General features: G+C 44.0%; 1 protein-coding gene across 1 annotated transcript; it reads left to right on the top strand.

Annotated features, from left to right (window-relative positions):
* Nucleotides 1-64,473: 64,473 nt before the first annotated feature.
* On the top strand, nucleotides 64,474-138,983 carry PPFIBP1 (PPFIA binding protein 1). Its single transcript, XM_033163540.1, is given in 33 exon segments — nucleotides 64,474-64,507; nucleotides 82,349-82,432; nucleotides 85,607-85,812; nucleotides 94,247-94,333; nucleotides 97,757-97,870; nucleotides 98,577-98,708; nucleotides 101,709-101,801; nucleotides 104,573-104,687; nucleotides 106,545-106,577; nucleotides 108,724-108,785; nucleotides 109,154-109,238; nucleotides 110,872-111,029; nucleotides 113,973-114,082; nucleotides 114,548-114,601; nucleotides 117,373-117,430; nucleotides 118,194-118,226; nucleotides 119,164-119,320; nucleotides 121,142-121,174; nucleotides 124,088-124,227; nucleotides 125,949-126,017; nucleotides 126,019-126,110; nucleotides 126,223-126,286; nucleotides 126,288-126,374; nucleotides 128,395-128,506; nucleotides 128,997-129,085; nucleotides 130,646-130,768; nucleotides 132,848-132,973; nucleotides 133,312-133,520; nucleotides 135,045-135,154; nucleotides 135,157-135,206; nucleotides 136,506-136,539; nucleotides 136,542-136,570; nucleotides 138,551-138,983. Coding segments are annotated over 33 exon segments (3,069 nt in total). The 3' UTR covers nucleotides 138,638-138,983.
* The last annotated feature ends 733 nt before the right edge of the window (nucleotides 138,984-139,716 follow it).

Here is a 139,716-nt window from a genome sequence, read left to right as displayed (position 1 = left end):
GTCAGCGGTTATTACCGTATGTCTGTTCCAGCAGCGATATCGTAGAAGCCCGTTTTTGTAAGGTTGTGAATTTAAGCTGCAGTTTAACTTTTTTCAGTATGAATTTTGGGGAGGGGGGGAGTGCAGTTTATATTCAGGCCAATACGGTATTTACAACCAGATGAAGTAATAAATTTTCAGAGTAGTTTTTGCAGTTGTATTAGAAATTACTGATTTGGTTATACTATTAGAAATACATAGACAGATGGTAATAATGAAATAATTGTGAGGTTGAATAAGTTAACTGTTTATATTTGGACAACTTTCTGCTGTACTTTATTGGAAGGAGAAAAGCAATCATTTCCTCAATAACAATTTAAACAATTTATTTAACTAAAACAATAGCATTATAGCACATGTATCCATATTTGTTAACAGATGTAGTTAAACAATTAAAAAAAAACACAACTTAGAGTAAAACCTGAAAAACTTTAAACAAATCCTTATTTCCTGATGAATAGCCTTTGGACTATAATGTAACTTAAATAGAAAACTATCTTTAGAAAGATTTTTTCCTCCAAAAGCATTTTATTTTTAAAAATCCAATTTAAATTAAAAAAATCCATTTAAGTAATAAGACCTGATTTAAATAAAAAAATCCATTTTTTATTTTTATTTTAAAAAATCAATGATTGTTATCCACCCTGGAACACAGTATGGTGTCCACTAATAAGCACATATACATTAAAACAGGTGTCCCCAGACTTACTGGACCTTGGGCCACTTTCTCCAGCACCGATCGTGCGGTGGGCCGGAGGGTGGGGGAGCGTGCACCCACACACTATTTCCGGCGCACTTTCGGGTCGACAGAGCGCTGGAAATAGCTCGTGTGCATGCACAAGCGTCATTTCCTGCGCACTTTCAGGTCGGCGCAACACCGGAAATAGCTTGCGTGCATGCGCACAGGCCTCCACAGACCTGGAAGTGCGCCGGAAATGACGCATGCGCACAAGCTATTTCCGTCGCTCCACTGACCCAAAAGTGGGCAGCCGCATTGGTAAGAGTAGGCGGCGGCTACGGGGGTCTCTGGGGGCCGGATAAATGAGCCCCTTGCGCCGTGGGCCTGGGTCTGGGGACCCCTGCATTAAAAGGTAGGGGAAAGAGAAGGGTGGTAAGAAAACCAACATTTCTCAAACTTGGCCCTTTCTAGACTTAATCCATCTTTTGAATTGTACCCTCCCTCTCCCCAAACCAGGCCTCTATTAATCATCTGTTTCGTTGGGGGTTGTGTGTAGGTTGTTGCCCATAGAAGTGTTGAAGCATATGAATTTTGTGGAGTTGGAAAATGAGACTCCTTTCCCTGTCCTCTGTTTCCTGGCAACAGGGTCTGCTTGTTTGCTCCAGACATTGACCCAAAAGACAGGAACTGAGTAGTTCCTTCCTTTATCTGCTGCATTTGGAGAGAAAGGACACTGGTCTTCGGTAGCTGCAGATCCCTTTTGCAGTCCCAACATTTGTCTATCCTACCTACTGTACAAGTGACTTGCAACTTCATGCTCTTCCCTTTGAGAATCTTGGCTCTAAGAAAGAGCAGGGAAGCCCAGAGAACTGAAAAAATAGAGCTTTGTTGTGATGGATAGAGGCAATCCTGCACAGCTGCAATAGGGATACAGAGTGGTTTGCAGCGAAATAAGCACGGTGGTATCCTGTGCAGGGCAGATTCATCTTTCTGTTGAGACTCCAGGCTAACAAGATTATTAATACAAATAATAGTTCATTCATTTATTTAATAGACTTTGTTTCAGAATGCAGCATGTAGTACCTGATAAAATCAACCGAATAACACGTACAACATTAAAATGGTAAAAAGCCTAATACAGTAACTACGAGCCAAAGCAATAAAATCATACTGTTGTGTTTCAGACAGCCACTCCACACAGGGCAACTAAGAATAGCATCCTTAGACGCGGAGGACTCCCAAATGTGTGAATGCCCCTCGCATGTAGAGTGGTAGCTCATAAGGAGTACTGTAATAATAGACCAGATAGGTTGTTAAAGCTGGGCCCTGTCCAGTTCCTGATAACATGAAATCCTGTAAGGAACCAGCTTGAGAGGAGATGAGCTGCCGTGCATAAGCAGAGAAGGAGGTGGTCAGTCAGTATCTCGCCAAGGAGTGGGAGGAGGGATTGGAACAATTCAGAATGGCTTTGGGTCTTGCCTCCAGGGTGGCTTGATCAAATTCTTATTCTCATCATAGTTTGGCTTGTGGCATATTAACGTAACACCTACTGATGCCGCGGTGGCATTTTCACTGAGCGCCACACCTGGGGCTGTTGTCTTGCGGCCCAAAGTATGAGCTGTGGGGGTTCTACCTCGTATTATAAAGATAATGGGGATGATGTATATAAAGTGTCTTGGAGTGTTTGAAAGTGGTATAGCTCCATAAGTAAGGCATGAGACTCTTTTATCTCAGGGTTGGGGGTTTGAGCCCCATGTTGGGACAAAGATTCCTGCATTGCAGGGGGTTGGACTAGATGGCCCTCATGGTCCCTTCCAACTCTACAGTGCTGTGATTCTAAGATTCTTCCCTTGTGTCTTGATGCTGAAGTTGACAAGAACTGGAAGTCAAACTATCCCTTGCATTGCAACAGTACTTTTAAGAAAAACAATCCATAAATACTAAGTATGAAGTAAGCCCGCAACTTAGGCGGATGCTATGTTCTGGGGACCGCACCTGGCCCCCTTTTATTTTATCATTTCTTTGCCACGCACATGAAGCTGAATGTGCTCAGGTTAAATGCTTAGCACAACCCGTTAGTCTTGCCAGTTGAAGAACCACATCTTTCTTTCCTAGTCTCTTGGTATTAGAGTGGAGTATTGGATGGCATTTTAAGGGATTCTCTGTTTTCAGTAATGTGTGCAGAAGAGATGGGGTCCAAAACAGGCTGGCAACCCCAAGCTGTTTTTCAAGAGCTGAATAAATAGCAGAATGCCTGTGCGGTATACAACGTTCTTCATAAGTAGCTTTTCTGATTCTAAAGGATAGCTTAAAGCAGTTTTCTAAACCATATTTATGGAGAGTGACTGATTCAAATTTACCCCATGTTTTTAATCTGTAGACAATTTTTAAGGATTTATGGCGCAGTCAGCATTGCTAGTTCTTTTTCCTTTAGCCTCGTTCAAAGTTTTGACAGTAAAATATGCACTGCGAACTGTTGGTTGTAGAACATACAGAAGGGCATAAGTGATCAGCAAAATAAATATCTCTATTCCTGAAACTTCAGTTCAACAACAAAGGCGCTCGTAAGTGCAGATAATTCTGAACAGTCAAATATACCTGAAGGCAAAAAGCCTTGATGTACTGTAACATTCTCACACTTTAAAATATACAGTACTACAGTTACTAACATTCTGTTACACACTAGTTTGAGCAAGGATGGAGCTGTGCAAATAGGCCTGCTTTTCAAAAACACACTGAACTGCCATGTGAATTGTGGTCTCCTTTGCTTTGCACATGTAAGTGAATGTTTCTCTCCATATATAGGGAAAAACTAAAGAATTCAGGGTGCTGTTGCCGTGGGAGATAAACTGACTCTGGTTAGGCTATGGCATTTCCTTCCTCCGTAAACATATTTGAAGTTCAAAGTTTTGCTTGATTTCTTCTACAGGAGCTAACTTTCAACACTGGTTTGTTGAAATGACTGATTCTTGCATGTTGGCGCATTGGAGAACTAATGCTCATCTATTTTGGTCTAATGGTTCCACAGCTATTAAGTATGCATTTAAAATCTTAGCAGTGTAACACTGCCAGTTTTCTATGTCTTACATTCCTATAAACTATATGAAACAAGTCTGATTTCAGAGATTGTGTTGCATCTGCAGTTTTAAGTATACACATAGCCAAAATTGTCGCATATACCAGCTAAACAGAGGGAACAATCTAATTTCTGGTTTCAGAACTTCACTTCATTGAAAAACTGTCAGTGAATTCTTAACCCTGAAAATTTGCTATCCCGTCATACCACTCCTCAGCAATTTTTGTTTTGTTCTTGCAATCTGCCAGTGGACCTGCCCATTAAGCATCCTGGACTTACAACTTCAAAAGATTAAGTGTCACCTAAGCCATCAACAAGGACACGGGTGGCGCTGTGGTCTAAACCACAGAACCTAGGGCTTGCCGATTAGAAGGTTGGCGGTTTGAATCCCCGCAACAGGGTGAGCTCGCGTTGTTCGGTCCCAGCTCCTGCCCACCTAGCAGTTCGAAAGCACGTCAAGTGCAAGTAGATAAATAGGTACCACTCCGGCGGGAAGGTAAACGGCATTTCCATGCGCTGCTCTGGTTCGCCAGAAGCGGCTTAGTCATGCTGGCCACATGACCCGGAAGCTGTCTGCGGACAAACACCAGCTCCCTCGGCCTATAGAGCGAGATGAGCGCCGCAACCCCAGAGTCGTTTGCGATTGGACCTAATGGTCAGGGGTACCTTTACCTTTACCTTTAAGCCATCAACACAAATGCCACTAGGATTTCACTCATAATTCTCTAAGTTCCTGATGAAACTAAAAGAGATTGAGGCGGTGGCTGCCTTCAGAAATTTTTATCTGAGACGCTACAATTTTTTAGGTGCAGTGGTTCTCAAACCTCCTTTTAGGAAACCCTTGCCTACTGAGGAATCTCTACGGATTGGGCTTGCATGTTGCAATGGATCCAGGGACACATACAGAGCACAATGCAAGTTGCTTCATGCAGGGCACTGCTTGTAGGCCTCACCGTTGCCCTATATCACCTGAGAGTGCATCCTTGAAGGTCCCGATGTACTCCTGGGGCTGTACACTGCAGGAGAAAGCTGGCAGTGGGGGGCAAGCTGTCCGCCTGATCTTACTGAGGAAAACCTGAATGTATTTTCAAGGACCCGCCAGAAGTTGAGCACAATTTGAAAACTTGTGTGTGTTCTCCCCACCTCTTCCAGTCGGGAGGCACTGGTTACGCAGAAGGAGATGTTAAATGCATGTTAGGGCAGCACCTTGGGGAGGGGGGGAACCAGAGCCCTGTGTGAAACGCTCACAACGTTTAGACTCGATCAGTAAAGCTCCCAGCTATGTATGTTTGTACAGTCTCTGCTTTTATGTATAAATCCTTCAGGAACGAGGGCCACAGCGTGCGGTTCTCATATGGATGGTGTGCATGTCAAAAGAGGAGATGTCCCCTCAAGACTGCCTTTTCTTCCCCACCCCCCCACCCCTTCCTGTGAGGTTGACCTCATTTTCAGACTTCAAAGAGAAATCCAAACTCTGCTGCCCCTTTAAGGCGACACAATTACTGGGTGACCTAGTTCTGTCCTACAGTTTTATGAAATTGGAATGTGATCATTCCCGCACCCCCTGTGGGAAAGCGAGGATTACTTTCAAGGTGTCAAAGGGATGTCTCCTGGGGCCTCTTTTGTTTATGAGGCAAATGAGGGATGCAAAACAAATAAATGGCTTCTCGCCAAGTTACTTGTGCTATGATTGGCCTTGAGTGAAATGGGAGCAGAGGGAAAGAGGATCATTTACCACCAGCATAACCATGGTAGCTGGAGTGTATGTGGGGTGGGGGGTGGGGGGGGGCCTGTATATCACAAGGATTTACAGACAGCGGTGGTGCATGCGAATGATGACTTTCCCTTCTGCTCTCTGCCCCTGATTCCACTCTTTTTTAACAGCATTGTAGGTTACACATCATAGTTTGAGTCTTTCTGCATTTGAGCGGCTAGAATGTAATGGTGTGCCCTCTGTATATAGGGCCTACTTAAAGTTGTTTGGGGTTTTTTTTTTGGTGTTCTTTGCCATCCCCTCCCCGAATCTTCTGGCTTGGCAGAGCAGGGCCTTGCCCTGTTTTCACTGGAGTATGGCCAAATAAGATGGAGTCTCTCTCCTGCCACTTGAAAGTGCTCCTGCTGTTTCTTATCTTCACCAAATTACAACACAGATGAGAGCTCCTGGGGAAGGGGGTCTCAGTGTTGCTGGGAGCGTCCAGAAGATCTTGGGGGCGGGGGGGCGGGGTGTAATCCCCTGTAGCAATATTCTGGAAGCAGTGAATATTAAGAAGCCTTCTGAAAGGGAAACAGCCCTGACCAAAACTGCTGGTTTGAAAATGTTTATGGATCTTCAATGCAAAAACTGCTCATTATTTACTTTCGCTGGCCTGTGTACTTGGGCCCAGTGCAAAAGTTTGTTGTGCTTCTGGGAAATGGAATTTGTGACTTTTGTGGGACCATGATGCATGCAGCGGTGGAAGGTGTGTTTTGAGTTGCCATGATGGTGCAGATTGCAGTAGTAGTGTGCTTAACCCCACAAGTTGAACCAGTCGTACTATCATGGATCAGCCTTAGGTGTATAGGAACATGAAGGTACCTTTTTAAAGTAGAAAGCTGATAATCATGGTGCAAACTGTTTACACATAGTTAAATGATATTCAGTGAATTGTTTTCTTTCTCCCCTTCCCTACCTAAAGATAGCTCTTTAAAAGGTGTTACCTCTCTGGTATCTCAAAAGTAGTATGTGTCAATATATTCAATTTCTTTAAAAACATCAAATATAAAAGATTATGTTCGGTTTTGTGAGCTTTGCCTGTATGATGTGTACTTTAGCTTTACATGGGACTGCACAACAGTTTGTCAATCTTATTTTAAAGTATTCATTATGTTTTACCTTTTAGCTGACATTATGAAATTTTCTCACATGTTGAGGGGGTTTACAGGGTTGTGTTGGCCCTACTGTGAGCCTGAGAAGGAGCACTATGCATGTGTTGGAAGGACACATGTAAAATTCCATGTGTGTGTGTGTGTGGCGATCCAGATTGGCCCAGGATTCTCTCCCCATAATCAGGGTGGATTTGATTTAGATCAAACTGATTTAAATCACGATTTAAATCACTAGTCAGTAATGCTCAGGGCCTTTTTATTTAAATCGGATTTTTTTTATTTGATTTAAATCGGCGCTGAGCCTTACTGACTAGTGATTTAAATCGTGATTTAAATCAAATCCACCCTGCCCATAATCTTGTTGAAGGTACTCCGTCCATACGCCCCCTTCTCATGGTTGGTGGGCATGTCAGTGTTGAGGGGGAGGCTAGCCCATGCAGTCCCACAACTCCTAGATGTTGGGGTAAATGTGGGAGGGGTTTTGTATGACCAATGGCTTGCCCACACCAACCACAAAGAGGATAGCTGTGTATTTGAACTTGGGGTTCCTAATCCAACTAGATTCAGTAGCAGATGGTGAGGTGGGGTGCAGTACCCATCTTGCCTCCTGAGAGCTGACTCACTGCTGCTTCCCAAGAAGAAAGAGGGGAATGGGCGATGCAGCAGGGAGGTTAGTGTGGTGCAGGCACACTGACGGGAAATTCAGTTGGCTTTGCCCATGTGTTTGCACCACACTGGCTTTCCCATCACCGCAGCCCTCTGCTTCCTAGCCAAGTACAGCTCTCCAGGCCTCTCTGTTTGGCTGTTGGGACTTTCTGGGGGCACACCTTTCTCCAGCCCTGCTTTGTACCCTCCCTCCTTGAGTGTTTTTGCCTGTTTGGAATGTGACCTTGAAATCTGATGATGCCCTTTGCTTGCCTGGATGGAGCATAGAGAGGGAAGTGTTGGCGTGTGCAGAAGCTAGCCTACTGTACAATGGTAAAATTCACTGTGAACACTTTTACATATATATAAGCAACTGGGGGGAAAACACTTTGTGAACTAGAGGCCTCATTTGCCAACACTCATCTTCACAGTCCTTCTAGACAATAACCTGCTTCCCAAGGTAATAGCAGAATAAGCATTAACCCATATTAATGGGTGCTTAGACGGAGGATTACTGCCCAGCCAATTAGCATTGTGAGATGTCTGTGGCTAGATTAGAAGTGGAGCTGAAACAAAAAAGTAGAAGTCACCCCCCCTTTTATTAAGTGCATTGGACTTTATAAATTAGAGCCATGTACATGCATGTTTACTTTACTTGGAAGTAAGTGCCAGTGTCATTGAGTGGGCATTTCTTCCACACAAGTGTACATAGGATTGCAGTCCTAAACACATTAATCACTTGATGTGGAAAAAGTGGTTGGATGATGCGCTAGAATTCACACCGTGCTTATGACGCCTGCGTGATGCATTAGAGAGTGCTGGAGTTGAACTAGGGTTCAAAATTCCTTTTTGCCATGGGACAGTCTTCCACCAGCCACTCTGTCAGCCTGACCTGCTTCACAGGGGTTTTGTGAGGATAAAATGAAAACAAACAAACATTTATGTCGTTGAGAGTGAAAATCTACAGTAGTATCTTGACTTTTTTTGTGTGTAATTAGAATTGTTTGAAATTACTGATTTCACCCAGTTTCCTTAGTACCGGTATGTTGAACTGTGTTCGCCAGCAGGTTACCTCTAATTTGAAGATTGGATGGTGGTGGACGTTTGTGTGTTTTCCCATCTACACTCCTAATAATGTTTCACAGTCTTGCTTCGATACTTTACCAGTACAGGCCTATTTGACTAGTTTAATGACGTACTCTGCAAAGGGAAACAAAATAAAAAATAAAAAAAATTCCTTCCAGTAGCACCTTAGAGACCAACTAAGTTTGTTCTTGGTATGAGCTTTCATGTGCAACATGCACACGAAAGCTCATACCAAGAACAAACTTAGTTGGTCTCTAAGGTGCTACTGGAAGGAATTTTTTTATTTTTTATTTTGTTTTGACTATGGCAGACCAACACGGCTACCTACCTGTATCTGCAAAGGGAATTCAGCTGTGCAAACTCCTTGTGATGTTGTGAAGTTGCCTCTTCTCTCTCCCGCCCCCTTACCCAGATGAGCAAGCTGACTGGTATTTTTTGGTTTTGTCTCGATCGCAGGAGAGTGGCTGTCTCAATTATATTCGTTTTTCCAAATTGTAAGGGAAAAAGTGATCATAGCTGCTGTCATGTTCTACTTTTTGTTTGTGTGGAATTTTCCATAAATGAGTCTTGCCATCCAGATGAATTTTGTGGTTGTCTCCTTCTGCTGTGCATTGTTCCTCTGTGGGCATATAGTCTTTTTCTCGCACTTGTGGCCTCCCAGATGTTCCATTTCTTTCTTTTTCTGTTGATTGGAAAAGAATGGATGCCAAAGTGCTTCGAATTGCAAGTAACACTTCTGATAATTGTCCAAGGGAAACAGGAGCTATGAGGTTAACTGTCCTGAAAATACATGCTTCATGTAAAACAGACCACAGCTGTATGCCTTATCTCTTCTCTGTTCATGCAAAAGGTTTGTCCGTATTTAATAAGATCCTGTAATGCTTGGCAAATCATCCTGTGAAATAGAATATGTGATCTGAATGCTCAGAAAGCCAGGGGCATGCTGCTTGCTTTATGGAGCAATTGTGTTAGTCAGGGTCAGGGCTACAACTGGTGTTAACAGTGTGCAAAGTCCAAATGTTATGGACATGTGCCACAAAGTTATGGCTCCTTGGCATCTGAGTTTGGAAACACAGCTCATGGTTTCATAATGTATCTGTTAATAATAATAAACACCAGTGCAGCATTGGTGTAGACATGCTGAACATGATTACTGCGTAAAGTGTTTAGGGGGGCTAAAGGTAAAGGTACCCTTGACCGTTAGGTCCAGTCACGGACAACTCTGGGGTTGCGGCACTCATCTTGCTTTATAGGCCGACGGAGCCGGCATTTGTCCGCAGACAGCTTCCGGGTCATGTGGCCAGCATGACTAGCCACTTCTGGCGAACCAGAGCAGCGCACGGAAACGCCGTTTACCTTCCCCGCCGGAGCGGTACCTATTTATCTACTTGCACTTTGACGTGCTTTCGAACTGCTAGGTGGGCAGGAGCAGGGACCGAGCAACGGAGTTTCCCCCCTTCGCGGGGATTTGAACCACGACCTTCTGATTGGCAAGCCCTAAGGCTCTGTGGTTAGGACCACAGCGCCACCCCGTGTTTAGGAGGGCTAGTGCTAGTTAAATACCAGTGTGTTTGGCCACTTAAATACTGGTTTACAGTACATAGCTGAATGAGGTTTAAATCTCTCACTATTGTGGTTCCCAGCTAAGTAGAACAGGGTATTGTACTGCAGCACTACAAAGATGTCCCAGAGTTTTAAAACAGGAGAATCTTATAAGGTTTTGTGTAGGAAGAAGACATTAAAGTTAAATATGTTGTTTGAAGTACAGGTGGTTGTATGGTTTTGCCTCTACAACACTTACTCCAAGGAGGCGCCCCTTATGCCCCCCTTTCCTCCAAGGAACTCAAGAAAGGTGTACATGGTTCTCGCCTCCCCCATTTTATCCTCAAAACAGCCTTGTGAGATTGATGAACTGAGACAGTGGCTGGCCCAAGGTCACCCAGTGAACTTGGCTCAGTGGGCATTTGACACACTGACCATTATACCACACTGCCTGTGGGGGAATGCTTAGCTTTTGTATACAGAAGGCCTGAGGATTCAGTTGCAAGGATGTCTGATAGCATGATTGGGAAATATCTCTGCTTATGGTTGTAGAGAGCTGCTCCCAGTTATAGCTGACATCACTAGGTTGAATGAACTATCTTCCAACTTGGTAAAGGCAGCTTTCAAATGTTAATATGGAGGGGACCACTTAGGATCAGCTGGTTTACAGACACAGGTCAAAACGTGCACCCAAGTGCTGTGATGTGAAAGACCAGCAGTGGAACACCTCAATCGTCATTGGCAGGATTCTACCAGTCTTGTATATTCAGGGGTATATGCTGGGCCTTAACATTCTGGTGAGACTATTGAGATGGTGGTTTACAGTTGTTGGATTACTTTGCTGTAGGCTCCCCTGAAAACTGAAGGGGATTGAAGAAAATACCTTTAGGATGGGTATCGTAGGCATCCTTTGTTTTGGGGTGCGGCTTGTCCTGTTGTAATGCTGGGATGGGAGAATCTGCATGACTGTATTCATGTCTTCCTTGGAAGGACCCATTTTTGGAGCCTAACTCTGACCAACTCCAGTCAAGCCTTATGAGGAGAATAGGAATGAAAAGGTGTGCTGGGTGCTCACAACATTTCTTCTTCTCTTAATGTGTTACGCCTGTATGCCTTGACCCAATAAGACCAGACGAAAATATTTCAGGCAGCAAAGTTTTCAGAAAAAAGTTTCTTTATTGCAATAAGGTGGCATTCAGTAAGCAAAAGGCAAATGCACACCCCACCTCCTGTGGGGCAAGGCTTAAGTACTCTCTATGACATAGTAAAGCTCCTCCTAAATCCCTCCTCCTGGCCTATCAGAACTAATATTATAATACTGCGTTAGCAAATCAGAACATTTCCTTTGTCCGGCTGCCTTTGTCTGTTTCAAGCTGCTTTAGAGCCGCCAGGAGGTGCTATATGCTATTATTTCAGTGCCTAAATGCCTAGCCGTTGACCCCCAACTGCACCTGGGATCTTATTTTGGCTTCTGCTGATGTTCACAGGAAATGGCTCGGTCATGGGTTGAGTTGTGGTTAGCTACCCAGACAGAGTGTGGAAAAGAGGAAGTCTGTGGGTCGGGCCGTTTACTGGCATTCTGCTGATTTGCTAAGTTTATCTAAGAAGCTGCAATGTAAGGATTTTAGCTGGCAAAGTTGAAGCAAAGTTCAAGCAAAGTTGAATCTCTAAAATGGAGTGGGGGCATCTCCGAAATGGGGTTCAGGGGCTCGTATCTTGGTGCCTCATTTCCCCCCTTTCAATCGAGAGGAGCAGCTTGTTCTGCTTCCTCTTCAGATTGACCTACTGAGATTTCCTCTATAAACTTGATCCATCCAGTGTTCAAACACCCCTATAGGGTCTTCAAAATGTTCATCAGGTTCCCATGTATCATCATCTGGTGAATAACCTTTCCATCGTACTTTGTATAGTATTTTACTATCTGTGGTTTTTCATGTCCAGGATCTTCTCCACTTCAAAGACATCCGTATCATATTCGTTGATACCTCTGCCGCTTTCCACCATCCCTTCTCCTCCTGCAGCCACCTTCTCCTCAGCCCCACTCACAACAGCTGCCATGTTATGAGGCGAACGTTGTAATGGTGTCCTTCTCCAGTCAGTCCCTTGGACTGTAAGCAGTTGCGTGGCAACCACAGGTATATTTGGTAAGCCTGCGGTTCCTGTACATAAAAGGACTTCCCACCCCCCTTTGGTGACTCTGGGTGGCGTGTCCCCCTGGTGTGAAAGCTTCAAATCTCCTTGTGACTACACTGGAGAAAGTCGAATAAGAGCCAGTGCCTCACCCCAAGTTCATTCCTCGAGGACTAAATTCTGGTTTACTGTTACAGCTGAATATGGCCCATATTTCTTATGGAGGGTGATGACATTTACTGAGGACTGGAAGGGACTAATGAAATTAGTGTGAGAAGAATAGGATCAGTGAATATTTTACCTATTCTGACTTCTTGAGAGCAGTTGCAATGTAGCAACTAGTCAGGAATAACTTTCTAACAGTAAGAACTGTTTGGCTGTAGAATGGACTCCCTATTCTCTTTTCCAGTGAAAATACACCCATAGGTATAAAAGACTAGGCCCTCCCCCTCTGGTTCCCAACTATATACACGCAAGGGAATAGAAAGGGATATTGTTACTTTGACAAAGTCATTTCAAGGGGTCAACAGGATTTTCCCCGTCCAATCCCAACAGCCTAGACCAACATTGTTCACACCTCTAACACTCCCAATCTATAGAGTTATGCCCTGTCTAACAACTGGTCGACAAACCACTAATAACAATGTCCTTCTGACCAATTTTTCTGATGTGGTTCTGCTGGAGATGGTCTCCGTTGCATAAACTGGAGGTTTCCGTGCCCGTGCGTCGAGTGACAGCGTCCAGTGTGCCACAGCAGGGGCTACTTCAATTCGGTCTCCCGTGCGCTGGGCGTCCCTTGCCGGTCAGACGCAGCAGGGGAGACTGGTGCACCGTGCGTTGAGTACCTACTCCTGGCTAGGCACAGCAGGGGTGTCGACTCCAGGGGGTCACCTCGGCCTTTCACCCGCCCGTTGGGGTGGATAGGAGAACCGTGTATGGACCGTGTAAGAAGGTTGCGCTTCCACTCCTTTACCCACAAGCTATAGCCAGGCTGGAACTGATGGACTGGCTCAGCAAAGCTGCACGGTGTTTGCTCGAGGCCCACCTGCTGAGGGGAACAACAACTCACAGACACAGAGAGGACAGACAGACAGATAGAGAGATTATTTGTTTGTGGAAGGTGATATGCTCTTCCACCTGTCCAGTCCAGCTGGTTTTTTCACGAACAAATGGAGGTGGCCTCCCATACAGGAGCTCAAATGGTGACAGTTCAAGTCTCTTGGTGGGGGCGCTTCGAATTCGGAACAGAGCTATAGGGAGGACATCTGTCCACTTCAGTCCGGTCTCTTGGGTTAATTTGGCCAATTGGATTTTCAAAGTCCGGTTCATCCTTTCAGTTTTTCCCGAACCCTGTGGCCTATAGGCAGAGTGCAGTCTCCACTTTATCTGAAGTTTCTTGCACACTTCCTGCACTACCTGATCGATAAAGGCTGGTCCATTATCACTCCCTATACTCCTGGGCAGTCCGAACCTGGGTATTAGTTCGGTTAGAAGTTTCTTAGTTACTTCCCTGGCTTTTTCAGTCCGTGGTGGGAACGCCTCTACCCATCCGGTCAGCGTACAAACAAACACTAGCAGATATTTGCAAGTCCTTGCAGGTGGCAACTCAGTAAAATCCACAATCAGATTCTCCATAGGGCTGTATCCCACATGTTGTACACCCGGTGGGGGTTGCATTCCTTGCTTGGGTTGTTTTTTGGCACAAAGGATACACCTCTGGGAGATAGCAGCAGTTAATTGTGAGAGGTTAGGCACATACAATTTTCTCCCGAGATGTTCCCTAGCAGCGGTGCCACCCAAGTGTGTGGACTCATGGTAGTTTCTCACAATTTTGCTGGCCAAGTGTTGGGGCACGAACACTCGGTTGTCTGGGAGGAGTAGCCATCCATCTTGCAGTCGGGCTCCCTCCTGTTGTGCCCATTCTTGCTCTTCAGGAGAATAGTGAGGTTCCAAGTCTTCAGTGGATATTTCTGGGATGAGTGCAGCCACGGTTGAAGGTGGTGATTGCATAGCTGCTTCTCGGGCAGCCTTGTCTGCCTTATGGTTGCCTCTGGTGACCAAATCCTTGCCTCGCCCATGTCCTTTGCAATGCATTACAGCAATCCTCTCAGGGGCCCACACCGCCTCTAATAGACTTTCCACTTCTTGTCCATACTTCAAGGCTTTTCCATGGGCTCCTATCAGACCTCTTTCCTTCCATAGAGCTCCATGCGCATGCAGGGTTAAGAAGGCATACTTTGAATCTGTATATATACATTCGCCTTACATCCAGCTGCCAATTGCAGGGCTCTAGTGAGTGCAATTATTTCGACCTTCTGGGCAGAGGTTCCCGGTTGCAGAGCTTCTGCCTCTACAATCTCATCGTTGGTCACCACAGCATACCCAGCCCTCCTAACGCCATTGGATACAAAGCTGCTCCCATCTGTGTAATATACAACATCAGGCTCTTTCAGGGGTTCATCTTTCAAGTCTGGTCTGCTAGAATAGACTTCGTCCATCACCTGGAGACAATCATGGTGTTCTATTTCCTCGTCGTCTGGTAGGGGCATCAGGGTGGCGGGGTTAAGGGTATTCACCACTCTTAGGTGCACTCTTGGGTTTTCACACAGCAGGCCCTGGTATTGGGCCATTCGGGGGTTTGTCAGCCAGTAACTCCCTTTGTACTCCATGAGGGTGAGAACAGCATGGGGTACATTTACATACATTTCTTGGCCAAAGGTGAACTTATCTGCTTCTGTCACCAAGACTGCAGTGGCTGCCACTGATCTCAAACAGGGTGGCCATCCTTTAGCCGTTGGGTCCAGTTGCTTTGAAAGATAAGCTACAGGCCGATTCCAGCTTCCTAGCTTCTGAGTCAAAACTCCAGCTGCCACGCCATTCTGCTCATGCACATACAGTTGGAAGGGCTTCTCTGGGTTTGGCAGCTTCAAGGCCGGAGCCTCCATTAGCATTTCTTAATAGTCCTCAAAAGCCTCTTGCTGCTCTGGTCCCCACACAAAGGGTCTTCCTTCACTCCTCCTGTACTATCATTCAGGGATTCTGGTAAAACACTGAAGCCAGGTATTTAGCACCACCCTGCATTTCCCTAGGAAGTCCCACAACTGCTTCCTAGTGGTGGGCTCTCTTATGAGACATATGGCTTCTTTCCTCTGTGATGTGATATATTGAAGCCTAAATACTTGATTTCCTTCAGATACAATTTTATGCCTTTCTCTGAGAGGCTTTGTATCCTGTCTCCCATAACAAGTATAACAGTTCTTCTGTAACTTCTTTTCCTTTTCTTCCAAGTTTTGGCCATCTTTACCAATTTTTTTTTTTTTTAATCCTTGTGGCCAGAATCAAAGGGGTTTGAGTAAGCCAAGATTCAATAATCAGTTCAAGTGTTTCTGGGCTCCTTCTGCCGCCCATCGTGGCAGGAAAGTGAGAGTAGTGTTTTACTGAGACTGGCATTGCCTAGGACCTTACATTAAGAATTATATGCAGGATATTTTTGGCCAACTCTGGGGATTATCTTCAGCCCACACCCCTGGTGGAGCTTGGAGAGTTTCAGGTATTTATTCTGTCACTTTTCCCAAGAGTAAATGGATGGGATTTTGTGATCAAGGCTGCCAAAAGTTCCTAAGAGTATTCTCTAGGCGCCATTAGTGACAATATGCTGGTCACTCGTGGAAATAGCTGCATTTCTGGTCCTTTGGGGACAAAATAATTTGTGCCTGTACCTTGAGGGGACGTCTCTTTCCAGTGAGGGCACTGGGTATTTGGGCATATACAGGAACTGTTGGGTGAGGTGGCATCCTTCAATTTGACATTCCAAATGCCTCCCTGAACAAATCACTTGTGGCTCCCACAATGTTCACTGATTCTAGGCTTTTGGATTGTACAGGCGTGGTTATAACAGAATACTGGGCTCCCAGCGAAATATCTCTGGTTGGTCCCTCTGGGGTATCTTCCTCCAAGCCCTCTTCCTCTTTGTCCTCTTCCTCTTCCTTCTCCTCTATTCTGGGGCCATTCTCACTTCCAGTGTGTCTCCCTTTTCTACATATGACACACTGCTTCCTTCCTAGCAACTGACCTTTTCACCGGCCTCTTCCTCGGGTCAGACCCCTCTGGCCTCACCCGGGTCACCAGTCCTAGGACGCTTGTTGCTTGGCCTTTCATCCTTACATACTCCTTCAATGCCTCTTCTACTGCTTTCTTCCAAGCGGCTGACCTCTTCACCGGCCTCTATCCCGGGCCTCTGGGCCCCTCTGGCCCTCCCGAGTCGCCGGTTCCCCTTGGGCCAAAGCTGCCGCCATAACTGCCGCCTTCTCCTTCATCCACTTCCTCTTTTCCTTCTTCTCCTCCTCCCCTCTATAGTCATACACTCGCTGGGCAATTGCCATCAATTCACTCCGGGACTTTCCTTGAAACCCATCCTGCTTTTGTATCTTTGTCCTTATATCTTTAGTGGATTGTGCGATAAATGAGCTATTGACCATCGCCGCATACTCGGGGAGGTCGGGGTCAAATGGAGTCCAGATTCTATAGGCTTCCATTAACCGTTCCAGAAAATCTCCAGGGCTCTCATCTGCCTTCTGGGTCACAGCCGAGACCTTGGACAGGTCTGTTGGCTTCCTAGCTGCCCTTCGAATACCTTGTAGGAGAGTTTCCCTATATGCTTTTAGGGCGTTTCGGTGTCCATCATTGTTTGCGTTCCATTTGGGATCAGACGATGGATATCGAGTGGGCCAATCTGTTTCTAACACTCTCTGTTCCTTCAAGTGTTCTAATGCTTGTTGATCTATCCTCCTTCTTTCCTCTGTGGTAAAAAGGGTATTCAGCAACTGCTGGCAATCTGGCCAGGTTGGTTCGTGGGCAGCGAAGATAGATGCCATTAAATCCACCATAGCTTTAGGTTTTTCACTAAAGGGTGGTGTGTGTACCTTCCAATTCATCAAATCTGTGGTGGTAAAGGGAACATACTGCATGGTGTACGTCCGAGGTGGGGGTCCACCATCGACTAAAGGTGCATCAGGTGGGGGTGGATTGTCCCATACCACCCGAAGGGGGGCAATTAGGTCTTCTGGTGGTGCTTCCTTGCACCTTTTTGCATAGTCTTTCAGTGCCTGATTACGGGCCCTGCTGTAGGCTGCCGCTGCACTTTTATGCTTAGGATTGGAGGACCTATACCGGCTTATCCTTTCCCTTAATTCTCTGAGGTCTGGGTATATTTCTTCCAGGGTTTGGGTGTTAGGGACCTTCACCCTATTCCCCTGTCCCCCTTCTGCCCCAGCCGGTGGGTCTGCGTTCTGAGGCTGTTGTACTAGGGGCGCATAAGGGGGTGGCCGCGGAACCATAAGCTCCTCTTCTTGACTGTCCAGTACTGGCGGGTGTTTTGCTAACTTCTGTACACTGCAGATCTTAGCCCTTGGTGGCAATTTTCTGCACCCTCGCAGCCAAGGGGGATTATGGTCTACAGCATCCTTCCACGTTGAGATATATGGGATCTGGTCTGGATGATTGTCAATTATAGTCCGCCATAAGGGATTAATGAGATTCTCATCAAAGCTTCCCTCGGAGGGCCAGCCTGTACCCTGTGTTGGCCAGTCTACTTCACACAGGGATCGTAGGCGTTCTTTCCTCAACGGGAATCCCCAATCGTCGCCCTCTGTGGCTTCCTTCCAATGGTCCAGAAAACACTGGAGGGGAGTCCCTTTGCTGGACCCTCCTCCCATCCTGGGCTGCTGAGGTACTCCGCTCCTACCAGGGTACAATCACACACCTTTCTCCACGTCCTGTCAGTGGCCAGGTGAGCTCTCGCTACCTGAAACCGCACCTCGGGACCACACGTCGCTTGGCTAGTGGCACTAACGCCCCGGCCTCTCATGCATACACACAATCACTGGAGTACCTTATTCACACACCACACACATATACCTCCCAAAGTTTTCCCCCTTTTGTCCTTTCTTGCCTACCTACACATATCTATGTATCTACCTGCCCTACCTGTCCTACCTGCCCTACCTGCCCTACCTCTGCGTATATGGGTTCGCCAGAGGACCCCTTACCTGCTGGCTAATACCATACGCTGGGGAGAGATCAAGTCCCCCTTCCTCTAATTAATATAGAGGGTCAGTACTCACCAAAAGCCGGCTGTCTTCCCTGTCTCCCCGGTTCTTTGTCCGTTGCCACTCCTTGCAGGGCGGAGGGGGGTCAAGATGCCTTCTGATCCCTTCCAACTCTTAAGACTGAGGTGGTGCGCGCAAGGTCACAGGGCTGTTGACCAACACCTGCCGCCCTACCTGGAGGCAAGGGGGCTGCCTCTGGTCGAGGGCTTAAGGCCCGATCCGAGTCCTTGACGGCACCAGAAATGTTACGCCTGTATGCCTTGACCCAATAAGACCAGACGAAAATATTTCAGGCAGCAAAGTTTTCAGAAAAAAGTTTCTTTATTGCAATAAGGTGCATTCAGTAAGCAAAAGGCAAATGCACACCCCACCTCCTGTGGGGCAAGCTTAAGTACTCTCTATGACATAGTAAAGCTCCTCCTAAATCCCTCCTCCTGGCCTATCAGAACTAATATTATAATACTGCGTTAGCAAATCAGAACATTTCCTTTGTCCGGCTGCCTTTGTCTGTTTCAAGCTGCTTTAGCCGCCAGGAGGTGCTATATGCTATTATTTCAGTGCCTAAATGCCTAGCCGTTGACCCCCAACTGCACCTGGGATCTTATTTTGGCTTCTGCTGATGTTCACAGGAAATGGCTCGGTCATGGGGTTGAGTTGTGGTTAGCTACCCAGACAGAGTGTGGAAAAGAGGAAGTCTGTGGTCGGCCGTTTACTGGCATTCTGCTGATTTGCTAAGTTTATCTAAGAAGCTGCAATGTAAGGATTTTAGCTGGCAAAGTTGAAGCAAAGTTCAAGCAAAGTTGAATCTCTAAAATGGAGTGGGGGCATCTCCGAAATGGGGTTCAGGGGCTCGTATCTTGGTGCCTCAAATGTATTTCTGTCTACCTCACACTCACACATTTGCATTAAAACAACTACTAAAATCTTTTTTCTTTCTTTGGGTCTTGTAGTACAAAGATGTTAAAAAGTGTTGCAACTTTTGCAGTTTGGATATTGCTGTAATAACAAATAGCAGGTATGTGTTCACTGTCTCATTGCTAGTAACATAAATGGGTTTTGCCCTAGTTTTCTTGCAATGTGATTTTGCCCTGGGCTTATCCTCAAGTTAAGAGATAATACAATTGGCTTCTATTTCCAAGAATGGTTTTGTAAACCCCTTACTTTAAGTAGCTTCGTTCAACAGAGATAATTCAATTGCCTTTTGCTCTTCTGTGGGGATTGTTGTGAGATGAACGCTTAAAAAATATTTTTATTCAGAAAAGCAAACCTGCCTCATTATTTTAGCAAAGGGTGGAGAGGAACAACTGAAATGTCGTGCTGGATCAGGAACAAACCTCTGCACTTTCAAGGGGCTTAGGACCAGGGCCGGCCCTTCCACGAGGCAAGGTGAGGTGACTGCCTTGGGTGGCAGTATACAGAGGGGCAGCAAATCCGGCCTCCATGGCACAGTTCAAAATTAGCCGGCACCAGTCGCATTTTGCAGTTGACAATCAGCCTTTTGCAACTGCTGCCTAGCATCTCCACCTGGCTGGCCAGGTGATTCAGGGGGTCTGCCGGGAAGCACTGGGCAGGGCAGACTTGTCTTTTGCTACTGCGCTACCCTGCAAAACAGATGATTCACCCAGTAGCGCAGCAGCAAATGACTCGTATTTGTTTTTTGCTGCTGCTGGGCAAATCAACTATTTGGCCACCTTCCAGATCCCCTGATTCACTTGGCAGCTTTTTTTTTTTTTTTTTTTTTTTTTTTTTTGCTACGGGGCTGCCTGGTCTGGTAGTGGGGCAGGAAAAAAAATATGTCTCCTAGACATTTTGTTTTGGTGCCCACAACCTAGGTCCCAGGAGCCACATGGCTCCTAGCATTCCTATCCCAGTTTCTAACACTGCTCCAAGGAACTCATTGTGTGCAGATTTTCATTCTGCCCCTTGTTCACCCTCCCCTTCTTTCCTGTCTGGGCTGTGCATGCACCATTTTGTGGTTTGCCTCAAATGCCAAAATGTCCTGAGCTGGCCCTGGTTGTGGAACCTCAGAAAGCAGCACAGGACAGAAAAGAACCATCTCTGTTCTCTTCTTAAGTATAGTTGGGGATGGGAGTGGTAGATCGTCCCTGCAGATTGAAGGCCCTTCAAATACAGTGCAACTGCTGCTATGACCCCTCTCCACATCTGTGCTTGAGAAGAGGACTAGGGCAAATATATGCTTGTCACTTGGTACTTCAGAAGCCCTTAGAGCAGCCTTTCTCAACCTTGGGTCCCCAGATGTTTTTGGCCTACAACTCCCATCATTCCTGACCACTGGTCCTAATACCCAGGGATGATGGGAGTTGTAGGCCAAAAACATCTGGGGACCCAAGGTTGAGAAAGGCTGCCTTAGAGTGAGTCAGGCATGCAATGCAACTATGGGCTTCCATGTCAGGAGAGAAGATCCAGTGGTGGGTAGGACTGTTGCATGATGAATATAGCAAGAGGCATTGTGGACCCCAGAAAATGGGTATGCAATAAATTAAGAATCTTGTCCTATGTACTTTAGCCCCATATTTTCAGCTCTGTTTATTTGTTATGCAGGCCATAAATACTTGATGCACTACAGCAGAACATAGTGGGTGGTATTCAACTAAGTTTTACTCAGAGGAGACTTATTGAAATTAATGGACCTAGCATAGTCATGTTCATTAATTTCACTGGGGCTACTCTGAGTAAAGCTTAGTTGAATACCACCCAATATATATGGACATGTATTGTGCCTTTTAAAATATGAGTATAACAAAGTCTATAATTGTAGTTTAGAAATACAACCATATTTGAAACAGCTTCGTTTGTACAGACTTACATATGATTTACTTTTTTTCCCCTCAGTCCTGAAAACATTCACTTTTGCAAACAATTTTCTTTTTCCTTTTTTGTATGAAAAAGTGTGTTTGAATAGTCAAAGAATGACTGTTGGTCCCTTACCCTGATAGACTGCTGTTATGAGTAAAGCTGGACCTTCAAACTCTCCTTTATGCCTTGGAGTACATATATAATCCTGCCAGTTTTGCTTCAGGCTGATTGTATTATTCCTGTCCAAACAGTTCCCAGCATGGGAGTCTTGGTAGTGTTTAATTTGTACAACAGATCTAATTCTGAGTTATTCCTGTAAGGCTGAGACTGGTTGAAATTAAAGGCAATTATGGTTAGCTTGAAACTGCTTGCCTGGTGTAGAAATAAGAAAGATTCTTGCAATTACTTTTATTGTGACGAGATCCCCTTGAGAGCAAACCACTCACGCGTGTGTCTCAAAACAACTCTGACTGAGTGCTGCTAATATAAAAACCAGATTTAAACATTTCAGCTGTTGGGCATTACAACAGCTGTGAAATAGACCATAACTGGAGGAAAATCCACTTGAGCGACAGTTTGTCTTCATTTACTCACAGGAAATTCCAGTCCTTCTTTTGGGTAGCACAGTTCTACTTGAGGGCAGTATTTGTTCAGTTGTATTTTTTTTAAATGATTTTATGGGTGGAGGTTGTTAATGAACAGTGCAAATGCAATGCAATACTAAATGAAAGTTGAACAGCATGAACCGGTAGCCCAAAGCATGGTATTTACAGCAGCTTTGCCTGCAAGTCCGCCAAAGCACCTATGCTTGATGTGCACAACACACCGTTGTCTTTTGGACATGTTTACAGCTTGAAAAGCAGGGCAGAAGATCTTGCATCTTTATCATATAGCCTTGCAAATGGTCTGGGGAAAGCCCTAGCTAATCAAGTTACCATGTTACCTATGCTATTAAGAGTGAAGGGGCAGAGAAAGAACCACACTCTTACTATATATTATAACGTCTTTGCCTATCATTCCTGACCACTGGATCTGCTAGCTAGGGATGATGGGAGTTGTAGTCCAAAATCAGCTGGAGGCCCAAGTTTGGGAAACACTGGCCTAAGTGGTTGGAAGCTATTCATCTTGGGTAGCGAGGCAGGTGTCGCATGTCAGTCTTGATTTACTGGAATAGGTATTTGGAACTTTTGCTGAACTTAAGTTATGTAAAGAAATACAGAGGTGTGTATTTTGTTAATCTTTAGTGGAGTGACACTTTAGGTGGGATTGGGGAACCTGTGGCTCTCCAGATGTTGTTGGACTACAGCTACCATTATCCCTGAGCACTGGCTATACTAGCTTGGGCTAAGGGAGTCCAGCAACTTCTGGAGCACCACCGTGGGTTCCTCATCCCATAGCGTTTTCTGCTCCATTGTCTTGGATACCCCCTGAAATTCCACAGAGTGCCTTGGGTATCCTTGTGTTTAGGACCCATGGGCAAAAATTGTATATGCAACTGAATGATTTCTAAATGCAGGTGCTGTCCTTTGCTTTTTGTAGCACGTGCATTTTCAAATATCCAACATTGTGCATCTGGCCACTAATAAATATTTTTCTCTGATGGAAATTCAGTTTGTTTTTGGGATAATTGGCTGGGGCAATGGAGGTACAATATCTGTGTTATTAATTGAATCTGCACCATTGTTGGTCATCAGTGTGATCATTACAGAGGTGAGATCTGATCCAGACTACAGTAGCCTCTTACATGCTGGATCAGTTTGCCCATCACATTAAACCATAGCTAAAAGCAAACTTTAGTTTAACTCAATGCACAGACTGCTGCTGCAATGCTGTCTTGCTCAGCGGCTCCACCAGTCCTGCTGTTGCCAGGAAACAAGCCATATTCTGGTTGGCCATGATGTCTGAACCTGGGCTCGTGTCTCTCCTAACAAGCCATTAGCTGTAAGCCAAGAACAAACCTTAGTTACCACTCATGGTTTGTCATAGGCCAGATTCTGGCTTGGTTCTTGGAGTGCGGGAGGAGCCGAGAACATTTGAGCAGCTTGCACATTCACATTAAACTGTTGTTTGTTTTGAACTGTGGTTTAATACGATGTGTGACCGACCAGGCCTTTCAATAATTTAATAGACACTTTGGCTTGCATTGACTTATAAGAAAAGCCAGCAGATATATGCTATGAGCTGACCACTGTGTGAATAAAAAACATCAAGCAAGTTTTGTGTAGTAAGTTACAAGGGCATGCAGAAATTGGAAAAAGCAAACCATCTATAATGATTCTGTCAAGGGGCATCAGCATTAAGAGAGGATTTGACATGTCTTTTCCCCCTACCACTGAAAACTGGCTTGTAAATATATCTGGTGACACTGTTTAATTGACAGCGTGATACTGGGAGAAGTTTTTGGGGCCATCTGCTAGCAGCCAGGATCACAAGGCAAAGCTTATACAACAAGAAGCAGCCTAGAGACACTGGGATGCTTCACAGGAATCCTTCAGTTAATTTAGCCTTTTAGGCTTTAGGGAATTGCTCTGGCTGGTTGCTTGCAATTACTTCACAGTGCGTCAGCTATACTTTTAAAGCTCACTGAGCGATAGTTCGTAGAGATCAGTTGCTGAATAAAATTCTGTGGCTCTTGAGCCCTGTCTTAGCGTGTTTGTTTGCAGTTTAACAGGAAACGGGTGGGAAGAGAACCTGTGACCTTGTGGAGCTGAATCATGTGGTCTTGTCACTGAGCACATGATTTTTTTAAAAAACAAGGGAGCAGTGGAATTCTCACCACACATGTATCCATTAAATTTCTTTGAATCAAACCTATCTCCCAAAAACCATTTTCAAAATAATGTCAAAACCCAAAGCAACTGCATTGTTAATGCTTGGCATAGCATTCCAGATGATGGGCATACAGAATGGTGTCTGTATTCACCCATAATAATCTTGGGATAATACAACCACGCTCCTCTTTGTCCAGGTGTCTGTTTCTTTATGTGCGAATAGGATAGGAGCGAAATAGTCCCAAGTGAAGCCTGACGCCTGCATAGATGTCTATTTTTCTCACTGCAAACATTTCCTTTGTGTATTGTAGGGTAGTAGTGAGAGCGGAGAGACAGCTCTGTTTGACGATCATAAACTTTCTGTTTGAATTAACAGTACAATGAATCATGATAAAATGTGAAAGGATAATGTAGTCCAAACAAGATGCCTTTTATAGGGAATCCCTGATGGTGTATACAGATGTTACTTGGCATGGGATGCAATGTCACACAGTGATTCCATTTTGTTCTTCTGGCAGTTACCCGGTAAACAATGTCACCCGCTTTTGGCAACGCCATAGAAAACTAGCAGCTACTTTGTGGATGGACAGAGGTTGTGTCCTAAGCAACTTAGATTTTGAATAGTTACTGCCCTTCATCCCTGTTTAAGGTGTTTATTTTTAGTAAGTGTTTACCTTTTAGAACAAATAAAAATGGGCTTAACCCACATAGCTTAGTGTAGGGTAAATATTCCAAAATAACTGCAATAGTGTTGCTTTTGGCTGCAATCCACTAACTGCTTTCTCCAAAGCAGACTGTTTGAAGTCTGTGGGATTATTGCAAGACGATTGAGTGGGTTGTAGCTAGCAAACAAAGCAATGCAGGCTTTTTCTTCTTCTCTCATATATATTGAGAGAAACGGCCCTTGGGAACATTTCAGGTTTTGATTCTGGAGTTAAATTTGCATTGTTTCTCCTCTAATTGAAAATTCTGACTCCAATTATTTTCTCTTTTGCCAGTGTCCCCATTTTCACTGTTTAAATGGCCATTGGAGGGCCGTTTCACACAGTACACAGCAGGAAACTCTTGACAGGGTACCACAGCCAATCCCACAAATGATTTGTTAAACGTCATTTGCACTTTGTATTTTTTATTTTGTGTGTGTGGTGGGGTATAAACACAAAACATTCTAAAGATATGCATGAATGTTTGAAGACTCCCTGTGAGATTTTGATTCTCATTTTAGATTTTCATATACGTAGGCTTTATTTGTCTTGTTATGAGCATCTGTTTAATTCATATGAATGTGAGTGTATATTAATCCTGAAAAATGCACCAGGAACTTGATCCCTCTGTCCTTTCCATGTTAACTATTGTATGTATGTGGCTATGAGACCTTCTGGTCAAAGGGGGGGGGCTGGTCTTCAACAAATACATATCGTATTTCTTTAAAGCAAATTGATTTCATTTACTTGGTATAAATGTTTATGCAAAATATTTTTTATTAATGTAAATTTATTAAGAGGACTTCAGCTAAGCAGAGAAGATAATGAAAAATGTAGTTTGTGACATTGATCTCATTATTTCTAGAATATGTTTTTCTTTTGTATGTATGTGTGGATATTGACGTACACTTAGAGCGGCAATCCTGGCTATATTTATTTTTACTGCTTTGTATTTCTTCTTCCATGCAGCTTATGAAAGCTTTCATAGGGTTTTCTAGTGTGAGCAAAACTTGCTTAGTAAGTTTCTTGACTATATGGTTATTTGAACCTATTTCTTTCTGGTCCTAGTTCAACACTCTGCCCATTATATATCATGACCTACAATTTGAAGGCGAAAGAGGCTTGTACTTCTTTGTAGTGGTAGTACTGCTGCTCATGGGTGTAGCCAGGATTGTTTTTTTTGGGGGGGGAGAAGAACCTCAGTTAGCTATGTATTTTATTTTATTTTATTTTTTTATTGATGGGGGGCAGCTGCCCCTCCCTGCCCCATCTTGGCTATGCTCATGCTGCTGCTATTTATTTGTTTCTCATTAAAAAAAAAAACAAAGAGAGGGAAAAAGGAGAAAAGGGTGACTGGATTTTAAAAACAAAATCGAAAATTCTTTCTAGTAGCACCTTAGAGACCAACTGAGTTTGTTCCTGGTATGAGCTTTCGTGTGCATGCACACTTCTTCAGATACTTCTTCAGATGCATGCACACGAAAGCTCATACCAGGAACAAACTCAGTTGGTCTCTAAGGTGCTACTAGAAAGAATTTTCGATTTTGTTTTGACTATGGCAGACCAACACGGCTACCCACCTGTAACTGGATTTTAAAAAGGAGAACATGGATGGGATGAGGACCAATAAACTGAATCCTGATAAGAAGGAGGCCTTCTGGGTAGATAGTATTTTCTGGGTGGGATAGCATTTCCTGGATTCCATATCGTCAATGTAAGCACATGTGGCTTCAATGGCTAGGAGTGCCAAAAACCTGGTTTTCCCTGGCTTGCCAATTACAGCTGGAAATGCTGATAATGTCCTTAAGTGCATGTAGATACACATGTGTGGCTCTGTGTGTGTATGGCTTAAGACTCAAGTACTTGAAGGAGGTCAGCACCAGGAAATCAGCGATTTAAGATCTACAGCACAAGGCCTGGCTTGAGGGGCCCCTTTGTGTGTTACTGCCACACAGGATGGGGCCTCCTAGATGGCGGTGTCCTATTGGAACTCCCTCCTTATTAACTGTGTCAATTATTTTTTATCGATTTTCCAAATTTCAGCCTGCTTCTGCAGAGTGGGATGGTGGTTTCACTTAGCGATACAGTATAGGCTATCGCTGGTGAATCTGCCACCGCTCTTGAATCCCTCTGCTAGCAGCACCTTTGGCCAGTGTCATTCCTCTTAACGAGAGGTTGAGGTACAACTTATGTTCAAGTCCATAGTATCTTTTTTAAGGAGGATAAGCTCTAGTCTCCAACGACATCCATCGAAACAGCCAGGCTCCCGACCCACACAGCCTTAAGTCTTCTTTTAAATATCAGAGTTACAAGTGAGGATGGTTCAATTTACTATGTATCCCTTTAAATCTTTTATTTGGAGAGGGTTGCCAAATCATAAACTTAGGGACTTTAATAATAGTAGTGGTAGTAGTAGTAGTAATAATAATAATAATAATAATAATAATAATAATAATAATAATAAATTTATTATTTATACCCTGCCCATCTGGCTGGGTTTCCCTGGTTACTCTTGGCAGCTTCCAACAAAATATTAAAATAAAATGGTCTGTTAAACACAGCAGAGAGCCCCCCTCTCCTCCATCCACCACTACCAACACAGAATAAAATCTTCTCCCAATTTCAAACCTCACTTCCATGCAGCTGGATAGTCTACAGTTTTAGTGTCCACATTTCCTTGACTTAATGCGAATTACGACCCAATCATTAGGAGAACCTCTGCTTTCGATGGCAGTCAGGAGGGTTTGCATCATGGCGAAGGTGCTAGAGACTCAACACCGTCCACCCCCGTGCTGACCCATGTGGGAGCGAGCCATTGAGGTGACCGCAGGTACCCTCGGAGGTTTCAGGGAACGATTTAACCCCTTACGTTCCCTTCCCCTTCATCTGAGCCTCTCTCCGATGTTAGATAGCCACTGCCATCACGCAGAACCAGAAACCGGAACTCCTTCCTTATTAAAATCAGTCTGTCCCCCACTTATGTGTCTTCAAACAGCAGCTGAAGGCCTATTTGTCCCATCAGCTCTTCAGTATACTTGAAGGAGCGTCTCCACCCCCATTGTTCTGCCTGGACACTGAGGTCCAGGGCTGAGGGCCTTCTGGTGGTTCCCTCACTGCAAGAAGTGAGGTTACAGGGAACCAGGCAGAGGGCCTTCTTGGTAGTGGCACCCACCCTGTGGAACACCCTCCCACCAGATGTCAAAGAGAACAACAACTACCAGACCTTTAGAAGACATCTGAAGGCAGCCCTGTTTAGGGAAACTTTTAGTGTTTGATGGACTACTATATTTTAATATTCTGTTGGAAGCTGCCCAGAGTGGCTGGGGAAACCCAGCCAGATGGGCGGGGTGTAAATAATAAATTATTATTATTGTTATTGTTATTATTATTGGAACATAATAAGAGTAACATAATATGTATTTGTATTTCTACTTGTATTTCATAGAAAATAATTTCATATTGACCTGTCAGCTTTGCTTTGCTGTTGGCCACCCTGTTCACTTGAAAGTGGAAGGGTTTGGATATAAAATGTAGTTGTTGTTGCCAGATTATTTAATTAAGAACAAAAGTAAATGTAGTGGTAAAATATCAGAACAGTCAGGCAGCAATTTACAAAGCTTCTCAATGGTTTTAGATCTGGAGGATTGAAGCAGTCGTTCTGAACTTCATGCTGTATTTTCTCCTGCTGTGTTTCTCTCATATTGATCAATTGCCAGTAGTAGTAATCTGCTAAGTATGGATCCTACAGTTAAATTGTCAATGGAAACATAGCAGGGATTTTTGGCGGGTAAAACGGCAAAGCCAGTGAATGTCAGTGTGTTGGTCATGAAGGTGAATTTGTCAGCTTGGGCCAGTCACAATCTTTCAGCCTAACCTATTGTATCTCACAAGGTTGTGAAGAGGATAAAATGGGGAGGGGAGAGCCACGTACACCATTTTGAAGGAAAGGTGGCATATAAATGTAATAAAAAAGAACGTGGGGATTTGTCTTGGCAGTGCTGTGCTGCCTGCGTTTGGAGTAGCTGCTGCCCACAGGCTTGAAAAATTCCCCTGCCCCCCCTCATCACAGGTGGTGAAACATTCTGGTCTGCAAACACAGCAAGCTGTCACCTGCTTGCATTTTTGTCATAGTTTTTGGATTGTTAATTGCACAGACTGTTTGCTGGGAGAGATGTATGGGCTTGCTGCTTAACTGATATTTGTTCCTCTTTCAGTGCAGTTTGGACAAGAGTCAGTGGGTCTTCCTTGCTTTTGCCGTCAGCATCAACACCTATCTACATCAGAGGAACTATTTTTATGATGGGAGCCTAGGAAGCTGCCAGAATTGTCTTATGTCAGGCAATGGCTCTCCAGAGTCTTAAACCGGTCATATAGAGATGAGCAAGGCTGAACCTGGGGTTAGAAGCAGCATGGGCTCTGCTGCAAAGGTGCTGCCCTTTGGCTGAGAGACTCCTGGGCTCTGCTTCATGGAAGAGGCTTCTTGGGCATAGATTATTGTGTGCATGGGCAATGCACACAAAATGCTGGCTGACTGGCTTATTAGGCTGCTTCATTTCCCTGTGTGAATGGAGCGTGCATCCTAGAAAACACAGAATCTTTTGGCTACATGATGCAGAGCAAGACTGGTATTTGTGCTGCCCTCTCAGGAAATCCATATAGGTGATTTCCCCCCTCTCCCTTAGAGAACTCTCTTTGAGCATCCTTACGATTTATTGGAACTATCAAACCAGTCAAATGTTCAAGCAGTAAGTCATTATAAATTGTCTAAAAGTAATGGGATTAAAGTGGCTTTCCTTTAATATCCACATTGGACCCACAGTAAATAGAAACTACAGTGCTTGATGTTTCCTTTATTACTTGAAAATATTTGCTTTATAACTTACAATATAACCCTCCCTCCCAATATTCTGCTATTTGTAGTCTTCCTGTTTTTTGTTTGTTTTTCCTTGCCTTTGAGAGCACAGACTAGGGTAGGGGAACAATTTGCTTACTATATTAAAAGCTTGTTACTTACTTAAGAAGAAAAACATACCTTGAATTGAAATAAGGAATGCTTTTTGACCATCTTTTGCTGCAATCACAAAATAATGAATTAAATGTGGCTTGACCTCAGCTAGACTGGAAGATGAAGTGATGTGATCTAATGGCTGTTCAAGGGGGCTAAAGAGACATACAGAGCTAATTTAGGCCCTTTTATCTGACAGAGCTCTTCTTGCATCTCTCCTGACCTTTGGTGTTTAAAAATAATGCATCATGCCACTCCCATAGTTCCTGTCTGCAAAATATATTTGTGTGTTTGCTCATCCTCTTTCCATGTCCTGCTTTGCTATGTTCACACTTGGTGCCTAATGGCTAGTATGGTGAGGTAGCTCCACAATTCTAGATTTTTGGGGTCAGCTGGTGTCTCCTTGGCGATTCCCTTAAGAGCACAAGTGCTGCTGGCTCAGACCCAGGACACCTTGTTCATTGTTGTGTTTGTCACCATAATTCCTCTTAAGAATGCAACAGATCTCCCTTGTTCTTTGCAACATATGGCCTCTGAATGCTGAGGACCCACTTAGCAACCATGGCTTGATTTTCCCGAATTCACACCAAGCATGTAACCGTGTTCATGGTAGGATATGATTCATGGTGAGACGTCTTTGGGATGTACACCAGATACTTGCTTTATTCATGGGCTTGCGCGACATATAAAAAACTGTGTTTGAAGCTCCTGTTTATTTCAAAAGGAGTTTAAGTACAAAGAGCTAGCCTTAATGATTCTTTGGCTCATAACTTTTGACTTCTTTCACACTGTACCCCAAGGATAGGTAAGCTGTGGCCATGGGGCCACAGGAAACTTCCTGTCAAATTTCAAAGCCTTGTACAAGCAGTCAAACCTCATGGCAAGAAAAATGCGCCCTTCCACTTACAGTGCTACCTCAGGTTACAGATGCTCCAGGTTACAGACTCCACTAACCCAGAAATAGTACCTTGGGTTAAGAACTTTGCTTCAGGATGAGAAGAGAAATTGTGTGGCGGCAGCAGGAGGCCCCATTAGCTAAAGTGGTACCTCAGGTTGAGAACAGTTTCAGGTTAAGAACCCGAGGTACCACTGTATTTAGTGCATTTATCTCCCACCTTTTTGTCCAAGGAGTGCATGGTTCACCTCACTTCTCAGCTAATCCCTACAATGACCCTGTGAGGGAGGTTAAGAGGCTGTGACTGACTCCAAGGTCACCCAGTGAACTTCATGACTGAGGGGGGATTCGAACCCTGATCTCCCAGGTCCTAGTCTGACACTCAAACCACTACACCCCACTGGCTTCCTAGAGTACTTCTGCTATGGGGCAGCTATATAAATTAAGTAGGTAAATAAATATTGGAAAGCAAAATGTCACTTAGAGAAGTATTTGAAATATTTTTCTTTAAGCTTGAATTTATTTTATTATGCATTGTTTTATTTGATGTTTTAATGTGTTGTAAACTACTTTGAGATTTTTTTCTTTAAAATACAATGTGGAATAGAAATGAAATGACTAACAACAACAACAACAACAACAACAACAACAACAACAACAACTTTCCTGGCCGGGGCGGGGGGAATTGGTGCCTAGACCGCAACCCAGGTTTAAGGTGCCATTTGGCAATTACAGTAGCTTATATATCTGAGTTTCTAACAATGCCCTGCTCTAACCTGTATCATTGTTCCATTATGCTCACAAAACCTTGTGAGAGGTTTTTCTCGTTGACTCGGTGGATTGTGAGGTGGATGGGCATTGTAGGAACTAGGGTTGTAGCCTGTTTCTGTCATCTTTGCAGGATAGAGCCTGCAAGTCTAGAAATGTGCAAGCTTGACCTCATGCCTTTCTGAAGAGAATGATAGCAGCAGATTATTATCCATTTAAATGGATTCTGGAAAAAGGTTATATTCAGACAGTCTTTAAAAATGTATTTCTAGCCTTTTTCATGTGGTATTAATATGCATCCTTTTACAAGCAGCCGCACACAACTGTGTGCTTGAAATAGCTTTATTTGAAGGGAAGGAAGGCAAATCTAACTTGAGTTGTCTGTCAGATACTCTCACCGCTCAGATCCGTATGCCAATGAGGACTGAAGTACAGCTTTGGCCACCCATATCTTTTAGCAGACATGGAGGGTTGTGTTCAGGCTAGCAGCACAATTCTATACATGTCTACTCAGAAGTAAGTCTATTGAGCTGGTTGTATTTTTATGTCATTGGTATGGCCCATAATTTAGATAATAGCACTTAAACAAAAATTACCCCTCCCCTTTTGTTTTTGTTTTAGCTTTTCAAGCAGCAGTGGAAGCCCTGGATTGCTCTGTTACTCACAGTTCCCCTTGATAAAATACTCAGGATGTGAAATTTCATGCTTTGACAATCCCACAGCAGCCATAGGCAAAGGCCCAGCCTGTGTGGAAACAGGAGATAGGTACACACAAGTTTGTTATGATAATGCTTTGCGTTTATACAGCACTTCATGCATGTTCAGCATACTGTATACCCATTTATATCTGTCAACTTTACAACTCTGTAATGTGGATCAATACCATATGCCTTGCGGCCCAGAGAACGTTGGCTCGCCTTCCTAAGGCTCCCTAGTGGTTGCAGTTCTGAAGCAGAGGTTTGATCTAGATCTTTCCCTTCATACTCTGAGGCATTGCATGTATATAGGCAACCACAGTATGCAACCACAGTCCTGCTGTTTGCTTATCAGAAAAAAATGTAGTTGTTGATTTAGGTTCTAAAAGCTGGCATATTTCTACTTTGAGATTACAATGCATAGAAATGGGTGGGAGTGTTTGTTTTTATTGTGGAAGAACCTTATCCAGCAACTGAGAATTTTTGAAGCATCTTTTCCTTAACCAACCATTCCTTCATAACTTTGTTGTGTTTAAACTTAAAACATATTCCTTTTAACTTGGGTTCTGCGGAGATTTCAGTTTGGCTGTAAGTGGGAGTGATTCATGGCCTTTCTATACAGAAATGAGAAAATAAAGCTCTAAACACTGGACAAATCCCCAAAGCCTTATTTCCAAATAATTCTGAACTGTGGCAAAAAGTCAGTGTCAATGAAGGTACAGTGGTACCTCAGGTTACAGATGCTTCAGGTTACAGACTCCGTTAACCCAGAAATAACTCTTCAGGTTAAGAACTTTGCTTCAGGATAAGAACAGAAATCTTGCTCTGGCGGCGCAGCGGCAGCGGGAGGCCCCATTAGCTAAAGTGGTGCTTCAGGTTAAGAACAGTTTCAGGTTAAGAACGGACCTCCGGAACGAATTAAGTACATAACCAGAGGTACCACTGTACTCCTAATTAATTAGTAAGGAGGAAGTTTGGCATAGTTCCAGCGTGCAACTCTTACAAAAGACTCTACAAAGCAGCATGCAACTATAACCAGAATGCCGTGGTCTGATGAAACTCTACTGTTCATATGTCACTCTTGGATTAGTTACTTATGTTTATCATTCTGAAAGGAGTGCCTCTGTGTCTTGAAATAGTAACACGGGAAGCTTCCCTTAGGGCATACTCTAAAGCTTGATGTGGGCCTTATGCAGCCATCTTTTTAGGGTGTTTTGGATTCATGGTCCAATTGAATTTATGGTTCAGTTGGATTCACAGCTAGATTGGCTCAGTCCACATCTATTAAGTAAGATGTGGTTTTGCTCACTCTGTATAAACAAGATTGGTCAGTCGCAACTGCTGCATCATGTCAACAGCTCTTTTTATAAAGGTCATGGGATTGGTGCCTTGGTCATGTGAAGGGCTGGGCGAAGTTGGGTTTTCAACATTGCTGTGTATTGCCAGCCAAACATCGCGGTTTGGCGATATACTGCAATGTTGAGAAAAGCTGCATAGGCCCCAGCCGACGAGATGCCAGGTGAAACTGCTGCAGCTCTCATCCTGGGAGTTGAGGTGCTTTCACCTCAGTGCCTCACGGGCTGTGGCCAATACAGCTGGCCCCAGCCTGCTGCTCAGCCGGGGGGGCGGGGGGGCGGAAAGGCCCCTGGGCTAGGCTCTGCTGGGGATGAGAGAGCTCCTGCCCCAGCTGAATGAGCTCCGAGTCCCCTGTCACTTGCGCTGGAGAAGCAAGGACCCTGGCCAAGCTCCCCCTGCCTTCGCTGGCGTGGGGGGCAGGCAAGCTACCTTGTCCCCCCACTCCCCGAAGATGGACGAAGCGGCAGTAGCCAAGCGCATGGAACCTGTCAGGCATTTGACTGCCTTTGCCTTTGCCAGTGCGGGTGTGCTGTCTCTTTCTTCCGGTGGGGGGTCATTCAGCCTAGGGAAAATGACGCCGTCCACCCTCCTGGGCAAAGTCTGCAGGGTGCAAAGCCATCCTATCCATGCCTTGTGGAGAGGGGCTGCTGGTGAGCGCTGGGCCCGCCAGCACCATCAAATAGCCCCTACCTCGTCTGGCTGCCTTCCACTGGGAGGGTGGGCTCTTGTCTTTCTGGGAGGAAAGGCGCAGTTCACCCTCCTGGAGAAGGCAGCCAGGCAGGGTCGGGGCTCTCTCAGCTGGGAAGGGTGGGCTTTGTGCTCCCCAGCTGAGCAGCCCCAATCCTACTAGTGTGCAAGCAGGAGCGGTGGCAGGGCTCTCTCAGCTGGGGAGGGGGAGAACTTTAACCCACCATCCCACCGCTGGCTCTTGCGAGCAGGTGGCAGGTTGGGGGCTCCGTTGAACTTATTTGGCTGAGCCAAGCAGTTTAAAGAAGTGGAGGGAGGAACAAGCTGTATCCGCACCTCAAGATTCAGCTTGATTCTCCCCCCTGCTGGGGCAGAGGGCGATGGCGGTTTCACTCAGCGGTATATTGCTCTGCTGGAAGCAGAGAGACTCAAGAGTGCTCACGGTTTCACCAGCGATGTACCACTGAGTGAAGCTGTCATCGCGGTCTGCCCAGGCCTAGTCACGTGTGAAGTTGGGACATAGAAACTCCCTGGGATAGTTGATGTCAAATTCTTGGGAATTCAGTCAAAAAGTTACTATCTAAAGATTCAGTAGAATGCTAGACTAGGTACTCATTTTGTCTGATGTAGCAAGGAAAATATAAGTGTGCTGTACTGCTTTAAAGAATTACAGCCCTGTTACTGAAGCCTTCTCTCTCCGTTTACCGCCTGAATATAGATTTGCTTGCTCTGTTCCTATTCATTCATTTGAAACAACAACAACAACAACAACAACTTCATTATCTACCCTGCCCATTTGGCTGGGTTTCCCCAGCTATTTGAGATCTTTCACTGGAAACAGACACTGAGATCCTTTGCCTTTTCTACCCTTTGCAGGTAATGCAGCTATAATACAGTACAGAGTTCGGTTCAAGTTGATCATCCCTTACAGTTCACAGAGTCATTCCCTCTTGTTAAATTCATACCCTGAAACCACAAATTGAGTGCTACTGTCTGTAGGATGATGGTACTCAATAGACTTATCCCTAAGGAATGACAATATATGGTGGTTGCTTCAGTAGGTAGCAGACTTCATTCTGACTCAGAATTGAATCAGCCTGTGTTGTTAACAAGCCTGGAGCTCTGGGCACTGCCTTTTTTTTTTTGCCTGCCTACCTGTGGCAAATGGTGTGGACCTTCTATACATGAATAGTTCAGGGTTGTGAATGAGAGCTAGGCTGCATTCAAACAACATTTTCCTGATGTTTCTCACCTGATAATTTCTATTGTTTATACTTTGCAAATCTAGAGGAAGTTTAGCACTCATTTTCATGTTAATTGGGTTTTACTCCATTGTATTATTTTTTCTAGGATATGTACCAAATTGGTCCGAATATAAGTCGCACCTGCAAATAAGCCGCACCTTTAAAATTCAAGAAGAAAAGACAATACCTGAGTACGGGTAATAATAATAATAATAATAATAATAATAATAATAATATTTATTATTTGTACCCCGCCCATCTGGCTGGATTTCCCCAGCCACTCTGGGCGGCTTCCAACAAAAATCAGATACAAAAATATTACACATTAAAAACTTCCCTGAAAAGGGCTGCCTTCAGGTATTTTCTGAATGTCAGGTAGTTATTTATCTCCTTGACCTGTGATGGGAGGGCGTTCCACAGGGCGGGCGCCACTACCGAGAAGGCCCTCTGCCTGGTTCCCTGTAGCTTTGCTTCTCGCAGTGAGGGAACCGCCAGAAGGCCCTCGGCACTGGATCTCAGTGTCCGGGCTGAATGATGGGGGTGGAGACGCTCCTTCAGGTATACAGGACCGAGGCCGTTTAGGGCTTTAAAGGTCAGCACCAACACTTTGAATTGTGCTCGGAAACGTACTGGGAGCCAATGTAGATCTCTCAGAACCGGTGTTATGTGGTCCCGGCGGCCACTCCCAGTCACCAGTCTAGCTGCCGCATTCTGGATTAATTGCAGTTTCCGGGTCACCTTCAAAGGTAGCCCCACATAGAGCGCATTGCAGTAGTCCAAGCGGAAGATAACCAGAGCATGCATCACTCTGGGGAGACAGTCCGCGGGCAGGTAGGGTCTCAGCCTGCGTACCAGATGGAGCTGGTAGACAGCTGCCCTGGACCCAGAATTAACCTGCGCCTCCATGGACAGCTGTGAGTCCAAAATGACTCCCAGGCTGCGCACCTGGTCCTTCAGGGGCACAGTTACCCCATTCAGGACCAGGGAATCATTCCCCTGTGCTCCCAGGCTGCTTCCTGCGGTGCGTGGGGAGCTGCGCTGCTTTGCCGGTGGCATAAGGTCGTGAACATAAGCTGCACTTTAACTTTTCACGGTCAGAATTTGGGGGGGAAAGTGTGGCTTATATTTGGACCAATACAGTAACAAATCTTACTTTTGCTTCTAGCACGACCCTGTTTAAACAGTCTATGTAAGAAAATGTGCTTATTCTCCCCCCCCCCCTTTACAAATAAAGAAACAGTACTGTTTTTATGTGTGCATGCCTTATCATAGAAGGGGCATCTACTGTTGCTGTTGGAATCAATATTTCTTTTCCTTGAGCAAATGTTGCTTTGGTAAAAGTTGGCATCGTTCCCTATATTATTTGGGACCAGCAGAATTGGTTGGTAGCAACACCTTTCTTGAGAAACTTGTGCATTTGTTCCAGATGGCTGATGGCACAGCCAGAGCTTCCAGATTCATTAATTTTCACCCTATGCTATTTAAAACATTTTTCCCTGCAAATATGCCTCATGGCCCAATTATAGGCTGTTCTATTCCTCCTCAATCAGTCACGAAAATTAAATGGCGCAGCATCTGAGTTTGTATATAAGACTAAATCTTTGGCCATTGTACTCCCCACCCCCACTCCCCGGGGCAGAAACCTCTGTTGCTGTGCCTCCTCCTCTTCCTCCTTCTACCAGGCTGAAACTGGGCCCTTCTTGTTCTTGCTCTAGGTTGGTGGGTGGCTTTGATATACTACTTTAATATCATGTCCTGCTTTTAGTGACCTCTTGGAATTCTAGGATATATACAGTAATGGCATAATTCACCTTTTGATGCTAGAATATTTCTAAGATCATGCCAAAGATAAACAGTTTTAAGAGTCTGCTTGCTTTCCTTGAGCATAAATGCTTAAATCTCTCCTGCTAAAACCAGTAGGGTTTTTGGAATAATTGCTCATGTTTGGAATAATTGCACTTGTGCCCAGCCTGTATGCCAACATACAGGTCATCCAGAGGAGAGTACAACTTACTATTGCTACGTAGCATATAAGACTAAAGACATTTAAAAACAAATGCAGTGGTTGCTAATTTTTCAGTCCTTGCTGTTCTCATTTGGATGAGCAGAAAACATTTTCACTTTTGTTTCCCAGGGATGCTTCGTTCTGAACTGGATGCTGCCCAGCTCCTGTCGGCTTTCCCTGCGGGTCCGTTTAAAAGCCGCTTGGCAACTTTTTGATTAGTATGAAAGACGCCAGCCGTCTGCTTCCATTTCTGTCCAAGTAAACCCTGCCCGCCACTTTTAAAAACATGTCTGGCATGTCCCAAAACATTCTCCAGTGCCTACCAAATCTAAACTGCAAGTTACCATTATCTTCTTATTTAGTCTAGTACAAAACAGGCAAATCCAGGAATGCAAGGTAGTATGAAGAAGGTCAAGGGCTGGTTGCAAAGTATTTAATTTTGCCTTGTGGTATAATTACTTTCTAAACCAAATAGTATGGTTGGCTGGTGCAGATGATTCATTCATAATTACTTACTGTCTTCTCTGTACATACTTGCATTTCATTTCATCTCTCTCTCTCTTATTCCTTCCCTCCGCCTGCAAACAAAAACAACCAAAAAAGCGAGATTGGACAGTATGAGGCACTGGTGAATGTAGTGAAAGACAGAGAATCTTAAAAAGTGTGGGTGGATTTGGACAACTGTGTTACTAAGCTGCTTCTTCAGTGGGGTATACTTGCCACTTGAAAGAACTGTATAGACCGGGGTTGAGGCAAACATCTGGCTTGTTGGTTCTGCTTAATTTTTTTCATTAGAATCCCAAGATCCATCTGCCAGAACTAGATGTAGAAGGCATACTCTTAAAGTATTAAGAGTTGGAGAATATTCTGAGCCTAAGAATTTGTTTTACTTCTCAGAACTTGCACTTATCTTACAGGGCTTTTACACAAAAGCTCAATCCTGATTAGCTTTCTTCATCTCAGTATCCTAATTTAGGTGAAAATAAGTCATATTGTTGCTGCTGTTAAAGAGCTAAGAGCCAGAAATCTTTGCTGATCTGCTGCAAATCACCCAGAGATCTACTAGCAAAATGTGATCTATCTTCTGCCCACACCTAATGACCAAAATAACCAATTTTACCTATGCAGGGGTCTGCTGAATTTTTGCCCAACATTTTTGAGGTGAAAAATGTGCTGGGGAGAGGGCCAGAGTGGCCCCAAAGCCACATTTCTTTCTTTCTTTCTTTCTTTCTTTCTTTCTTTCTTTCTTTCTTTCTTTCTCTCTCTCTTTCTTTCTTTCTCTCTTTCTTTCTCTTTCTTTCTCTCTGTGTTGCCATGCTATGCTGTGAAGGCAGGCAAACTCCTCCAGTGCAGCTAGGTAAGAAGAATTGGCTCATGCTGTTTGTAGCCACCCTGTGAAAAAGCCCAATCGTCCATCTTTGGAAAACACTTTCTTCCTTAAGTTCTTATATTTTCCAGTTGTGTGTTGTAGGACACAAGGTTTTACAGCAGACTGGGGGAGTTGGTTGTTACCTGGTCCATCTGCCCCACTGAGAACCCTAGTATGCAAGCGAGTGGATAGGAAAAGAGTAAAAGGGGGGGGGGGGAGGAAATAAGGGTTTAGCATAGATTGTTTTGAAGTAGGACTTGTGCCCGTGCTGCTGCTTCCTAGGCAAAACTCACTTTTCAAGATTAATTTAAATGGATGCATTTAATTCTTCAACATTTAGCCATCAGCCAACTTTGAAGCAGAATATGAGATAGAGATCAGCCATTGTGTGCGTGTGTGTGTGTGTGTGTGTGTGTGCGCGCGCGCAGACTGGTTTAAAACTGGAGCTGTTGCACTCCTGTCCTGCTTATTGGCTTCTCATAGACATGGTTGGCCACTGAGAACAGAATGCTAGACAATAAGGGCAGCAGGGCTCTTCATAAGAACAAGCAGGGTACCTTGCTTGTTCTTGTGATGGATCCATTTCTTTTTTTTAGTCCCTTATGAAATGATATGTGATAACTTCAAGCTACACTTTTAATGTACTGAGAGGCTGCCTTGCTTCTGTGGACCCATGATTTGTCAACCCTGAGCTTTCCTGAAGAATTTAGAAGAGAGGTTTAGAAGTTCTCAAACTTCGTCACAATGGGAATTTAACCAAGGTAAAAACAACTTCCTGGCTGTTTCCAAATGGGCAGAGTCCAAATGTCATGGTTAACAAGAAGCTCCAACTGGCCTGCCTTAGGATCAAGCTGATTGGTAGAAAAGGAGATGAGATTGCATAACTTTCATTATATAAAGCGTTAACAAACATACAGTCGGCCATTTCACGCAGGGGTTATGTTGCTGCCCCCACATGTTTTAGTGGAGGATGTATAAGCACCCCCGGTTCCACCCTGACCCACCCCCATTCCTCTCTTTTTGTGACATGTTGAGTGACGTTTTTGGGTCATTTCTGGGTTTGGGTCAATTCTGCGTTTTTGGGACACACATTAATCGGTCATTGCCTGTATTTGCTATTCAGAATGATGAATGCCATTGCTATGTTGGAACCCCTGTTTTCACATCGTTCAATACCACATCTGTTGTCAGAAGCTAGTCAGCAAAAAAATCACATGGAGTAAGTTAGCCCTTTATTAGAAGAAATGAGATCTGTCCAGAAGTGCCAGGCCCAGTGAGCAAAGGAACTTTTCAATAGGTCTTACCCCCTATGAGGCAGTTGTGGAGACTGAAGGTCCCTGCCTCCTCACAGCTGCCTAAGTCTCCTCTCCTCAGGGTTTCCCCTCCAAGCAATCTGAGACTATACCGGTACACCTGTCTTTTCCCTCTCTGCTTCATACCACTCCTAGTCCTGGGAGACCAGGCGGGTGGGGAGCTTGTCACAGCATTGGGGGGGGGGACACACACCCTGGCTTCTTCACCAGCCTGATTCCTCTCTGCCTCTTCTGCTTCTGGACTTCTCTCTGCCACACATTCTCTGAGAGCCAGTGTGGTGTAGTGGTTAAGAGTGGTAGACTCGTAATCTGGGGAACCGGGTTCGTGTCTCCGGTCCTCCACGTGCAGCTGCTGGGTGACCTTGGGCTAGTCACACTTCTCTGAAGTCTCTCAGCCCCACTCACCTCACAGAGTGTTTGTTGTGGGGGAGGAAGGGAAAGGAGAATGTTAGCCGCTTTGAGACTCCTTCGGGTAGTGAAAAGCGGGATATCAAATCCAAACTCTTCTTCTGTGCTCACTAAACCCTGTTACCTCTTCAGCTTCCAACACCTCCTCCTCCAAGTCTTCTCTCTCTTCTCCCTGTGACTACTCATTGTTGTCCCACCACTTCTCTCTGGGCTGTGAGCCTTCTTCCTTTGGGCATTCTGGTGCCGCCTGCCATTCTTCTGCGTCCAGCCAGTCCATGACATCAGTAAGCATTTAGAAATAGGAACCACGTGATGCAGATAAACAATGTGACTTCTTCCAAAAGCATACTTCATAGTGCCACACAATTTGCCCAGTCCACATTGTCATTGTGTACAGATATTACTGGTGTGGCTTAGAACTTGAACACCTAGCAGTGGTTCCGTCACTGCAGTGGTAATATATGAATCAGCCCCAAATGGTTTCAACATTTCTGTCCTTCATGCCTCCTCCCACCACCGGGCATAGTATCAAACTATATATGTGGATCAGGTTGCCCTGAACAGCTGCATAGTTACAGTTCAGGTGAACATCAGCATTGTCTTGCCCTTCCACCTTGAGTAGTCTGTTCTATTATCTCCACCTCTCCTTTGTATTTCTCTGCTCATCATCAGCTGTGATGAATGGTCAGCATCCCTATTTCATTAGGCATAATCTCTTCAATAGGGTATTCTGTGTTCCCAGAGAGATGCTGCCCCTGAGCAAGAGTTGCAAACTGATACATGTCTCTGTTTTGTTTGCCTTTTTGTTTAATTGAGTAGCTCCCGCAGGGGGATGACGTCTGGTGGTAAATGAGCAAACAAGACACAGCCCACTCCTCAGACTGATGTAGGACAAAAGAGCTTAATGTGCACATATTGTGCACTATTTAGCATGGACTACTCTGCTATTATAGCACATAACTTTAAAAGCTCTGTACAGGCAACAACCATTTTGCACGGGGGTTGCATGTGTTCCTGACCCCCCCGTGTGTGTAAACCCATCCCATGACAGCCCCATCCCCTTTTCAGTTATTTCCAGGTTATGGTGATGCGTGTGCACAGTCGTGCGTTCTTTGAATGTGTGCAAACGGGAGTTGCCTGTATACGTATCTCAGGCAATGGCTTCCAAAACAGCACAGTTTAAGGATGAATTAAAACAAATAACACTTTTTCCACCATGCACCCATCCTTTCATGGTTTACACCAGTGGTGTAGCCCTTCAGATGTTGCCAAATTACAGCTCTAATTATCCCTGGCTGCTGGTCCTGCTGGCTGGGGCAGTTGGGGATTGTGCTTGGCAACATCTGGAGGCTGCATGCTGTCTGCCCTTCACTTTCACAGATGGATTATGCCTGAGTGCAATCCCATCCACTAATCAGCTAATCTTGATAGGCTGGTGTAAAGTATGTCCCTGGAAGCTGAGATAAAGCAGGTGGCACCTCACTTCTGGAGTTTCCTTCCTAGAGACGCTCACCTTGCACCTTCTTTAATGTTGTTTCAATGCCAGACAATCTCTTGTCTAGGAACATGGGTTGGTATTCAGCAGTGTTTTACTCAGAGTAGACCTATTGAAATTAATAGGCCTGTCTTAAACATGTTCATTAATTTTCATCTGTCTACTCTGAGTAAACATTGGTTGACTACCACCCTTGTTTTCCTCTGAGAAATTGTAATGCATGATGCAAGGAAGACATGTTCCTTTATATCTATATAGTGTGTGTGCTAAATTGTTGGTTGTAATATTTATGGTGGTATCTGTGCCTCACTTTATCTAGAGTATTCCTTGCTAAGTGGCTTATTGTGTGGCGAAATGTCCCTTGTCTGTATCATTTCAGATTATAGGAAGGCAATTGCATGATTAGACACATAGAAAAATAGGTAACAATAAGGAGAGTTCTAGTATAACCGTCTCCCATACATTCTAGTTTTATATATTTGTAGGGAGTCTTTAACAGTGGAGGAGCCCAACTTGCCTCAGCCTCACTGGACTCAATAGGCCTTACTTCCATGCATGTGATGGCGCAGAGAGAGAGAGAGAGAGAGAGAGAGAGAATCAGAAAAGTCAATCCATGGAACACCCGATTGTCATTTGCTCTGATAATGGTAGAGAGTGGTAGAGAGAAGGTTTTCCCAGGAGAATGTGGTAGGACAAGTGTGGATGAGCCTGTAGTCCCAGCAGGTGAGCACAGAGAGTCAGTGCTAACCCAGTTTACATAATACTGACCTAGATGGGCAAATAGTTAGACAATATTGTATAAAGCAGTTTCCTGTGTACAAACAAGAAGTTTATTGTGTGCCTTCTTGCATGTCCATTTTGGAAATGAAAGTGATCTTTGGAAATCTTTGCTTATGAGTGATGAGAGAGCGCACACATGACTTTGTTTTTAACCCCCCCCCCCAAAAAAAACCCCTAGAAGAGCCCTTCTAGATCAGGCTAAGGGTTCGTTTCATCTTGAATTTTGTGTGTCCAGCCAGCTGCCTTTGGGAGGCTCACAGGCCTTGTCCCCAGTTCCTGGTAGTGTGCATTTTTACTGCCTTTGGTCATGGAGGTTCAATTGACCAATAGCTATGTTGATGGAGCTGTCCTCTGAGCATTTCTCTTACCTTTTTAAAAATAATATCCATTTGTTTCATTCAGTAGCTGCTTCATTTACAGTGATGGAAATCATGTCTCTTCATTGCTGCACCTCATAGTCGCCTTTGACTGGACTTAACTGTCCAGGGGTCCTTTACCTTTTTACCTTTTTTGTAAGAGAGCAGTTTGCTCTCTGGCCATGACAAATCCATCTCTGTGTGTTTACACAAGATTATGCTGGCAAGCAGAAGCCCATTTGGGTAATGCGAGGATTTTTCTTCCCTTGGATGCTTAATCCCATAAATTTCATATGGCCATGACCGGCACCATCTTCCTCAGCAAGGCAATTATTGTGTGCTCTGTTGTTAAATCTCCCACTTCTTTTTCTGCAGAAGAGGGGGAGGGGACACCTCTTGGTTTATGATTCCTGCCTTCCATGCGCATGTAAAGTAGTGGGGGAGAGGAGACATCTCATTTCACCATTGACTAATGGTATTTGCCAGCTGCCTGGCACTCTGCCTCTTTAAAATGCTCAGCCACCATTAAGTAATTAATCACTACAGCTAAATTGCATAGTAGTTTGTAAGTTCTCTGACTGAGCAGCAGTTGTTAACTGGCATGTCTAGGAGGGACTCATCTAAACAGGGTTAGAGGATGGTGATAATTCATGACTGTGATTCCTGCTGTTGTAGCACCATATCCTTTTCATTTGTAACCTTTCTCTGCTAATTTAATCTACATTGCGTGTAATGGAAGTCAGGTTTAAATTCACAGTGGCCTGGTTCACATAGGGCTAAGGGTTGGTGCAACCAAGCACACATGATGGTGCACAGTTAGAAAATTGTGGCCGCTTTGCTTCTCCTCCCATTGTTGCTGCTGCCATCCTACTGGGAGCTAAGCCATGGTTTAGAACAGGCACAGGCAAACTTGGCCCTCCAGATGTTTTTAGACTACAATTCCCATCATCCCGGACCACTGGTCCTGTTAGCTAGGGATGATGGGGGTTGTAGTCCCCAAACATCTGGAGGGCCGAGTTTGCCTGTGCTTGGTTTAGAAGCCCAGCCTCACAGGCTTCCAACAAACCAGGAGCTGTAGCCATGAGTTGGTTCAGTGTTAAGAGTCAGCAACAGTACAAAGAGGGAAAATCAAATACTTTCTCATGCCTTCCCATGGGGTTCTGGTTGGCTGCTGTGACAACAGAGTGCTGGATTCGCTGGGCCTTTGGCCTGATCCAGCAGGGTGCTTTTTATGCACTTTCTTGCATTAACAAGGCTTAGATTTTTAAAAATGATTTGTTTTGATTGTACTGCTGCTTTAGGGGTGTCATTGTGAATCCTAGAGAATAAAAGACAAACACGTTGGGAATTTGACCATGTTTCCTTGCAGAATGTAGATTCTTCTTCACTTTTCTTGCAGGTCTGGATTGCATGAATATTTGCATTGAATCTGGGGGCAGGTTTCATTGTGAAGGCCAAACGACCTCCATAATTTGTAAAGTTTCAAGAGCCAGTGTCCATAATGGGTCAAATTATTGCGTGTCGAGGTTATCGGGCAACTCCCCTTATCCCAAATAATTTCAGACATCACACTTAATTTTGGTTTTGGTTTTTGGCATAATTTTGGCCACAACTTTATTTAAATACAGCCAATGTGAGTGGTTGTTTAGGCATTGGTTACGACTACTGTCCCCCGCCATGGGACAGCTGACTCTCGCTATTGAGCGAAGTCAGTAAGGGTAAACACCTAAGGGAGAACCGGAGCTGGGCTACAAACACACGGTTCTCCCCCAAATGCTCCCAGGGACTCTAGCATGGCCCAATCCCCCCAAATGAGGTGGGGGTACTGACAAAGCAAGTTGAGTCCCTGGATTCTTTTAACAGAATACCCTTTCTGCAGGGGTAGGCCCAGCCAATCCATACCCCTGCCCAGCGTATTCAGGGGCAGGCCCAGCCAATCCATACCCCTGAAGCAGCAATTTTCTAGGGGCAGGCCCAGCCTATCCTGACCCCTAGACCAACCAATTTAATAACCAATGCCTAACCACAACCTTACAAGTTGTGACGATTTGCTACGCAGTAGGCAAAACCAGTGACAACAGCCAATCAGCCACGTGGACAAATTCCTACTGGGCTCCTGCTCCAAAGCAGACAACCCCATGACAGGCATAGCAAGGTCAAAGCAGGAGACACTCTCCAAACCTAGGGAGGGCGGGCGGGAGAACCGTTGCAAGCAGCAAAAGTAAAACCAATTCAAACCCCAACGATTTTAACCAAACCGCCTGTCAATCAAATAAATGGCAACAAGCCCAACTCCCCAGCAACTAGCCCAACCAATCCCCAAGCTGTGGCCAAACCAATCTGCCCAGCAACCAAGAGTTCCCCTTTTAACCCTTCCGCAACCCGTGCTCTCCGTAATGGGAGAACCCGCTTTGCGTGTCGAGGTTATCGGGCAACTCCCCTTATCCCAAATAATTTCAGACATCACACTTAATTTTGGTTTTGGTTTTTGGCATAATTTTGGCCACAACTTTATTTAAATACAGCCAATGTGAGTGGTTGTTTAGGCATTGGTTACGACTACTGTCCCCCGCCATGGGACAGCTGACTCTCGCTATTGAGCGAAGTCAGTAAGGGTAAACACCTAAGGGAGAACCGGAGCTGGGCTACAAACACACGGTTCTCCCCCAAATGCTCCCAGGGACTCTAGCATGGCCCAATCCCCCCAAATGAGGTGGGGGTACTGACAAAGCAAGTTGAGTCCCTGGATTCTTTTAACAGAATACCCTTTCTGCAGGGGTAGGCCCAGCCAATCCATACCCCTGCCCAGCGTATTCAGGGGCAGGCCCAGCCAATCCATACCCCTGAAGCAGCAATTTTCTAGGGGCAGGCCCAGCCTATCCTGACCCCTAGACCAACCAATTTAATAACCAATGCCTAACCGCCACACGAGCTACCCCAGCTCGCCGCCAACCACTCACCAACCCAAACCAACCTTTAAACCCACAGCAATATCCTCCAGCCAGATATCGCTCCCCAGGGAAGAAAGGTGGACCCCATCAGCTCTATAGAGCTGGACAGCCTTAAACGAAATCCTCGGGTGCCCAATCAGGTACCCACCCCGCTCCCTAACCAACTTGGAAGCCGCAAAATTAACGCGCTTTCTGGCCTTTTCAGTGCCAGCTGGGCGGAGGCTACCCCGCCATTCCCTTCTCTGCAACCATTGAGACCAAAAAAGCTTGGTCCCAGGTACCATTGACAGTAGGTCACCCAGATCCCGTTGAATTGTGGAACGCAAAGAAAAACAGTCCATAACCGGCAAATCATTTTCCCCCAAGTGAATCACTAATGCCTCAGGCCGGCGATCCCAGCTTAAGCGGAGCCGCAGCAGTGGGAGAAGTTCACCCCACCGCATCCCACGCCTGGCCAACCAGTACACCTGGACGTTAGGGGGAAAGCCAAGCCCGGCGCCGAGTCCCGATTCCCTTGCCCGGACGCCAGCCCAATGGACAATGCTGTGTCCCACAATCCATATTCGGGTCACCGCCACACCTGAAGGATCAAACAAAAAAGCATAAGTACCACATTAACGCCGCTTCCGCACGTACGCTCTGTAGGCGTCCGACCTCCACCGCCCCATGTTCTTAATCCTGTCAACAGACAACCCCCAATGAGCAGCCGTGGTTGCTGCCCCAATCCTAAAAGAATGGGGGGCGAAATTGGACGCCGAAACCCCACAGGCTGCTATCGCCTTACGCATCACCCTGGTGAACTGCTGCCGTGTCAAGGGGGCCCCATCAGCATGAATCAACAAAGGGCCGCCACCCCCAGGTCTGACCGCTAGAAACTTCGCCATGTCCTTGACAGGACACGGACCTGGTAACCCCGTGGCTGGCAGGGAAATGGCCGTACCCTTACCCAACTGGTCGGTCTTAGAACTTCTAATGATTAGGGTCAACTCCGATGCAGCCAAGCTGACATCCTGCAACAACAAACCCCTGGAGAATGCGGCACTAGAAGTTTCAAAAACCACTTCACCAATCCGTAAAGCGCCAAAAAACGCCACGGAAAAAGCCGCCGAAAAAAGTCTGGCCTCGTAACGGGACCAACAAATGACCCGCAGCCTGGAGCGCATGTTGGCCAATAACTCAAGGGAGATAGGAGACCTAGTGGCCCCACGGGGAGCGCGAAGCCTGCCCCAACCCTCCATAGCCCTGCGGACTAAGAATGTGGCGCAGGGATCCTCGTCAAAAAGGGACTTACAGAAAAAGGAGATAGCAGCGGACTGCAGCTTAATCGTTTTTGCAGCCCTGCCCAATTGAAAAAGGTGCGCAAGGTACTGCAACACCTGAGATGAAGAGGGGCGCGGCCCCATCTCAGGGGACAAGGACCCCCGATGAAAAGCCAGGAAATCCTTCCAGGCCCTATCATAAGACCTAAGTGTGGAAGGAGATACCGATGCAGCTACTCCCTGCCAAACTATATGCTGCCAAGATTCCACAGATGAACTGGAAATGGTTCCGGGAGAAGCTGCGTGTCCGGGGCAAGAGACCTGAATCGCTCCATCTGAAAACGGGATAGGGCGTCAGCAATCTCGTTAGTAACCCCCGGCACAAAGCGAGCCGAAAACACAATGTTAGAACGCAAACAATGCAACACAAAAGCCCGCAAGAGGGCTGAAACCCGGGGTGAACGAGAGGACTGCTTAGCAAGAATAGTCACCACCGCTTGGTTGTCTGTCCAGAAACACACGCGGCGGTCCTTGAAGTCCTCAACCCAAATGTGGACAGCTGCTGCTATAGGGAAAAACTCTAAAAAGGTTAAATCCCGTGTGATGGCCTCCCCTTGCCAGGCCGGCGGCCACTGCTGGGCACACCAACGCCCATCCCAGTACAAGCCAAAGCCTAAAGAACCCGCAGCGTCCGAATGGACTTGAAAGTCATTGTGCAGGTTCATTACATCCTGCCACAAGGACACCCCGTTAAATTCGTCCAGAAACAGCAGCCACATCCTAAGGTCATCTTTGTCCCCAGAGGTCAAACGAGACCTATGGTGCGGGCCGCGCAGGCCCGCGGTCCGCCGGAACAGTCTTGCGCAAAACGGGCGCCCAGGGGCCACCACTCTGCACGCGAAATTTAAGTGTCCAAGCAAGGACTGCAATTGCCGGAGCGTCACCTTCTTCAAGGGAAGAAAGTCCTCTATCACCTTCCGCAAGGCAGCTAACTTATCATCAGGCAAACGCGAAGTTTGTGACCGCGTATCCAATTGGATACCCAGATAAGTCAGCTGAGTGGACGGGCCCTCAGTCTTCCCGGCAGCCAGAGGAACGCCCAGTTCCTCTGCCAAGGCCGTGAAAGCCTGCATCAACGTCAAACAGTCACCAGTATCACCAGATGAGACCAGCAGGAAGTCATCGAGATAATGGGTGACCCCCGACAGGCCAGTTTTATAGCGGAGGGCCCACTCTAGAAACGTGCTAAAGCACTCAAAGGCAGCACAGGCTACCGAGCAGCCCATTGGCATTGCCTTATCAAAATAATAAGCCCCATCAAAACGAAACCCTAAGAGCCAGAAGTCATGGGGATGAATCGGTAACAGCCGAAAAGCAGACTCAATGTCGCATTTGGCTAACAAAGCACCCACGCCAAATTTACGAATCAATTTTATGGCATAGTCCAAGGAGGCATACTTTACTGAGCAAAGCTCCTGAGGAATAACGTCATTTACTGACGTGCCTCTGGGATGAGAAAGATTATGAATGAGGCGAAACTCCCCAGGGGCCTTCTTGGGCACAATGCCTAAGGGCGACAAATGCAGGTTGGGAAAAGGAGGAACCACAAACGGACCACCCATACGATGCAAAGCCAGCTCCTTTTCAATCTTCCTCCTAGCCACATCCTGCATTTCCCGTACTGACTTCTGATTAAGGGGGTTCCGTGCCACGGGCAACGCGGCTACCGGAACCCTAAAACCATGAACAAAGCCTTCTCTCAAGTAGGCAGCCGCTTCAACATTAGGATAAAGCGTCAACCAATGTAGCAGCGCCGGAATCTTGATGGGAGAGAAGGCCAAGGAAAAAAGAACACTATTTTCCGGCCCCGGCGGCTGAGGGAGGGGGGGCAAGCTTGGCAGCCTGTGAGGCCCCCCCCCTCCCGCCCCGAAAGGGCCGCTTTCCACCAAAACAATTAGACGCAGGATGATTTCCTCCACATTTAGCACACCCGTGAAGGAATTTGCAGGACTGCCGCTGGCAGGACCCCTTGTTGAAATCCCAACAAGTCAGCCTACGAGAAAATTTTGCCATCACAGCCTTCGGCTTCGGTTGCTCTGTGGGCAACTTCTCAATGGAAGGGGCGACATGGGTGGTCCAAATATCCAATTCCCTACGGTCCCACCGGGCCGTGTGGATCCGATGTGCCCTACGCCTAAACTTCTCATCATAAGTAATTGCCGCCGCCTCCCCAGCCATAGAAAAGGCAGAACGAACAATGGATTGATAAACAATCAGATGTAAAGCCCTCCGGGGATAAGCAGCTGCTACCACGCCCGCGAACACCTGAAAGCAATCCAACCAGCGTTCGAAAGTCCTTTCAACTTTGGAAGAACCAGAACGCTTTTTAGACACCAAACCTTTCTTATCCTGACTGTGGGCCTCATCCTCCGGGGGGGCCAATTTAAAAATGTCAACATAGCGTCCATCCAAAATCCTGGCGCGCATTTTTGAGGAAAGGTGACACCCTGGAATTATGTCCCTAGCCCTATTAGTGGACACCGTTACGTCCGGCAGCAACACGCCATTGAGGCAGTCCTGCGTGGCGCCATATCTCGCCCTGTGGGAATTGGCCCTCCGCTGCCAAGCCCATTTCGGCAAGCCTGGCACCGACTCCCCAAAGCCCCAATAGAGGCCCAATGGGGAATCGGACTCGTCACCCGAACTGTCAGACGACGTACCTGACGAAGATGACGAGGTGTCCCTCCTGCGCCGCTTAGCACGCTTCCCGGAACGTCTCCCGCGGTGTCGCTTCCCGCCTAAGGAAACTTTTGATGGCACAGGCAGGCTGTCCTCTGCCGACGACTCGGAGGAGGGGTCCTGAGCCGATGTACCTGGGAGAGACTGAGGAGAAACAACAGGTGAGGTGACTAAACCGGGAGATGACGCCTGCACAACCTTCACCAGCCCGCCAGCACGAGAGGGGGTCGATGTCCCCCGCTTCCCCTTGCGAAGCCCGGCAGCCGGTGACTGAGTCCCCCGTGCCGAAGCCCGCGTCAAAGGGCGCGCGGCCCCAGAAGACTGGACTTCCGAGACCGCAACCCCCTGAGAAGAGGATCCCTCGCCCTCCTCGCTGGACCCCGAAGAAGCAGGGGAGGCGGCTACCGCCCGACGAGAAGACCCCGCCCGGCCACTCGCACGAGGAGCCGGGCGCTGAAGCAGGCCATCTAGTCCAGACGCCAAGCGGGACAAGGCCTCAGGGTCACCCGCCAGGCTAGCAATGAATGACTCCACCCGGCCCACCGCACGGCCAGAGGGTGGCGAACGCAGCGACTGGGAAGGACCCCTGATCGCTCTCTTCGCCGGAGTGGAGGAGCGTGGCCGAGCCGACTTCTTACGAGGAGCCATCTCTACTGCAAAGATAAGAAAAGAATTAGCCCGAAATGAACCAACCCAAAGACCGTGAAACCACCTTTAGGCGCCCGTAAAACGCTTAATTCCAGACCAATGAAGTGTAAATGAAAATGCGACTAGCGACCCCTAGGGGACGCGTCCCACTCAGCCTCCCAAAATGGCCAACACCAACAATTGGCTGCAAAGCAAGAATTAAAATAAATAAAATGAAAGTAAAGAGAGCACAACCACAAACGACCAGCAGAGGTCGCCTGCAGCCCCAAACCCCACCAAACCTGGAGGCTAGAGACTGAGCAAAGCTCAAACCACTGGCCCTGTCTCGCCGTCCACCAGGCCCAAATTACACCCAGACTATATAAAAGAGGAAGCAGCCACCAGGGGCAGGCTGCGCCCCCGCTCACAGGATGACTGCCACAGACAAAAAGGCTTCCAGCCCAGGCAGGCCGAAGCCACCAGCCAGGCCTGAACCACCCCCAGAGGGAGGCCTAAACCCTTGGGGCTGTCCCCACACCCCCACCAAAGTAGCCGCCGCCCAGAAGAAACGCCACGAAAGGCGGGCCTCACCCCGAAGCTCTGCTAGGGACCGCAAACGGGAGGGCGGAGAGCGAGCGCACCCAGCGGTCCCCGGAGAAGCCGCGGAAGCCGCCGCGCCAGCAGAGGGGGCCCCGAGGCGAACAACCACCACCAGGCCTCGCCCGGCGGAGAAAAACGAGGGGGAGGATTGCCCCAGGCAACGCGCGCCGCACCCGCGGGCCGAGGCGCCCGAGCAAAGCGAGCGGCAAGGCCAACAGGCCTCCCCACGCCCGCCGAGCTAGCAAAAAAGCGCCGATACGCCTGGCAGAAAGCCGGGTGCGTATCGGCTAAAGCAGCAGGTGCGCGCGCTGCCGAAGGCCGCCCCGCTACGCCGCTGCCGCTTCAGAGAGTTGTCACCGTCCGGGCGCTCGGCACGGCCCGAGGCCCCGCCCGAGCGAGGGGAGCCTCGCGACCGCGGGGCACGGGGAGCTAAGGCGGAGGGCGCCAGGTACCCGACAACACAAGCCGAGCGTCCCTGACGAGGGCTCCCAGCCGCAGCAAAAAAGCCGGACCCGAACGCGGCTAGGCAACGGCACGAGGTACCAAAAAGGGGGAGGGGGGGAAAGCAAAGAAGCGAAAGCAACGTCGGGCTCGCTAAACCGCAGCCAAACACCCAACGCCGCACGGACGGGACACGATCCGCTGCTGCGCAATGGGGGGGGCAGGGGAGGGGTGGGGAAAGAAAAGAGAGAGGAGCAAGGAAAGGGAAAACGGATTTTTTTTTTTTTTTAAAATATTATTATTAGGGGAAAAACAATTAAAGAATTAGCTAAGGGATAAAATGGAAAACGAATAAAAGAAGGAAGACAGGGAATCAATACGACCGTATGAAAGACGATCCAACAGCGGTCTCAATGCGACAGCCACCAAGAACCGTTGCAAGCAGCAAAAGTAAAACCAATTCAAACCCCAACGATTTTAACCAAACCGCCTGTCAATCAAATAAATGGCAACAAGCCCAACTCCCCAGCAACTAGCCCAACCAATCCCCAAGCTGTGGCCAAACCAATCTGCCCAGCAACCAAGAGTTCCCCTTTTAACCCTTCCGCAACCCGTGCTCTCCGTAATGGGAGAACCCGCTTTGTCAGCCCTCATTTCTACAGTGGATAGTTATTTGCAGCATTTACATGCTGCACTAGACAAGCTGAGTTTTATAACCTGTATATGTCTTACAAATTCAGTACAGTTGTGTATTTTTTCTTCTTTGTAATTTGCTTTTTACTATTCTGACTGGTCTGTTGTTGAGAGGGGCAGTGTGCTATGCAGTGCACATGGTTCTATTCCCAGCTCCTTTCATCCTTCTCTTTTGGTGCGAGATTTCAGTGTGTCTTGGACATAAACTTCCTAGCTGGTCTTCAGCCATAAAGTTTAGAAAATTGAGTTTAAAAAAGCAAAATTTATATTCTTTGAAATCTGGAATCTGTGGTGAGTGTTGTGTATTCCCACAGAAATTCACATGACTCGTAATGGATCCTCTGTGTGGTTTAATTGTGAGACTAGGCTATGAACCAGTTTAGGGTGCAGCTTTCACAGGACCACTTTCTGTTGGTAAGACACACCAGAGTGTTTCAGCTCTGGTGAATGCTCAGAGTCAATGCTCTTCATTTTGAAGATACAAGCAACTCTGTAAAAATGCATGTCTCTGAATCAAGGAAAATTAGCTCTTCACACATAACAAGTGTGCGTGCATACAATCTGTTTGTGCAAGGGGGATCCTGGATGATCTGGGATAACCCCTCACATGGATGATGCTCTTCCCCATGGCTGTTGAAAGTGTGCTGGGTGGCAGTGGGGATGACAGCTATGCAGTACACAACCTCCCTTGTGTATCAGAAGTGCAGATAGGCAACAAATAGAAATGGCCAATTTTCTAATAGTTGGTAGCTGATAAATAGTAGCACTGTCAGAAAACTCCAAATACAAAACTTACCACGGCATGTTGGCCAGTCCTAACATAGGGCAACAGATTTAATGAGTTGTGGCGTCTGATGCTATGCAAGCAAGTCCTACTTTTGCTCAGGGGGCTTTCACTACCATGTAAGTGTAGATAAAGGGACGTGGGTGGCGCTGTGGGTTAAACCACAGAGTCTAGAGGGCTTGCCGATCAGAAGGTCGGCGGTTTGAATCCCCGTGACGGGGTGAGCTCCCGTTGTTCGGTCCCAGCTCCTGCCCACCTAGCAGTTCGAAAGCACATCAAAGTGCAAGTAGATAAATAGGTACTGCTCCGGTGGGAAGGTAAACGGTATTTCCGTGCGCTGCTCTGGTTTGCCAGAAGGGGCTTAGTCATGCTGGCCACATGACCCAGAAGCTGTCTGCGGACAAACGCCAGCTCCCTCGGCCTACAGAGCAAGATGAGCGCCGCAACCCCAGAGCCGTCCTTGCCTGGACCTAACGGTCAGGGGTACCTTCACCTTAAGTGTAGATAAGGACTGCAGCCTTAATACTGAAAATGGGCTGTTAGGTTTTACATTTCTAGACCATTCATCTATATGCAAACAACCCTCCTTCTTCACCACATGCTTCTTCACTTTGGACTGGGCATACCCAGAAATAGCAAGTTAATCATACAACATATTTTGACAGAAATGTGACAGCTTGAGGAGGACGTAATGAATATGTGCTATTTGGAGACCTCTATGGGAAGGAGTCCAAACAGATTTTAAGAAGCAAGAAGCAGTTTCCACTCCTACATCCTCATTCCACATTTGCTAAACAGATTACATTTCACACAGGGAGTTTCATCACTGCAGCAGCGATTTCATTCTCAGATGGTAATCTTTACCCATTCTGAAACTATTCATCTAGCGACACCCCCCACCCCAGGGGCGTCGTTGGGGAGGGGCGGTAGGGGCGGTACGCCCCCAGTGACAGGGTGATAAGCGGCGGGTGGGGGTGAGAAGCGGCGGCCCCTCCCACGCGCCGCTGCTCCCTCCGTCACCCCGGGAGCAGCAGCGCTGCACGGACGGGGTGCTCGCTCAGCCAAGCACCCCGTCTGTGCAGCGCTGCTGCTCCCGGGGTGACCGGTGGTGCGTGGGGAGTGGCAGGAGGGGCCGCCGCTTCTCACCCCCACGCACCGCCGCTCGCTCCGTCGCCGTGGGAGAAGCAGCTGCTGCTGCTCCTGGGGCGACAGAACGAACGGCGGCCGAAAGAGAAAGCGGGCAGGGAAGCAAAGCCGGCGCTTAAAGCGCCGCTTTGCTTCCTTTTTTCCTCCCCTTTCGGCACTGAAAGGGAAGGGGGGGGAAGCAAAGCCGGCGCTTAAAGCGCCGCTTTGCTTCCTTTTTTCCTCCCCTTTCGGCACTGAAAGGGAAGGGGGGGGGGAGCAAAGCCGGCGCTTAAAGCGCCGCTTTGCTTCCTTTTTTCCTCCCCTTTCGGCACTGAAAGGGAAGGGGGGGGAAGCAAAGCCGGCGCTTAAAGCGCCGCTTTGCTTCCTTTTTTCCTCCCCTTTCGGCACTGAAAGGGAAGGGGGGGGAAGCAAAGCCGGCGCTTAAAGCGCCGCTTTGCTTCCTTTTTTCCTCCCCTTTCGGCACTGAAAGGGAAGGGGGGGGGAGCAAAGCCGGCGCTTAAAGCGCCGCTTTGCTTCCTTTTTTCCTCCCCTTTCGGCACTGAAAGGGAAGGGGGGGGAAGCAAAGCCGGCGCTTAAAGCGCCGCTTTGCTTCCTTTTTTCCTCCCCTTTCGGCACTGAAAGGGAAGGGGGGGGGAGCAAAGCCGGCGCTTAAAGCGCCGCTTTGCTTCCTTTTTTCCTCCCCTTTCGGCACTGAAAGGGAAGGGGGGGGAGCAAAGCCGGCGCTTAAAGCGCCGCTTTGCTTCCTTTTTTCCTCCCCTTTCGGCACTGAAAGGGAAGGGGGGGGGAAGCAAAGCCGGCGCTTAAAGCGCCGCTTTGCTTCCTTTTTTCCTCCCCTTTCGGCACTGAAAGGGAAGGGGGGGGGAAGCAAAGCCGGCGCTTAAAGCGCCGCTTTGCTTCCTTTTTTCCTCCCCTTTCGGCACTGAAAGGGAAGGGGGGGGAGCAAAGCCGGCGCTTAAACGCGCCGCTTTGCTTCCTTTTTTCCTTCCCTTTTCGGCTTCTTTCAGCGCCGAAAGGGGAGGAAAAAAGGAAGCAAAGCGGCGCGTTTAAGCGCTGGCTTCGCTTCCTTTTTTCCTCCCCTTTCGGCGCTGAAAGAAGCCGAAAGGGAAGGGGGGAGCAAAGCGGGCGCTCTCAAGCACCTGCTATTTCCCTTTTTCCCCCCCGGGGGCGTGGCATCGCGCTGTGAACGTGCGTCATGACGTCATGACGCACGCACGCGTCACGATGCCCCGCCCCCAGGGGTGCCTCTTGGCTTCCCGCCCCGGGCGGCCAAGGGGCTAGGAACGCCCCTGCCCCACCCCCACAAAAGGACTAAACACAGTGGTGTTTTCTCTGTACATAGGCTTTCTACGAATTCAACTGTAATTGAATTATGAAGTAATAATTAATTGCAATTGTGTTTATGTTTTAATAAATCAGTTTTTGCCTGCTATGAAGTAAAAGGTAAAGGTACCCCTAACCATTAGGTCCAGTCACGGACATCTCTGGGGTTGCAGCAGTCATCTCGCTCTATAGGCCGAGGGAGCCGGCGTTTCTCCGCAGACAGCTTCCGGGTCATGTGGCCAGCATGACTAAGCCACTTCTGGGGAACCAGAGCAGTGCATGGAAACGCCATTTACCTTCCCACCAGAGCGGTACCTATTTATCTACTTGCACTTTGACGTGTTTTTGAACTGCTACGTGGGGAGGAGCAGGGACCGAACAACGGGAACTCACCCTGTCGCAGGGATTCGAACCGCTGACCTTCTGATCGGCAAGCCCTAGGCTCAGTGGTTTATATTCACACTTTTAAAAGGGTGGGAGTACAATCAGCTATGGAGACGCATTCTACATTATCTCAGGCATTTATCCAGTAATGGGAATTGGGATAGAACAGTAATAGTCTCCATTTTTTTCTCCAAATACCCACATGCATTGGGTGAAGATGGAGTGAGTAAGAACAGAGTATCTCAAAGTTGATGAATTACATAGTCAAATGTTATCAGAAAATATTTTGAAAGTTTATCATTTTATTAATATTTTTAATGTGTTTATATACTGTTTTTTGTCACGGTTTACTTAAGAAATAAGCCATAACATTACAAATCACAGAATACTATTAAAGTAACAGTAAAATATCAGCAACATAACTAATAAAACCACTAAGTCCTCAAAAACTAGTCTTGCCATAGCCACCAAGAGTTGGGGTTGGGGAGGGAGGGACAAATTTCTATTAAACCAGAGCTTTCCAGACTTTTCATGTTGGTGATACACTTTTTAGACATGCATCATTTCGTGACACAGTAATTCAGTTTTACTAGCAAACTGGAGGTTTAACTAACCCCTTTCCAGTGCCATAAGGAGCATGGGGAGCATTCACACAACGTATCTTCACACTGCAGCTGACACACCAACATATTGCAACACACAGTTTGGAAAGCTCAGCATTAAACGGTGAACTCGAAACAGTCACATGGCCAACCATGCTTCCAGAAGGACTGTATTCCAGAACTGGGGCATCACTATACATGTTTTGTAGCTTAAATAAGCAGCCCTTGTTTGCATAGAATCCTAGCTATGCAAGCTACTTGCTATTTTAGATCACTGTTCCTTGCAACACGACTGTGTTCCTCTTGCATCTGTATCCTCAAGAATGATGCTGATGGCTAATTGCTCCTGTACCAAGATAGAGGTTTTTGATAAGCAAAGGCTCGTGGATCAGTTGGGCAATAAGTTTTGGTGCCCCAAGCAGAAAATGCAAATAGTAAAAACTGAAATTATATTTCACAGCTTCAGATACAGCTCTGGAATTCATCAAGCTTTTCAAACATGTTTGCCTGGTCCTAAGCCTTCTGCCTACTGTAATCACAAAGGTAAAGGCCGTTTGTTTTTGCTCAATAGCGTAGCCAGCTCAACCCAGAGCCAGCCTCCAGCATTTGCCTGGAACTCTTGTAAATCCCTTTTGCCCCTCCTTCTGCTTCTCACCAACAGTCTTATAACATCCCCAGCTAGTTTGCACAGGCCCCATTATGGACTTCCTTTGTCTCTCCTCTGATCCTGTGACATTTTCTTGGATGACTTTATTAGCATCATTCCCCACCTCTTCCGGGCCTTTTGGCAATTATTTTTTATTGCTTTTCAAAAAAATTAACAAATTAGCATCGAATTAATTCAAATTTAATACAAATTTGAAAGCTGACTTCCCACTCTGCTTCCTTGATGTTTCTCCTCTCTTTATTTTATTTTTTTTCTTTTGACTATGGCAGACCAACACAGCTACCTACCTGTAATTGCTACTCAATGTGACGTTGTTGTTGTTTAGTCGTGTCCGACTCTTTATGACCCCATGGACCACAGCACGCCAGGCATTCCTGTCTTCCACCTCCTCCCGCAGTTTGGTCAGACTCATGTTGGTAGCTTCGAGAACACTGTCCAACCATCTCATCCTCTGTTGTCCCCTTCTCCTTGTGCTCTCAATCTTTCCCAACATCAGGGTCTTTTCCAGGGCGTCTTCTCTTCTCATGAGGTGGCCAAAGTACTGGAGCCTCAACTTCAGGATCTGTCCTTCTAGTGAGCACTCAGGGCTGATTTCCTTCAGAAAATAGGATAGGTTTGATCTTCTTGCAGTCCATGGGACTCTCAAGAGACTCCTCCAGCACCATAATGTGACATACATTGACTAATTCCATTTCAATACTTGGAATATTTTAGCATTTTAACACTATTTATATTTATTTTTTTCCCTTCTTCATTTGCCATCGGCTGTACATATTTCAATTCTGCTTAGACATTTATTTACATTAACGATAACATATTCCCAAATGTCAAGCAGAGTTACTCTTCACTTTGTCAGCCCACAAAAATCATTGCAGTGGAACCTCGGAAGCCAAATGCCTTTGAACTTGAATGTTTCGGCTCCTGAACGATCGAAAACCAGAAGTGATTGTTCCAGGTTTTGAACAGTTTTCGGAAGCCAAATGTCTGGTGCGGCTTCAGATTGGCTGCAGGAGCGTCTTGTTTTTCGAACTGTTCCCGGAGTTGAACAGACTCTCGTAATGGGTGAAATTCGAAAACCAAGCTACGACTGTAGAAATAAATCAGTATTCCACAAATGCAACTTATCCCTCCTGCCATTTTATGTGCACAAAAGTCTGACGTGATGATGGTAAAGAATAAATCTTCAGCTGCAGTATTGCATTCCTGCTCCACACACACAAACAACCCATAGTAACTCCAGATCCTCATTGTTACGCAGCAAAACAATCCTTGGTGAAAACAAAATAAATAAAAAAATTCCTTGCAGTAGCACCTTAGAGACCAACTAAGTTTGGTGATATCAAGTTCCCAGGCTTTGGCATCTGGTTTCTGCTCTGTCCATGCTTACTCTATCCCAGTGTTTTTCAACCACTGTTCCGCGGCACACTAGTGTGCCGCGAGATGTTGCCTGGTGTGCCGTGGGAAAATTACTTTATATATAGTCAATATAGGCACAGAGTTAAATTTTTTAACATTTTCTAATGGTGGTGTGCCTCATGATTTTTTTCATGAAACAAGTGTGCCTTTGCCCAAAAAAGGTTGAAAAACACTGCTCTATCCTTATACCAGGTGTGGGGAGTGAACATTATTCCCATGAAATCTGAAGTGGTTTTTTTGCGATTTCCCTAAAAAATCACTTAAAAACTTCATTTTGGGGGGAACTTTTGTGTCTGGCTTTTCACTTTTTGAAATATGGCAGCCCTACATTATCCTCAATACATTCTGTACAAAGCCAACTCCATACAAGCCATCTTCTCTCCTTCACAGTTCCAGATTGATTCTTCTTTGCCAGAGATATCCAATTTTATAAAGTTAAAACAGCCTGGGATCTAAACGCTGCTTCATCTTCTCTTTCCAAATGCTTTGGCCCGTCATCTCTAAATCTAACTTTAACCCACAGTCTTTATTACATTTTTTTGTTCCCTGAATCTGGGGAGGATGAGGAATAATCCCCCCAAAACATTTTTATTTAAATAACCCTTTCCTCCCCACTTAGCCAGGCAGATTTGCCCACACAACGTCCAACAATTCATTTGCCTACACTACAGGATCGATCAATTTTTACCTAGCAAAGTTAGGTCCACTCTTCTTGAATTCTTACAGTTACGTTCCTTGGAGAAGGGTAGTTGCAGAGGACCCTTGCGAAGAAAATGTCTATCCTCTCCCTCTTCCACAGCCCCATTGTAGCAGAAATTAACATCTTTCCAAACCTGCAATTTACAGTCGAATAGTCTCCAGCAGCTTTTTCTCCAGCAGCTTTTGATGACATCAAGTTGCCTGGGTTCCCTTTTCATTTGTCCGAATTGTCTGAAATCAAAGGAGATCTGTAGCAAACTCGTTTGACTGAGACATTCTCAAGAATGGAGTTGTGGTGAAACTCAGCCTCCTGCCCCTCTATTCTTGGTGAAGTCTTCTAACCCCGTCTAAGACCAAAGCAGGCATTAACAGGTGTCTGCGGGTTCACTTCGGCCCCCAACTTCATTGGAGGGATTAAGTGGAATGCTCACCCCCACTGTCCCCAAATATCTCCATCAGAGCCCCCCAGACTCTGGAGAGCTCAAAGGAGCGACTTTACATGCTCGCTACTAGAACCGGAAGTCCTCTTCCAAGTCTTTTGGGTTCACCAGAGCGCTCTCCTTGCTTCCACCATGTTAATTTGTTCCACCAGGCTTGCTTTCCAGAGTGTTGAGCTTGTTGCCCATTTGGGCAGAAGTAGAACTGTGGATTTATGATCCCCCTTCTTTCCCCTCTGAGCATCAAACCCTTTGGAAAAACAAATGCTCCCTTGTGGCCAGTCTCCTTCTGGATATTGTTAGGCCAGATCGGGAAAGGGCAATATTTGTAAGTGTATAGATGCTAGATAAACCTTTGAGGATATATGGAGCAAGAAAACCACTTATTTAGGCAAAGGTCGATCCAGCGTAATCACAGAAAGACAAGTAGGCTTCTTCTAGCTAGCATCTCTTTTAGAGTATTTCTATGTGATATTTTTAACCCCAAACTGACAGAAAACCAATGGAAGTGCCCTAGGCACAGCAGACATGTTGTCTGTATCCACAGCAACAGTGCTGAAGGTTTCTCATTCAAACCCAACTTCAGACTGATGTTTCTTGACTTGGTAAGGTCTGAGAGACTCACAGCAAGGTGGAATGGCTTCAGGCCAGCAAACTTGTGTGTGACCTTTTATTTCATAGAACATTTACAGATTTCAAAGGACTATATGTGAATGCACAGTGACAGCAGCAATGCACATGCATGCAGAAACAGCAGGCATTCCGGCAAAGGCTACAAGTGTGAAGTAACTAATATTATCTCTGCATTGTATGAACGAGTCTCTCCTAATACATTATGGCAGTTAAATTCTGCTTTTGGAATATTCTGGTTACTACCAGCAATAATTATACATTTAAACACATGACATCTTTAAACCCCCAGTCTGCAACATAGGATCCATATTAATATGTTTCTTTAGACTTTCCCTGTCTTCCCATTTCTGTTTATATGTATTGTCTTTCTCTCACTTCTTCTGTATCCAAACTGTGTCTCTGTCTTCTCCTCTTTAATATTTGGAGGTAACTGTGCTGAGCTCTTCAATGTGTGCATCATTGTGTTTGCTAACTATGGCTAGCTCCAATCTTCAATTTTGCAACCGGAGATAGAAGTGGGTTTGCAAACTGTTTTTACATTTTGCTTGGATTGTAAAACATGGTACCTCTTATTTTGGTAAGCTCCAAAAAAAAGAAGAGGGAGACAGCTCTTGATGTCAGCCCCTTTTATTCAAAGCAATGGTTACCTGGCAAATGTCTGTGCCGTTGTGTTTGTGGTAGGCATGAGTCTCTGTCTGGGTGTCTGTTGAGATATGGCCAGTCCACTGTTGACTAATTGTTAGGGGAGAAAAGTCAGTATTTTGGATGTAGTGTGCAACAATGTAGGTCATTTAATTTTATTTAAGCAGCTTTTTATTTAGCTGGCATCAAAAATGACATTTTAGAAGCTTTTGCATATCAGCATAAATGTCAAATGGTATTGAATATCTGCTCAGCACTCCATTTCGGTGGAAACTGATCCTCTAGGTTTATAGGGAGGAGGAGGCTAAACTGATTTTAGTTTGAATTATTTTTATTAGCATTTTAACGAATGCCATCTTTAACATTCTGGTTTTACAAGAAGTGCCCCCCTCCCCATTGGGTGCCTTTACCCATCTTTGAGTCCACCCAATAGTCTTAAAAAAGTAAAGTTAAAGTAGGGAGGTAGGGCACAAAGACAAATGTGAAGAATGCTAAGCTATGTTCTTTCATCAAAAGCTGCTTAAGATTATCTCATTAGAGAAGGCTAATTTTGCCTTTAAGCCAAATAATGTAGTGATATTTCATTAAAATGCACCATGAAAACAGTGGGTGTGCTTGACTTTTGAAACTGCAGCAAGAAAGTTTGCTTATTAGAACTGCAGAAAAGGCATTATTAAAGAAACAGTTCTCCGTTTATAAATAAACTTTTCATAAGGTTCAGTAGACTGACACGTAACATTCCTTTTGGTTACAACAGTGGTTTTCAAAAGGTGTGGCATGCCATACTGTGTGGCAGGAGAGGATGGCAAGCATGGTGGCGAGATGCAAGGACAATGAAAGAAACATTTAAACAGTTCAGAGTATAGTATCAAAAAATGTTTTTTAATTATTTGCAGAATGTGGATAGAGATCTTTTCAAAAGAGAGCAAATAGCATCAAATGATACTGAGGACAATTCTAGTTGTCACTTATAATTATATTTTGGGAATGTTCCATTTTCATAGCTACATTGTTTAATACTTTTTGGATATCCCATGATCATATTATAAAGTAGTTGTGTTCTGTGTTATAAATAAATCACTGCTAGGAGTTGCTATTCCACCCCACCCCAGTGTATTTCTTATCACTGCCTTCACTAGTCCTGATTTAAAAGAGAGGTAGAGCTGGTATCATCCGCATACTGATGAACACCCAGCCCAAACCCCCTGATGATCTCTCCCAGCGGCTTCATATAGATGTTAAAAAGCATGGGGGAGAGGACAGAACCCTGAGGCACCCCACAAGTGAGAGCCCAGGGGTCTGAACACTCATCCCCCAACACCACTTTCTGAACATGGCCCAGGAGAAAGGAGCGGAACCACTGTATAACAGTGCCCCCAGCTCCCAACCCCTCTAGATGGTCCAGAAGGATGTCATGGTCGGTGATATCAAAGGGTTCTGAGAGATCCAGCAGAAGTAGGAAACAGCTCTCACCTTTGTCCCTAGCCCGCCGGAGATCATCGACCAGCACAACCAAGGCAGTTTCAGTCCCACGATGAGGCCTGAATCCTGAATGGAAGGGATCCAAATGGTCTGCATCCTCCAGGCATGCTTGGAGTTGTTCATCAAACACTCGCTCAATCACCTTGCCCAAGAATGGAAGATTTGAGACTGGGCGATAGTTGGCCATATTGGCTGCATCTAAAGATGGTTTTTTAAGAAACAGTTTGATAACCGCCTCTTTCAGCGGGTCTGGGAAGGCTCCCTCACAGAGGGATCCCTGCAGATCCCACCGCCCAGCCCTTCCCTGCTCGCTTTTATGAGCCAGGATGGGCAAGGATCAAGGAGACAGGTGGTTGGTTTCACTCGTCCAAGCAGCCTGCCCCCATCCTTGGAGGTAACAGAATGGAATTGATCCCATACAACTTGATTAGACAGGGCTCTAGCACTCTCCCTCCCCAGCCCTGCTCCCACGGTGGAGTCTACTTCTTCCCGAATCTGAGCAACTTTATCAGCAAAAAACTTTGCAAAATCATTGCAATGAAATGCCCGTTAGAGAGCGGGTTGGCAGGGAAGCCAACGCTGGGATAGATGGCAGCTAATGAGGCCCATATCCTTCTGAGTACACCATGCTGACACTTACATTGCCTGAGCTCTTTGGTGCCATGGTAGTGTGCAAATGTGATGACTGATGTTTTTGCACAGAAGTCTTCATGGTACGCAGAATGTGTTGAGTTTTTCAACTTCCATATTCCAAGAAATGAGGGGTGCTAATAAAAAGTTGTAATATGACTTGGGAATTCAAAATATATTTTGATTAAATTAATATTTAGTTTTGCTTGGTAAGTAAAATATGTGTAAAATTGCACAGAAATCATTAAAAATGAGTGCCAAGTACTTGTAGTTGCTTTATATTGATATTTATTATTATTATTAAGCATTACCCGACATCGTCAGAAGGTAATATTGAAATTCTTTGGTTTTCCGAAAGCAGTTTATGTGTTTTTTTAATCAAATATAGACTTACCCAGCTAAATGTTGTCCAGTCACAAAAATAATTGTAGATTTTAATTCTTCACAGCCAATAACATATTTTTAAGACTCCTCACTGAAGAAATTTGTGAAAATTAAGTTTTACCCCCTAAAATAACGCACTCCTCTTCCTCACTGCTGTTCCGTCTCTCGCAGCTTCTGTGTCCTCCTGTGTCCTGTGCATCCTGCAAATGAGGAACCTCAGGCCACAATAAATTCTTGCCCTCGTTCCCAGTTCAGCTGCCACCACTGACACTTACTGTACCTTTTGCCCCGCTCTTTCCAGGCACAGGTCCACACTTAAAGCTCTGTGTCCAAGTGCTGGTTTTTGTTTTTGTTTTTTGCCCTGGAGCTTTCTCCTTGAAAACCCTCACTTTAGCACTCAGTTGGAGCAAACATCAAGCCAGGTTGTCCGTGGATTGCCATTTGCTCTGATTGAGCTTTAAAGAGCTGGTTTTTGTGGGGAAAGCTCCATTGCAAAATAGGCTGCTCGGACTTGGAGTTTTAAAGCACATACTGTGCCTGGAAAGAGCAAAGGAAAAAGGGAAGTGTGAGTAAGCCCTGAATGTATAGACCACGGATAAGAGACCCGAGTGCCCTCTATGTGCTGCTGGACTCAAGCTCCCACCATCCCTGAGCATTGGGCATGCTGGTTGTGACTGAGGAGAGTTGTAATTCCAACAAAATCTAGAGGCTATATTTAGTCATTACTAAATTTTGCTTCCATCTTCTGACTTCTGGCCCCAGCTGACTTTTTCCCTCAGTATTTTTTTTTTTGGGGGGGGGTGTTGTTTGTTTGTTGCAAAATGAATAGCATCACTTTTTATATTTTACTAACAGCAAGAATAAACTACAAAATAAAATAATCCCCCCCAACCTTTTCCCTCAGTAATTTATGATTTTATGTGTAGTTTTGAAAATGTCCTCTTTTCCTCCTTTCCTGACATGAGTTTTTCAACTGTCGAGGGGGTGGGGGGGTGGGAGAGAGAATCAACTGCTCATGTATGGCTGAGATGTGAATCACTTGCTCAATGAGGAAACTCTCCCCCTCCCCCATGCTTGGCTAGGCCAGGAAAAATGTCACCATGGAAAGAAATCTGTTATTCTCTGAAGGGAGAGGTGAGATATCTGGAAATACCGTATTATACTTTTGGAACTGCTAGTGTGAGTAGCATTTTCACTTCATTCTGTAAACCTAAGAATAGAATAGTTAGATGCTGCCTCCTGTCGTCGTTGTCGCCCCCCCCCCCCCCCGGCCTGTTGGCCACCATGATGTCTGAGTATGGGAGAGTTGAAAGCGCACATCAGTGTTGTAATTTTATCCATGGAAACTAAGTACAGAGCATTTAAGAACTAAATATAAGCACCACTAAAAAACAATTCTATTTCTGAGTCTTAAATAATCTTGATTCTAAAGTTAGAATTGCAGTGTGAAATATTTGTGAAGCAGAAAAGATATAAAGGAGAGAGAAAATTGCTATCCTGACTTTTGTGTGAGCTTCTCAGGAGTGTCTTGCAAGACTTCTGAACTGACCCATCAAGGCAATTCTCATGCTCCTAAGTTCTTATGTGCTGTGTAGATGAGTATTTTGGTATGAGTTTGCCCATCAGTGAGCCCAATGATTATGATGGTGTTACTCCAGTAACTTGGAAGACATTCGCATGACTTTTTGCCTCAAAAGAGAGGCAATCCTCATAAAATTATTTTAACAAAAAGACATGTGAATGTAATGATCCAGTGTGTGACAGCATGAAAAATGTGAATTCCATTCCCGGGAAGGGATTGAAAATAAACTTGGCAACATCATAATTTCATTATGCAAATCTATGGTGACACCAGACTTGGAATACAGTGTAAAGTTCTGGTCGCTGCACCTCAAAGAAGGATAGGTGTAGAGAGAAAATTCAGAAATGGGCAACCTAAGTGATTGAGGGGCTGGAACGACGTCCTTATGAGGAAAGATTACCACAGCTTGGGTTTTCTGGTTTAGGGAGAAGGTCAAGGGGGATATGATAGTGGTGGCATATCCTGTTTTGCCTCTTGAGGTAAAATAGGAACCTGCTCCCCCTCCCGCTGTCCCTCCAATGAAGGTGACAGTTGAAAGCTTCAGAGCAGACAAAAGCAACTATGTGCTCACATATAGTTAACCTGTAGAATTTCCTTGCACGTGATGTAATGGCAATCACCAACTTTGGGGGGCTTGAAAGCAGAATTTTCAGATTCATAGAGGGTCGGGTTATCAGTGGCTACTAGCCATGGGGGCTGCTGGAGGCACTATGCCTCTGAATACCAGTTACAAGTGGGTTCTGCTTGTGGGCTTCTCAGGGGTATCTGGTTGGCCACTGAGAACAGGATGGTGTTTTCAGCGGATGCTGTGAAAACAGGCCTTGGCCTGATCATAATACAAAGGAGCTGCCACACCTAAAAGAGTAGAGAAAGAGGGAGATCCATAAATAGCTTATGCCTCTCTTCCCTCCTCCCCGCTCAACCAGGTGCCTCCACTAATGTGGAAAAGTCACCTACACCAGTTGCCACTTTGCTTGCTCCCAGAGAGCACTTTCCTGTGATCAGAATAAAATGGAGGAGGATACCAGGACACTCCTGATATCCAGTGAAATGTGGGCATGTTTACAATGTAGGAGAGGGTGAGCCAGTTCAGATAGGAACGGAGCAGGAAGAGCAAACTGGATTTTTTAAAAAGGGAATATTTATTGAGACTTTTCACAGGCACCATAGGAGGTACTAGAGAGCATACTCGTGTAGTCCAGTTGAGGGTTTCTTCTCTTGGAGAGAAACAAAGCTGTTTCTGTTCAAAAGAAGTGAACCCATATCTCAGTTTGATAAGGAATTTCAGTTGCATTTGCAAATAATGCTACTTCCTTGTTTTGGTCAGATAAAACAAATCACATCTTGTTTCACGCCTGTCATGGACTGTTGAACATATTCCTTCCCCTCCCCCCTTTAATTGTTGAGGTTCTTCTGGTATCTTAACTGTTTCTCCCGCCACATACTTAATCTTGTTACTTTGAAAAACATAGTTCTAGTATTCAGCATAGCTGATGAAATAAGTACTTACCCAAAGGCCATTGTTTGCACCAGCGTACAAATTCTTACTTGAGTAACTGCCTGCACGGTGTAGAATCAAATGTGTATAGTTTCTGAAAATTAAGCAGTCTCTATGTCTTAAATAGCTCGGTTGGTTAGAGTGCGGTGCTGAAAACTCCAAAATTGCAGGTTTGATTCCCTTATGGGACACCTGCAGGGTCCCTTCCAACTTTGCAATTCCATGATTCTAATGAGCATCTAATAAGAGATGTAGAAGCATCAGCTGCTAGAATAAATTTCAATCAGAAATTCTGAAGCCACTGCTAATTTATAGAAAGGGTTGTATCACCCTTCCCTGTATAGCATAGTTTTGACATTCAGACTTAAACGGTAGATTTTAGTTTCTATTGCATCTGTTTGAAGCAGCTATTAACTGAGTGGTGATCTTCAGCTAGGTAGACTTGGGTTGAAATCTCTGCTTAGCTGTGAAGCATACTGGGTGGTGTTGGACAAATCACAACCCCTTAGTGGGAACCACAACTCCCACTATCCCATTGGTCGCACTGGGTAATGGGGATTGGAGTCCAGCTACATCTAGAGGGCCACAGGTGCCGATCTCTGCTTCACCTGAACAAACCTCATAGAATTGCTGTGATGGCAAAATGGGGTAACTTTCACATCTGGCACCTTGAGCTCCTTGGAGAGACAGAATGAAGAGATAAAAATGTGTGTGAGAGGAGAAGCTGTATTTCAGATGAAGATGACAGTCGGAAATCCCTGCCAGCATTACGGCTTTGGGGCGTGATCCTTGGTGTGTGTATCTCTTGCAACAGTGGGCTTGCTCCATTTGACGGAAGCCCATTGGAACTGTGGGGCACTGGAGATTTGCATTCTGCTAGCACAAATCTGTGTGAAGCCCAGGAGATTGGGTGTAAATCTTCCCTCTGGTGCCAGAGGACAAGAAGATTGATTACAGGTAGAGCTGGCAAAACAAGAAGATCTGCCTGTTCCAAAAACTGAGGAGCCAGAAAAACTGCTCCAACACTATGTTTTGAAGTTGGCTGTAGGCAGCTTTGGGCACAAGTTGGTTTCTCGTTGTATTTTGGAAAAGCACCTAGGTTGTTGATGTGCCAAACAAACAGTATATATATTTAAACAAAACAGAATTTCTCCTTGTCTAGTGAAAATGCTGCAAGCTGCTGCGTGTAATTTTTCTGTCAAGATGAGTGAAAAGTGGCAAATAGCCTGTGCTTCCAGTGTTACAGGCTTGACAGGTATATTCGAGAAGACTTTGCCTTGCTCCCTGTATTCTGGGCAACAGGACAGGGAAGGTTGACAAACACCAAACAGACTTTTCAGTTTTCTTTCAAGCCACAGCTGTTAGCTTTTGTGTCTTTTAGAGTTGTTCTAAAATTCTGTACAGTGTAATGGCAGGGTTTAATGGTGGCCAAAAACTTGTCAGCTTCCAAGATTATTTTCTTCCTGCCTCGCCCTGCTTTCCTCCAACAGTAAGGCAGCATTATGTTCCCACTTAGTGCTTTTTTTTAGGGGAGGGGGAAAATCTCCCTAGGGTTTACCCCTAAAAAAATACTTCTGCAAACCTTGTCTTCTCTTGAACCCTCCTTCTTTTGTGTGAATGGTCTTGTAAGGACTGTCACTCAGATAATTGAGATCATTGTTAGTACTGTATATGCAATTGGGACCCTTCAAGAAAAGTTGGAGTGCTTCAGGGCTCAACCCATTCTGTCTCATCCACAAACACAGTGTTTTCCTTCCACAGGCAATCACCATTTTGTGCCTACTGAACATGCTCAGTCATCATTGGACTGTATTTGAGTTTGGGTTCTCTTTGTGTTTGTTTCTTTGTTTTTGCAGGGGTTCAACACACTTGTGCCTAGCACTAGCCCAGGACCACCCAACATTTCATACTGGGGCGGGGGGGGGGGCACAAGATTACTTTGACATAGAATTTGTGGGCCACACACTGCCTTGTTGCATGGCTGGGGAAACCCAGCCAGATTGGTGGGGTAATAATAATAATAATAATAATAATAATAGGGTGGGAGTGGGGCCAAAATTTGACACTGCCCCCAGCCCTTGTATTGCCTTTTCAAAGCTAGCAGAGCAAGGCACCAGGCTTTGGGAAGGGGCTGCGCGGCTCTGGCAGGATCCTAGAGCCCCCTTGCCTCCTTCCCAAATCTGGGAAAGTGCTAACTAGGTTTTGGGAAGGAGGCTGGAGGACCCAAAGTCGAGCACCTCCTCACCCGGCTTTGGGAAGGCAGTGTGGGGGCAGCGACATCAATTGTTGCTGAAAAAGGCACGTTGGACCGTGCTGTTCCAGCTATACTTCATAGAATTGTGCCATCTCAAATGCAGAGTTAATGAAGTAGAATCATAGAATTGGAAGGGAACATGAGGGTCATCTAGTCCATCCCCCTGCAATGGAGGAATCATTTGCCCAGTGTGGGAGACAAGCCCATGACTGTGAGATTAAGACTCTCATGCTCTACCAACTGAGCTATCAACCAGCGGTTAATTTCTTTATGTGTGTGGACAGCTCTCCTTTCCATCCCTGTCGAAATTTTAAAATGAGATGGTTCTTTCTACATTTATCACCATTCATGTTTAACCGCAAGTCTGCTGGTACTTTTTTCTTTGGGGTGTGTGGCTGTGAAGCACAAGCACAGAAAGACTTGAAAATATGATGATGATATAAATCTGGTCACAAGGTACATTCCATCCCGAATAAAGGTTAAAAAAAAAAGGTAAAGGACCCCTGGACAGTTAAGTCCAACCAAAGGTGACTATGGGGTGCGGCGCTCCTCTCGCTTTCAGGCCGAGGGAGCTGGCATTTGTCCACAGACAGCTTTCCGGGTCACGTGGCCAGCATGACTAAACCGCTTCTGGCACAACAGGACACAGTGACAAGTGCCAGAGTGCACGGAAACGCCATTTACCTTCCCGTCACCTATTGACTTGCACTGGTATGCTTTTGAACTGCTAGGTTGGCAGAAGCTGGGACAGAGCAACAGGAGCTCACCCCATTGCGCAGATTCGAACCACCGACCTTCTGATCAGCAAGCCCAAGAGGCTTAGTGGTTTAGATCACAGCGCCACCTGCACCCCCAGTTACTGTCTATGATTCTGTGGTAGACTTTGTCTTAAGTTTTGTCAAAGTGTATAGTAAAAGATGTTGGTGTTTTGCTAATACGTTGGAGAGGCAATTGATTCTTTTCCTTTTGGAAGAGCTGTTTGAAAGCTGCTCACATAATCTGCTCGTTTGTTTCATAGCCTCATGGCTGTGTCAATACCATGCTAGGGGAATGTGCGGTATTTCCTTGCTTACATTAGCAACTGGAGATCCATAAATGAATGGTTTGATTGTTTCCCCCTCCCTCTAGATCTGCTGATCCAAGTGGAATGTCTCAGAAAAATGGGTATATTGATTTTCAATGCATAAATAATATAAGCAGTAGGAATGTTTTGCTGCATAATTAAGCAATGAAATATCTAAAGTATATATACCCAAAGGGTGAGGTTTGTGTGGAGGTGACCAGACTAAGTTCAAAAGAATGTAAATGAGTAAAAAAGTTTTTTTTGTAGCTGTTGGAGAATCTTCATAGAGTTATCTTAAATCCATTTGAGATATGCTATCTTTCAGATGGTACTCATTTTTCTTTGGGAAAGGAGAAACAGTAAACTTAAAAGTTTAATAAAATAACATTCTCACTAAGTATTCCATTTATAATTACAGCAGACACAATTTATAGTTTTAACTAAGGGTAATTTTAACTTCTGAAAGTTTTTTACCAGCTTGCTGACACCGTGGCCAAGAAGTGATAAAAGGTTATACTTTTCCTCCCTTTCCTCCTTCACTAAATACGGATCACAGAGGGATCAGTATGTAGGATCCAGCATAGTCCCTCTGATTAGAAAGGGCTGCATCTCACCTACAGGTGGTACTTAACACCACAGAAACTGGCACCGCTACACTCAGGAACCTCACCAAGATATTGGAGAGGCTGCACCTCCACAGGCACATACCTCCACATGTGGTGGGAATGCCATAAAATCCAGCCATTCTGGACAGCAGTCCTGCAAGAGATATGCAAAATTGCTAAACAGGTATTAGAATTCACCTAAGAATGTTAAGAATGTCTTGCTATATTTTCATGCGCATGTGCTTTCTATAATATAAAATGTTCACTCTCTCATTAAAAGGTTGACTGAATTGCTTGGCATCTGTGGTTTGGTTTTGCTGCAGGATTGAAAAAAGGCATAAACTGCTTACAGTATCTTCCTTTGTTCTTTGACATTTGAAAGCTGGAATATCATTTTGATTAGCTGCTCCTCTTTTTAGGCGCAGTTCTCATAAACTGAGTTTTACCGCTTCAGGCTTCCTGGGAGCAGGAGACCCAAATGGTTCAGGACTCCTTGGTACAATAGGGTGTCTCATTTTAAGAGGTGAAACTTAATTTTTGGAAAAAAATTCAGTGCAGGGTTTTAAAAATGTTTTTGGGAGTGTAAGGAATTCAAACCTGCTATTATTTTTTCCGATTGCACAACATTTAGCTTTTTAAGTCTACGTTTGATGAAGAAGCATATAAAAATGTTTTTGGAAAAACAAAGAATTTTGATTTTACTTTCTGAAAATGTCAGGTAATGCTTAATAATAATAATAATAATAATAATAGAATAGAACTGCAAGTACTGTACTTGGCCATCATTTTTAATGATTTCTATGCAAGTTTACACATATTTTACTTACCAAGCAAAATTAAATTATATTAATTTAACCAAAATATATTTTGAATTCCCAAGTCATATTACAACTTTTTAACACCCCTCATTTTTAGAATTGGAAGTTGAAAAAATCCAACACGCTCTATTGGTACAAATCTCCCCCCTTACAATATACATCTGTATACGGCACATCTGAAGGCAGTTTTGTATAGGGATGTTTTAAATGTTTTAGGTTTTATTATGTTTTTAATATTTTGTTGGGAGATGCCCAGTCAGATGGGTGGCATATAAATCAGCAGCAGCAGCAGCAGCAGCAGCAACAACAACAACAACATCTTGTATCTTTCGTGACATGCTAATCTTTTAAATGGAGACCATTTTTTAAAAATAGGGAGGAGTGCTACCACAATCCTGTTGAAGTCTTCACTAGTTCATCCTGTCAGTTCAGGGCTGCTATGTAGGGAAGGCAAGGGGAATCTTCCAACGTGTGCTTCAAACCAAAAGTGATTATTCCTCCGGAATACACATCTCTGCTTATTTGGAGGTATAAAAAAGTAACCATAGCCTTTCATTTCTAATTTTAGTTTTGAATATATCCAAGGAACAGCTGTGAATCTCTCCCTGCCACTGCCAACTTGAAAGGTGCTCTAGGTTCAGCTATTTTACTGGAGCTCTCTTAACTAAGTAAAACTGTAGGCCTCCAGATGTTGTTGCCCAGCCAGTGTGGCAAATGATCTGGGATGATGGGATTTCTACTCCAGCAAAATATGGAAGGCTGCCTGCTCCCCATCCCTGCCCTAGAAGCTAAGAGGCAGGTACATAAGACCCCAGTTTGTTTCCAGCCGTATAGCCAAAAGCAAGAGTGCTCCAGAATCAGGGCTGAATCATTAGGTGAAGTCAGGTGATTAATCTCAAGTGGCAGATGTTGGGGGGCAGCTGTGACAGCCCCCTGGCTATCCCTCCTAAGCCTCATGACCTCTCCCCTCTGTTGGATGGCAGACCTGTGTATGCAACACAGTCTGTCTTGCCCCCCCCCCCCAACTAGCCTTCTGCCTTGGGTGCAGTAGAGGACACTATCCTGTCACCAGTGTTGAGATAAGAGTCAGCACTCAGGCCAGCAGCCAGGTTTCTGTATGCGACACTGGGGTGTGTATCTGTGCCAACCTTTCTTAGAAAGCAAAATATATTGGGGGAGCTTTGTCCAGAATTATCTCCTATCTGGCACAATTCTCCCTTCTTTCCACCCTTAACTAGAATGCAGGGGCTGTGTAGCAAAGAAGAATGAGTAGTGACTTGGTGGATGGCACAGATGTGGTGGGACAGGGTAGACTATGGTTGGCACCCGTCTGTATTGAGAGACAATGGAGTGTGCCTGTGGGGTGAAGTCAAACGGCTGTGTTAGCAGCAGTGAAGTGACCTTCCTGGGGCACAAGTCTGGGCCGTGTGTCTGGAGGTCCTGGGCTGCCCAGATGACAAGAGCCCCTCCCCCCAGCCTCGCTGATGTGGTCCAAAGGAAAGCAGACCAAGACTTTTGGCACCTGCTTGGTTGGAGGAGTTGCTGGAAGGAGGCATACAAGGTGCCATCCAACAGTCTTGGGGACCGCACTCCAGATTTGTGTCTAGAAACACAGTTTTCCTTCTCCTGGATGGGCTCTTCTGCCCCCCACTTCCCTCTACAGCACAAGGACAAACTATACAATTTGCTTAAACTTTTCTGATTGCGTTTTAAAGTCCATATTTGAGGCACGGCTCTTAGCACACTGCTGTAATCTTTGTGTAAATAAATATTTCCATCCTCCATACGATGTGTGTAAAGCAATGCTGTTGGTTGCAGGAAATTTTGTTCTTTTTCTTCATAAATATTTGTTTCAGAGTACATCCATACAGCTCATTTAGCCGAGAAGGGTTTTGATTTATCATTTAAAAATGAAGCTTCTTTCTGCCAGCTTTTAGAAATGGCCACATGTATAGGTATGCAACATGACTGGAATGTCAATAGCTGATAAAGTAGTTCTTGACTGATAATGGAAATTTACTTTGGCTTGAAATTTGCTTTTGCTGTCTAGCCTTGACGAATTGTTAAGCAAGTTGTTCAGCGGTGAGTGCAGGAATTGGCATGGATTATTTGTCTGTGTTGTTTTGGGAAAATAAGAGTGAATGTCTGTTTGAAATGGTCTTTCAAAGCAATTTGAAAAATGCATATGGACTGTGGCAAAGTCCTTATTGATGCTCTTTACTGATGTTGGGGCATTTTTTGTGCTGAAGGATTTATTTTCCTATTTATGTGTGTACTTGTAGCTATGTCTCTCCTCTTTTAAATCCTCTCTACTGTTGATAAAAATAGCATAAGCCTACTAAAAATCTGACTGCCCACAACCAGCTCACTTTATTTGCCGTATTAGTACAAGAACATGTCTGTTCACAGCGTGTGCATATTAAATGGATTTGAGGGATACTATCATTACATCATTTATACTGAACAGGTTTCCACTTGTTAAAAAGCATCTGTTCTAGGTTCTCGCAAATGTGTTTCCCCCCTTTGAAACTGTTTTACAGCATCTTGCAACTTAGAGTGCATTTGAGTCACATTTGAACTCCCCCCCCCCCCGTGGTAGTCTGTTGTTTCTTATTGTGTTGGGTCAAAGCACTGACTAAGAGGGAGAAATGTTTTTTTCCAGGACGCTGTGCCTGGCTGTTCCAGCCCCTACTCTAATCTGCCTGTTTAAAAAATGCATTGAGGGGATTGCATTCTTTCCCTGTTTGCTGTGCAGAGCATGGAACTCCTGGATGCAAGCTGGTACTAAAGCATACTCTTAATTCCTTTTTTACACTGTGCTGCTCATTCCAGATTTTAAAAGGTCTGTCATTTCCAAACTGTGCACCTCCAGGATATGTGCTAGTGTGCTGTGAAAAACAAATGAATTAAATGATGAAAGGCATCTGTGTCTGGCTGTTGTGTCTCTGCTTGATACACTGCTCTGGCTGTGCCTTTTTCCAGTTAGACTCAGTGTCTGAATTGCACTTTTGACTGAATCATACAGTAACTCCCAATACCAACCTGTTTATCCTCACTTTGAGGAGGATGCTCCTTGCATCTCAGCATGAATCACAATTTGGACGTATCTGGAACATGAACCATGCTGAAACAAATTAAGAAGGCTTTTCCTAGGTTAGTAGTTCTTGTGCCAATGAGAGGTAAAGTTTTTTGGGGCTGTTCGTCTGAAATGGCTTGAAAATATTTTAATCGAAGAGCAGCATAAAGATTCTTTAAATTCTGAATAAAGTTTACAGGAAAAACTGAAGGATGGATGGTGGCCAATGGATTGAAGTTGAATCCTGACAAGACAGAAGTATTGTTGCTGGGGGACAGGGGACGGGCATGTGGGGGGGACTCCCTGGTCCTGATTAGGGTAACTGTGCTCCTGAAGGACCAGGTGTGCAGCCTGGGAGTCATTTTGGACTTACAGCTGTCCATGGAGTCACAGGTTAATTCTGTGTCTAGAGCAGCTGTCTACCAGCTCCATCTGGTACACAGACTGAGACCCTACCTGCCTGTGCACTGTTTTGCCAGAATGGCACATGCACTGATTATTTCCCACTAGGACTACTGCAATGCGCTCTACGTGGGGCTACCTTTGAAGGTGACTTAGAAACTACAATTAATCCAGAATGTGGCAGCTAGTTTGGTGACTGGGAGTGGCCACATAACACCAGTCCTAAAAGACCTATATTGGCTCCCAGTACATTTCTAAGCATAATTCTAAGTGTTGGTGCTGATCTTTAAAGTCCTAAACAGCCTCTGTCCTGTATACCTGAAGAAGCATCTCCACCCCCATCGTTCACTGAGATCCAGCACCAAGGAACTTCTGGCAGTTCCCACACTGTGAGAAGTGAAGCTACAGGGGACCAGGCAGAAGCCCTTCTTGGTAGTGGTGCCCGCCTTGTGGAATGCCCTCCCATCAGATGTTAAGGAGATGAGTAATTATATAACATTTAGAAACACCTGAAGGCAACCCTGTATAGGGAAGCTTTCTAAGGTTTAATGTTTTACTATGTTTTTATATATGATGGAAGCTGCCCAGAGTGGCTTGGGCAACCCATTCAGATGGACAGGGTATAAATAATAAATTATTATTATCAGTTGAACTTCTTATTGGATGTGAGTCAGTTTGGGAGCATATTACCAGTATCCTGTGGTTTGTGTTGAACTCGCCTTGAATAGAGCTAAGAAGGAAAGGTTTTAGTGGTGGCCTATAAAACCCTGAATGCCTTGTGTCTAAGACGTGCAACTTTTACTCCTTTGTTCCACCACGCCCTTTAATGTAGACTAAGGATAATGTCACACAAAATTCTTCTCAAGGGTTTAGCTCCCAACTCTAGAATTCTTTCCCTGCCGATTATCCAAAACTCGAGCCTGGTGGGGTGGTCGTCTGGAAGTGATAGAAGACATTTTAATTCAAGCTACTGATGGCCAATAGTCCAGGATAGACCAGAACCATTAGTATATTGATACCTGTTCCGAGCTTTTGCAATGGGATGTGCTACAAACCAATTAAATAATGGAAACCCAGCATAGTACATGTCTACTTTTATGTAAGCATCAGCAGGCAATTCCTGGTGTGTTTCGAACCTTACTGGTTCCTCTTGTAGTGATAGACAGATTTTGAAATCAGACTGTTAACAGCTGTGTTGAATGAATGAGTCTGTATCTAACATCTGTCTATTTTTGGTCCCTGAAATGATGGCTTTTTATTGTGCACATGGGATCAGAGAGCGAAGGGGTCTATTATGCCAATTTCAGGGAGATTGCAAATGTGGCCTTCATGCTCCAAGAAGCTGCTGCTTGTGGAATTTTACAACTCTTTGATCTGGCTGCTCTTTTTTTAGCCTGTGCAGTTCATTCATGTAGATTACTATTTGCTTTTCAAGATTTAGCTTCCCTAACTTCAGAAAGTAGGTTACTGAAAGAGGCATATGTCATTGCTTTTAAGTGCAAGGAACTTTCTCCTCTGTCAATCAGAGGTTACTGTTCATGCTCAAGCCTGCTTTCTTTAGACAGATTGATGGGGCAGCTTTCAGTGAACTAGTTTTTAAAGCTTGTGACTGCATACTCTCTGCACATGTAGCTGCCTAGCTGCCTGAAATAAAATAACAATAACCCAGAATGTTAAGATTTTATCTGTGTATTCACAAAAGCAAATGACTTCAGTTTAGACCATCATTTTGCTTCCAAATGGCCAAGTTCTCTTGCTTTTTGTATCAGAAGTGAATCGTGCCGAATTTGATACTAAATTCCCAGCACCACCTTCTACACAAGGAACACCTTTCATTTGGAAATGCCTGGAGGGGACTTACCTGATGTGGGTTCTTTCCCAATTGCTGCTGGGAGGAGAGTTGGGGAGAGAGCAAGTGAGAGAAGGCCATGTTCCAAGGCCCATATTTCAGTTTCTCTCTAGAGATGAGCCTACCAGCAGGGCTCTCCAAACAGGTCCATGTATAGTACTTTGTAGAGCAGGAATGGCTAAGCTTTCTCTGTCCAGATGTTGTTGGATGACCACTCCTGCTAGTCTTAGCCCAGCATGGCCCATGCTCAGGGGTGGAAGAAGTTATAGTCCAACAACGTGGGGATGGGAACAAGACACACATGACAGTCATCTCTGGTATACAGCATTGAACCAAAACATGGCGGTATCTATCTATCTATCTATCTATCTATCTATCTATCTATCTGCCTGAGTGCTGGAAGGAAGACCGCTCTCTGCTGCAAGGCCCATTTCTATCTGGCTTAGGAGGCCCAGACTCACCCTGAACAGCTAAAAGACACCTGGGAGGCTGGAAGGACATTGCTGGAATAACTCTTGGCTTGGGGCAACTGGCTAAAATGTTTTAAATAGTTCTAATTTTGGTTGCTCTGTTTTGTTTTTGTCAGGTTGTTGTTGGTTAAATGTTTAGTTGGGGTTTACAGTTATACCCAAATTTAAAAAACTGCTAACTGTTTTGTTGTTGTTGTTGTTGTTGTTTGATTTATTGATTTATTGGCTTGTTTGTTGCTTGTATAGGATATTTTGTTTTTTAAATGTTTGATATTTTGCTGTGTTTTTATATATGTTGTAAGCCACCCAGAGTGGCTGGGGAAACCCAGCCAGATGGGCGGGATATAATTTTTTTAAAAAATATTAAAACTGCTACCTCCTTTTGCCTGTCTGTTAAGTAGAAAAAAGGATGACCTTGCAGAGTTATGGTGAGGATAAATGTAAAGCACTTTGATAGGGAGAGGACACTGTTTTTGCCGATAAAACTGGAGTGGATTTATAGCAGGGGTCCCCAAACTAAGGCCCGTGGGCTGGATGCGGCCCAATCGCCTTCTCAATCCGGCCCGCAGATGGTCCGGGAATCAGCGTGTTTTTACATGAATAGAATGTGTCCTTTTATTTAAAATGCATCTCTGGGTTATTTATGGGGCATAGGAATTCGTTCATATTTTTTTTTCAAAATAGAGTCCAGCCCCCCACAAGGTCTGAGGGACAAAATAGAGTCCAGCCCCCTGCTGAAAAAGTTTGCTGACCCCTGATCTATAGGCTCAGGCTACCTGGGCTGTAGATAACGCATAACACTTTGATGGCTAGCTTCTGTTAGTTTTATTAAGTTTCATTAAGGAAGTGGAAGCGAGGACGTGCCAGATATTTCTCCCAGCCTAAACCTGCTGCTTTAGCTTTATGCTGTATCTGTATTTACAGTAAATGTTTTGTCACCAAGGCTAATATGTACCAGGCGTAATCCTTAGTAATTTACGGTATCTCAGCTATATTAAGTTTTCCAGTGCCCTGTACAGCAAAGTATAGAATTGCATCTGTATCCTGCTGCTGCTTCATAAAAAAATGAAGCTACCAAATTTCTGTACCTGGAACATATTTCATCTTGCTGGTCCAGTATTTCATTCACTAAGTGTTACAAACGATGATAGTTGCAACCAAAATTATTCAAGTCCCATTGCAAATCAGGTTTATAATCAAAATTTACAGACTTTCAGCTGTTTGCAGTGAGAAAATCAAACAAAAGCAATTGAAATGGCTCAAAACAATATCATCAATTAAATTATATGTTTGGGCTGGATAAGGGAGCTGGTTTTGGTAAAGAACTTTCAAGATTGCAGAGAGAACTGCTGGAAAATAATGAAAAAATTCTGTCAAAAATATATAAATTGGTGCTGGAGTCAGGTGACTGTGATGGCCACTGTAGAACCTTCCAGGACTATTTCTTCAACCAAGCCTTGGTGGAATTTGAGGTACTCCTGGGATCATTGTCCAGTGACACCGAAGCTTCAGCTTCTTCACCATCCTCCTGGGATTTCCTGATACTTCAATGAATCCAGCCTGCCTTCCACATGCTGCAAGTTTCCAGTGCCAGAGGATGCAGAGCAGCCCCAGAGCACCACCGAGCCACCACCATGCGCCGCTGTAGGCAGAGTGTTCTCTTCAGAGTATGCAGCATTCTTCTTCCTGCAGACATAGCACTGATCCAAGGAGCCAAAAAGTTCCGATTTTGTTTCATTGCTCCACAGGACAGAACCCCAAAACTCTGTGGCTTATTTATATGATTTTGAGTACAGTATATTGGAGTTGACTTTTCTTGTGCTTTTGGGTCACTGCTGGTGTACGTCTTGGAGTTCTGGCATGGAAAACATATGTGTTTTAGTCTGTGCTTTACTGTGCTCACTGAAACCTCAGTGCCTACTGCCACCAAGTCTTGCTGCAGCTCTTTTGCAGTCACTTGAGGGTTTTCCCCTGCCTGCCTTCTCAGAAATCTGGTTGCTGCCTCAGATAGCTTCTTTTTTATGCCTTGTCCAGGTAGTGTAACTACTGTTCCTTTAACTTTGAACTTGCAAACTATGCTTCCAACAGCGTCTCTAGGAACATTCAGGGCCTTTGCTATCCTTTTGTATCCTGCTCCTTGTTTGTGAAGGGCAATGATTTCTTCTCTTACCTTCTTGGACCATTCTCTTGACCTACCTATATTTCTACCATGCAGCCAAATTTGACACTGAGCAAACCCCTAGCCAGTTCAAGTATTTTGTGTGTTGTAGCTGAAGCATGCCTGGCGCAACTAATTAAGCCCTTGATTGGTTACATCAAAAACCTGTTGTATTTGTGCTGTTGTTACAGATTCTACTCAGGAGGTTGAATAATAGTGAGACAGGAGAAGCCAGTATAAGTTGTATTTTCAGCTGAATTTGGGGAAATGAAGCATCTGTTGTGTTGAGCAGTTTCAATTGCTTTTGTTTGATTTGCTCATTGCAAAGAGCTGAAAGTCTGTAAATTTTGATAATAAACCTGATTTGCAATGTGGACTGAATAATTTCAATTGCAACTGTATACCATATGAATTTACAGCTGGCTAAACTCTCAAAATCAATCCTAAATTATTAAATTGATGCCCCAGGCCATTAAGGCATAAATTTTGTTTAGAGGTGCCAGCAAACACAGTTTGTGAAATGGTATTGTCATTTGCACAGATGCTAGCTTGATCCTGCCCCTGTCTCCTTGGTAACAGATGTCTGCTTCTTGCTGCACTTCACAAGGTGTTAGAATAAATTCTAAAAAGTGAGAATGTAAACTGAGGGATTAAGCAACGTTCAGCGGCTGCAAATACAAGGGTGGGTGTGTTAATCTTCCATTTAAGCTTTATGAATGAAGCCGCAAGAGAGTTGAACTTTAGCATGGCACTTTCTGATTGCTGCCTCTGGTCTGTTAGGCTTCTGTGTGTTTGAGTGGCCTTGCAAGCAACGGTGGAGCTGCTGCTTAAATCTTCTTTTGTGTCTTTGTCTGTGCCAGCACTGTCTTTTGAACATAGTGCCCATTCAGGACCAGATTTTCCACCGCTCATAATACATAGGTGTCTGGAGTCTGGCACATGGCAGATGAGAAGCGGGGAAGGATGAGGGTGTGAATGGAAGAGGCTGGGTTGTGATGTGTTCTTGGGGACATGGAAAATAAGGATGTGCAGGGGGCATATAGAACAGAAGAACGTTGAAGAGCCAAAATACATTACCACATGAAATTGCTTGTGCATCTGTTGTTGGATGCTAGTATTTCACTTAGGTGTGAGATTTGATTGTTTTCTTGTGTTATGGGGGAGAAATTTAAAGTAAACCTTCAAAGAAAAAACGACCCCAGCCCCCTCACCCAAACCTGCGCTAGCCCTTTCCTTAATATGCTAGTTTTGTATGATTTGTAGGAGGACATTTCAGTGTTTGGTTCTCGTTTGAAGTGGCCACAAGCAAAAAGCTGTACCACTTGCCTTTCTAATAATGTATGTTCCAGCTCATATATGGAGGCCAGCAACAAGACCTTGATTGGTCGGCAAACAGCGGGCTCCAAACTCGCTTGTTTTATTTATTAAATTTCTATATTTCCCTTCTTCCCAAAGGAGCCTAGAATGGCTAACAACAAGTAATAAAACAATAAAAGCATCTTTAAAAAATAAATAAATCCCAAAGCAGATGCAGACTGGAAAAGGGTTCTTGAAAGAAGAAAGTCTTCAGTAGAGTCAGAAGGACAGTCGAGATGGTACCTATCTGCTGGTCAGGGGGAGGAAATCCCAAAGGGTAGGGTGCCGCAGTGCTACAGGTCCAGTTCCTACATTGTGCAGAATGGACCTCCTGATAAGATGATATAAGGGGGGAGACAGTCCTTCAGGTTTCCCGGTCCCAAGTTGTATAGGGCTGGCACCTTGAACTTAGCCTGCAAGCTAATTGGCAGCCAGTGCAATTCTTTCTTGTTGCTGATATCATGCCCCAGTGAGCAGTCCAGCCGCCCATATTAGAAAGGAGAGGAAGAAGAGTTTGGATTTGATATCCTGCTTTTCACTACCCGAAGGAGTCTCAAAGCGGCTAACATTCTCCTTTCCCTTCCTTTCCCACACCAAACACTCTGTGAGGTGAGTGGGGCTGAGAGACTTTAAAGAAGTGTGACTAGCTCAAGGTCACCCAGCAGCTGCATGTGGAGGAGCGGAGACGCGAACCCGGTTCACCAGATTACGAGTCTACCACTCTTAACCACTACACCACACTGCTTTGCACTTGGTTGGGCTTTGTACATCTAGTCCTGTGTTGCCACTGTGACTGGCAGCAGTTCTCCAGTTCTCAGGCGAAGATTTCCCCCATAATTCCCAACATTTTAAAAACCTGCAGGATCAAATATTTTAAAGTATATAGCACATCATTTTTGTAAGATAAGTGTGTGTGGTGGGGATTGTCCATGAAGCGATTATCGCATCATGTTGTGGTAGATTGTGGCAACGTGTGTATTCTTAAAGAAGAAAAATGGTTCTGCATGATTAGCAAAAACCACTGACAGAAAGAAACTGCTTACATTTTACAAGTTGTCAGCTCCAAGCTTGTGGCTGGCAAATGTGTGGTATCTTGCATAAAACCCTAAAATGTAATGAGAACAGCTCTTGGGGAGAACATTGGGGGCCTTTGTTGTGTAGAGCCTGTGCAACTGGTGACTAGCAGTCCACATGAAGCCATCCAGCCATTTTCTTTGGTTTACCAAGTATCTGACAGTTTCTCTGATTTTGCGGTCCCAGGGAGGCAGCACTTGGTAGCCCACCACATGCCTCTGGTGTGCTGCGTGAGTTGCAACTTGTGTGCGCTGGTTCAGTTTTACAACATTTTTCTTGCAATTTTTGCAGCTGGTTATGAGCCGAAGCTATAATCCTTGTTGTTCTCTTTATAAATCCCATTGTAGCTAGCAGGACACAACTGCAAAATACAGTATGTGGTTTTGGAGGGTTTGTTAAGGCCACAGTTCTCCTGTGAGCTAACTTTCCATCTGCCAGCTTTAGAAGGGAACAGATGTTCTCCAAACCAGACAGGCTATAACTGTTGGAAATAGGCATTGTGCAGGAATGCAATCTCCCTCCCCACACAAGCGCTAGGTTCCAAGCAACCCAGCCTTGCCTAAAGCAGGTCTGGGTGACGTGCAGCTGTGGGCATTGTTGGGAACAGAATCCTGTTCTGCAAATGCTGAAATGAAGTAAGGAGTTGGTCTAGATGACCCTTGGGGTTCCTTCCAACTCTGATTCTATGATCGTTTGCAGATTGCCTAGTTTTAGTTGTGGCTTCTGAAGAGTTGAAAAGCATGTTTAACATTGTCGCTTCATTACTTCAGGTATTTGCAGAATCCAGAAAATGATGAGTGATGCAAGTGAGATGCTGGCTGCCGCTTTGGAACAGATGGATGGCATTATTGCAGGTAGAACATTAACCCAATGTTTTCTTTTAATCTGCTCGATTGCCCTTTTGCTCCTGGAGGGGATGTGTTCTGGAGTAGAGTAGGAAGCCACTGAGTATGGTGAATTTCCCTCTTCAGAGAATCAAACTTCTCTTCTCTTCTCTTCTCTTCTCAAATTCATTCAAACCAAACCATTAACTTGTTTGAAGCTCTCTGCTTCGCCCTCACCATCCGCTTTTCAAAGCTGTCAGGTGATGTGGCTCCTACTGTTGCAGTCTGTTCATTTGAAGGAAGAATGTTTTTCCCCCAAATACTGTATAGGTTAAAGTGTTGTTGTGCGTGTTGGAGGTTATCAAAGGGAGAAGGGCCACGAGGAGCAACCTGGATTATGTTAACACAAAAAAGGGGATGAGGTGGTGAAATTGTGCCTGGACAATGGCAGAGACGGCAGGTGGGGGAATTGCGCTGTTGAACAGCTTTTTCATGGAGATAAACATTCCCTACTCATAACAAACCAGCATATAAGAAGGGTAGGCCTGAATTATGTCCTAGGGTTTTGTGACTGATGTAGCATTCTATTCTGTTCCCACCGATGGTCCACATACCCCCCCCCCCCAATCTGAAGTAGCACAGCCCAATAACAGTTTGATCACCTCATCAGCTATTTGTGAGAACTAGGTCTCAACTACACTGTCTCTCTTACTCAGTTCTGAAATATATCCTCAGGGGAAGGGATCTTCCGGCCATGCACACTAGCATTTTGGTTTGATTTCATGCCAAGCCAAGCTGTGCAAACAGCTGTTTAAACTAGAAAAGTATTCTGAGTGGGTGCAGAAGACATGAAGGTGCCGAGTTTCCAGATTAGTGATGTTATTTCCCTTGCAAAATACTTTCTGAAATGGATAATAGCATATTATTTCCTCCTATCCATCTCACTTCAGCCACATAGATTTGCATCATAAATACATGTGTCCAACAGATGTGAATATAGCATATTTCTACTTACAATTGCATTTGCATTTCCCTAAAGGTTATTGGTTCCAGACTGACCTTGATAAGACAATTAAATGAATATGAATAAAATATCCAAATTATCAACACTATGGTGTAGAATACTTGAGGAAAAAGGACCACATTTTGTCAGTGAAGTACTTGAAAAATCTTATATTAATACTCAAACTTATGTGGCTTTTATTATTTATTTATTTATTTATTTATTTATTTATAAATAAACGGCTTAGCTCCTGTGAATTTGTATAATCTTATCAGGCTTGATAGTAAAACAGAGCTTCCATGTTCAGGAGCAGATTACCCCTGAACTGCAGATGTTGTGAGAGAGAACAGGGAAGGTATGTTGCTATCATGCACTGCTTGTGAGCTTCCCAGAGGCCCCTGGCTCTTGTTTTTCTGGACCCCATTGGACCTAGGCCTGAACCACCAAGGTAGATGCACCTTGCATAATACAGCGCCTCATGAGATGTTGTTACAATAAATAAAATCGACAAAATGAGAAAGAATAACCTGTGCTCTGCCTCTAAATACCATATTTTGCCATGTATAAGACAACCTTTCTTCCTTTGTAAAAAAATTAGTGAAAAATTGTCTTATACACGGATTAATATGGTGAAGAGCCAGAGCGGAGGATCATTGAAAAACAGTTCAACAGCTCAGTGAACTTACAAAAGAAGTTCAACACCTCCTTTAGCTGGTCACCTGAATTACCTCTTGGTTACTGACATGCATATATGCTAGTGAAGTAGATAGCCTGAACTCGGACAGAAGTTCAGATTCCCACTCAGTCATGGAAGTTCATTGCGTGACCTTGGATCTTCATTATATCTTTCAGCCTCACTTTCTGAACAGATGCCCCATGAGAGTTATTCAGGGCAGGATATAAATAGGATGGAAAGATAAATACTCGTATTTGTAAGATTTATATCTTGCCTTTCATTGTAAGCAATTATTAGGGCACATTCAAATGAAAAACAAGGCAAAACCAGTCAATTAAAGAGTAAATTCATTTCAAATTTGAAACGCTTAACCTGCTTTACTGTGTTAATCCTGGGTGGAGGGAAGAGATGGGTTTTCAACTGGCAACAAAAAATGTGTGCAGAAGCCTGTGCTTTTGGAGGTCTGTGGTCCACACAAACAGCTTGCTGCAAAGAGGCCTGTGGCAATTTAAAGCTGGCCTTCACGCAGAAATGGTTCCATGTCACCTGGGCTTGCTCTCTTCTCTTGCTTCCTGGGCATCGGACTTCTGAGGACAGATGCTCAAACTTCTCTCCCTGCAAAAGCTGTAGCCTTTGCTGCCTAAAGCACAGTTCACAGCTTTCCGTTGTCCCCCATCTTCTCTCCCCTAGCACTAATAGTGAAAGGATTCCCTTTGCTGGTTGCTGCATCCACACAACATACTGTGATGCCTCAAAAATTCTGTTCTTCAGAATTGTTGAGGTCACAGCCGATGTCTTCTGTGTGACTGTAGTGTTAAAGCTCAGTTAATGGCTGGTATTGAGGCATTAATTAAACCATGTATGTTGCAAAGGCTGCCCTGCAAGCAGCAAGACCAGAGGCCCTAGATTTGATATATAGCATAAGAGCAATTTTCATAACACTTTACAAGGTGTCTTCTGGTTTAGGCAGACCTGTCTACACTGCTATGCAGTAAACTAACTTTCATAATACATTTGTATAAATGTCACCCACATAATCTCGTTTGTAGGGTTTAATGTGCAATTATTCAAAACTGCAAGCTTGTATAAATCCACAGTAGTACACAGGACACAGAGCTCATGGGATACCTGAGAAACCTGGGTTTGAAGCCATGAAGTGCTCAAGGTAACTTTTGAGCAAGTTACATTCCCTCAACCCTGCTCATAAAGGGTGAGGAGGGGGAAAATGGGATAACCTATATTCTTCCTTAAGACCTTGGAAGAAACGTAGTATACAAAGTTGAGGAATACATAAATAAACAGCTGAATATTTTCTTCATATCACTACAACATTGGTCACACCTTTCAAAAGCTACCACTTTCATCAGGCAATATGCCCGCCGATTTGGGTTGATTTTTAACCTCCATTTTTGTAGCAGCTCTTTCATTATTTTGAATCTGTTTCCCTCTCCTCTGCCCCACACATGCACTTCAAGAAAATTTGGCTTGTGCTGTAGTCAAGTGTTTAAATATTTCTGCTGTCTAGGTTCCAAGGCTCTGGAATATTCGAATGGCATATTTGACTGCCAGTCCCCGACTTCTCCATTCATGGGTAGCCTGCGAGCGCTGCATCTCGTGGAGGATTTGCGTGGCTTACTGGAGATGATGGAAGCGGATGAAAAAGAAGGATTGCGGTGTCAAGTCCCAGATTCGACAGCAGAGATGTTGATGGAATGGTTGCAGAGCCAAATGGTATGGCATTTGCATGGATTATTGGCAAATACAATGTATGTAGCCATACAATGTGGGTATATATGTGCACTGCTTCTGTGTTTGATCTTAATGTGCACTGCTTCATGATTGTCAAATACTGCAGTCCTGCTAAATGCATATCAAAGCCCCACATTGGCACGCCGCATTTTTGCTTGATTCCCTTAGGCTGTTTCGTCAGGTTGCTTGTTTTCTGTGTTCATTTCACAATGATACAGAATACATTGTACGTACTTAATTTTGTCTTCATCCCTGTTTTGAAAAACAGTTCCTCATGCTTTCTCCCAATTTTTCTGATGTGAAGATGTGAAGCTAGAGTTGCCTTATGTCCAGATTTTCCCAGACATGTTCTCTTTTGCAAAGGTAAAATCACCATCCGGGCTGATTTTTAATATTTTGCAGAATGTCCGGGTTTTTATTTTCTGTACCATTATTACCAGGACTTGCAGTGGTGAGGCCTCATGCAGCCTTCCAGGGCTGCTCCAGGCTTTGTGGTGTTTCCAGTGGCTGCCAGGCCTGCCACGGCCTTTCGGGGGGCCGCGCTGGGCCTGGCAGCGCCTCCGTCTGGAGACACAGCGTCTCGTGAGCAGGAGGCCGAGTCTGTTGTAGAGAGGCTTATATCCGTTAGAACTGTAGTTACCCCCCCCCCCACAAAGCTACAGTATGCAGCATGCTTAACAAACTACAGTTCCCATAATTCTTTGGGGAAGTCGGGTGTGTTGAATGTTCTTGAAGTGTACAGTGTGGATCTGCCCAACTGCTCTGAAGCCCCATTTATTTGAAACTGTGTGGATCCTTTTATACACACAGATGTTCCTGTTTATAAGAACCTAATAATGGCTCCTCTGGTCCACTATTCTGTTCTCACAGTGGCCAACCAGGTGCCTGTCAGAAACCCACAAGCCCCAATGTCAGCGGCTTAATAAGTGTTGGTTCACACAAATTGTGCCTCCACACAAACCCGTCCATTGGCAAAGCCCATAACAACATAACAAACAACAGCATGCAATTAAGAGGGCTCCTGGACTTTTGGTCAGGTCGGCAGATGGAATGGGAGAGGCTATAGACTTAATATTTTTTGTCATTTTTATTTTTTTACTAGCCCTTTACCAGCAAGTCCCCAGGGCAGGTTACAGCAACTTCAAATTCAGAATTTAAAAAACAGTTAAAATAGATTATAGTCGCAATAACAGATTAATAGTTGCATCCTGAAAACACACGATAGCCAGGATAAAGAGGTGTGTCTTCAGCATTTGCCAAAAGCTGAATAGTGAATGCAGGTTTTGAACTACGAGCAACAGAACAATGAAAGATTATTGTGTTATGACTACAATTTAAAAGAGGGAAGACGGGGGTGCAGCAAGGGGGGATAAGAAAAACACCACGGAAAATGGAATGGGAAGTTGATTCTGTTTTTAAAAATGGAATTTATGAGGGAACATTGGGATTTTGGGGTGGGGGAGATGTACACTGGGACCTCGGTTTTTTGAACAGCTTAGTTCACGAACAAAATGGAACCTGAAGAGTGCAAAACTGGAAGTAGGTTTATTAATGGAATCATAGAATCATAGGTGTTCCAGTTCTCTCTCTCTCTCTCTCTCTCTCTCTCTCTCTCTCTCACACACACACACACACACACACACACACGGTTTAGAAAGGTATGTGCAATGTCTCTTTTTTTCAAGTTACATTTTCCATAGGTCAGTTTCATTTGTTGAGACATTAGGGTTACATTAGGAAGAAAAGGGGGGGAAGAGGTGAATGGGGGTGGGGTCGGGAGGCGATGTTTCTAATTTGGGGGGTTTTGTGTCAGCGTCATTTGTGCGAGTTCTCTTTGCCATTCACTTGTGTTCCTTTGGTGGTGAAAGAAATTGGGGTTGGCCTAGGGTGTGGTTGTTTGTTTGTGATTGGCTGTGGTGAACTATGTTTTCGTGTTTGAGTGGGGTGTGTGTGTGTTTTTGAATCAGGTTAGCCATATTGATTCGTATGCTATTGGTGGATTCTTGTCATTGTCTTGTTGGGCTGTGTATGTGATAAAGGGGAGCCATACCGGGGTGAAGGTATCTTCTTCTATTTGTCCCTGTGTCAGTTTCAGTTTATTGGTTAATTTTTCTAGTAGGGCTGTTTCCCATACTACTTGGTACCATTGGTCCATGCATACTCCTGACAGGTCTCTCCAGTGTCTGGCTATGATGTTTCCGGTTACTGAGAGTAGGTGGGTTATGAGGTTTTGTTTTTTTAAGTGTTCAAATTTGGGGTTCGTCTAATACACAACACGGGTAGTGCTGAGGGGTGTTTTCTTAATTTGGAGTCCCCCCAAATTATACATGGGAGCGTCTTATACACAGAAAAATATGATATATATGATTAGGCCGCTCTAAGCATGTAGCACAATTATGAAAGGTAGTTAATTATGTGGTGCCTTTTGAACATATAGTGGTGGTCATTTAATGATTGAGCAATAAACTGATGCAGCTAGGATCAATAAAAGACAGTGGGATTTTGTTTTTGTTTTTGTTTTGTTGAAGGGTTGTTTGATGTTCCAATACTTATTGGAAATAAGCTAGGTTAAAAGTTATGTTGCATCATTTAAAGTCAATAAAAGCCAAGAGTGAGTAGTGTGTGTTACCTAGTGAATAGAGATATTCCCTCCCAACCCCTTGATGACGGAGTGTGGAAATTCTCTGAAGCACTTAAAAAATGCACCACCCATAAATGTTAGATGCACCACATTCTAGTTTGTTTCTCTGCCCCGGTATGCCTTGCTGGGACTGGAAATGATTGCAGCAGGCATGGTCTAACCTGACTATATCTGCAAAACTCCTCCTCCCTCCTCCCTTCCACTTTAAGACTCTCACAAACAACAGACTTGGGCATTTTGGCAGGCCAAGCAAGGTATTTTGCTCTTCCTTCCTTTTGCTGTTCAAGTTATTTAACATCCAGGCTGAAGACAACTTCCAGAGATTGCAAAAAAAGCTTGCTCCCTACTTTGTGACTATTCTGTTTGACCCTAATAAAGGGCATGTCCCCAGATGACCTTTTATTGAGCATTCATCCCAATTGGTTTGCAGCATTATCCAAAACTTTCCACCGCCATTTCCCCATCACTTTCATCACGGCAAAATGCCATCTTTGGGGGAAGTGACAAAATTAATGCAGGCACCAAAAACAGTAGATTCCTTGCAAATGTGGAACAAATCCTGAGTGGCAATAAACATGAAGGGTGCTTTTTCAAAGTGGAATCTTGCAAATACTTAATAGAGTTGCTTTTCATTAGCCTTAAGATGCCATCTGCTGGAAGACAGGTGTCTGTGTAACTGCAGCTCAGAATCTCTTCAAACTTATAGGATGTGAAGCTTATAGGTTGCAAACATGGGCTCTGAACCAAATCATATTTTATCACAGGGAAATGTTATGGTTGTGTGTTACATGTTATTTATCAGTGTGTCTGGATGGGAAAGATAGGTCTTTAAATGTCTTTTTCTGATATGGAGCAGATGATTTCCAGTAGCCCTATTCTTAAATGCATATCTATGTAGAGGGTTTTCTGTTGTTGTTGTTGTTTGTTTGTTTTAAAAAAAATAAGGAAAAATCGGTCATGTGACAAGCACACTCGCAACCACCTACAGCCCAACATGGCCCATCTCAAGCGATCTCAGTGAGAACTAGGAAATAATTCTGCCAGGTCAACATGGACCAAGGCTAGCTTGCCTTCAGCAATTGTAGGTTGAGGCCACGTTTTGTGTGTGGTGGTGGTGGTGGTGTATTGGAAGAAATGCTTTCTCTCATCATAGAAGTAAATAGAAAAGTAGTACTCCTGCAATTATTTATTTGCCGCTATTAAAGGCATAGCAGACTCTTGCAGAATTGGATCTGGTTACTGACCTCAAGAGGTATACAGTAGGCTAATTACACAGTTCTCTCCGTTTATGGTGTGCATGCCATTTCCATAATGTTATGGCAACGTTTGATATTCATACAAAATGTTCCTGTGCTTCATGTAACATGCCTGTGGGGTTGAAGGCAAAACTGTGAATGTTCAATGCTGATAAACAGCATAGAAAAAGAGCTCTATTGACCTAGGTTTCCTGAAGTGTAAATGCTGCTCCCTTTGTTGCTCTTTATGCCTGGAATTGCCATCTAATGCTTTCCTCCATCTCTTCCTTCAAAATCCCAGCTCAGACCCCACCTGCCTATGACATCCTTGGTTTAACCCAGGCAAGTCCAAAGTCCGTTTCGGGGGCCCAGTCTGGCCATCCATGACTTGATTGTGGATGGAGGACTTGACCTGACATGTGTAGCAGAGATTTGGTTGGATGAAGCAGATGGGCCTGTCTTAGCTGCTGCTTGTCCACCAGGTTTCTCTTATGCACATCAATCCAGGCCTTGTGGGCGGGGAGGGGAGTTGCAGTGATTTTTAGGAAGTCATTAGTTTGCACTAGGCGTCCTATTGGGAAGACCCAGTTCTCTGAGTGCATGTTCTGGAATGCGGGGATTCTTTGCTGGAGCCCCCCGCGTGCAGGACTAGGCCACCTGCACACGGGATTCCAGTTGCCGGGGGATCTGCGGCCAGCGCCTCACATGCGCCTCCGCACGGGCACCGGCCAAGCCTGCGAACGGGACGGCCGATGGTTCCGGAGCTTAAACTCACACCGGCCATTGTCCACCAGGCTAAATCTGAAGGTGCGTGAGTAGTCCGACGAAAAAGAGTGCCTCGTAAAAATACCCGCGAGCACTTGCTACCTCCTAAATTATTCCCTTAGTTAATATACCCAAATAAAAGGTGGCCAAAACTACGGCCAGGAAAAAGCGCCCATAGACTACGAAAAATAAAATCGAGACGAAATAAAGACAGACAATCACTATTTCTTTTAGATGGCTTTGGCTGACCCGCATAGGCTATTACCTTTATCTATACCTAAGCTATTCTCACATTCCCTAGACTAGCCGTCCCTGAACCGCCAATTCTTCCGCAAGTTCTAGGCTACCTAGGACTAAAGCTATCTAAGCCTAAACCAATAAGTCTTCCGCAAGCTAACCTCTCTACCTCCTGCACGCACTTCCAACCCAACCAACCCAACCAACCCGTTCCCCGAAACCCCAACTATCTACATCTAAATCATCTGAACCCTAACTCTGACTGTCCGCCTAATACGGGGAGCCGCAGCCTTTTATTGACAACCAAGTGCAACGTCATGATCGATAAATTTACCAATAGGAACGCTGTTGCTGCCCCCCAAAAAGGCGGGAAGCAGATTAACTGATCGTTCACATTTTAAACCTCTGGAACCAAAAAGTCTAGGCGGAGGGATCTCAGTGGCGAGACGCCCACTGAGCCCTGCTTTCGCTTTCACTTCTAAACGGAAGGATACATAAAATAGTGCATAACATTAACATTAACTTAAAGCAAATAATCACGGGTTCAAAGGAACCCACGAAGTGTATTCCCACACTGGAAGTTGAGCAATAGGGGCAGTACAGGATACCTTTTGGTGTACCAACCTCCTCGCTGCACCAAGGATTCCCTGCCTGAGCTGCTTCAGGCCATGACGGATGTTCTCCTGGAGACACCTAGTTTGGTTGTCCTAGGGGATTTTAACATCCACGCTGACACAACCTTACAAGGGGCCGCTCGGGACTTTGTGGAAAGCATGGCCTCCATGGGGCTGTCCCTGAATAAGTCTGGGCGAACTCATAGCCGCAGACATGCCTTAGACCTGGTGTTCACCTCTATGGATGTTGGTAATCTGACATGGACTGCCTTGCCAAAGTGGTACATGCTCTGGTTGTCTCTTGCTTGGACTACTGCAATGCATTCTATGTGGGGCTACCTTTGAAGGTGATCCGGAAACTACAACTAATCCAGAATGCGGCAGCTTAGACTGGTGACTGGGAGCGGCCGCCAAGACCACATAACACTGGTCTTGAAAGACCTACATTGACTCTCAGTACGTTTCCAAGCACAATTAAAAGTGTTGGCGCTGACTTTTAAAGCCCTAAATGGCCTCGGTCCAGTATACCTGAAGGAGCGTCTCCAGTGCTGAGGGCCTTCTGGCTGTTTCCTCACTGTGAGAAGCAAAGTTACAGGGAACCAGGCAGAGGGCCTTCTTGGTAGTGGCACCCACCCTGTGGAAAGTCCTCCCACCAGGTGTCAAATAGAAGGGGGGGGAAACTACCAGTCTTTTAGAAGACATCTGAAGGCAGCCCTGTTTAGGGAAGCTTTTAATGTTTGATGGACTACTGTATTTTAATATTTTCTTGGAAGCCGCCCAGAGTGGCTGGGGAAACCCTGCCAGGTGGGCGGGGTATGTATGTATGTATGTATGTATGTATATATATATAAATAAATCCGGCCCCTGTGGCAGTATATGTCCTGGGATAAAATCCTAAAAAAGCTCAACAACTTTGGTTGGCCCTCACGCATGTTTGCTTCATCAAATCTGGCCCTCTTTGAAAATGGTTTGGGCACCCCTGGTTCACCCCTTCACCTTCACCCCACAGCTCAAACAAGCCTCCTTTCCTTGTTCTCTTCCTATCCTTTCCTTCCCTAGACGTCAGGTTATAAAGGTCCCCAGAGAAAGTTGTGTGTTTCTTTGCTTATGCTAATTATGCAGAGTGCATTGATATACCATGGTTGGTACAGATAAACCATTTAAAAGGAAGGGCCCATCGGAGAGGGGAGATCACACACTGGTTATTTTTTTCTTTCACTGGTGTCCTTTATTGTAAAAATGGAAGAAATAAAATTTGAGGAGTTAGCAGGCTTATAGGGGTGGTTCAGCCTGGACTTAATTTTGCTTTTAATCCTACTTAGCATGAATTTAAGTGTGGTTTAGCAGTAAAATACCTAGACTGAACATCACACGTTTTCAACAAGAGATGTATAGCATTGAGCTGCAGAGCAAAAACACAGCATGATGATTATCGATTTAAAAATATCCCCCCCCCCCGTCATGCCTTTGGGCAGCCTTTGTGTGTTTGTATCAATTTGCTTTGCTTCAGAAGTTTTTTCATTATTATTATTTTATTTTATTTTATTTTGTCTTGCTGCTCAGCTGCATTTCTTTGCCTTGCAGCCATTTTTTGAAACGCTGAATGTGCAGGAAATGAATTTGGGTCATAGGAGGCCAGTTTCTCACTTCTCATTTTCAAGATCCCCTTCAACTTTCTGGTGCTGAATTACCTATATTTATTGCTTCAGGCCTCCCCAGTCTCGCTCATTATATTTCAGCATCTCAAAGACTAGGAAATGACCTCACTTGCACTTAGATGTTGCTTGTACATATAAAAATGTGCTTCACAGTGAATAAAATTCTATTCCCGTTCCACAAGGAAAATGCAGTGGTACCTCGCAAGACGAATGCCTCGCTAGACGAAAAACTCACTAGACGAAAGGCATTCGCTAATGAAAGGGTGACTCGCAAGACAAATTTCCCTATGGGCGCGACTCGCAAGACGAAAATTTTTCGCGTTTTTTTCTTCTTCGTCAAACTACGCTTTCCCCGTCCGTGCTTCGCAAGACGAATTTTTCGCTAGACGACAGCACTCGCAGAACGAATTAATTTTGTCTTGCGAGGCACCACTGTGTATTATTTAACCACAAATGGTTATATTTCTTAAGATTCAGGCTGAAATTTCTAATTTTCAGAATCATATGTAGGATCCTGCTCTTGTGTGAGCAGACTATCTTCATAATACACTGCTCAGGCAAGGGTTCCAACTGATCCAAGCCTGTGCATAAGATGGGGATGTAACCTTTGCAGTACAACATCTTTTATCAGTCTTCCATGAATCAAAATTCCCATCTCCCAATAACTCATTACGAGCTGGACAGATTCAGGTACCAACCCAACTAATTATGAATTTTGGCAATGTTTCTTCACCAGACTAGGGAGACCCAGTTTGGAACCTGCTCAACTACAAATCTCAATTCACACACACTGGATAGATTGAAATAAAACTGGAGAAGGGGGGGGAATCATGTATTCTTATCTTTAGCTCAATGGAAGAATAAATTTGAATAGGTAACATACAAAAACTCTACTGTCTAGGGCTGTTCTCACATTAATTATTTCTAGTTCGTTGGGAAGCATGTGATAGCATTGGCCTATGTTTTTTTGTTTTTTAATGTGTCATCCAGCATTTAACTTCCTCTTAGTTTATGATTTAGGGGCATGACATAATCATCCTGTTGCTTTTTAGATTATTGAAATGTTTGTGGGTATGGCATTATCAGCCTTTGGATGCTCCTTTTCACAGGATAATGCATGTGTGTGTGTGTGTGTGTGTGGCATTGGTGCTGCATCCTGAAGCATTTGTTGCACTCATCTGAAATTTTACTTGATTCTATAATTTGAGTTGTTCTGATGGAACAGTCTTAACAGCAGACCAGTGTGTCCTTTATTTTGTTTTCCAGACCAACGGACATATATCCACAAATGGAGATGTGTATCAAGAGCGGCTTGGACGTTTGGAAAATGACAAGGAATCTCTTGTACTTCAAGTAAGTTCTTTTCCAAGTTCGTTCCTCCTTTGTTTCTATGAAGAACAGAGCATTTGATTTCAATTTGGTCACTCTTAACTGAGGGTTCACACAGTCAAGTTTATATCCTCCCCTCCTTAAAATTTTATCAGATGTGCAGGAATCAAGGCATAGAGAAAATGTTCCTGAAAGGAAGAAGAAAGGGAATTTTCCTTGAGGAAAATCTCCCACATTTCTCAGCTGCCATCAACTTTGGCTGGTGGCCCAGCTGCACCCTGGTGTGCCAAGGAGAGCTTAACTTCTGTTGTTCATGCTTTGAAAACCTCTAGGTTAGATCACTGCAACATGGTTCAAAAACTCAGCTGGTACAGAATTTGGTGGCCAGGTTGCTCACAGGCAAAATGGCTTGAGCATATAACACGGATCCTGGCCCAACTGCACTGGCTGCCAGTTAGTTTCCAGGCCCAGTTCAAAGTGCTGGTTTTGAGCTAAAAAGCCTTAAACCACAATACCTCAAGGATCGCCTCTCCTCTTATCGTCATCTGAGGGCCTTCTTCGTATGCCTCCTCCACGAGAGGTCAAGAGAGTGACATCACAGAAACAAGTCTATTCTGTGGTGGTCCCCACTTGTGGAGCCTCCCCAGGGAAGCTTGTCTGATGCCTTCATTACATATCTTTAGGCACCTGGCAAAAACTTTCCTCTACAACCAGGCCTTTGGCCTCTAACTGTAGCGTTTTAAAAGTGGGCGTGATGTTTTTAATGTACAGTCGTACCTTGGAAGTCGAACGGAATCCATTCTGAAAGTCCATTCGACTTCCAAAATGTTTGGAAACCAAAGCACGGCTTCTGATTGTCTGCAGGAAGCCCCGTCAGATGTTTGGCTTCCAAAAATAGTTTGCAAACCGGAACAGTCACTTCCAGGTTTGCGGTGTTCGGGAGCCAAAATGTTCACAAACTAAGCTGTTAGAAAACCAAGGTACGGCTGTGTTTCTTTTTCCTCTTGTTTTAATGTATCTGTATAGGGCTTTTGTCTGTCTGTCTCTTTGTAAGCTGCTTTGGCTTTCTCTGGGCAAGATAAAGTGACATAATGATGATGATGATGATAATGCTGCAATTCATCATGACACATTTTCCATGTGTCACTATGACTGTGCATGCTGTTCCCATGTCCATTTAACTGTATTCTTAGTGGAGTCTCCAGTGGCAGGGTATATTTATTTGTAAATTAAATATTGTCTCCCCCTTAACCCTCATGGAGAAATTTGCTGGACGGGTGAATATGATTGTGCTTAGTTATATGTTAAGAATTGCTTTGGTAACCTTAGTGCCCCTGTTCTGTTTTTAGTAAATGAAACCTGCTTTATTAGGGGAAAGTCAACTCATCTCTAAGTACACACGCGCCCAGACTAGCGGACTACCGCTGTCCACTCCTTTTATATGCGGACGATGCGGTAATTCTATCTTACTCACGTGTTGGACTAACCAGGGCCTTGAAGATCTTTGCCACGTATTGTCAACTCAACCAACTAACTATTAACCATGCTAAATCCAAGATTCTGATTTTCTCCAGAAGTCGGAGATTATACGAATGGAAGCTTGGCGGAGCAAAAATAGAGCAAGTTCTAAAATTCCAATATCTAGGAGTTATTTTTCAATACAATCTGGGGTGGAAAGCTCAAATTCAACACCTACTTAACAAGGCCAAAACTCTGTCATACGCGCTCCTCCGATTCTTTTTTTCGGATGGAGCTTTGCATGTTCCCTCAGCCCTAAAGGTGTTTAAGGCAAAAGTGGTGAGCGTGCTTGCTTATGCTGCCCCGCTCTGGGCTGCGATGACAGATCTTGCCCCTCTTGAGACGCTGCAAAATCAATTCCTACGCCGGCTCCTAATGCTCCCCCTGTGTGTAAGCAATGCAGCCATTCGCCTAGAATTGAAGATTGTATCCTTAGAAACTTGCCTGTGGAAGCAAGTCTTCAATTATTGGTTAACATTGTGGCATAGATTACCAAGCCACTACCTTGTCCAATGCTTATGGCGAGATGAATTCTCTAGCCTTTGGACTAGTAGAATTCATGCCAAACTCCTGAGTTATGGAATCTCTCCTTCAGATTCCCTAAAATTAGATCAAACTACTGCTCAAAGACTGATCCGCCAAAGACTGGATGACATCGATCTACAGCGAAATTATATGCTGGGGGGAGGTGTTTGTTCGCCCCAGAACATTGGTATCACCTTAACTTACTGCGTTCCATCATACCTCTCCTCCCTTTCGACTGTTGTCCATAGACTGGCCTTCACCAAAGCGAGGTTCAATGTTTTTCCCTCCAATGTCCTGAGACATAGATTCTCAAAGGGCCAAGCCTCCGCCATGTGCGAATGTGATAAGGAGACACTGGAGTCTCTCCAGCACATTATGTTCGCTTGCCCCTTGTTCAACGTGCCACGGGCAAATTTGCTGGGATCAATCATACAGAAACTAGAGGGCACCCCACCAGAATTCCACCTTGCCCAAATCTTGCAGGATAAGGACGCTCATACGACCCTGAAAGTGGCAAGGTTCCTGGTCGCTGTCCTTACCCAAAAGCGACGCCAAGGAGCACTACAAGCTAGCTAAGGCTTAGTTTGCCATTCTATTTTATTGTATTTTATTGTTACTGTGGGGTTTTAGCAGCTGTTGTTCCCACTTGCACAAACTGTTTTCTATGTGTTTTTTATTTGTATGGGCCTATGGCCGTAAATAAAATTCTATTCTATTCTTATTAGGGGAAAGTACTATTGGTGGAAAGGACTATTCAAGATAAAAATATTAGCTACATAGAAGAAAAAGCCTTGCTGAGGAAGAATCAGCATAGCTTCTGCAAAAGGAAGTCCCTCCTCGTTTATATTTGAGAGTCTCAACAAGCATCTGAAAAGAGATAGTCCAGCAGATGTTGCATGTTTGGGCTTCCACATAGCCTTTGACAACATTCCTCACCAAAACCTCCTAAGTAAACTAAGTAATGCAAACAAGGATAGTTCCCCCCCCCTTTTTTTGCAGATTAGCTACTGGCTAAACAGAAAGCACAGGACAAGAATAAATAGGTGGTTCTCATAGAGGAAAGTTAAAAGAACTCCCATATTAGACTTAAGTTTATCATGACAAGTTAACTCAAGTCTGTAGGAAAATTAGGTCTCCTGAGGGAACTGGTTATGTATGTGGGTGGAAAGTTTAGTCCTGGTGTGCTCTGATTGTCCTTTGTCATTCCTATAGATTTGTCTTATCAATAGAGTTTTGTGAATCTCCCCTGATCATAGTTGGTGGTTGTTCAGATAATCAGAAATATAAAACATACTCACCATCATCTTTTTGTTTGTTTGTTTGTTAGTTATGTAACTCCAGGTAGAAATGTGCTACCTAAAAATGAGGTGCATTGATAGATCTGTGTATCCTGTTTTTGTGCAGGTGAGTGTCCTTACTGACCAGGTGGATGCTCAAGGAGAAAAGATAAGAGATCTGGAGCTCTGCCTAGAAGAACACAGAGAGAAGCTGAATGCCACAGAAGAAATGCTGCAGCAGGTATTGATGGAAATAGTATTTTTTTAAAGTTGGTTTTTCTATCAGTCTTTGTATGTTGCTTTTTTGCAGCTATTTTAGTATTAATTTTTATGTTGCTTTCCTGTCCTAAAACTATTCAAATTGTGAACCAATTTGAATAAAATGGCAATTACCACTGGTCCCCATTAGAACTTCATTGTAACTAGATACAAAGTGGGATGGAGGTTGTTGTGTCTTTAGAAGTTCTGAAGAAGGATTTTTAACCAGTGCAGTTTTTATTCCTGCAGGCTATGATTTTATTTATTTGTCTATTTAAAACACTACTGCCCTTCAAAATTTCAAAATATTATCAATAAAATGAATGTGTTAAAATGCAAGAAATCCATCAACACCCACAGTTAACCAGTTGCAGCTGCTGAAATCCCCATAGGATTAGCATAAGAGCAATGTCCCTTTTGCTTACTGGCCAGTAAACTAAAAACTCCTAATCTCATCATAGGAATAGTTGTCACTGACTAAATTTCCTTTTAGGAAGCTATTTCTGCAGTCCTAACACCACACAACTGACAATAAGCCCATTAAATTCAGTAGGACTGATTTCTGAGTAGATAACTTAGGAGTGTGCTGTTAGCATAAGTTTTTTCTTGTTTTGAACTTGGAGATAGATGTTTATGGTGATATGAAAATCCAATGAACAGCTCTCAAATAAATCAACTCTACTTATTAGGAGCTCTTAAGCAGAACATCCCTTGAAACTCAAAAGCTGGACCTTATGACAGAAGTTTCCAACTTGAAGCTCAAGCTGACAGCTGTGGAAAAGGATCGACTTGATTATGAAGACAGATACAGAGACACAGAGGTAAGGTAGATTACTCATGGCTGAAACTGTTGGTATCTTGTAATTCCTCAAACAAAAGTTTGTTTCGATATTTGTGGTGGAAGAGTGATATTTTTATATCCTTTTTACTGTTAAAAATGAAATCAGTCATTCATGATTTGCCTAGACCAGAGGTGTTCAACCTTTTTGAGTCCACAGTTCCCTTAACCAACTACATTTTTTCTGCGTCACCCCTGTGGGACTTAGGAGCCCAGTTAGGTCACCCCTTGACTTCTCACTCTTTTCTGAATATCCTCCCTTGTAGAGTGTTTCCTCAGCCTCCTCGCCTCTCCCTTCTCCTTGGGAGTCCCCTGGGCAGATCCTGCCGCCACCCCTGCTCTCTGAGCTGCCCTGCCCTCAAATAGAGATGCCTTCCAGAGGCACCCTTTGCCTGTGGAGCTTATAGCCAGGGCTGCTGCAATAAACAGCTGTGTAAACCTTTGGGAGGCAGAGATGTGAGAGGGCATCAGAGGAGGGAAGGAAGGTAAAAGAGACAGAGGCCGGTGTTGCTCATGGTACCCCTGACCAACATTCAAGGCACCCCAAGGTGCCACGGCACACTGGTTGAAGACCAATGGCATCGGCCATCACAAAAATACATGCACAACTTGTGACCTGCCAGAGCAACTGTTGTCCACCATTTCTGTATTGCGAGCTGGTAAAGGTAAAGGGGCCCCTGACCGTTCGGTCCAGTTGCGGACGACTCTGGGGTTGCGGCGCTCATCTCGCTTTATTGGACGAGGGAGCCAGCGTGCAGCTTCCGGGTCATGTGGCCAGCATGACTAAGCCGCTTCTGGCGAACCAGAGCAGCGCACTGAAACGCCGTTTACCTTCCCATCACAGCGGTACCTATTTATCTACTTGCACTTTTTGGTGTGCTTTCGAACTGCTAGTTTGGCAGGAGCAGGGACCGAGCAACGGGAGCTCACCCCGTCGCGGGGATTCGAACCGCCAGCCTTCTGATTGGCAAGCCCTAGGCTCTGTGGTTTAGACCACAGCGCCACCCGCAAGCTGCTGGTCCCATGCAAATCACAAAAACCGGAGGTTCAAGTGAAGTATTTGGGGCCAAGATTCAGCTAGATCAGTCATTTAAGTTAAAGTACTGGAATTTTTCATGCAGTCCCTCTTATGTTGGATGCGGTCCAGAATAACAGAGTGTAATAAATATCAAGAAAAGAAATTGGAATAATCAGAAATAGTAAAAGGTACAACAGTAGTTTGCTTGGAAGCTTGTACAAAGGAATTCATATATCTTGTAGTAGACAAAGACTGTTCAGATTCTCTTCCAAAAGTACTTTTACCTATTGCAAGATAGAGGATTTTTTCATGCCATTCTTGTCTGCTCTCTAGAAGTATCTGGTTGCTCACTATGGGGAACAGAAAGCTGCAAGTGCATGAATCATAGGTCTGCTCTAGCAAGGCTGCTTTTTACAGCGGCTAACCAGATGCTTCTACGGAGGGCATGAAGGATGTTTCTCCCTCTTCCTGGAAATTGGTACCCAGAGGTATCCTGCCTCTGAACAGTTAGTCATCATAACCTCTCCTAACCGAATTTGTATTTTAGATTCAAAGTTATGTAAAGTTATGGCCGTTGGCACATTAGGTGCCAATGAACTTCATAAATTGAGTACTTCTGTGTGAATAATTTCTGTCTGCCAGGAGTTCCCACACTCCCACACCCACTGGTCTCTGAAATAATGAGGTTTAGGTTCATAGATTCATAGAAGTGTAAAGTTGGAAGCAAACCTCCTGCAGTGCAGCAATCTTTTGCCCAATGTGGGGCTCAAACCCAAGATTAAGAGTCTCATGACTGAGCTATTCCAGGCAAGCAAATGCTAAATGAAATACAGTGGTACCTCTGATTATGAACTTAATTTGTTCTGGAGGTCTGTTCTTAACCTGAAACTGTTCTTAACCTGAGGTACCACTTTAGCTAATGGGGCCTCCCGCTGCTGCCATGCCGCCGCCGCCGCACGATTTCTGTTCTCATCCTGAAGCAAAGTTCTTAACTATTTCTGGGTTAGCAGAGTCTGTAACCTGAAGCGTCTGTAACCCGAGGTACCACTGTATAACTTTATGTATGTAGCATACTTTCTTTTGTAATTTACATATGGAAATAGCAATGTTGCTGCTGAAATACGTGTAGGACCTGGGTGGCGTTGTGCTCTAAACCACGGAGCCTCTTGGGCTTGCCGTTTGAAAGGTCAGCGGTTCGAATCTGCAGTATGGGTGAGCTCCCGTTGCTCTGTCCCAGCTCCTGCCAACCTAGCAGTTTGAAAGCATGCCAGTGCAAGTAGATAAAAACTACTCGCAGCGGGAAAGTAAACGGCGTTTCTGTGCACCCTGGCACTCGTCACGGTGTCCCATTGCTCCAGAAGAGGTTTAGTCATGCTGGCCACATGAACCAGAAAACTGTCTGTAGACCAACGCCAGCTCCCTCAGCCTGAAGCGAGATGAGTGCCGCACCCCATAGTTGCCTTTGACTGGACTTAACTATCCCGGGGTCCTGTACCTTTATCTTTTTTTACCTAGTAACTTACCAGTACTTCATTTGGAAAACAAAGGCTCTTGAAGTAGGCTGAGGTGTGTGTGTGTGTGTGTGTGTGGGTGGGTGGGTGTGTAAAGTAGGTGCCAAGTAGGGGGCCAAATTTTCAATGAAGGGGCTGCCCCCCAAGTTCTGAAACATGCTCATGTCACATGGGCAAGTCGTCAGCACGGCCCACAGCATGTGCGAGTGATGTTAGCACGCTGTGGGGTATGCACGCACACCGCGAACATGCCACAGGGTGTGCACACATGGTCACACGTGTGTATGTTTGTACGTACTCACTAAAGCTGGCCTGCTTGAACATTTCTATCTCATTCAACTTTGATCTCTTTCAGTGCCAGTAAGAACAGTTAGAAAGAGAATTCCAACTGCTCTCCCATGAATTATCAGTTTAAAATAACAATTACTTTTCCTGCCTTATCCTTTTTAAATAGGGCTTGATGCAAGAAATTAATGAATTGCGACTAAAAGTAGGAGAAATGGACAGTGAGAGACTTCAGTATGAGAAAAAGCTTAAATCTACCAAAGTAAGTAATGTGAGCTGTGTGTGAGAGGTTGAAAGGCTGTTTTCAAAACCTGAACTTATAAAGAGGGTTGTCTGCTTTTGAAAGAAGAATCATGGGGGCACCAATACTGCCTGACATCATACTTTATTATACTTTGATATTTGTAGGCATTTTGTAAAGGGGTGGTTCACTGACGTGGCTGTCCACAAACTGTAGCCTTAGAGGTGTGCAGGGTTGTACATCCGGGCAGAATCTGCTTGTCAGGCAGGGTGGAGTCGCTGTGGCATCGTCCTGGAAGAGGGACTGCTGTTTCTTGCTGGCAGGGAGAGCAGCTGAGGTCGGATGAGATGAGGTGGCAGGAAGGCTGGAGTAGTGCAGATGAACCAGCAGAGCCAACTCAGGTGCTCCTGAATTGCATTTTCACCATGTGGACCTTCCTGCAACTTTGCCCCTCCTGGTTAGCAACAGCAACCCACTGCCAGGAAGCTAGCATAGCTGCTCTCCCACATGCAGCAGCCACTTCTGCATCTGGGATCAGATATAGGTGGTGTTCATATGAGCTGGTGCATCTAGATAGGAAGTAGCATCATGGCAGCCCCAACATGCATGATTGTAGTGTAGTTTTGAGTCACGGCAGCAGTCCCAAAGGCGATCCTGCTGTATTTATGGGCCAGCTCATAGAGAACCCATCAGTTAATGTGAAAGAAGAGAAAAACATATTTTCGTCATAAACAGCATTTTCATGAAATGTACTATAAAGAGTCAGAACATGTTTCTTAAGCAGGAAAAAAAAAGTTCGCAGCTGGCTTACCTCCTTTCCAAGGGCTGGTTCTTAGGCTGCCTGGTTGCTGCTACTGGTAACATATGTACTGGCAAAGCCATCTTGGTGAGGTTGTTACTCCACACACAAGCTCCCTTAGCTTCCAGCAGCCACATTGCACAGCTTATGTAAGAATCCTTTGACATGCTAAGTATGTTTACTTGGAAGAAAGTTTCATGAAATCCACTCTGGTTTATTTGGACTTAAATGCGTTTCACGGGGGATCATGTTTAGCCTTGTTTCTTTTCTGTCTTTACTTCTCTTTCACTCCTCTGTCTCTATTACCAGTCTTTAATGGCCAAACTTTCTAGCATGAAAATCAGAGTGGGCCAGATGCAGTATGAAAAGCAGCGGATGGAACAAAAATGCCAAATGTTAAAGGTGTGGTAGATTGGTTGGGCCTGGTTTTCAAATCATTTCTTTACCCACAGCGTTTTGTGACCCTGTGTTCCATTTTGTGTTTCTGCCTTGTTGTTGGAGTTTGTGTGTGCTCTTCAAAATATACAGTAACTGTTTTCCCTGCACATTTGCTTTTTAAAAACAGTTTTCATTTGGGTCTGTAATGAGGGCAGTGCCCAGGATGAATTTTTAACCACGGCTTCAATAACATGAATGTGTTGACTAGATCATTCATTGATGTTGGGCATGTCTACACTAAAGACTAAAAGACGTTTAGCACTTCTGTCTTCTCAGAGAACCCTTGGAAACGCAGTTCTGTTTTCACTCCCCTGCTCCCAGGGTGCTTTGGGGAAGAAGTACTGGGTGAAAGTGGTATAAAACTAATGTAAAACGGTATTGTAGATACGGATATGAATATACCCACCCATAGCCATATACACACACGCACACATGTGGAGTTTCCTGTTCAGCACTTGGTGGGAAGGAGAATGGTCTTAGCTCAGTGGTAAAGTATATGCTTTGTACGTAGAAGGCCCACAGTTCCATCTCTGGTGCCTCCAGGTAGGGCTGCAAAAGTCTTTGGCCTGAAACCCCAGAGAGCGGCTGCCAGCCAGTGTCAGCAGAACTGGTCTGACCCAATCTAAACTGCTTCCTAGGTTACAATTGCCAGTTGTGTGTGTAGATAAAACTATTTATGGCCTGAGCAATACATGGGGTTTGTTCTTCCAAGAAAGCTCCATATCTTTCCATAGTACTGTACACGGCTGTTTCATATGTATTCTCCCCTCTTCCATCTATCCAAAATATCATACATACATTATTTCACTGCACTGTAAAATTAGATTTTATGTTATGAGCATGCCTTGAGTTGTTTTTTGGTTTACCGCATTAAGGCTGAAATCCAGTGCACACTTACCTGGGAGTAAGTGGCTCTCATTTCAGAGGTATACATGCTTAGGACTGCTTAATTCAACACTTGGCTAAAGTGTTTCATGCATGTCTAAAAGGTGAATAAAGTCCTTTTAGTGTCACTTTTCAAATTCAAATGAATACATTATTAAACATTTAAATTGGAGATGGGGTTGCTGTGACTGAGAGGCAGGCTGCCCCTGCATTTTGTGATGCAGGGAGAAATTGTTCGTTGTAAAGACTGTAAAAGGTTTGATGAGGGCCTTCTCGGTAGTGGCACCCGCCCTGTGGAACGTCCTCCCATCAGATGTCAAGGAAATAAACAACTATCTGTCTTTTAGAAGACATCTGAAGGCAGTTCTGTTTAGGGGAGCTTTTAATATTTGATGCTTTTTCCACATTATTATTATTATTATTATTATTATTAATCTGTTGGAAGCTACCCAGAGTGGCTGGGGAATACCCAGCCAGATGGGAGGGGTATAAATTATTATTATTATTATTATTATTATTATTATTATTATTATTATTATTATTTAGATTTCTAACTTAAATTTTAATCTGAAGACCATCTCTAACTTAAATGATAAACTTCAGTTTAGGACTTCCTTTTAAAACATAAAGCTAGTTTTTAAACAGATGTGTTGATTATCTTTTTGTGCAGGAAGAACTGGCATCATTAAAAGATAAATTAGAACAGAAGGAAGCTGAGATAAAACAGTTGCAAGGGAGACTGTCTCACCAGGTGAAAGGAGATGGGGTGGACATAAATGACAGAGGTAAGGCAACTGGCATTGAGGCTCCCTAAAGCCGTGGTGTATCTACTGTGGTCTGTGGTTTATGACTTGTCTGCTCTAGAAAACGGCTCAGTTAAACCTACAGACATAGGCTGGTGTATTAGGGTCACAGTATTTCAAAAAGTGAAAATCCAGACACAAAAGTTGTTGATTGAGCTTTTTTTTTTTTTGGAAATTGAACACACACTTCCTTGTTCTGTTGGCAAAAACCCAGACATTTTGCCGATTTTTTTGAAATTACCCTCGGACGTATGGCAACTCTAGATGTATGCATGCTGCTTGAGACCATGCTGTTTTAATTGCAGGAAGAATTAAAATTGTAGTGTTGGAAGGGCCACAAGGGTCATCTAGTCCAACCCCCTGCAATGCAGGAATCTTGCCCAATGTGGAGCTCAAACCCACAACGCTGAGATTAAGAGTCTCATGCTGTACCAACTGATCTATCCCAGAAGCTACCACTTCTCAAATCTCAACCCATATGCGCTTTAAAAGACACCCTTCATAGAAAAAGTAATAAACAGACTAGGTCATACCATCTTCATTTGCACATGGCATCACCTTGGCACCTGATTTTTTTCCATGGATGGGTCAGGTTTTCAGGGAAATACTAGTCTCCAATAAACATGCTAAACTATAGGTTGCCTGGTCATTGCTTTCTGTTTGTAGTAAAGGGGAGAGGTTATGTACAGGTGCACAAGACTCAAACTGGGTTAAAATTTATCTCTGGAAAGTAATGAGTGAACAAGCCTGGAGAATGTTGACTTCTGCATGGCTAAAATAGTAGCATATTTGAGATTTCAGTTGGCTGAATGCTGGGAGGACAATGTATAACTGCTTCTCTTTGTAGGATGATACTGCTATCCTGTTGCTTAGCAACATAACAAAACAACAATTAACATATATTTAAATTCATTTATCCATGGTCTGCATTTTATTTCCACATAGGACTGCTTTATTTGTCATGAGTGGTTATGTTTAAATGATCATGGATCTGCAAAATTACTCTAGGAAATTACTGTCCTCTGGGATGTATTACTAGGAATAAAAGATATGTTCACATGTTCAGATTGGGGTGAATTCCTTGATAAAGTAAAATACATTCAAGAGAGAAAATAGAGCTTATTTATTTATTTAAAATACTGATGACTCTCCTATAATCATTGCTCTCAAAGTGATTCAAAGCAAAATAAAATACAGAATAACATATATCATAGAACAGCAGAGTTTTAAGAGTGAGCAGATAAAAGTTAACATTCCTAAAATGCTCGCTGAAATAAAAATGTCTTAAAGGGACACTGAAATCCATACAGCTTTGTCATCTGAGGATAAATTATTATGTAAACAAATCCCAAGTTGAGCAGTTTTGAGAGATCCTGGGTATTATCGTGTGTCAGTGATAGATTCTAAAACAATATATTTCAAAAATTAATTAACAGTGAGGCTAAGGCAGCATGGATCTCGTAAGTACATGGATGGGAGACCACTGGAATATAAGCATTCTAAAGGAAAGATGATTGGAAATTCAAGAAATAAATAAATAAAAAGTTTACCATAGTAATTATTATAGATAGTTATGTCTTGGCAAGTTCAAAATAGGGATGGGGATGTATTTAAAAATGTGCTGAATTCTTCCATCTCTGAAGAGATTTGTGCAATAAGATACAAAACCCAGAGTCACTTTTATGAAAATTGTAAGGTGATGTAGCTCAAACACTACCATATTATATGAATCATGAATTAGAACTGTATTATGTATGACTTTATTTTCATTACTGTTGAAATTGCTTTAATGCTTATAAACGCCATCTAACTTCAAATTCAATGGGTTTTCCTGCACAGATGAAAATTGTAAAAAGAAGCTCAAAGACAAAAGTAAGGTTTTTGGTGTCTTTCCACAAGAACTTACATTTGACACACTTTTCCAGTACAGCTTTCTGCATGTGTCATATAAAACAATTTTAACAAAATGCTCTTAGACTGCTTCATCTTCCATCCTCATTTTCAATGGAAATCAAAATGGAAAGAGTAAAATGAAATCTTGCATTTTTATGTTTTAAATTAGAAAGCATTTCAGACTACAGATCATATGATCCATTGATTTCTTGCCTAGGAAATAAACTAAATATTTAATAAACATATTTCTATTTTAATCTAATTGCCAGAATTAATCTCAGCATAGGCTATATCCATATATTCTATTCACATAAGAACAATCTATTTTCTCTCTGGTTTAGTTTATATCTTTCTATTTTTGGTACCCCCTAAGAGGAAAAACAATTGGACCATAAGGCGTCTCAGAATTAAGGATGCTGTCAAGAGACGTCAGTTTAAGCAGGCTAACTCTGTGTGTTAGTTTCACACGTAATGCAGAACCATGATTTGGCATTGCATGAATGAACCCTGTGCTTGCGTGTTCCAGTGCTTTCTCTCACTACTGATTTTAGTGAAAAAACATCCAAACAGGGCAAAATATTCTTTGTGCAAACCATAGATTGAATGTCATTTGTGTACAAACTATAGCTTTTCTACTTTGCATGTAACTACAACCTATTTGCTACTAAATTGGCAATGAGGAACTACACTGGAGCACATAGAATAGAATCATAGAATTGAAGAGTTGGAAGGTACACCAAGGGTCATCTAGTCCAACCCCCTGCAATGCAGGAAACTTAGCTGAAGCATCCATGACAGATGGCCTTCTAACCTCAGCTTATAAACCTCCAAGGAAGGAGAGACCACAACATCCTGAGGGAGACTGTTCCACTGTCAAACACCTCTTACACATGAGATGTGGGAGGGAGAAGGGAGCACAGAACTTGTTCATGTAATACCAGACCATGGTTTGGTGTTGTGCCTGAGCCAAGTTGCAGTTGGATTGTGACCATGGAATACAATGATATTCAGCTTTGCTCCACTGATACTTGAGAGTTTTTGGAGAGAACATAGGAAATTCTGAACGAATTGCAACTGACATAAGGGAAATAAGTTTTAACCCAGCTGATATTTAGTAGGAAATTGGAACTTTGTAAGGTTTTAATCAGGGAATGATATGCAATACATTTTTCTAATTTATAACTCTGAATGGTATGAATGTTCATTGTGAATGAGGATAAAGGATGAAGCAGAGTTTATAATGAACTCAAGTTTTAACCTCTTTTTATATTTGTGCTGCAACTATACATTTTAGCATGACTTTTCATCACAGCAGATATGTATACCATCCCATCATGATTCTCTCATTTTTACAACCATCCTTAGTCATGGCTAAGCAACACTATGCCATCCGTTTCCTTTACCTTTACCACCAACGGCCTAATTCCATTGCTCTTGTTGGACTTGTTGGTATCTCAAAGGAATGCTTGGCTGCTGGCACAATGAAGTATTGTTGCATTTCATGTTATAAAAATTGTTTTAATCTCTAAGAACTTGTTTAAGAGAGAGATCTAGGGCAAGTGTTGCATTGGATACTTACAGAATTTTAGCATCGTAGTGCCTAAGAATAAGAGAGTATTTAGTCAGATCAGCCATGGTCAATATTGGGTGGCAGACTATTGTCAGCCTGAGGTGCTTGAATATGGAGGGGGAAATGATTCGCTTTTCAAGGTTATGTTGCAAAGAGTGCAGAAACAAAGTTTGTGTGCTTTAGACACTCTTAAAACATCATAGGTGTGTGAGATATGATGTTGACTGATCTTTGTGAAAAGTTATGAAGGTAAGTCACTTATCACTTGCTCCATAAGAACTGTGTTTTATTTGCTTTCTTCTTTTTGAAATGTTTAGATTGTTCTAAAATGAAAAGGAAGTGATTGCTTCTGATACATTATAACAAATTTAGTTGGTCTCTAAGGTGCTACTGGAAGGATTTTTTTTTAATTTTTTACTTTGTTTTGACTATGGCAGACCAACACGGCTATCTACCTGTAACTGGAATTATAAACTAGAGTTTGCTTTTTAAAAATTGTTCTTTTTAGCTTTTTGCTTGCACTTCAGTTGACTTTTGGTTGTTTCTGTGTTTTAGATATTGAGGTGCAGAAAATGAAGAAAGCTGTAGAATCTCTAATGGCAGCAAATGAAGAAAAGGTACTGGAACGTACTTTAGATTCACATTTGTTTATGCAGTTGAACTTGTGCCTTTTGCAGAGAATCAATAAGATGGGAGCACAAATTATTGCCCTTTTTTAAGTGGTAAGAATCAATATCAATTTCCCAAAATGAAAATGGCAAAGTTTAAGAGTGTAATACAACAAGTGGGACTTTGCTTGATTAGTGCAAGTGATTCTGAAGTATTCTTTGTCTAACACCTTGGATTTCTTAACTCACAATTCTCCATTGTTTGCCACCACCATTATTATTTTTTGAAATGGTGGTGTTATCCAGTGCTCCCTAGAAGTGCAGGCAAGCAAAAGACCAATCTGAATTACAACAGATAAGAGTATCTCTTTCTCCAGGATCGGAAGATTGAGGAGCTTCGACAGTCTCTCAATCGATATAAGAAAGTACAGGACATGGTGATACTGGCTCAGGTCAAAAAAGGTACCTCAAGATCTTTAACATGGGTCATTTTACAATGTTTTACGATATGTTTATTCTCCTTAACCGAGTAACACCATTCTGTTTTCAATTAAGTGGCCAAGTAACCTCTCAAGTTTCGGTTTGTTTACATGCAGAAGACGTAAATCATTCCTAAAAAGAACTGGTAGATCTGGATACTCAAGGATTCTTCAGTTGCCTGTTTGCATCTCAGGATAGTCATTTATTTGGGGCTGATGTTTTAATCTGAAAACACTAATGGCATATTTCATTGGAAATTAATTGGTCTTAAATTCTGTTAATTGTAATGGGAAGACTAAGAACAGTGCTTAATTACCTCTCCCGTTTAAATACAATGACACTTTAAAATGCTTAACTTTTGTGTATGGTGCCTAAAGTGTTCTGTGGGTCTGGATGCCCTTCCCAGTTAAAACCACTTGTATTCAAAGCAATCACCTACGGTTTATTGCAATTGGAGCAATCCACAACCTTTCAGTTTTGTAATCTGTGTGACAAATGCTGATTGGCAGAGTGGGGTTTACAAACTTTAATTTGGAAGTGAAGCAGCAGGATGAGATACAATTGGTTTTTGTGGGATTGAATGAGTTTGCAGGCATTTTGTAGGGGATCTTTACAGCTGAACTGTAGATAAATTTATCCTTTGAGGTCTGAAATGGTTTGCAGCATTCCTTACAGTGTTTTTCTATGTGCTGCTTGCTTCATCATATCCTGGTGTCTGCTGCAGGATAGCAATATCCTGCCTTTATTTCTTCCCTTGTCATACGTGTTTCTTTCCCTAGTTCTTTCTGTTTGGTACGGAATTAACTTGGTTGTGCTTTACAGTGGAAGCTTCTAGCACAGTGTTTTTCAACCTTTTTGGGGCAAAGGCACACTTGTTTCATGAAAAAAATCACGAGGCACACCACCATTAGAAAATGTTAAAAAAATTAACTCTGTGCCTATATTGACTATATATAAAGTATTTTTTCAATTTTTCCCACGGCACACCAGGCAACATCTCGCGGCACACTAGTGTGCCGCGTAACAGTGGTTGAAAAACACTGTTCTAGCAATCCCTTCCCATAGGCTTCTAGAACAGGGTCCATTATCATTTGCATGTAGTCTGTTTGGCACACTCTTGGAAACGGCAAATACATTCACATATGAAAGGTCTTCCAGGCTGAAATAAAGTCATCTACATCTAAACATCTGTTGTTGATTTCTTCCCTTGAGCTAGTCTACCCAAGTGCAGTTAGGAAGACCATTGCCACGACTATTTTCCCTGATTGCCTCTATTTTTATCACACTTAGGCTGCACTCCTGTACCCACTCACTTGGAAGATGAGCCCCATTCAATTCAAGTTGGAATTAGTTTTGAGTAGTTATGTTTGGAACCGCCTGTTAGGATCACAGCCTTTGTGTGTCAGCAGCTGCACAATTGCATTGTGTGTGCGGGTGCCCAAAGGAAGAAATCAATGCATCCCTTGGAATTGGATTTAGCGTTTAAGCACCGATGTATGTTCAGCAGTTTTAGTTACAAAACCATAATCCCTAGACTAAAATGTCAGTCTGAGTACTGCTGATTCTGTGTTCAGAGTGAGAATATTCATACAGAATTTCTCTTCTGTGGTGTTAGGAAAGGATGATGAATGTGAGGAGTCTACAAACTCAGGATCTCTTTCAATGACTTTGTCAGATGAACAGATTCTAAATGAATCTGAGAAAAGTCCATCCTCTACACCAGGAGAAGGCTCTCCAAACCATGAAGAGTTTGGAACACAAACCCCTGAAAAGGTATTTCTTTAATATTTATCTCCCTGCTTTTAGATTTGCTTTCTTGTAAACTTAAACTGAGCCTTGGGCTTGCTGATCAAAAGGTCGGTGGTTCGAATCCCCATGACCGGGTGAGCTCCCTTTACCTTTACCCAGGGGCATGGGCGGGGGGTGGGCCGCCCCGGGTTCCAGGGGAGGGGGGGTGACTCTCCGCATGCCCACCCCTGCTCAGTGCAGCATCTGGCTTACACAGCACACACTTTGCTTTTTCCTTCCTGTTGGGAAGAGCCACAGAAGCACAGCTCTGCCCAGCCAGGGCTCCACCCAGCAGCCTGGCACATTTCACCAGGGCACTGCCCTCTCAGGGGGCACAAAGGTGCCATCTTCAAGGGGTGACATTTGGCACCTCCACCTAGAGCCTCAAACACAAGCCAGAACAAATCCAGTGGCTTTGGGCTTAGGACTCACCACAGCACTGCAAGCTGTGCTTGCTTTACGCAGTCCACCTGGACCTGGGGTACCATCCGCCCACACCCCTTCAAGTCATTATGCGTTCCCCCACAATGCTTTGCGGCACTGCAAATGAGGTGCCGCAAAGCATTGTGGGGGAACGCAAAACGCTCACTGTGACTTGAAGGGGTGTGGGCGGATGTGGGGGGGGGGGACAAAAAAAATCTGCACCAGGTACCACTTGGGCTTGCTACGCCTCTGCCTTTACCTTTATGGGATGCGGGTGGCACTGTGGGTTAAACCACAGAGCCTAGGGCTTGTCAATCAGAAGGTCGGCAGTTCGAATCCCCATGATGGGGTGAGCTCCCGTTGCTCGGTCCCAGCTCCTGCCAACCTAGCAGTTCGAAAGCACATCAAAGTGCAAGTAGATAAATAGGTACTGCTCCGGCAGGAAGGTGAACAGCATTTCCCTGCACTGCTCTGGTTCGCCAGAAGCGGCTTAGTCATGCTGGCCACATGACCCGGAAAAACTATCTGCAGACAAGCGCCAGCTCCCCCGGCTTGTAAAGCGAGATGAGCGCCGCAACCCCAGAGTTGTTCGCAACTGGACTTAACTGTCAGGGGTCCCTTTACCTTTACCTAAACTTAATTGGTATCCCAGCTGTTGTTAGAAATTAAACTTTGTACTTGTAAAAGAGTTAAATGTAAGGCTTAACTTAGTACAGTTTTCCTTGTTATATAGATATATTTCCTTTCTGGGTCTTGTGATTTTGAGGTGAAGTAGCTACATGATGATTTGTGGATTAAATTATTTTTATTGCTACGTTTAGTGACAGTGTAGATCTAGCATTAACCATTGTCAGCAACAAAGAGTAAACTGTGGATCCAATGTTCAGATTCCCCATCCCCCGCCATCTCCATTAACCACAACGAGGAAAATTGGGAAGGAACTGGAGTGTGAATGGGGATAGGTAGGAGAGCAAATGATTCCACAGCCCTCTCCTGGTTTAGTAAGCCATGATTTATATTACGAAAGTGTCACATGACTTAAGGCTGCAATCCTCTGTGTACTTGACTAGGAGTAAGCTCCTCTGAACACAGTAGTGGAAAAATTGCATTGGATTGAATTTCATGAACCAGTTAAGAGGAGGACTGCAATATCAAGTTAATGAATAACATTGATTAAAAAGGTACATGATTTATCACAAGGCAGATCTTTTTTAAGTGGTTGGTTAATTTGTAATACAAGTACAGGTGAAACTAGAAAAATTAGAATATTGTGGAAAGGTCCATTTATGTAAGCAATTGTTTTTATTAGGTACTGGAGTTTAATTTATAAGATAGACTCATGACATGCAAAGCGAGATATGTCAAGCCTTTGTTTGTTATGATTGTGATGATTATGGCATACAGCTGATGGAAACCCCAAAGTTGAAATTGTTAATTTGGGGTTCTCATCAGCTGTATGCCATAATCATCACAATTATAACAAATAAAGGCTTAACATATCTCGCTTTGCATGTCATGGGTCTATCTCATATATTAGTTTCACCTTTTAAGTTGAATTATTGAAAGAAATGAACCTTTCCACGATATTCAAATTTTTCGAGTTTCACCTGTAGTTATTAAAATGGAAGTATCTGGGGCTGTCATAGTCATTCCTCCTACGTAGAAAAGGATACCACTGCTAAGACAGCGGCTGCTGCAACATATGCATTCATCACCTAAAAACAAATGAAGTGTGCCAGTGGTATTTAAAATTCATGTGCCAATTGATTTTTTTAAGAGACTGCCTGTCTTACCTTAGCTATATTTGTTGTTGCTCATAAATAAAAGTTCATATGTCACTTGGTGGGTCTAGAAGCCCACCCCCACCCCACCACCGCGGCTCACATAAAAAAACAGAAGAGAAGGGACTTCTGTTTCTTAAATAGTAGCCTTCTATGTTGCATGGCAAGCTCTCTTAAAAAGCCCCCCCCCCAGCAGTTTGTAGCATAGCTTGGAGGAATTTCTTTGAATGGATGATTTTAAATCTACCTTTTTGCTTTGTCATGGCAAACGTTAAGGAGGATTTGATCCTACCAAGTTTAAGGCCTTTGCCTTGTAGACCGATGGGTGTTACGTTAGAATTATGTGCGAAGTGAAAAGGGGAGTATATTACCAGAAGGCCCTTTTTAATGATTGGTAGTGAAGATGAGTTCTCCGGTGATCTCGGAGTGTGTTCTGGATGATGCAGTAGTGTTGCATGCCTTGTTTGTATTCTGCTTCGTGCAATAGGTAACATTTCGTGTTGGAGGTCTTGCTCCAGTAGTATTTTCCAAAGGATCTACAACTGTATAGATAAATTGGATATGAGGATCTATGACTATCAAGTGTATGATCAACCTGAATGATAAAATGTGAAGGCTTCAAGCTGTTGAGCCTTGAGTGTATTGTGTGCCTGTTGTCAGTTAATTAATGTGTATCTCTGCTGCCTTCTCACGGGAGTGCTGATGTGCTTTCCCTCCCTTGTAGAATTCACCACAGATCCACACTAGTGTCTTGCAAGTTCCCATTCCTTCTTTTTCACCAGCATCGAGACGTTCAACAGAATCAACTGATAAAGTTACTGCAAGTGATGCCAGGTATGGATACTTTACCAGAAAAAGAAAGAAAGAAAGCCACTTGCGGTGATAAAAATGTGCTGAATAATGACATAATGTCTGTTTGATAAAGCAGATTAAGGTCTACAGGCTTCAGCAACAGTGTGGTGGTGGTACGTGTTCCAAAAATGCAAGGTTGTTAAGACAATGAAATGGCAGAATGGAGTAAATTACGAACACATCTTACATGGGGATTTTGGTTCCAAGTGTTCTGCGTATACATGAAAATCACATATACCCAAACCCTTGGAGCCGTTCTGCAGTTAGCAGGTGACGGGGAGAGAGAGAATCCCCAGCACCCCCAGAGCCTGCGCTCTGCACCAGCAAGCAAGAGGGAGAGCTTAAAAGCTATTTTTGTGCCCAGTAACCCAAGCAGACCCTTATTAGAGGGCATATTTTTATTAGATACCTTAAATTCACCATGTTCTAACTTGTTGCTTTTTACAGTGAAAAACACACACTGATGGCGTCTATGGAAACACAGCTAGGCGACACAAAATTGTAAGTATTTTGTAATTGTGATATTGCACAGGGATATTTTAAAAGCTGAGAAACTATTTAATGTGTTACCTTGTTTATATTGTTTCTTGCTTCCTTCCCTCGCCCTTGATGCTTGCTGTTTTAATCTAGTTCAGTTTTCCATTTCTATTGCAGTATGAAGCGCCTTCAAACAAGATATATAGCACCAGGAATTTACAGAATTTTGTAATATATTCCTAAAGTATATGTGGTTGCTTTTTGCACTAAGACAAAGGAGAGATTGGCTGGCATAGTGGACTGCTAGTATGCCCAAATTCTTAATCATTTTCACCCATGCATAATTTAATGACATAGTTAAATGCTTTGCTGAATTGGGTGTACTTTTTTATAACAGAATTTCTAACACAAAAGTTCTGCACTGACTACTTCCGTATAATATTCTTACTAGACTGTCTTAGTAAATAATAGGAACAGAAATGGACTGTATGAGAAGAATATTGTACTGAACAATGTGTGCCTTTTGGCAGTTTGCGGTTAGTAAGTGTACTTCAGTGGCATCTGGTGAAATTTTATTTCCTTCAGAATGCATTTGAGAGAGGCTGAAATCATAATAACTTGCTCTGGAGGGAAGTCTTAATGGTTACTAAATACAGCATTAGGGAGATGCAGAAGAGAGGGCTAGTTTAGATGTTACCTGGAGGCCCCATCCCATGGAAGTACATGAGGCCTGCTTGCTGGACCTGCACATTCAAGGGGGAATGGAGTGTCTACTTTGTAGCCTGTGCACTAGGCATGAATTCCATCATCAATTCCTCAGATATGGAAATCAGCTGTGGGATTGGGTCTGCTTGTTCCCACACAAACAAGCACATTCACTCACCCCTCTGTGTGATGAGCCAAATATAAGACTCTTTAACTACCATTTGAACCAGCCCTGGGTAATATGATATTACATTAACTGAAAGCAAACCATGGTGAAAGTAGATTTTACTACAGCTTTAATGTGATTTCTGAATTGACATATTGTAGTTACATCTCTGGAGGCCACTACTCCTACAGGCTGGAGTGCAGAACAGATGGAAATTAAAACCAGACGAGCAGTTCTGATTTTGAGCTGGCCTATACATTTGGAGACCTGGTTATCACAAATCATGTTTGAATTGAGCTGCTGCTCTTGGAGAAATGTTATAATGGCCCATATCAGCATCAATCCAATTCTGCTGCTACATAATTAAGAGTGCAATCCTATGCACAATTACTTGGAAGTAAGTTGCACTATGTTCAGCAGGACTTGCTCCAAAGTAAGTGTGTTTAGGATTGTAGGTCTAAATTACTTGGAAAGTGCACAAATGTCATAGCAGTGGGGAGAAGAGAAGCTGAAAAAATTGCATTAGCTAAGTATACAATTTTCTGGGTTTCAAGCATGTGTATTATACTTAGGTTGCAACTCTGAATAAATTTCTTCTTCAGCCTCTGTAATCAGTGAAATGGTGGTTTACTTTTTGAATGACACTATGGCTTCTAAAGTACATGAAATGCAGAACAGAAAAGCATGCTCATTGACCGCATGTCTGAAACATTGAAGAGTTACTGTTTTGGATGCATTCGTACCCTCAGTCTGAAAAATGGCATGCAATTTGATGTTTTGGGTGTATAAATTATCAGCATGTAGCTTGAAAAATGGGGAATTTGTGTTAAATGCTGTGTGTTTGTACATATCACTGCAAGTTAGTGGTGGGAAAGAAATTTGGTTCAGTGTGCATTTTAATGCACATCTACCTAATCACCCAACAGTCTGCAACAATATGTGAATCAATTCAAAGCCCAGCAATCCTTTGGAATTCACACTTCCCTGAATTTTACAATGCAGTTCTCAAACTAAAAATGTTTTTACAAAAATGCATATATTAAGGGGGAATGTGTGCATTAGTGAGAATTGCTTGCAAAAATGTGCACTGTATATTAGGCAAAAACACATACAAAGATATTAGGAAAGATGTTGATGAATTTTCATGAGAATTTATTTATTGTGAGCTGGGACTGAAGGTTTCTTAACCCTTCCCATGCCTATCTATTATCACCTGCAAAGGCCTCTCCCAGCCAGGCTTATTTCAGGTTGGGGGGGGGGAATAATTAAAATTGTCTTGGAGGAGGGAGGGGTGCAGCGTGCATCTTCAATAAATAATATGTGGGAGTAGAAAATCACATGTTTTCCTTGTCATGTATAGTTCAGCCCTTAATAGCCTCATTTTTGCAGATGGATGGTAAGAAAGATAATAGGTCTATAGCTATCTACTCAGTTTGTGCAAAAAATAAGATTTGAACCATGGTGTTTCTTGGTCTAGAAGTCAGTTTCTGCTGTAATCTACTGCTAGTGCTCAATGAAATGGTATTACAGTCGTACCTTGGATCCTGAACATTCTGGAACTTGGAAGTTTTGGCTCCCAAATGCCGCAAACCTGGAAGTGAGTGAGTCCGTTTTTGAACATTTTTTTAAAAAACCCAAATGTCCGATAGCTGATTTGGTTTTCGAACGTTTTGGAAGTCGAACAGACTTCCAGAACAGATTCTGTTCGACTTCCAAGGTACGACTGTACAACCATTCACATTCATATAGTGTGTCACTATAGTTGAGAGGGAGACAAAATTTGCTTTAACTTGCCATTTATTCCCCCTTTCCTCTGTTTAAATAAAGTTGCATCTTGCTTTAACCTGTATTGTTATTAAAAGATGGTGCTCAGGATTCAAGATCAGTTACTTATTTTTCTTTTCTTCTTTTCCTGTGCTTCTAGAACTTCAGCTCTGCAAAAATCCAGCAGTCTTGGAAACTTGAAGAAAGAAGTCTCTGATGTGTGTAGGCCCGTGTCATTGTTTAAATTAACTGTTATTTGTTTCTTAAAAATGCTGACCCAACTTATAGGTTGCATTCAGCATAGCACTAAGCAAAATGTTCCATCCGTTCAAGAGGTTCTTTTGTGCAACTAATGCTTCCCCCTTTTCCTCCCCCCACCCTTCCCCTAAATGTGTTCTGAGTTCCCCCCCCCCCCAAAAAAAAAACCTCTGGAGCAGATTTGGAGATGAGGTGGGGCACACAGGAAGGAGAAAGGAAAAACCTAATTGCACTAGTACTACTCCTTGGGCTAGCACAACTATTGAGTTGAAGATCATCTGTCTTTCATTCAGTTCTTTCTTCTGAGGTGTAGCTCACACATGGTGATTGCAGTATATCAACTAATTGATGACTTGCAATGCATATGTGAAACAGGCTCATTTTGTCTGATCTCAAATCATGGGGAAAGAAACGGGGCTATAGGTTCCTTTGGATGTATATATCCATTTGTTCAATAAATCCTTATGACTTACAGTAGACTCTGTTCAAAGGCTCTCTCAAAGAAAATATTATCTTACCCTTTTCTAATAATTGCAGTTCAGTTTTGTTCAAATAAGGAGTTTCTGAAACCTCTAAAATGCTTTTATAGGCTGCCCTGTATGTAGCCAAATTAATACACTCTGGTAAATGTTGTAAGTTGACTAACAAGTTTTAGTTGAAATTAATTTGATCTATTGAATCAAAGTTTATTTAAAGTGTTTAATGCTTCAAACTTTTCCCTAGCAGGACAAAGAGTCTGTGCAGAAGCAGGAAGAGGTAATGTTTCTCTGTGCTGTGTGTTAAAGAAGAAATTGCAGGTGCAATCCAGAGAAAGTTGCACTCACCTAAGTCCCGATGAAGCAGATGGAAATAGATGCCCCTTAGATTATATCTTTGCTCATTTTCTTGGCTTGTTCATCAGTATTAAGCCAGAGTTTCCCAGTTCTGGTGCAATGGTCAATTTTGGCCTAACGTGAACCAGGATCTTCACACCAAAAATGTTGTTCTTTCACTGTTTCATATAAAGCCTTGGGTGATAGAAAACATTGACTCCAAATTGCTGTACCATCCTGGTAGCACCACCTCCTCCATGCTGGTAAAAAGCACATGCTGAACCACCAGAGTATACAATGCTGTCTTTCTTTCAGTTGTGTGTTTGTGCCTTCTGAACATACATACAATGAGGGTGGGGGAGTGGAGATCTTAAGCCTAGTAGACATATCTTTTACTCCTGTTTACTAATTTTTTTAAAAGCAGGGACAGCTAAAGTGTGGCCCTCAGATATAGCTAAACTACAGCTCTCATCACCCCTGAGCATTGACCATTTTAGCTGGGGTTGATGAAAGTTGGGAACCAACAACACCTGCAGGTTAGCAACCCCTCTTCTAAAGCCTTACATTTTAATGAATCAATTTGCCTTTTAAAATTATTCAAAATAGTTTTTAACAGAAGATATGACTCCAGAATTTGCAAGTACAACCTATTGAAGGGCTGTAGCTCAGTGGTACAGCATCTGCTTTGCATGTGGAAAGTTGCATGTTTAATCCCCAGCATCTCCAGGTAGGGAGAAACCCCTGCCTGAAATCCTGGAGAGCTGCTTCCAATCAGTGTAGACAATATTGAACTAGATGGACCAATGGCCTGATTTAGTATAAGACTACTTCTTAGGCTACCCAATGGCAGATTTTTAACTTTTCTTTTCCTGAACAAACAGAGCAAAGCATCGATGGAGAGTAGCAAATATGGAACCCTCCCTCCCAAATCCCCATGCGAAGAAGATGCCTTTGGGACTCGGAAAGGCCGGTCTTCGTTTGGGCGAGGCTTTTTCAAGATCAAAAGCAGCAAAAGGACAGCAAGTGCACCTAACTTGGGTAGGTTCAGTAAAGGCAGAGTTTTTTCACTGTGTATATTTAAACTGATATGTAGTAGGGGAAGATATTCTCTGCTGGCATGTTTCATGGGGAGATGCAGACATTGTATGAACAAGAACCACTTTCATCAGTAGATAAAACAAAATTTTAAATGCTATGGATTCCAGTTCTTCTGCAGATCAATGGCCAAGTAATGCATGTATTCCCCTGCACTCTTGTAAATTCTCTGTGGTAATTTGGAGCAAAACTTATTGTACATGTTTCAAATCGGGTACAACAACAATTTATTTGTACCATGCCATTCTGACTCAGTTGTCCCAGGCACTCTGGGCAGCTTCCAGCATATATAAAAATATAATAAAGCATTAAACATAAAAAAACCTCTCTATACAGGGTTGCCTTCAGATGTCTTCTAAAGGTTGTATATTTACTTATCTCCTTGATGTCTGATGAGGGGGTGCCCCACAGGGTGGGTGCCACTACTGATAAGGCCCTCTTCCTGGTTCCCTGTAGCTTTACTTCTTGCAGTGAGAAAACCGCCGGAGTGGATTTCAGTGTCCGAGCTGAAGGAGATGCTCCTTCAGATATATTGGGACAAGGCTGTTTAGGGCTTTAAAGGTCATCACCAACACATTGAATTGTGCTTGGAAACATACTGGGAGCCAATGTAGGTCTTTTAGGGATAGGATTATACGGTCCTGGTGGCCGCCGTCAGTTATCAGTCTAGCTGTCTCCTTCAAAGGTAGCCCCGCGTAGAGCACATTGCAGTAGTTCAAGTGGGAGATAACCAGAGCATGTACCACCCTAGCGAGACAGTGTGCAGGCAAGTAGGATCTCAGCCTGTGTACCAGATGGAGCTGGTAGACAGCCACCCTGGATATAGAATTAATGTGTGCCTCCATGGACAGCTGTGAATCCAAAATGACTCCCAGGCTGCACACCTGGTCCTTCAGGGGCACAGTTACTCTGTTCAGGACCTGGGTGTCCCCCACATCTGCCATTCCTCTGTCCCCCAGAAACAGTACTTCTGTCTTGTCAGGATTCAGCCTCAATCCATTGACTGCCTTCCATCCTCCAAACGCCTCCAGACATTCACACAGGATATTCACCACTTTCACTGGTTCCGATTTAAAAGAGAGGAAGAGCTGGGTATCATCTGCACACTGGTGAACACCCAGCCCAAACCCCTTGATGTTCTCTCCCAGTGGCTTCCTATTGATGTTAAAAAGCATGGGGGAAGGATGGAGCCCTGAGGCACCCCACAAGTGAGAGCCCAGAAGTCCGAACACTCTTCCCCAACACCACTTTCTGGACACAGCCCAGGAGAAAGGAGCAGAACCACTGCATAACAGTGCCCTCAGCTACCTAGACAGTCCAGGAGGTTACCATGGTCAATGGTATCAAAAGCTGCTGAGAGCCAGCAGAACCAGGAAACAGCTTTCACCTTTGTTCCTAACCTGCCAGAGGCAAATGCCAGTATGTGCTACTCATGCAGCCTTTGCACAGCAAAGAGCGGCAAACAAATCATATTGGAAATATTTAAATGTGAAGTAGTGGGAAAGTAATTGTTGCACATTGTTCTGTTTTTGTAGACCTAAAAACTCTGCCTGAATTGTTTGGTTTGAGCAATGGAATAAGTGCTAATTCTCATTTGGCCTATTTGTGTTAGCTCTCTGTGTTATGCATGCATCATTGGGGGGGGGGATTCTTCTTCCCTTGTCTTGCCATTGTCATGTTTTGATTTGTCTTATCTTGTTGCCCCGGGTATGTTCCTCCCCCTTGTGCTGCGTGTGGTTATGTGCGTTATTTGGATGTCTGAAGATCGCAGTCGAAGTGCAAGTGCACCCACCTTAGGTATAGTAGACCTGCATGCATGATTGGAGCCATGTTCTGAGAGCCGCTAATGCTCAGCCACGGCCATGCAGACCTCTGTACTGGAACATTCATCCATTTCTTTGCCGCTCATGCACACTACTAAAATCTGGCTGCATTGTTTAGTTGTAATGGCCTATACTAACAAGAACTGCCATAGAAAAGTGTTTGAGAAAATCCAAACCAAGTGTTAATGGTCAAGAATTGCAGCATCTTTCTGACATAACGGGGACTAAATGTGTTTTGCCTAGAGGCAACCTTGACATGAAGGAGATGAGATGATTCAGGCATCAGGCCCCAAGTCGTGTTATATAAAAAGAAGAGCAAGTCCAAGTATTCCTTGAGCCCGTGTTGCTGCACAGACCGGTTCATTTGTTCCTTTCTTCCCGCAGGGATGGTTGCAGACTCTTGTGCAGCTTACCCCAACTGGTGCCCTCCAGATGTTGTCAGATTCCAGCTCCCATCAACCCTCACTATTGGCCATGCTGGGTGGGGCTGTGGGGAGTTTCAGCCCACAGCATCTGGAGGAGACCAAATGAGAAGGCAACACAGGGCAAAGAAATCAATGGAACTTGCTTCCTACCAATAGATTTAGGACCCACTGTAAAAATTACAGGTTTTAAAGAATCAATGGAACATGGCCTCCGTTCACGTAATCCAAGCAGCCTGCTTGACTTATCTGTGTAGCTTATCCTGGGTATCAATGACTTTTTCTAGCTGCTCTGGATAACTTGCAGATAACTGCATTATAATTCATTTTTGGCTATTACTGTTTACTCCTTTGAATAATTTTATATGGTAGCGTTCTTGTCATTGCTTTTGAGCATTCTTTTTAAGCTTCTTGTAGAGAGAGTTCACACATACATGTTTAGCTATGCAGCTAATAGTCCCATGTGAAATGGTAAGCTATGAGCTTGAGGTGAGGACAGATGTGTTTGCAAACACACATATCATACATGTGTGGTCATTCGGGAGTTAGTGCTATGGCTCTCTGTTGAGTGCCCTTCTACTGGCAAACCTGGGTTTGCTATTGTGTAATGTGAAAAGAGGTACTTGGCGTGTTGTTGGTTTGTTGTTTTCTATCCCTTTTTGTATGGCATTTCCTGTTACATCTCTGCTGAAGCATTGCATTGCTGGTGTATCTTTAGCTTCTTTTAAAAAAAGACAAACGTATGTAAATAAGTTGTTTGCCCAATCCTAAATGTTACTATCTTTTATAAATTATTTGCTCAGTAGTAGGGGGATTGTCAGCAGCTTCAGAAATGGTTCCAGTCCTGGATGACTTTATTGGCTTCGCTGATGCTAGAGCAACATAAATGTCAATGTTAATGTTTTTAAACCCCTTTTCTGTTCATAGAGCATCCAGAGTGGCTCACAGCAAACAAACAAAAATGCAATCACTACAGTTAAAAATGATCAAATCAATGCAAAATACAAGTTAGAACTGTGTAGGACACATTTTATAAAATCAAAATAGCAACAGAAATTAGACATTTAAAAGCCTATAAAAACAAAATGTTTTCAGCTTCTTCCTGGATGGGTTTAGGTGGGTTTTCACCTAAAGTAGGTGTGGGGAAGTTTTCATCCTCCAGATATTGCTGAAGTACAACTCCCATGAACCCCAGCAAGGATGGTCAATGGCCGGGGATGGCAGCAAGTTGTTCCTCAACATCTGGTTAAAAGACAGCATGCTTTTTTGTTTTGTTGTTTTCAGTTGCACTGTATCAACCTCTTGCACATCTAGTGTTACATCATTAAGCTCTTTATCAAACAGCTTCTTCTATGCGAGATACTTGGCAGCTGCACAAACACAGTCCGGTCTAATCTTTACTTTCACTTTGTGGCACCTCACTGTACTCACACAGTCTCCATGTAGCTGCCTTTTTCTCTTCTGTCTCTGAAGAGGCTGACTTCACGCTGCCAGTTCCAGGAAACCCCCAACCAGGACAGAAGCAGCCCCCAGTCCTTCCTCTGCTTGTACTGGTTCTGTGGCTCTGATCTCTGGGCCCATAACCATGTTAGCAGGAGCGTCCTACTCTCGTGTAGGACCCTGGCAGAGACACATGCCTGACTGGCATGTTCTTTCCCTCCTGGTCGATTGTTCGGGAGCTTCAAAAGCTTTCTTCTGCCCGAACATCACAGTGACTGATACCAAGAAGCATCAGCACACTTAGGGATCCGCAGAGTCTTCGCAGCATGCATAAACAGACCACAGCAATTCAGCATTTTGGCTAATCTACTGGTACTTTATTTACATATAAACACACACGGAGCACTGCAACATGGCTCCTTCTCTCTCTAGCATCAGGCAGCAAAGAGAAAGAACAAAGGACAATAGTCCAACTTCATGGAACACAGTAACACAAACATCCTGTCTCCGTCACTTCCCACTCTGTGGAATGAAAACACATACCGTCATGTGATAGACAACAATCCCATGACTATAGACATGGGGAATGAATCTCCAACAATGATCACCTAACCGTATTCTATATCTTCTTATTCCTGGACTTTTATCAGATACATGAAGGGCTGTCAACACAGTTGCTGTAAAAGCCTTTGCCTTCCAGACAGTCACAGAAAGCTATACACATGTTTACCATGTGTTTGCCTTAGGACTATAGTTAGTGTATTGTATACTTTTGTAATAAAGGGAGATGGGATAAAGATCAGTCATAGCAGAGATAATCAGTATTAGTTTATTAAGAAGATCTTTAATTGAATGATACTTTAAATGCCAAGTAAAAGGAGCACACAATTAAATTACCTTTCTTTCCATTCATGTCACTTTTTAGCCAAGGTTATTTCACAAATTAGAAATGGAAACTTAAGGTAATCCAGTTGAAGAGCTACAGACTGACATACTATTAATTGAGATTTGCTTTTATTTAATAGCTGAGACAGAAAAAGGATTTGCAGACCACCTCGATTTGGCTGGCTTGCCGCCTCGACCAAAAGGTACAGCAGATGGGCCTCTGACTCCACCTTCTCCTGACTCCAAAAGAAAGCAAGAGGAATCAAGAAGTTGTTGGAAGGTAACTCAATTCATTATGTTGTTGAGTAGAGGATGCCAGTCCAGAGTTCTGCTCTGATGCTGATGTGAATATGATGCTGGGGCTTTTCTTAACTATGCTTAGGGATGGATTGCCTGCCCCCTTCCTCTGGTGTAAATACCTTGCCCACTCTTCTTAACTACAGTTAAGCCTGAAATCAGCATTGACAGTAACAGCAGTTAATATTAACCAGGTGTAGGGACACGGGTGGCACTGTGTCTAAACCACTAAGCCTCTTGGGCTTGCTGATTGGAAGGTGGGCAGTTTGAATCCCCATGACGGAGTGAGCTCCCATTGCTCTGTCCCAGCTCCTGCCAAACCTAGCAGCTGAAAGGCATGCCAGTGCAAGTAGATAAATAGGTACCACTGTGGCAAGAAGGTAAACGGTTGTTTTTGTGTGCTCTGGTTTCCATCACAATGTTCCATTGCTTCAGAAGCAGTTTTGTCATGCTGGCCACATGACATGGAAAGCTTGTCTGTGGACAAACATCAGCTCCCTTGGCCTGAAAGTGAGATGAAAACTGCAACCCCGTAGTCGCATTTGACCAGACTTAACCGTCTAGGGTTCCTTTACCTTTTACCTTTATTAACCAGGTATTGGCAGGCCCATGCAGAGCTTATCTGACGGCCTGGGTAGGAGTCCCCAGTCAACTGGGAGACATGGAGCATTCTTGGCATGAGAATATAAGTCTAGCAGGTGAGGGGACCTTGCCGGCTTCGCCCTCTCAGGGCCCAAGCAAGTGTACCTGGCTGGCTCCCTCCCTTGCATGGGCCGGGTACTGGTGTACAAAGTCCTACACAGCTTGGGACCAGGATACCTAAAGGTCATTCTTATCCCTTACCTACCCAACCAGTCACTGCGCTTTGCACATACCTTCTGCAGATATCAACTTAACAGAAGGGTTTGTGCTGTACAGGCACCATCTCATCTTTTGGCACAAACTGACAACCAATTTCGAGTAAATGTTTTAAGTGGAGTTTAAAAATAATAAATATCCCAATTGGTATCTACATTGGAGTTAAAGTTGTTTTAATTGTTTAATTGTTGATTGTTTTAAGGGTTAAATCACTTTAAGTTGTTTTATAAGAATTGATTCATAAATGGAACAAAATAAAATAAAGTTAATATTGACAAGTGAAGTTAACAATTGGATCACGTTATAGCCTATATGACAAGGTTAATTTTCCTAGTAGTGACAGAGAAATAGAGTGGGAAAGCCTTAGCTGTATTTGTGGGTTGGCTCATTACTTCAGACACTATCTCTTTCATAGTTCCATAGTTTCTGTTCACCTAGAAACTATGGTGCTAAACAGAATATAGATTGTATATATGGAGGTATAAATAAATATGCTGGTTTACTTGGTTGGTTACAGCGCTGAAAACAGTGTTTTCCTTGTGCTCTGGCTTCCGTCATGGTGTTCTGTTGTGCCCGAAGCGGTTTAGTCATGACCCGGAAGCTGTCTGTGGACAAACACCGGCTCCCTCGACTTGAACCAAGAGGAGCGCCACAAAACCTCATAGTTGCCTTTGACTGGACTTAGCCATCCAGGGGTCCTTACCTTTTACCTTCACAGTGCTTAAGTCCTGCGGGTGAGCTTTTTCACCCTCTCTGGAAGCATCTGGTTGGCGTCTGTGTCAGACAGGAGGCTGCCCTAGATGGCACTTCTTACACTCTTCATACTACTAATTGTATACTTCTTTTAATGGCTTTCCCTTATCTTGGCCTTTGCTTAGACTCAGGAGAAGCCAGTCTACCACGTTTAATCCAGAATGACATGACAGAGACTGAGTTCAAAAGGGGAGGAATAAGAGCAACAGCAGGACCAAGATTAGGCTGGTCGAGAGATCTTGGACAAACAAATAAGTAAGACACAAATAATTTTCAATTTTTAGATTATGTTTATGCATGCAGTTGGAGGAAAATGCTTTAAATGTGTCACGCTTCTATAACATGTGAATTCTCAACTTAATTTTAGTGAATTGGACATGCCATTTGCTAAATGGACAAAGGAGCAAGTTTGCAACTGGCTTCATGAACAGGGGCTTGGGTTCCTACATAGGTCATGGCAAACACTGGATACTTTCTGGACAGACTCTGTTGCAAGCGTCTCAGACTGATTTAGAGAAGGTAAGGATCCAGTTTGTTTCTTGCATAGGCAATCTTGAGTGACAATTACAACATTGTGTCAATCACCCAATTGTGTATGTTAAATGGTGGCTAAAGTATTTGTTTAACAGAAGGAAACTATCATGGTTAGGTATACTGATGTACTATCAGCCAGTGGCAGCAGGCTGGGCTATGAGAAAATACAGTACAATGGATGTGGGCTGCTTTTTCCAAGCTGCATTTTGTGAAAAACAAAAAATGGATCAATCACTTTGCTATAGAAATGCTCAAGGTTTTGTACAAGAATATTGGAATGCAATTTTTAAAAAACAATTAAAATGTAAGAATAGCAACAATATGTAGATTGTTCCAATGCACCCTCATGCTTTTAAAATGCCTGGAACAAACAATTATTACTATCCATACGAACTGAGCAGTAGCACGGCCACCTGCAAGCTTCCTTGAAGAGTTTGTCTGTCATTGCAACACTGCTGCTGAAAAACCCTAGCCTGAGTATTGCAGCCGAGTCCAATTTGGGATTGCTCAGTGCAAGGGGACTGTGAAATTATTGACAATTGGTTGCAAAGCACGTATGCCTCTCACTTTTTGTCCCCACCCGAGCGTGTGCTTTCCCCCCAGCTTCATTTTGTTCACTGGACCAGACCTTATGGAGGAGCCATTCCTGGTCTCCGTGCTCCAGTGTGGTGTAGTGGTTAAGAGCGGTAGACTCGTTATCTGGGGGAACCGGGTTCGCGTCTCCACATCCTCCACATGCAGCTGCTGGGTGACCTTGGGCTAGTCACACTTCTCTGAAGTCTCTCAGCCCCACTCACCTCACAGAGTGTGTTGTGGGGGAGGAAGGGAAAGGAGAATGTTAGCCGCTTTGAGACCTCCTTCGGGTAGTGAAAAGCGGGATATCAAATCCAAACTCTTCTTCTTCTTCTTCTTCCATTTAGCTTTTCAACACATGCTTGCATTTTTAAAAGAACCAATATCAAGACTTGGCTCCAGTCAAATGTGAATGGGAGGTACTCAGTGTTCAGAATTCCCCAGGCACCAGGCACATTTCGCTCTGGGCTATCAGCCACATGACCAAGTGAAGATGCCTGGGCACCAGGATGGCACCAGACATCACCTCCACCTGGAGCTGCATGTGGATCCATGGCTCTGGACTGTGTTCACACACTAAGACCACATCTAGAATTCTATCAGTTGTATTTTACTTGCACAATCAGAATGAATTTCAGGAACCAAAATGCTTCTTTTGTGCAGCCTGAGCAGGAACAATGGACAATGTTATAGCTAATTGTTGTCGCTTGTCTTCACTTACCCCACCCCACTACTCTGCTCACAGTTGTGAAGAATATTCCTACTTTATTAAGAAAAAGAGGTCGGAATAGGCCAAATATATGTGGACTGTCCCTGGATCAAGGGACTTTTCTTCTTCAAGTTCTCAAAGCTCTTAACCTAGCTCAAGGTGGTCATCTGATCCAGCCAGATGTTTAACTGAGAATTAATCACAATCAGTGCGTCATTTAAAAATAAGACTTGACAGCCGTCTTGCTCCAAAATGGCAACTACACATTCTGGTTTGGTGACTGCAACCTTGGTTTAAGAAGCCATTTGACACCTACCTTATAAAGCTGAGTTTCTAACACTCCTTTTCAGTGGAAGCAAAATTCATTATATTATATATATACATTATATTATAGAAAAAACATAAACAAGAATGGATAGAGAAATTAGCAGGGCAATCCTGTGGTGTTGGAGAGGAGGATTCCTTGGATGTAGTGGTTGCCCCACTAAGGGCCATTTGCTGTGGCCAGGATGGGAGGTGGCAGTTAATCCCCACTTTTGGATGAGGGAAGTTTTCTTTTCCCTCCATTGTGGTCTGCAGGAGGGATAAAAGTAAATGGACAACTGTCATATAAACTTCATTTTTATAGAGATACTCAACAAGGTTTCCCATTATCTTCACTGAGGTTTTAGCAGCAAATATAAGTATCTTTTAAATGCAAGCTGGTTTTTGTCCCACATGTAGGAACTTGGAATAAAGCATCCATTGCACCGGAAAAAACTTCAGCTCGCTCTTCAGGCATTAGGATCAGAAGAATGAGAACACCATGGAAAACTGGATTACAACTGGGTTACAAGTAAGGTCTTCTTATTTCTTTTGCCATTTCACCTTCATGCGTGAAGAGTTTGCCTGTGTACTCCCCCAACCACTTGCAAGGACCCTTGTGTGCACTTTGTAGCATTGTTGCAGCATGTGCAGCATGCTTTTGTTTTAAGTTACATCTAGGCAGTTTTGTGGGTTAGGTTTATGTTACAAACAAAAGGTGGAGTGTACCTGTGCACCAAAGTAACACACATCTGTTCCCGAAAAAGCTGAAATACCTAGCTAAGCAAATTTGCAATTACGAGTGGAAAGTCAATTATTAAATTCTTGCATATTTAAATACACAATAAAACAATTGCATGAACAAGTGTGTCTTCAAGAGCCGCTGGAATGCCAATACGGATTGGGGGTCCTCTCATATTACAGCAGGAGGGCATTCCGCAACACTGGGACCACCACTGACAAAAGCCTGCCTTCATATTGCCACAAATCATTGCATAGTGACTGTATCTTTTTATTTTCAGGGTGGTTGGATGATATTGGATTACCCCAATATAAGACCCAGTTTGATGAAGGAAAAGTTGATGGCCGAATGCTTCATTATATGACTATCGTAAGCAAGTGTCCTTTACTTTCCTGCCATTTTTTTTCATTCAGAGTACCCTAGTTTGACTTCCTTCCTCCCCTGAAACATGTATCCTAATCCCCCATCCCATATGCCTTCCCAAAACATTTACTCTTCTATCATAAAGTAATTCCACCCATTCTTCCATGTTTGCTGTAATTTGTGGAAATGTGCCCAATTGGTACCTCTGACATGATAGAGGTGTATTAGATTAGGCATCATGTGGAGAAAGTGGATAGCGAGCTGTTTTCCCTCTTAACTCAGTGCCAGGAAATGAAGCTGAATGTTGCAAGAATTAGAACAACAAAGTACTTCTTCACATAGTGCATGTACGGTTTTTTAGTGGCTGCTCATGAGTAACCAGGCTGACGCAGAGACTTCTGAAACTAAGTTCCTTTATTGTGCAGATATATACAGTGCAGCTAAGAAAAGAACGTCCAGCTCATCCTTCGGCAGAGTCCGGGAATGACCCCTTCCGGTTCTTTGCCCAGCATAAAAGGCGAGGGATGCGGAACCCCCGCCTACCCTCGGTGTGAGGGCTCTCTTCCCCTCTCAGAGCCCTGACTCCTATTTCCTGCTCCCATCTCCCCCTCCCCACTAGAGGGATCACTGCTTCCCCCACTGGATGAAGATGAATTCCTCAGCATCTGAGACGGGGCTCGCGATGATGAAGCCCTGGCAACTCCTTGCCTTCCGGCGAGGGCAGTCCTCTGACAGTGCGTATATGCACTTTGCACTTCAATACAACATAGAAAACATGGTGCTGTGATAGCCACCATCTTGGATGGCTTTATTATTCTGTGATCTACAATCACAGACTTGTAGAGTTGGAAGGGACCACAGGGGTCATCTAGTCCAACCCCCTGCAATGCAGGAATTTTTCATCCAATGTGGGACTCAAACCCATGACCCTAAGATTAAGAGTCTCATGGTCTACCACAGGGGTAGGCAACCTAAGGCCCAGGGGCCGGATGCAGCCCAATTGCCTTCTAAATCCGGCCTGTGGACAGTCTGGGAATCAGCGTGTTTTTACATGAGTAGAATGTGTCCTTTTATTTAAAATGCATCTCTGGGTTATTTGTGGAGCATAGGAATTTGTTCTTTCCCAAAATATATATATATATATATTCCGGCCTACCACATGGTCTGAGGGACGGTGGACTGGCCCACGGCTGCTGACCCTGGTCTACTGGCTGAGCTGTCCCTCAGATAAAAGGTTAGGCACCTTCATAGAAGATAGGCTATGAATGTCTACTAGCCATGGCTGTGTTCTACCTGCTGCTGGAATATCAAGTGAGAAAATTCTGTTGCTTTCAGGTCCTGCTTGCAAGCTTCCCTTGGGCTTCTGGTAGGCCACTGTGAGAACAGGATGCTGGTCTAAATAGGCCCTTTGCCTAACCCAACAGAAGTGTTCTTATGTTCTTATACCCTCAGGGGAATCCTAAGGACAGCATTCATGTTGGTATCTGACTCTTCCAGTCTTCTGGGTCTCATTTATTGTTCTTGATCTCGTTTATGTGTCCTCCCCCACCCCCATCACCTATGCAGGATGACTTACTGTCTTTGAAAGTTGTGAGTGTCCTCCACCACCTTAGCATCAAACGTGCCATTCAAGTTCTAAGAATAAATAACTTTGAACCCAACTGTCTGCGCAGGAGACCATCGGATGAGGTGACCACTTTTACTTACTTACCTACTTACACATCTCATTGATTCATTGCAATGTTTGCTCTGACAGTCAGTGCTTGTGTGTTTCCTTCATTTTCTTGCCCAGAATATTTTGCCCTACTTTGACTCTTGATCCTTTCCTTTATTTAGCAGGCCATACATTGATCACTGACTGTCAGTATGGATTAATATCCTTATTCCTTATTATGTTTTAAACCTCTAGAACTGAGATAAACATTTAGTTTGCCTCCTTTGGTGTTTCTTTCTGCAAAGTATTTGCTCACTAGTATTTCTATGAAAATATGAATGTGAGATTAGCGCTTCTTTGGTGGTTGCTGCTGCTGCTGCTGTTAATATCCCATGATAAGCCCTTTATGGAATTCCAGACTTGAAAGTGAAGGTGGGGAACTAGACCACTGCATGAGGAACTTAAGAAGACTTCCAGGTTTCTCCATGATGTTCTAATTTTCTATTTGCCTGGAGATTTGTTTTCTTTACTATTTATTTAATGCAGGAGAGTCTAGTTGAAAGATGTGGGAAGTAAGTGGGTGAATTTTAAAAGCCCCAAGCCCTTATTTTCCACACACATATATATGACGTCATATGATCAGGGCTTTTTTCAGCTGGAACTCACCGGAACTCAGATCCGGCATCTCTTTGATGGGCACCATTGACATTATAAGAAAACAAGGGAGGCGTTCATGGTGAGTTCCGGCAAAAAAATTGCACTGCATATGATCAACATGAGTCATAAATACAGGATTGTTCAAAATTTTAAAAAAGAGTGGGAAATGTTTATTATATATTTACAAAAGTATTCCAAACATCTTAATACATTGGCAGGATTTTTAAAACACTTGTAATTTTAGAGATGGTAAAGGAAGCTTGAGGTTAAAATAGAAATTTGGAGTAGAAATGATATGTAGTTTAATATTTTTTTTTAAGGAACCAGGGGAGAAGGGAAGTCATGGGATTTGGATAATTGTTCTGATGCTAACTTTTCTTCTTCTCCCCCCCCCCTTTTTTTAGTTTGTTGTTGTAGTATTTGTTAGTGTTTGCTTTTTTGTTTCATTGTGATTTTTGTTACCTTTGCAGAAAACCCAATAAAAATATTATAATAAAATAAATACAGGATTGTTTGGTTTGGAGGCGGAAGATATGAATTGCAGTTTCACTTTAATCCCATCTCTTAGATGAAGGTGTTCCAAAGTAAATTCATTGTCTGGTGTAGTGGTTAAGAGCGGTAGACTCGTAATCTGGTGAACCGGGTTCGTGTCTCCGCTCCTCCACATGCAGCTGCTGGGTGACCTTGGGCTAGTCACATTTCTTTGAAGTCTCTCAGCCCCACTCACCCCACAGAATGTTTGTTGTGGGGGAGGAAGGGAAAGGAGAATGTTAGCCGCTTTGAGACTCCTTCGGGTAGTGATAAAGCGGGATATCAAATCCAAACTCTTCTTCTTCTTCTTCATTAGGTACATCATTTATGTCAGTGCGGCACAACAACACACGTAACCCAACACCAGCATCTTTCAGGCCACCAGGGGCTTTAAAAATCCTATTTCTGTACCCTAGGACTGCAGAAACAGGGTTGTTAAAGCACATCATCACACACAAAGGCTTGGGTGAATAGGTCCTCAATTGGCACCAGAAGATGAACAACGTAGACAGCAGTCGTACCTCAGGAGGGAGGGAGCTGGCAGCTCAAGCACCACCTCTGCTAAGGCCCTGTCCTCGGCCACCCCGCTTCTCCTCCTGATCTTAATAGACAGGCTGGTGGTGCTCCTTTGGGAATCTGGGTCCCAAATTATTTAAGGCGTAGTATGTTAGTCAACACCTTGACTTGGGGTTGGTAGCCTATAAGCAGCCAGTGCAACACCTTTAACCCCTCACCCAGGGTGGGGGACACATTTTGCAGGTGCAGCTCATCATCCGATCTCGATCCGGTAGCTTGGCTCTGAGCACTTTGGGGCAGAAAGGTCAGTTGAAATAAGAAAAGTGGAGGCTGGATTAACGGCAGAACTAAAAGAAGAAGAACTAAAAGCAGTGCATTGTTTCTAAGTTAAATGTGGTTCTTATTGGTAGAATAACATCACACCGTCAGAGGTTTCACAGTGGACCAATCATCGGGTGATGGAGTGGTTGCGGTCAGTTGACCTCGCAGAATATGCTCCTAATTTGAGAGGGAGTGGCGTTCATGGAGGGCTAATGGTAAGCGGGTGTGACATTTTATATTTCATTTTCAGACACAAATAGTAAATAAATTATATAATCGGGCTATAAGAGGAATGTAATACCTGTTTTTGTTCCTAGGTTTTTTTGTTTGTTCCTAGGTAGGGTTTTCTAAAAGTCATGGTAATTGTGTCATAGGTATTTTGTAAATATTCAGGCCTTGTTTTCGTCATCCCCCAACCCCCTCCCCCCAAAAACACACCAACCCATGCCTTTACACCTTTCTTGTTGGTTCAGATCTTTAGAACGGTTGAGGAAATTGCTTCATCAAAACGTAATACAAATCTTGGTTCTGAAATGCTGGTTTTCCTCCGCAGGTTTTGGAACCTCGTTTCAATGTGGAGACCATGGCTCAGCTGCTGAACATCCCACCCAACAAGACCCTCCTGAGGCGGCACTTGGCCACCCATTTTAATTTGCTGATTGGTCAAGAGGCCCAGCAGCAAAAGCGGGAAGCCATGGAATCTCCGGATTATGTCCTTTTAACAGCTACAGCCAAAGTGAAGGTACGGCCAGAGCCTTGGAAGTCCCTTTGCTATCACATGGAACAGTCTTGCATGTGCTGTTATGGTAGTCAAGAGTGCTGCTTCCTATTGTTGAGGTTTTTAAGGGGCTAATAGAAAATTAGTTGAGTGATAAAGAACTTGGCTTGGCTTGATTTAATCTCTGAACAGAGGGTAGCTCAATTGGTAGAGAATAAGACTCTCAATCTCGGGGGGGGGTGTTGGACTAGATGACCCTTGTGGTCCCTTCCAGTGCTACAGATTTATGACTCTATGGTGGTAGATAGTTTTCCTGGTTTCGTAGAGAGGTGCTGCATGGTAGCATAGACAGTATGTCATTGCCACATATCCTCTCTACAAAACTACGCTAACAGTTATTTTATGTTTTATACTTTTCTTTCTTTCTTTCTTTCTTTTTTTCTTTCTTCTTCTTCTTTTCTTTCTTTCTTTCTTTTTCTTCTTTCTTTCTTTCTTTCTTTCTTTCTTTTCTTTTGTTTCTTTTCTTTTCTTTTTCTTTTCTTCTTCTTTCTTTCTTTAATAGCAGGTTATTCATGCCACTTAAGATGTGTTTTATAGGCCTTTGATATATGCTTATAGATTATTCACTATAAATTATTGATAGGATTCTGTCGCCTCTTGCAATGTATTTTTTAAATGTCACAATGGTACTGCAAGGTTGTGTCAGCGTTTCAAATTTCACTGGAAACTGAAAGATAAAAACAAGTTTACAGAAGTAGTAACCTATTTACAAAATCTTTAGTAGCCCATCTGCTATCTTAGTCATTTGTGGTGCATCATGTCCATGAAGAATACAGCAACCAGCTCTTTAAGTAGCTTCTCCTGGGATCTTCTTAATTATGGAACTTCTTAATTAACATGAAAGATATTTTTTTAATCCTATATTCTGTTTTATGAGGAATCTTGCTCCAATTTTTCCAACCAGCTTCTGCGAGAATATATGTGTAAGGTTCTCAGGTGTTGCTCATGAGTACACCAGCCAATCCGTGGCTCTTTGCTATAAAGCATTTATTGTGCAGATGTATACAGTGCTGAGCATCAGAGATCACTCTGGACTCATCCTAATTCAGAGTCCAGGAATGAGTCTTTCTGGTTTTTGGACCAACATAAAAGCTGCGGAAACGGAATCCCCTATCTCCCCTGCGCTGAACCCCTCTATGCAGTTGGGGCGCCGGAAAGGTGTGCCTTCCCTTGATCCTGCTTGGCGTGAGGGCTCTGCTACCCTGCTAAAGCCCCGCACTCCCTGCCTCCCCGCAGTCCCTCTTCCCCACTAGAGGGATCGCTCCACCCCCACTGGACAACGAGGAATTGCTCAGGTGACCGGACGGGGTTTCCCTATACTCAGAATGTACTGACTCCACGCTGCTCTGCGATGAGGGTGGTTCCCTGACAATATGTTTGAGGAATTCTTGATTGTTTTGGTGCCTTTATTATAGATTTTTAAAAGATTTTAGATATGTTATCAGGAAATAAATTATCTGGTTGTTGACTTCATAACGGTTTTTTTTGTCTGTATTTTTCAGCCAAAGAACTTGCTTTAGTAATTTTGGAAATTTAAGGAAGAAGAAGCAGGAAGATGGGGAAGAATATGTTTGTTCAATGGATTTGGGACAGGCATCCGGAATGGGATCAAAGAAGGGATGAAACCTGCTTAGATATCCGATGTTGATGAGGATGATCTGGACAGACTGGCAGGTAATGGTTGTTGCAGTAAGTTGAAACAATCGTTTTTTTCTGTATGCATGTGCTCCCCCTCTTCCTGATATTTTCATATTCTGCAGTTTGTGTTTAGCAGTCTTGTAATGTACTAGTACTTTAAAAACTGTTATCTAACCCTTGATAAATCAGTTCAGGGCTTCTTTAGGGGCATCTAGATGTTAGCTATCAACCAACAAGAGAAACCTGAATTTCAGTTTTCTCCACCGTCAAAATTATTGGTGTCTTTGAGAGTTCTTTCTTTACATTGATGGTCTGTCTTTTTGCTAAGGACACAGGGGTGTGTTCATTTTTGTGTGGGAGAAGTGTTCCATTTTACCCTCATAACTGTGACAGAGACTGAGTGGTTCGAGGCTACCCAGAGAACTTTATGGCTGAGCAGCAATTTGAAGCCAGGAGTTCCCAGTCCTAGTCCTATATTCTGTCCACATCACCATACAGTCATACCTCGGGTTCCGTCCGCTTCGGCTTACGTATTTTCGGTTACGTACTCTGGTAAACCCGGAAGTGGTTTTCGGTGTGCCGCGTCTCCGCAGTTCACGCATGTGCAAAGTGTGATTTTCGGGTTGCGTACTTTGCAGGTACCAATTAAGTACGTAACCGCAGGTGCCACTGGCGGCTCATCCTCTAGTTGAACTTGCATGCCCCCTTTCCCCTTATGCAGTTCCTCAAGCTCCACCTTCAACCTTTGTGGCATTTTCCTGCTTTCCTCTTGCTCATGACATTCTGACACTTAGCCTTCCTCCCCTTGCAGCAGTCATCAATTTTCTTCAGCTCCCTGTCCCTCTCTCAAGCTTATAAAAGGTACTGTGTTGCAGATGGTTTCTCTTCCCTTATCAGTGCTTGCTTCTGAATAAGTTTTTTGTGGGGTACTCTTAATGTGAAATTCTTAACAGCTAGGTACAGTATTTTCTTGGTCTCTGTCTTGCTGGTTGGCCTGCACTGCTGCTGCTGCTACTGCATCTGTTGAGTTCTTTGTTTGTTTAAACATCTGAGTGGTCAAAGGCAAGGCCATAAACTTGTTTCAACTATCTGGTTTCTCCAAAGGAGCAGAGATTGTGGAGTTGGCTGATACTCATGCACACTCTCCCAGAGTCTCTCTTAGCCTCACCTCCTTATCCAAACATTGCCTAGCTTGCAATAAAGCATTCAACTGACTAGTTCCTCTCTAGGGTGCTGCCATAGCCTAATGTTGTATTTGTATGTGTTAATACACTTGTATGAAAAGGGAAGAATTTACATGAATTATTACATTAACTATTTCTTTCTTGTAGATGGAAGATTCAGAAGGTACCGTGAGGCAAATAGGGCATTTTCTGAAGGCATCAACAATTTGACTGTAAGCCCTTATAATTAATATAATGGACACACCCTAAATGTTGCTAGTCCTACTTTAGGACCAATACAGAGATTCTCAGTAGTAGGGTACATGGCAAGGTGTTCAGTTGGTGGCTTGGAGATTGCTCTTAGTAATAGTCTGATTTTTGAACAATCTCCTTTGACAATCCATTTAGCATAGAGTCTAATGGTGCCCAGCCAAGTTGGAAAAACTGCATGTGACAGGTAGTGTTGGTCTACCATAGTCAAAACAAAATAAAATAAAAATTCCTTCCAGTAGCACCTTAGAAACCAACTAAGTTTGTTCTTGGTATGAGCTTTCGTGTGCACGCACCTTCTTCAGATATGCACACGAAAGCTCATACCAAGACAAACTTAGTTGGTCTATAAGGTGCTACTGAAGGAATTTTTGTTTGTTTTGACTGGCAGACCAACACAGCTACCTACATACACACACACACACATACATATTATTATGTTTTAAAAAATAGACTGTAAACTGGTTACTGCATAACACTAGGATAAACAACTGCTTAGCACAAACGCACTGCATGAAACTCCTGGAGAGGATCACTGCTGCCTCTGGTTCTGCAGCTGCTGTGGCCTGCTGCAAGCCAAGTTTGGCTTTAGCTTGTTGTCCAACCTGCATTTGTAGTCTGGCCTGTAACCAAGGTTTGTTCTTGGATCTACAGCGCATGGTTTGTCTGGAACGGAACAGACATTGAGCCTAGAGTTTAGGCTCAAGGAGGAGTGCACTGGCCACCACCTCTCTGGAAATCCACATGTTTTGCTAAGAGTTTCTCTCAGACCAGTTCATAATCAAATATTTAAGAATGAAATGCACCAATTATATCCCCAGATAAGCCCAATTAGTACCCAGCTTAGTGCTGGTTATAAACCATACATATACAGACTCATTTACCCTTAAGGTGGCTGATTATCCATTTCTGTATCTTAAGTCATTCCACTAGTTCTTTGAGGTACAGACGTGTCATTTTTAGGAAAGGGAGAGCCAAGCTGTTGGAGAACTCGTATACTTCTCAGTGTTCTCTTCTTTGTGCTTCTGGGTAGCATCTGTACTTGTCATCAAAAACCACATCCTGCCAAGTTCCACCACTGAATCCACATTTAATGTTCTTGATAAATGCCTTCATAATGCATATTACCACACCCACACATAGAGAGAGAGAGAGAGAGAGAGAGACACTGTATAGATGCACTGGTGCGGCAAATTTAGACTGATGTGAGTCATAGCTTTCCCCAGTGAAACCTTCAGAATGGTTATTCTTTGTGACACACTTCTCAGCACCTTCATGATTTTGTCTTCTATACAAATAATTGGTCCCTGTACCTTGGGTTACAAACGCTTTGGGTTACAAACTCCGCTAACCCGGAAGTAGTTGCTCTGGGTTGCAAACTTTGCCTCAGGATGAGAATGGAAATCACATGCCAGGCAGCGGGAGGCCCCATTAGCGAAAGCGCGCCTCAGGTTAAGAACGGTTTCGGGTTAAGAACAGACCTCCGGAACGAATTAAGTTTCTAACCCGAGATACCACTGTAGTCCACAATTGTCCACTATACTTTGAGTGGCAGTGGCTATTCCAACACTTCGGGCATCTTTCCCATCTTTCAGTTGGAATTGCTGTGGATTGAACCTTCTGCCTGAAAAGCCTGTGCTCTGCCACTGAGATATGGTTGAATAAATGAGGGTATCTTAAACTGCACCAAACCATTGTTCCATCTAGGTTGTTTGTCTCTTTGGCGGCACCCCTTTTGTCTGGGACCTTCTCCCTGCTGTTGCCTGAGACTGTCCGTGCAGAGCATGTGCTTTCAGTGTGTCATGTAACCCAGGTCTCCCTCATTGCCCTAAGAGAACGGTGCCTTCTTGTCTGCCTGCCGCTAGATGTGCAATTCATTGATGTTTCTTGGCTCTTGAGTTTCAGTCAGTGTTCCCCAATTCTTGCCTTTCTTCTGTTTCCAGTACATGTTAAAAGAAGATGAAATGTTCAAAGACTTTGCTACTTGCTCCCCTAGTGCCAGTATAACAGATGAGGATTCAAATGTGTGACCGTGTCGGCGTTGGACGCTTCTGCTTTCTGATAGTCCTCAGAGTGCCACTGTTAGATGCGATGGAGACACCACATCATGTCATTAAGGGTCGCTTTTGCTTCTGTTTGTTAGAAGTGATATTTTCCTGGGAGACAGTAAGAAGAGTTGCCTATTCTAAAGTTGCCATAAAATCCATACCAGTGCGGGAAATATGTATATTTTCCTCCTGTGTATATTTTTTCTCTTGTGTTGAAACTTGTGACATGTTTCAAAGTATCATATTTAATATGACTCTGCTGCTGTCATGTTCCTTCACAGAGTTGTGCCATATCATATATCTGTATTTCTCTTACTCAGTGTTTTTTTTTAAAAAAAAGAAATATAGGTACTGGTACGTACCATGCCCCCCCTCCACCGCCACTTACCCACCCACCCACCCACCCACTCTCTCCCTTCCTCCTCGGCCACCGCTTCCGAAGGCCGAAGCCAGAGCGCCTTCTAGGAAGGTGCTTCCCAATTGTAAAAAGATTGTGCCAAAGCACCTCTACTCTGGTGCAGCCTTTTTATGTTCGTCAGGCACCTTCCTGGAAGGCACTTTGGCGATTGTAAACATTGTGCCAAAGCACCTCCGGGAGCCCATGCCTGCAGCCCCGAGAAGTGGTGGCACAGAAGGAAGTGGCAAAGGTGTGTGGGGGGGGGCAAGTGGTGATGGAGAGATGGTGGCAAGGGGGGAAAAGGGGGCTGTACGCCAGACTGGCGCGTACCGCCTTAAAGAATGCTCTGCTCTTACTTTTCTTCAAGTAATACAAAAAGAAAAGAAAACCATTCAACTAGAGACCTCTGGAATTGGCATCCATTGTATATATTTCAGCAGGGCAAAAAACTAATCCTGGAAATCCTGGTTTCCCGTTTGAACAAATTGCTCAAAAGTAAATAACTAGAGTATTCATTGGTGGCTAAACCAATGCTCATATAATCCACAAAATCAGAATCTTGTTGTCTTATTTTTATACAGTTTTTATTAAAAGGAAAAAAATGTATTGAGTACATACAAATCAGAATTTTATATTGTAGTGTAAGTTGATTACTTTTTTTTTT

Source organism: Lacerta agilis, chromosome 10, assembly GCF_009819535.1.
Source record: "Lacerta agilis isolate rLacAgi1 chromosome 10, rLacAgi1.pri, whole genome shotgun sequence".
Lineage (NCBI taxonomy): Eukaryota > Metazoa > Chordata > Lepidosauria > Squamata > Lacertidae > Lacerta > Lacerta agilis.
This window is presented reverse-complemented; position numbering and strand designations above follow the sequence as displayed.